Source organism: Stegostoma tigrinum, chromosome 2, assembly GCF_030684315.1.
Source record: "Stegostoma tigrinum isolate sSteTig4 chromosome 2, sSteTig4.hap1, whole genome shotgun sequence".
In the NCBI taxonomy this organism is placed as follows: Eukaryota; Metazoa; Chordata; class Chondrichthyes; order Orectolobiformes; family Stegostomatidae; genus Stegostoma; species Stegostoma tigrinum.
Window position 1 is genome coordinate 122571651 of NC_081355.1, and position 121896 is coordinate 122693546.

General features: G+C 40.2%; 1 protein-coding gene across 1 annotated transcript; it reads left to right on the plus strand.

Moving 5' to 3' along the window:
- Positions 1 to 5814: 5814 nt before the first annotated feature.
- On the plus strand, positions 5815 to 121247 carry myo3a (myosin IIIA). The gene is made up of 14 exons (XM_059638945.1): positions 5815 to 5913; positions 8878 to 8979; positions 13182 to 13259; positions 20349 to 20554; positions 23645 to 23756; positions 27448 to 27610; positions 33328 to 33408; positions 34801 to 34924; positions 36946 to 37567; positions 38763 to 38910; positions 52974 to 53080; positions 61054 to 61094; positions 66695 to 66838; positions 120898 to 121247. The coding sequence occupies exons 2-14, from the start codon at positions 8908 to 8910 to the stop codon at positions 121001 to 121003; spliced, it is 2004 nt and encodes a 667-aa protein (XP_059494928.1). The 5' UTR covers positions 5815 to 5913; positions 8878 to 8907; the 3' UTR covers positions 121004 to 121247.
- The last annotated feature ends 649 nt before the right edge of the window (positions 121248 to 121896 follow it).

Here is a 121896-nt window from a genome sequence, read left to right on the forward strand (position 1 = left end):
CTCTTAATTTAACCCTCTCAACCCTGGTTTCATTCCAATGAATCTGCGTTGTTCTCACACTAAAGTGACTATATCTTTTTTGAGGGTTGGAGCCGAAAGCTGAATGCAGCTAAGCCATAAGAAAGTTTTGTACAACTGAAACATAACTTTCTCCATTTTGTATTCAACTCTGCTTAAAATTGAGGTCAACTTTTACTAGCTTTTAGTGATTTGTTTACGTCGACAATTAAAACTTTTTACTCGTTATCAGTCCCCCATCTAATGCTCTGCAGCAAAATTCTGTTTTGTCTTTTTTGGTTGATCTCACATTTTCTTAGATTAAATTCCATCTGTCATAGTTTTATTGCATTCAATAATTGTTGCAATTTTCCTCATGGCTCTGGGACACATAGTGGGATGCTGTTTCTGTGTTAAAGACACTATATAAAAAAAAGTCATTGATGTTGTGTTGTTGCATCTTTGCGCGGAAAACATCTTTTAAAGCAGTTTCAGTGAAGTCAATATACCTAGGTCTTGGGGCTGTTGCTCTTTCTCTATCTTCACCATTGCCTTGGTCTCTTCAGCAATGCAGTGCCTGCATTGTCCCTGCCTCTTTATCACTACGTGTCCCACCACCCATCTTTGTGTCATCTGCAAACTTAGCAACAATGCCCTCAGTTCCTTCATCCAATTAGCTAATGTGTGAATAGATGATACAGTAGATAAGATGAGCACAGAGAGGATAGTAATTCTAACTTTGTTAGAGATGGGAAGAACTCTGAAGATTTTGCATCGCCAGCTTTCACATACCATGAGAGTAGAAGCACTCTCTCTTGAATCTATTGAGGGACCACTAAGTGTTATGGCCCTCCTCCGATGTAAGTCTGTTTTGGTGTTTATACCTTGTGCTACAAGGAATGAAGCATAGATAGAAGTTTACAGTTTTGCTGTAAGCTTCAACTCAGGGTCACTGTGCAAGCAATAATCACATGGACATATATTAAAGTTGCACCAACTATTATCCAGTTACAGATCAGTGGTTTCATAAGCTAATTCCCTGATCAAATACTAACAGCAGGAGACATGATTACAAGAAGCATTAGTTGGTGAATGAGAGCTAAATGTTTGAGGGTAGCTGGAAGATTTGGAATGAGGAAATCCCACATATTTCCTTCAATCTGTTTGAAAGAATTTGTGAGTGAGTTTAAAATGGAGAATCTCCAAAGTTTTCTGTTTAATAGAGCCCCTGAAGGTAAATTTCTATAGGGTTTTCCTGAACTCCCACCATTTTTAGCAGATTACGTTATTTCAGTTTGGATTTTGCTGAAGTCTTGGTTGAAGATCAGATTGGCAGGAAGGTTTCTCATGCCTGTCTTCATTGTTTCCTGTTTTCTTTTCTTGTAGGTGGATGACTCTGTATTTCACAGCTATTATTGCCTTTGTGAGGTAAACAACTCCTCTTTCAATCTTTCCCTGTCATTTATTATTTCTAATTTCTATTTACAAATGGATGCATCTTAGTATGGTTTGTGCCACTTGGCTTAGGCAGAACAATTTTATAGCTTAACAATGAAGTAAGGCATTTCCATAGTAATGGAGGAGATTGTTTTTGAGGTGAGGGTTGGGTCAGGAACAGAGCCAGGGTGCCTGTGCATTAGCCTTTAAAAATAGTAAAACAATTTGCTGGGACTATAAAATGCATTTGGGATTGTTAGATAACAAACATAGGCATGGAGTACAAAAACAAAGAAGTTATGCTAAATCATTTGGAATGTGAAGTTAAACTGCAGTTGGAGCAAAGTACCTAATTTTGGGAACCACACTTAGGAAGGCACTTAAGTTGCACATGTGACATGTCAGAGAATGGTATCAGTGATGCACAACTTCAGAGAGACTCAAGAAGCTGATATTGCTCTCCTTAAAATGGAAAAGGTAAAGAGGAGATTTAATAGGCGTGTTCAAAACATGAAACCCTCTGATGGAGAGAAGCAGTTTTTGTGGATGAAGAGTAGATAACATGAGGAAACAGTTTGAAATTACTTGGCAGAAGAGAGTTGAAGTGAGGAGATTTTCTTTCTTTGTCCATAAACGCCACAAGAAATGAAAATCAAACTATTTCTGAAAGATTTCCCTAAAAATCTGTTGTTACAAAATCTGAGTTTCCTCAAGAATTGGATTGAAAATACTGATGCTTTGTTAGGATGTAAATATCTATATGAGGGAAGAAATCAAAACTTGAAAGGAAGAGAAAATGTGACATTTAATCCTTGGTTACTCTTTCTAGAAATTCCACAAGAAATAACATAGACCCATCTCAGATAAGATGCAGTCATGGCAATAATGGATTAGCATAAGGTGACATCAGAAAGATAATTCTGACTTTGCTGATAGTATAAAGCTCAGCTGCCTGCTAAACTGCTCTCCAAATATATATTGGAAATTGAAGTAACTAGGTGAAGCCATAATAAAGGCTCATAATATTTAGTCTTATGAACAACACTATAAAGTGAAAGACTAAAGTCCTTACAATGTTCTTGTTGTACATCAGTTAAATCACAGATTGTGCAGGATAATAATAACTTGATCAAGATATATGAAATAGTTAGTTACCATTATAAAGTCATTAATTCTGTCCTTATATTTCTATTCCTATTTCTCTCTCTTACCAACGATAGCACTATCACATCTTCAGAGTGGAAGGATTTAGATACAAGTGTTCTTCAGCACCTACCATTATAAATTTTACAATGAACAGAGGTACTAGGAAACGAAGTAAGCTGTGTTCCACAATTCAGTGAGATCATGATTGATTATGGCCTAACTCCATATACCTGCCTTTGGCTCATATCCCTAAATACTTTTGTGTAACAAAAAATCATCTATCTCAGATTTAAAATTAACACAAGATCCAGCATCCACTGCCATTTATGGAAGAGAGTTCCAAACATCTACCACCCTGTGTGTATAAGTGTTTCCTAACATCTCTCCTGAACAAGGTGACCCAAATTCTCAGACTATGTCCCCCAGTTCTATAATGTCCAACCAGTGGAAATAGTTTATCTACCCGGTCTTTTCCTATTAACACCTTGAAGACTTCATTCAGATCACCCCTTGATCTTCAATATTCTAGAGAACACAGGCCTAATTTTATAATCTCTCCTCATAACACAATTTCTGAAGCCCAGGTAACTTCTTGTAAATTTTTATGAATGGAAAAAGGTAACTGAAAGTATGTAGAGTTTTTCAGCATATAATAATTGTTTGACTACCAATATCAGTTGAGTAATAATTGCATCATTATCCAGATCACTGCTGACGCACCAAATCAATGTATTGCCTTCCATGTTCTGATTTGACTTGACTACAATTATCAACTCTAACTGTCTTGTTTTACTGATTTGATATCAAATCATAGCAACTTAGAAAAAGGAGTAGGCTACTTAGATCTTTAGCCTATACAACTATTCAGTGAGATCTACAACCAAACGTCCTGTAATTGTTTTCTTCCCTAAATTCCTTAATACCCATGGATAATAAAATCTATCTATCTGAAATTTAAAATGAACTATTATTCCAGGATTTTGCCATTTGCAGACGTGAATTCCAAATATTAGCACCTTTTCTGCGGAGAAGAATTTCCTAATGTCAATCCTGAAAGATCAACCTCACATTTTTAAAGAATGGGAGTTAAGTGAACACTGCATATCTAGTGCGAGTAGTTTCTGCCCAACCCTACTAGCTGTTCACTTTGTAACTTGAAAGTTTTGATCTTCAAAGTACAACTCTAGTTTACGTAAACTCTCCTCATAATTTAACTCCTATTCCAGACACATTTCTGGAAAATCTACACTCCCTCCAAGCCCACTATAACATTCTAAAAGCGTGGTATCCAGAACTGTTTTGTTATATGCTATGTCCACTGCAGCATTCTGTTTCTCTGAAATTTTGCTATCTGCCTCAAAACCGGTAGACTGAGAAATGGAACTCTACAGTTAGCGCAAATGCTCCCGCCTTTGTTTTGAGATATGAATGTTTTGCACCTTGCTTCCAGTATGTCTCAATCTTGGTCTCTGTCTCCATGGTAACCAAGACACTGGGTTTGTTGTTGGGGAGAATTGGAAGTAGATTGCATGACTGTCTTCATGTGATATATTGTAAAACATAATCATTGTATAAATACTTGTTATGAAGCAGAGGTCGACCCCCATCCCCTCTGAATAACTGAAACTGAAACACTCAGAGAAGCTCATCTCCCCTCGTAATCTGTAAACAAAGTATATAAAGTGCTGCAATCTGCTTCTCACCTCCCAATCTGTTATAAAGGGGAGGTCAATGAAATAAACCTCTGATAGTCAGTCTATAATCAACTAGTAAAAATTTATTTATCTAACTTTAACGGTGAAATAAAAGAACTACTAACAAACCAAAAAATTCGCCCTTAACGCAAGTATATTTTGAATAAGACAACATTGTAATGGTATGCTGTTCCAATAAATATGAGACCTACCTATATAAATCAAATTTTAAAAAATACTTAAAACAAAGTCTCTTAAAATTACAGCCATGTTCAGTGCCTTCTCCATTATTCTCCAGTAAGAAGCACCTTTCTCCGTCAAATATTTGTGTCAGGAATATTAGCTAAGAGTGTCGTTGTACGTTCAGTCAGATGATGGTTTTCGGAAAGCTTAAAGAATTCTGTGAGAGCCAGTGATTTTCTATTTAGGGCTGTTGGTTGTTAACTCTAACAGATGGCAATGGCTCTCTCACCAATTTTCAAATGTCCTCTTCTTTTATGCCCTTGATGACCTATGAATTTCTTACAATAGGATTGGTCCTAGGTTGTGAAAGCCATCTTTTAGCTTCTAAGTGCCCAGGTTAAAATAATTGGATGATTTTCGATTGGGTTACTGTAATAACAAAACAAACTACTGACTGGTTGCCAACTACACAGCCTTTTGATACAAATGTTTCAATTTTAAGAACTCTTTATGCATCTTTATTTTTATTGCCTGTAGTCATTTTTAAAATCTCCAAGCCTAGAAAATTACATCATCTTTTAAAGCGAACATGCATACTCCCCCCCCATCATTTTACAAACATCAAATAAGCTACCCAACTTTGCAACACCCTGCATTCAAAATTGTTGACAGTAGCAATCTAGCAATAGATAGTAGGCTAACTGATCCATAAGTCCCTGGTTTAATTTGTCATCTTTTTAAAAAAATAGCCACATGATATGCATAATTTTCTTATCGTAAGGTACGTTTTAGAAATTGAGAGAAATTTAGAAGATTATAGTCCAGGTTCCTGCAATATTCTCATCCAATTACTTTAAAACACTGGGATGGAGCTATCTGACATCATCAGTGCAGCCTCCAATGAAGCGGTGTTATTCTACACCACTTGAAATTTATCCTGTTTGGTCCATTATGGTGAGCACTGTCATTTCCAGTTTTGATTTGTATGGGTTTGGAAATAGGGTCCAATTCTGTATGTTTGTTGATTGCATTATGGGCGGAGAACATGCCTCTAGGAATTCCTGTGCGTAGATATGATTGGCTTGGGCTGTTATGGGTACCTTGTCCCAGTTAATATCAGTACACTCAGACAATGAAGGTCATCAGTTTAACTGGAACAAGATAACCATAGCAGAGTAAGCCAATCATCTACACGCACGGGAATTTGTACAGGCATGGTTCTCCACTCATACTTCAATCAACAAACCTATAGAATTGGACCCCATATACAGACCCATACAGATCAAACCTGGAAATGATACTACTCACCACAACAGACCATAAAGTATAAATTCCAAGCGGAGTAGAATAATACCACTTCATTGGAGGCTCCACTGATGATATCACCTAACATGGTGATGAAACATCTGAATGAGAACAAGCCAGCTCAGCGAGCAAGACAACAACCTCAGTAAATGTAATTGCATCACAATTATTTAACGTACTTGTAATTTCCTTATTTTCATTGACAGCACTACTGTTTATAGTTTCCAAGGATAATGCATTATTCCTGACCACATTATTTTTCCTAATTTTTATACTCCTTTGAAAACCTATCATAAGCTTCTTTCCGTGCTTCCTCTCTTTGTATCTGTTTCTTCAATAATTGCTGTTTTCAGCGTCTTTCCCATTGCCAGGATAAGTGCCACTTTTTTATATTTTTGTATGTTTTGTTTTACCATTTTGTTTTATGTTATCTTGTTTCCTTTGCTATCCATGGTTCCTTACTTTGACAAGTACAGATCTTGCTTCTCAGAGGTACGAACTGTTCGCCTCATATTAAATTATTTTTTCTATTTAATTTGGCATAAGGCAACTGCCGTAAGTGAGCAACAAGACTTTTTTCCCCAATAACTGGCATACCCCTTATATAAAGTAAATTTAGTTTGCAAGGAATTCATTACCTGTGACTTCAAATCTTCTTGATTTCATTTTCAAAGGTGTTACTCTGTTAACAGGCTTCACTTGGCAGCCTCCCTCCATCGCTGTTATTGGAGCCATGCAATTCTCCACCACTCTCTTGCGGTCACTTGCTACTTTCCATTGCTCCCACTTCCTTTGGAGTCAGTAGTTTCTCCACCCTCCCATTTTGCAGCCACTCGCTTCTCCTCTTTCTCTATTTCTTAGACATCCACTGCTCACTGCACATAACAAACAGTCTGCTGTTTTGTCCTTCTTCACCCTGCAGGGTCAAGATCCATCATGCCTTACCTGACAGATTCACTCCCAGCCATTACTCACGTTCTCAATGTCCCTTCAGTCCCCGACTCTTTCCCTCCTACTGGCGGGATCTATCTGAGATGAAATCAGAATTTACCACCAAGATGTCATACTCAATCCTCGGCTGAGCTTCCAATCACATATTCATATTATCACTCAGATTGCCTGTATCAATCTCTGTAGCATCACATTGCTTCAGCCTCACCTCAGTCAACTGCTGCTCATATCCCAATTCCTGCCTTTGGTACCTCTGTTCCAACACATTCCTGGCTGCTGCTCTCATTCTACCTTCTGTAAACATGAGATCATTTGCTTCCTGATCCCTAACTAGTGCCAAGGTCCATTCACCTATCATCACTGTACCCAATAACCACCATTGGATCCTGGTCAAACAGAACTTCAATTTAAAATTTTCACCCTAATTTCAAAATCCGTCCTCTGCCTTGTCCCTTCTTGCCTCTTAAAAATCTCTTCCTCTGAGATAACTGCTTATCTAATTCTGATGTCTTGAGGACTCTTAATTTTAATTGCTTTGCCATGGGTGCTTTCAATTCCTATCGTACTTACCCTCAAGACACTACATCTTTTTCTACTTATATTGTACTTTATCTCTTTTCCCTGGGGTCCCCTTACGCTATATTAGTAACACCAACCTAATTCTAAACATCTACCTTTGCACAAACTGTAAATCATTATCCACTTGCAAACTCTTTCCGTCTTTATCAAGTTTTCCTTTCTATCTTGGCATCGTCTCTGAATTTAGCTACCTTGCCTCCATACAGAAATGTGTATTTCTGTAATAGAGATAATTTGTGAAAATCTGAGGTCCTATTACAGAACATTGTTGGACTTGTGTCCTCTGGGTTCCCAAACCTGCCTGACTTACAGTCATACCCTCTTATCCCTGACTATGGAACAAATTAAAAGATCCTATTGTAAGTGCCTCACTGTCGCCTGATACAAAGGATCCAGGAAGCCTTCCCTTCCCTGATGCAATACAGTATCTATAGTTCAGCAGCCAGTTCATAAACTGCAATCTGAAGCTGCTCAACTTCAAACACTTATAGCGGATGTGTTTGCCTTGGATCGCAAAGGTATCCAGGAACTCCCACTCCTGCAGCCTTAACACATTATGTGTCCTGTCATCCATAATGATGTTTAATTGCTTCATTAAATTATTCACTTGCCTGTGTTGTCTTTTCTTCATTTTATTAATTTTGACATCAATTTGTGTATTTTCTTAGAATTTTAGATCGAAAATACCTTAAACACTTATTAAAGTCTCACCAGATAGCTGGCTCCTGTCCCTTTGGTAGAACAAGAACCAATTCTAATCGGCTCCAATGAATCTATCTCTGTCTCTGACTGCCTGTCGTGGCGTCCTTTGTTCACCTCCTTTAGGTAGGATTACAACTGCCTGTCTCGAGATACTCACATCATACAATCCTTTGGCACGTACTCACCGACTGTCTCCAGGTGGTTCTCTTGCCTGCTCCTTCAGCTGATTGTGACCACCTTTTACAGCATCCCCTTTCCTGAACCTCTAGGTGATGCTGATTCTCTGTCAGCGGCCCTTTTGTCACCTGCTCCTCTATACTAAAAGTAAGTCAGCACGACAAATAAACGAGACAACAAAAAATTTTGTGAACTATTTCTTGAAACCTCTTGCATCTGGATGGCTAACCGATGCAAAGCATCAGAAATCAAATAGCTGTTTCAAAGCATGATCACAGAACTGAAAGACACAAACTGAAAGTTGCTATTTATGCTGTTCTCACATTTATGTCTTAAAAGGTTCTTCCACCGCAAAGCTTTGGATATATTGGAAGCAAAATGGCTACTGTGTGGCATGCTTCAAACTTACAATATTCCCTGGCTATGAACCACAAAGCATATATTATTGGAGAGTAAACTCAAAAAAGAGGAGGGCTCATTGGACCTCATTGACTGTGGTTAAATAGAGCGATTGGAGCAACGTGAAGCTGGAAGCCTTTCCCATCTGAAGGCTAGACATTTGCTTCTTTTATTGTCTCCTTCACATCCTGCTCACTTGATCACTGTCAAGCACAATGGCAAACCACACAGAAGAGTGCCACACTTGAAGGGGTGGATTGCATGAAATAAGCTAATATTTCTTCATCTTCCTCTTCTGCTTCTCTAGACATGTCTCCAGGAAAAACGGCAGCTACAAATGCCATTCAAGAAGTCAACAACTCACAACAACCTTCGGAACTCACTCCGCCTGCCACAAGCAACTGCAGAGGTATATCCACTTAAGGGGATTCCCCGGTAGTGGGTTCAAGTAAAATGGATTGTAATGGGAATCGACTGTGACGAGGAGCAAAATATAGGGGCAATGAAGGAGCAGGAACCTGTTGTGTGGAGTTGCAGCTACTATTCTGGCTTAGCAGGATACCAGAGGACCTGCTTAGGAAAGAAATTAGCTGTCTGTTACTAGTATAATGATCATTGCCATTATCATGCAACTTCCAGACTTGACTCGCCCATTTCTCACTAGTGGATGAATGTGCACCAGCATAATTTGTGTTGTCTCCTCCTGCAGATAAATCCTTGTAAGTAAAGAAATGTAGAAGAACATGCAATATTCTTGTGATATTTCTTCTACAATTTAACTTACACATCAACTTACATTTCTTTAGTGCTTATTACAGATTGAATGTCTCAGTGATGTTACCTTACTTCAACAGAACATCAGACAGGAAAATTAAAGGGAAAAGGGCCAGAAAGGACAAAAAAAAGTCAACAGAAAGTCTAAACGATGCAGTTGGAAACAGGGAGGTGAATCGCAAGATGGAATTCTGAGAAAGAGAATTTCAAGTGATGGACAAGTGGCAGCACATTGAATAAACAAACAGCTGTTTACAGTATAGTGTAGAGGACAATGAACAATAAGTGCTGGAGGTACAGGGATCTGTCCAGAAACGTATGGTGGAAGAATTTGCAGAGGTACTGAGGACCAAGGCTGTCGAGAGACTTAAAGGAGGAAGACAAGGATCATCAAATCAATATTCTGGTACAAGAAGAACCAGGAGAGGACCAGTGGGTGATAGATAATCAATGATCAGCTTATTATGAGTAAGGAATCTATTCAGTGCCATATTTGGATGGTTACAGCTTCTGAATCTCGGAAACAAGAATGCTGGTCAGGATATAAGTCTAGCCAAGACATGCAAAAGGGATGGGTTAAGGATTTGGTGACAGACCCTGAGTGGTCATGAGCAGAGTGCTGGGATATTAGTGTTACATTTTATACTTATTCACATAATATAACAGATATATTTTTTAATCTAGATAATCAAAGGCAATTTTAATGCATGAAAATTGAGGAACTTTAAAGAACTAACTTTTATTCTCCTATTAGTTTGTTTTTTTTCAGAAATAATTTCAGCAACAAGATTTGACCAACAGAAAAAAATGTTTTATTAGGCAGTTACCTCTATTAAAGGAAGGTTATCTGCAGACTTAACTTTTAACTGGATTTTATTTGGTGATTAGTAATTGTTTTTCTGTCATGAAGGATATAAATTTGCATCTTCCATGGATAGTTAATTAGCTTTTCAGCACCCACATATAAAGGAATCTCATGCTATTTAGTCGTATTATCAAGTACATAGAATACTTCAAATAACATGCACAACTTCTCGAAGAAATATCAATGAGCACCTGTCGAAATAATTGAACCATAGTTCAGGAGAATTCCTTTGTCTTTGTCTTATCTTGCAAGACTATGTACATTATGTAAGAGAATCCGTGATTTAATTACATATCCATTAACTCTCTACAATAATTTACATGGCCTGCTAACTGTCTCAAGTGCTATCACCAGTGTGGTTTGGGAAACATCAAGAAATTAATATGATGTATATGTATTATTTGAACAGTAAAGCTATCAGCATGTTTGTGGAGTAGATTCATTATCAATATAACCACAAACCTATGTCTCTGCTTAATTACATAACTACTCTTAGAAAGTTTTGCCTATCATGTAACCGTTGACTCAGTCACTGCTGTTCTGTTTCCGGAAAGAATCAACCATCTCCAATATGTTAGTAGAAACTAGATTACTAGATTTCTGTTTAACCACAGAGATCTGAAAAAATACAAAGATAAAAGTCACAACAGTCATCGGCTGCAACGCTACAATATAAAATGATCAAAAAGACTTAGAACTGTTCAGTCTCTGATATTGTCATTTGTCTGGTGAAGCCAAAGAAAAATGCTTTCTTTATACTGCATTTCTAATAAAACAAGTAAAAGGGCAATTTTAGCAGAAAGGTAATGTTGCTGGAAGAATCATCCTAAGGACTGGAAGAATGTAATGTAAATGTGATTTCAAATCCCACCGGAGTAGCTGAATAAATTTACACTTAATTAGTATTGTGCCAGTTTCACTAGTTATGAACATGAAGCTATTACCCCTTGATCCCTGATACTGTGAAAGCAGTGTGGACCATCTACATGATGCACTGAAGTGATTCACCAAGCCTCCTTAGATAGCACCTTTCAAACCATGACATCTACCAATTGGAAGGACTAGGAGAGCATGCAAATAGGAACACAGCCTGAAAGTTCTCCTCCAAGCCACTAACCATTTTTGAGACACTAGGAGGTGCAGATGCTGGAGAAACTGAGATAACAAGGTGTAGAGCAGGATGAACACAGCAGGCCAAGCAGCATCAGAGGAGCATGAAGGCTGACATTTTGGGCCTAGGCCTTTTGTCAGAAAAAGGGTCTTTCTTCTTTATGAAGAAGAAGGGTTTAGGCCTGAAATGTCAGCCTTCCTGCTCCTCTGATGCTGCTTGGCCTGCTGTGTTCATCCAGCTCTACACTTTGTTATCTCACTAACCATTTTAACTTGGCACCATTTTGCAAAACTGTCAGTGTTGCTGGGTCAAAGTCAGCACTGAGGGTTTACCTACACTGGAAGGACTATAATGGTTTAGGAGGCAACTCACCACATTTCCAAGGGCAAATCCTATGATCACAAGACTAGATTCTTGGTTCATTCGTGTCCTTCAGGGGAGGAACTCTATGATTTTCACCTAGTCTGAGCTACCTATGACTCCAGACTCTCACAAACATGTCGGATTCTTCACTACAATCTGTAATGATACAATAAAGTGCTACAGATGTTGGAGATCTAGCATGCAAACAGAAAATGCTGGCAAAACTCAGCAGGTCTGCAGCAACTGTGGAAAGAGAAACATAGTTAATATTTCAAGTCTAAAATGACCCTCGTTCAGAATTGAAGGGGGTTGAAAATGATAGATTTTATCAGTTGGCAAAAGGGAAAGAGGAGCAAGTGGAATAGATTGTGATGGTGCCTAGAGAAATTGCTTCATTTCCAAGATCTCCTCATTTCAAAAGAAGACTCAAAACATAAATTCATTTTCTCTCTGTGCAAATGCTGCCATACCTGCTGGGTTTCTCCAGCATCTTCTGTTTTTATTGCCAACTCTAATGGTCTAGCTAGCCATACCATTCATAGATGGTTCATTGGCCAAAAGCTACAAGCGTAGGCAACAAACACTGATCTTGCTGATAATGTTTGCATTGCAAGGAAGTTAGTTGGTCATTCAAAGCCTGAAAAAAGACACATTTTGTCAAAACTGCTCATCTTGCACATCAGTATCCATCACATAAAGGAGGAGAGTGCTGACTGATGAACAAGTGGATTCTGATTCGTAGAGGTGTTGCCCTGGAGAATCACCACTCTGTCCTTGCAAAGCTTGTTAACCATATCCAACTTTAGATGTGATTCCACATTTGGATAACATTTGCTGGAAAACCTGAATGTTCAAGGAATTATACAGACCATTAATTTAAGATTGTCAGTTGGGCTTGTAGTATGGAGAACATATGTTGAGCTACATATATTGAAATACAGGGCCCTATTCTTTGCAAACAGAAAGAACAGATACATGCACAGCACCTGTTGGAATTCAACAAAATTCATGACCACCATTTATTCATTCATATCTCAGGGTAATAACCTGACAAATGAGAGTCAGCTTACCTCCCTTAAAATTTAAATTCAGCCTGGTTGATATATGTCAACCAGCATTAACCATGGCAATGCCTGTTCCAACCAAAGGCCCTTAAATTTATATTCTTGCATTTTTTTCTGCTGAGCACAAGCTGAAAAGCTTCAACAGAGCTTTTTTAGTGGTGTTTTTTTCAGGCAGTGCACAATGCTATAAATGTTGTACTTTCTGCTAGGTATAAACCAATAGAAGGGTGTGCCTCTCCAGAATTTGCCTCTTTAGGTATTGGTTTGATGCAATTCACTTTGAGTTCAAGCTGCTGCAGCAAAATGCATTATGCCCCATAAGACTGCTTAAGGATAAACTGTTATGCAAATGATTTGCCAAAATTTCCTTACAAAAAAAGGTAAGCACAAATTTACACCTGAGTAACGTACATACCGTATTTTCCTTTTCTTAGGTTGACAATGGAGATTCTGCACTTCAGCCCAGGGAAACCACTAACATGAAGACACAGACTGTTGCCTCTTATTTCAGGGTATGGCACACGGTTTAAATTATCTCATCACAGTTCTTAACCAGTTCTAGAACCTGATTCACTTCACACACTTTTATTTGTTTGAATACTTAAGTGACTCACAACCTAATGCTCACCCTTGAACTGGACATCATCCATATTCTCCACATTGCTGCTGCTTCCCAGTTACAAGGGAGTATTGGTAACATTTCCTAAAGATATAGTCAGAGAGAAAGTGCATAGGGAAATGCGCATATACAAATGTATTGCTTCTCAACCCATGGCAATATGCATGACTGCACTGTTTTGCAGCATCGCCACCACCATATTATGTTAAATGGTGTTCCTTTCTCTTCCTTCATTTTTCTATTTATTATCATCCATTTGGGTTACTCACATGCCTTTTCCGAATATTCTGCTAAGCAGAATTCCATTATCCCTTGAACTGGGATTTTTCTGTTTTGATTTCAGTTGCATTACAACGATTCATCAACTCTGTTTCCTTTCATCACATGGCTTGAGTTGGTTTGCCTGTAGAATTCTGGAGTAGAATCTTGTTGAGGCACTGGATATGCTGTCAGTTGTCTGGACAGTTGACAAGAGGCCTGCATTGCATCTTCCAGGGAAGACCCTCTAAAGCATACAATAACAGGCAGTGATGAGGCCACCAGTGGGACTTCCGCTGGAATCGAGGTCCCCAGGGTTTGAAGTCCCACCTAGCAACAGCTTCTGACTGATCAGACAATGGGCAGCTCTTGTGCTCAATGGCATACAGAAAGCCACAGTTGCTCATAGAAGAGCACCTCTGAAGTTTCAGGATTTTGGAGATGCCGTACTAAGGTAATTAATTAGTGGAGGTTTGTAGGTTTGCAGAGAAGTGAGGGAAAGCAGTGCCAGAAATGAGGGATGGGTGGCTCCCAGCAGACAGCTTCTAGCATGATGCCCAATCCTTTAATCAGGTACTCAGCCCCTTTGATTGGGGGTGGGGTGTGGGGGTCTTCCAAAGTGACAAAATACCCAAACAGATTGACCTGCCTGGCACCCCTCTTGGTGAGAAACCTGCTTCTAGCTAGGTTAATTCTAATGCTGGCAGGCTGAGATCATTATAAGATCCTTAAGTGGCCACTTAGGAATCTTGGTTAATAGTGAGTAAGGAGTTTAACCAAAGGCCAGTTTGCCCAGAACCTAATTCCGGTAGAAGCAGGAAGACAGTGAAGTTTGGGAGCACTACCACCTCATTTAATGAAATGCTCTTCCTGTCTCCAAGCCTGCCAACCTGGGGAACAGAATTTTTCAGTCCCACCCTTTCATCAGTGTTAATGCTAATTTGAAATTTTGATATTTGTGTCTGAGCTTTTTATTCTCTTCCATATATCTATTGTTATTTTTCTTTCTTATGGGTTCTCAATCTGCTGCAATGCAGGCAAGGTCATTCCTGGGCTTTCATCAAACTTCCTCCTAAATCATCACATGATGCAGCAGCACATCAGAGTCTGATTCCCTTTTTTCACCCTGGCTTCCCGCTGAGGAAAAACCTTGGAGTGACCTCTGCTCTGACAGCTGTGAGGAAACTCACTTACTGCTGCTCATATCAGAAAATTATGGGTGTGCTATCTGTCATTTTCTCAGCCATTGAAATCCATGGGCTGAAAATTGCAGTCAAAGCACCCAGATGTGCTGCAAGATGCTGGAGACCAGTGCGATTTTCTGTAGTATTTACTTACATTAGGTTCTCGTCAGTACCTGGAATGTGACCCTATCTGAAGATTGAGACCTCTGTGCAGAATTCTCTATTGTCTGATAATAAATTAAAGTGGGTAAACTCTTGTTGTCTGAATGTGACAACTGTGCCCAGCCACATTTCAAGCCACGGAAAACTATTGTTTTATGAAAATATTCAGAAATGTTAAATCTTTGAAATGCATTTACTCACCTCAACAGCCATTCAGAACATGGGAGCTAATATTATGGCTGAATAATCTTTATCAGGTCTGTTTTCAAGGTCTACATCTAAACTATAAATGAAACAACTCTTCCTTAGTGTAGCTACGATTACACACACAGATGGATCAAAAATGTTGATAGTTCAAATGAATTATCAATGGGACTCAGCTGAGCACACCAGTGTATATTGTTTGTGCATCTATTTGGGGTTAAACACCCTTGATTCTTTCTGTAAAAATCTGCATGGCTCTGAAAGTCTGAGTTTCAGTTCATCTCTAATTACTCCTTTCAGAGTTGCTCACTCTGTGCCTAATTGGTGTTAATTGGTATAATCAGGCAGATGCACTGAGAACTCTCAAACTACCTTTCATATCAAAGCATCTGGTGTTTGAGAGCTCAGGATCCTGCCAGCAGAGTTCATTCTATTCAGAAATTCAGGCTCCTTTTCACGCACTTTCCACAGTTCTTAAAAGGTCAGAATTTATCATTGCAAACCAATATTGTAAAAGTCCAGAGGAATCAATGATGAGAGTTCAATCTCCAGCTTCAGTGAAAATCTGCACAATTTTTAATTTCTCCATGTCAGCAACTATCACAGCCTGTACTAATATTACAGGATTCAAATCGAAAGACAGCAGAAAATGTATGCTGGATCATGGAAAAGGAAGCTTGTAAAGGGACTGAACGCTTATTCAAGATTTTGAGAAAATTAAGGTTTTTTTTCACGATTAAAGGTTTTTCGAGATGGAGAGAGAATTGGGGGAGAAGATGATTTAAAGAGATTTATACTTCCAGTCAGTTTGATCAAAGTGTCTGAAGAGTCGATAGTCAGTGGCAAAGAGGAAACGTGGAATTTTAATATAACAAAGTGTGAGGCTGGATGAACACAGTAGGCCAAGCAGCATCTCAGGAGCACAAAAGCTGACGTTTCGGGCCTAGACCCTTCATCAGAGCTTTTGTGCTCCTGAGATGCTGCTTGGCCTGCTGTGTTCATCCAGCCTCACACTTTGTTATCTTGGATTCTCCAGCATCTGCAGTTCCCATTATCTCTGTTGAATTTTAATGTTGATTTTTAACTTATGGATTAAAGTATCAGCATTTTAGAAGCAAAATCCAACTTAATCCAAATACAAGTGATTGGTGTGACAACAATCAGTATAATTATTGCGGAAATAGGATGAGAACTTCTTGAGACCAAATAGATAGGGCAGGAATGAGTCCGATGTTACCTTCTCCCATTTGTTATGCAACAACTTGAGGCAGAGATTAAATAAGAAGTAGTCTCAGTATAAATACATTTATTCAATGTTTCTTCCAAAAGGAATTATGTCAACAAATAAGCTGCTGAAATGCAGCTTCTAGAGCTTTTTAAATTTATCTTTTTGGAAGTCAATTAGGCAAGCATGCTTTATGTGAAAATTGACCTGTCGAGAAGGAGATTGACATGTTCTCTGCAGCAAACAGCACGAGTCCAGACAACTGTGTTGCCTATCCTGTGCCAGGGCCGGGATTTCTACTTGAGCCTGGAAAGAAACTTTTTTTAGACACTCACAGGACGTGACTGTCACTAGCTAGCCGCAGTTATTGGCCTTCCCTAGTTACGCTTAAGAGCATGGTGGTGAGCTACTTTCCTGAAATGCCACAGTGCACCTGGAGTCTGACTTGAAGTGGGAGGAAAAGGATTCAGTTGCCATGGCCCATGTGGATACCAATGACATAGGCAAGACAAAAAAGAAGGGTCTGCATAGTTAGTATGAGCAGCTAGATAACAAAATAAGAATCAGAAACTTCAAAGATCATAGTCTGTTTTCATCTGAACCATGTGAAAATTGGTATTGGAAAATCAGATTAGAGAAATCAAGTTCTGAGGAAGGGTTACTCAACGTGAACCGTTAACTCTGATTTCTCTCTGTATATGCTGCCAGACCTGCTGAGCTTTGACAGCAATTTCTGTTTTTTTAAACTTGTGTACAAAATGATCAAAGGTATAGATAGAGTATACAGCCAGAGACTTTTTTTCCAAGGGTGGAGGTAGCTATTACGAGGGGGCATAGTTTTAAAGCGAGTGGAGGTAGATATAGGGGAGATGTCAGAGGTAGGTTCTTTACTCAGAGAGTGGTAGGTCCATGGAATGCGTTGCCGGAGATGGTAGTGGAGTTGGCTTCATTAGGGGCATTTAAGTGGCTATTAGATAGGCATATGGATGATAGTATAGGGTAGGGGTGGAGATTAGATAGACCTTAGGTTTAGGTTAAAAGTTCAGCGCAACATCGTGGGCTGAAGGGCCTGCACTGTGCTGTACTGTTCTATGTTCTATTTCTATGTTCTATGTTCTAAACTATAACCCTTCTGAACCAAATGCCTACACAATCACACATCAAACAACAAAGGACAAATAGTTTAACAAAAAACCTATGTGTGGGAAACTAATATGTACAGATTAAACAAGTTCCAAAGATCAAAAGCTTAAGCTACAATGTAGAAAGTCCTCTTTCTTTCACAGTCTTTTGAATCTGTTTACAATGGTGAGATGGTGTTGTACTGTGATCATCATCCCTTGCCTTGATGATTCATCAGGTACTGAAGTCTTTTCTTGAATTAATTATTTCTTTTAAGCATTCTGTGACTTTGGTATTTCCCCACATTGAAAAAGAGGGAGACGGAGAAAACACTCTTTATGTTATTTATGTTTTCATTCTCTGGTGCTCTTGACACTGAGAATTTTTTGGACACGCTGCAGCTCAACCAACCAGAGGGCTATTGACAGGCAGAATTTTGTTTACTCAAAAGTTACTTGATGTCATTCAATCTCAACTTTTCTCTGTATGGGTAGATTTGAGGAACCGCAAAGGAAAAAAGACCCTGAGGGGAATAATATACAGACCTCCTAACAGTAGTTGGGTTGCGGGGCAGAAAATAAATCGGAGATAGAAAACGCATGTAAGAGAAACACTATTACAATAGATATGGGGCACTTTTATATGCACCTGGACTCGGAAGTTCAGGTTGGTCATGGATCCCAGGAATAGGAATTTATGGAATGTCTGTGAGATTAGTTTTTAGGACAGCTTGTGGTGCAGCCCACAAGGATAGAGTCCTTCAAGTGAAGGGGCGACCTTTTAGAACTGAAATAAGGAAGATATTTTTCAGCCAGAGGCTGGTGAATCTGTGGAACTCCATGCTGCAGAGGGCTATGGGAGCTAAGTTAATGAGTGTATTGAAGACCGAGATAAATAAGTTTTGATTAGTAAGGGGATCAAGGATTACAAGGAGGAGGCAGGAGAATGGGGTTAAGAAGCATATTAGCCATGATCGAATGATGGACAAGACTCAAAGAACCAAATTACTCAATTCTGCTGCTATATCTTATATTCTTATGATCCAGTTTGCTTCCAAAAAGCAACAGAGTTTTGCACAGCTCAACAATTTACAGCATGTTTTTCAAGTTTTGAAACCTTAGTTCTTCAGTTGTCTCAGTCCAATTTTAATTTATCAAAATAAACTAAGAAAAAAAATAATTTTTCATGTATCCCCACCTTTAATAAACATGGAGCACCTTTTCTCATGCATTTGATTTCCAAGTAAACATAACATGCAGGGCTGAATCTTAATTTGCACAGAGCTAAACAAAAAGACTGGAGTTTATTATAAGATTTAACACCATGAGGCCTAACAGAATTTTCACTCTATCTTACCAAACTTGCCTTGTTAACTAACTAACAAGCCTCTCTGGCCTCCCTCGCCCAAATTCCACCACCATCTTAGCACATGCCATCGCCAAAAGACTGACATTATTTGCTCCTGTGCAATCTTTTAAAGGCCACTGTGCACACAGACAGGCATTAGCAGTCTGGTATTTTACCTCAAGGGTTAGAGCTGGATGAACACAGCAGGCCAAGCAGCACCAGAGGAACAGGAAAGCCAACGTTTCAGGTCTAGACCCTTCTTCAGAAATGAATTTGTTATCTCAGATTCTCCAGCATCTGCAGTCCCTACTGTCTGTGGTATTTTACCTCATCAGCAACATGAGGATAAAATGTTAATGCTTCATTTTATCCAAGTTAGAACTTATTTTCTAATTCATTTGCTATATGTGGCCTTCAAAGGCTAGGTCAGCATTTATTGCCAGTTAGTAGTTGCCTTTGAGAAGATGATAATGAGCTGCCATCTTGAACTGCTGCAGTCTACATGCTGTAGGTAGAGCCACTGTGCAATTAGGGAGGGAGCTCCAGTGCTTTGACCCAGCAACATTGATGGACCAGTGGTATATTTCCAAGTTAAAGTGGTGAGTGGCTTGGAGGGGAACTTGTTCCTAAGTATCTGCTGATGGATGAAAGTGGTTGTGGGTTTGAAAGGTGCTGTCTAAAAAGCCTCAATAAATTTCTGCAGTGCATCTTGTAAGTAGTACACACTGCTGCTAATGAGCATTGGTGATGGAGAGAGTGGATATTTGTGAATGTGGTGTCAAGTGGTCTGCTTTGTCTTGGATGGTGCCAAGCTTTTCAAGTGTTGTTAGAGCGGTGGAGTGCAATCTGTGCTCACAGGAAGGGGAGTGGAGTGGCATAATTGCACCTGGAGTTCCCCCCACACCCCCCAACTTAAGCGAAAAGTGTTCCCTTATTGGACCATCCCATCCAACATAAAGCAGAGGTGGGAATAAGCTATTCATGACCACTTTTGCAGATGAATTGGGCTTTGGGTGTGAGGGCCATCTGCCACTGTTTTGATGACAGGTGAGGTGGTATTGTAGTAAAGAGGGATTGGATGCAGATGCTGCCTTTCAGAACCAACTTCCCAACATTCTCACATCACAAGCAGTATCTAAGGAGCTATTAAAATCCAACCTTACGATTCTGTAAATGGCCACCTCCCATACAATTTTGAATGACTCTGCGAACCAGATTGACAGTTAAAAGCTCACTCCAGCACCTCTGCATATAACTAAGTGCGCTGTAGTAATGTTAATACATCTGATAAAGCTCCCTCAAAGCTATATTTCAGGTGAAGTGGTAAAATGAGGCCATGTCTGCCCTCCCTTCTGAATAAAATATGCTCCACTATGGAATTAAAAAATCTAGAATCTCAATAAAATTTCTCATGAAACATAAATGTAATCCTACCACTTTTATGAGTTCCTTGTTGTGATTGACGATTATCTGATTGCAGTTTTCTCTCATGGATCTGCTATCCAAGATGGTGGGTGGTCTCCCTCATTTTGTTCGTTGCATTAAACCCAACAATGATCGCCATGCTAAGAAATTTGATCAAGAAAAGGTCCTGGTCCAGCTTCGTTACACGGGAATTTTGGAGACAGCCCGAATCAGAAGACAAGGATATTCACACCGCGTTCTCTTCGCCAATTTCATTGAACGGTGAACAATACTTAATTAATTTGTTTTTACCTTGTGATGAACTTTCACAGTACCAAGGCACTGTGGTAGAGAAAGACTGTTGTGCTAGCACTGGTGTGGTGCTTATCTGTGTTTTGTTCTTTGCAAAGCTTCATTTATTATCTGCACCAGTTTTCCCAAAATTCTGTGGCTCCCTTGTCTTTCAGTTGGTTTAACTGATGCTCTCCCAGAAAATGTTATGACTATACAACATATTGGTAAGGACACATTTGGAGTACTGTGTATGATTCTGGTGACCTTGCTATAAGAAGGATGTTATTAAATTGGAAAGACTGAAAATAATATTTACTAGGATGTCACTAAGACTGGAGGTTTTGAGTTATAGAGACTGGATAGACTGAGGCATTTTTTCCCTGGAGTGTAGGAGACTGGGCGGGTGACCTTGCAGAGGTTTATAAAATCATTAGGGGCATAGATAAGGTGAATAACAGGTCTTTCTCCAAGGAAAGGGGATCCAAAACAAGAGGGCATAGATTTAGGGCAAGAGGGGTAAGATTTAAAAGGGACATAAGAGGTGACTTTTTCATACAGACAGTGGCGCATAGATGGAACAAGATGCTAGAGGAGTGGTAAAGGTGAATACAATTACAGTAGAACATAGAACATAGAAAAGTACAGCACAGTACAGGCCCTTCAACCCACGATGTTGTACCGTGGATTAATTCTCCTGCCTTTTCCCTGTAACCCTTGATCATCTTACTAATCAAGAACCTGTCTAACTCTGTCTTAAATTCACTTATTGGCCCAGCCCCCACAGCCCTATGTGGCAATGAGTTCCACAGATTCACCACTTTCTGGCTGAAGAAATTCTTCCTCATCTTAGTACTAACGGGTTGTCCTTTACTCTGAGGCTGTACCCTCGGGTCCTAGACTTTCCTACTATTGGAAACATCTTCTCCACATCTACTGTATCCTGGCATCTTGGTATTCTGTAAGCTTCAATCAGATTCCCCATCATCTTCCTGAATTCCATACAGACTCAGAGTCCTCAACTGCTCCTCATCCCTGGGATCATTCTTGGAAAACTCTGATGGAACTTCTCCAATGCCAGCACATACTTCCTTAGATACAAGCCCAAGACAACTCACAATATTCTAAATTCAGTCTTTCCAGAGCCTTGGACAGCCTCAGCAGTACATTCCTGCTCTTGTATTCTAGCCCTCTTGAAATGCATGCGAAAACTGCATTTGTCTTCCTAACTGGCAATTAAATCTTCATGTAAACCACAAGAAATGGCTACACTCCTAAGTACCTTTGTGCTTCAGATTTCTGAAGCCAATCACCATTTAGAAAACGGCCTTCACTTGTATTCTTCCCACAAAAGTGCATAATCATATACTTTTCTACATTGTATTCCATCTGCCACTTCCTTGTCCACTCTCCTAGCCTCTCCAAGCCCTTCTGAAACCTCTCCACTTCCATGACACTATCTGTCCCTCCAGCTATATTTGTGTCATCTGAAATCTAGGTCCCCTAGTACAGATTGTTAATGTATAACATGAATAGGTGTGATCCCAACACTGACCCCTGTGGAACTCCACTACTGTCTGTCATTCTGAAAACTACCCCTCTATCCCTACTCTCTGCCTTGTCCCAGTCAGCCAATCCTCATCCATGCCAGTACATTGCCCCTAACACCATGAGCTTGTAAAAACCAAAAGAACGGTGGATGCTGTAAACCTGAAACTAAAACAGAAGTTTCTGGGAAAGCTCAGCAGATTTGGCAGCATAGAACATATAACATAGAACATAGAAAAGCACAGCACAGTACAGGCCCCTTGACCCATGATGTTGTGCCGAACTGTTATCCGACTCTAAGGTGAAACTACCCTGCATACCTTACATTTCACTATCATCCACGTGCCCACCCAAGAGTTGCTTAAATGTCCCTAATGTATCTGACCCCACTACTACTACTGGCAGCACATTCCATGCACACAGCACTCTCCGAGTAAAGAACCTACCACTGACGTCTCCCCTATACCTTCCTCCAGTCACCTTAAAATGATCTCCCCTTGCAATAGTCATTTCCTCCCTGGGGAAAAGTCTCTGGCTATCCACTCTATCTATGCCTCTCACCATGTTGTACACCTCTATCAATTCATCTCTCATCATTCTTCAGTCCAATGAGAAAAGCCCTTAGCTCCCTCAATCTTTCCTCATAAGATCTGCCCTTCAGTCCAGGCAGCATCCTGGTAAATCTCCTTTGCACCCTCTCTAAAGCTTCTACATCCTTCCTGTAATGAGGCTGTATCCTTCGGTCCTAGTCTCTCCTACTACTGGAAACATTTTCCCCACATCCATTCTATTCTGGCCTCTCAATATTCTGTAAACCTCAATCAGATTCTCCATCATTGGACAGTCAAATGAGTGGATAACAATCTGGTTAGGAGGATGAATAGCTGTTAATGGGGACTGTGGTAGTTAACAATAGGTAGTGTGTCATGGCAGACTATGTGATAACGAAGCCTGATGTGTGTGGTAGGGGGCTAGGACTTGGGAGAGTTCAGGCCCAAAAATTATTGAACTCAGCATTGAGTCCAGAGGGGTGCAGGGTCCCCAAGCATTGTTCTTCCAACTTATATGGGCTTGCATCTTATTTAGAACCTCCCATGTGGCATCTTGTCAAGGTCTTCAAGAAATCCAAACAGAAGCCAAACAAACAGTGGAACGATGCAGCTTAGTATCACTTGTTTATGGTAACCTGTTGTGTTTTTGAGTGACATCACCAGAGGGTAGTAAGTTGCTGAGAAATAGGATCGGACAAGGTTTTGTCCCTAACCTAAGAACAGGTAATGATGCTGTGTCTCAACATGATGTCACATAGTGTCTACTCCATTTAAGTGACTAGTTATGAGAGATAGTGTGCAGGACCAACCTTCCAATTGCAAGGAAGCTTACAGATTCTGCCTGCTCTCACTATTCCTTGTTTTAATTTTTGTAGACAAATTACTAAGAGTAACTGTGTGATTTGGTAGAATTAGTGTTTAACTGCAACATGATATTCTACAAATATGTTTCGTAGCACTCTTTATCCTAAGTTTTTTGTAGGTACTATATTCTTGCATTTAAGTCGACTGAAGAACCACCAGTGAATCCTGATACATGTGCTGCCATCTTGGAAAAATCTAAACTCGAAAACTGGGTTCTGGGGAAGACCAAGGTAAGGGTTATTTGTTTTTCTTCAAACCTGCCTGCTCTTTCAGCTGCAAACATAATTTGCCATGAAATTTATTTGAGAAAAATGATGCAGCATCTCACTTGTCAAAGATTTGTTTACCTAATGTTAACCTCAGCTCAATGGTAGCACCATTGCAACTTGAGTCCAAAGGTAGTGATTCTAATCTCCATTCTAGACATTTGTTTTCATTATTAGTAAATAGAGGTTGTGAGCATTTAATGTCTATTTCATGTTGGCTGATGAAGGTGGCAGTGGGACTATTTTTTCTTGAGCCAAGCAGGAGGTGTTCATGAATTAAATGGTTTGTCAGGCTTTTGCAGAGAATAATTAATGAGCAAATATGATGGTGTGTGACAAAATTCTCCTATATGTCTGACTGACTCAAGGTTCATCTTTTTCTTTCTTTTTAAAGGGCATTTGTGAACCAGATGGGTATTTATAACAATCCAACAGGTTCACGGTCACTGTGTCAACTTTCCTATTCCAGTGTTTTAAAATTATTCCACTACCATGCACCCTGATCCTGCTCGGACCTTAGTCTGAGACAGGCTGTGAGGCTGCAGTCTACGGGGCGATATCTAGACATTATGGCATTCAGAGGAATGAGACATAATCTCATTCAAACGTGTAAGGTTCTAAAGAGGGTTTGATAAGATAAATACTGAGAGGTATTTCCCCCTGATACAGAACCTACAACATGATGATACAGAGTCAGGATAAAGGCCCATCAGCTGGGACAGAAAAATGGAGTAAAATTTTTAACTCAAAGACTTGTGAATCCATGGGTTTCTCTCCTCCTCATGGTTGCAGATGCTCCATCATTCACTGCATCTAAGACTAAGTTGAACAGACTTTTGACGTCTGAGTGAATCAAAGGTTTGGGAAAAGCAGGTAAGAAATTGGAGTTGAGGCAGAAGATGAGTCATGGATTTACGCAATGACAAAGCAGTCTTGAGGGACATACAGTCCACTCATATTTCTTATGTTGAATTCATACGTTAGGTTGACATTTCAGGGAAATACTGAGTGAGGGCTATATTACAGAAATCACTGGCTCAGTGATCCACAGGCCCCCTAACAGTAATCACAACGTGGGACAAAGTGTACAAGAAATGTTGGATGCCTGTATGCTTTGAAGAAGACATAAGGAAGCTGCAGGAAGATTCTTATAGACAGGATTTGCTCGCATTTGGAAAAATAAGAACTCATTAGTGATAGGCACTTCTGATTTCCTTGATTACAGAAGGGTGTAAATGTGTTGAAGGCAATGGAGAAAAGGTTTACTAGATTGGTACCTGGATTGAACAGGTTGTCTTATGAGGTTGGATAGATTGGATTTATTTCCAGTGGAATTTAGAAGAGGGAAGGGTGACTTGACTGAAGTGTATGAGATGGTCACGGCAAGGGAAATATGTAAAAGATATTTCTTCTTGTGGGCCAGACCGTAATCATGGAAACTTTTTTTTTAAATGAAGGGTTCCCTTTCAGAATAGAGAAAAGGAGTTTATTTTTAACTCTCATGTCATTGTGTGAGTTTGGAACTCTCTGCACCAGAAGACAATGTAGTAATGGCCAATTAATATTTTCGAGAGAAAGTTGGATGGAATCTTGCTCAGCAGCAGAATCAAGTGTTACCGGAGGTTCTAAACATAAACCAATCAATTATAACTTATTGATTGGCAGAGCAGGATTAGGGGGCTGAATGATCTGTTTCATTTCCTAGTTTGTATGCTTGTGCAGCATTTTAATAACATCTGCAATCTGGTCTTCTGTGCTGCTTACAGCTGAGCCATCCCTTACCCTTGGCCTGCCCACGGTCCACTGATCCTTGATGAGTCACCATGCGCTGATCTTGATTCTACACTAACCTTTTGGTTTGAGCTGGTCAATGTAAATGTCCGACCAACTGAGTCACCTTCTTCATTGCTGCTGCGTGTTGTGTTTCTCTCTCTCCCTCCTTGTAGGAAGTAGCTCAGCAGGTGGAATTCTTGAGTATCTAAAATCAGGAAATCAGACAGGCCAGGTCTGTGAGCTGGAATGGATGTGAAACAAAAGCTACACAATAAGGTGCTTGGTCATCACACCACATGGTGAGTGAGGGTGAGTTGAGAGTTGACCAAGGGAAATAAAGCTGCAACGTTTCATCGTCCTCAATGTTCTCAGTGACTTTAGATGCTGCAGGATCCTTGGCAATCAGTGCCAGGATGTGGGCAGTCATCTTGTCTTTGGGCTCAGGAGAAACAGGCATACTGATTCCCAGATATGGAGGCAACACAAAGTGAATGTGAGGCTGGTACCATTGGTTAGTACATGAGGGTGAGCTGGTACATCCAAAAGCTGGCATGCATCCTAATTGCTAGTGAGTGCACTGGGGTGAGTGGTGTGACTCTAGTGCATTGAGCAATGAGAATCTGTTAGTGCAGTGAGCTGGGGATGTTTGTAAAGATGCTTTTCCTGCTGTTGAATATGAGATTATTGAACTTCTGTGGCAGAGATGCTAGATCCTCAGTTCTAGATTCCCTGGGTCAACTTCCTGGATTATTTGTTCCCACTCCCTTCTGAGAATTGTCTTTTTGGTTCTCCTGCCCCTTCTGAAAAATCATGGCCTCAAAGACTAATGTAATAAGCTTAATACTCTTATACATAATACATTTGGTATATTTCTGATATTAGACACAGAAAAGTGAAAGCTTTCAATTATGCAAGATGGATATTGTCATCATTTGATGACTGAGTGAGTAATCCATCGAGTGGTTCCAAAATAAAAGGAGAGGAAAGTGAATGTACATACTTTTGGAAAACTTCATTTTTGTCTTAGTGCTAAGAGTAGTTACCAGTAATTCTCACTGTATTTGCATAATGTGCCTGAAGTTAAGGCAAAGTTGTACAAAAATGTTCACATCTGACCAGCAAAAGGTAGCAACACGGGCTTGGGAGAATAGACCGACAAATGTAATAAAGTTTTATTACTGATATCTGTGCTGTGTTTTCATGCAATATGTGCTGTGATGAGGTCCAGGACCTGCAAGTTTTTTAACTGACATTTATCAGTCTCTAGTAAGTGTTTGCAAAGTATGTTTCTCCACAATTCATGGGCAAGTTCATGAAAAATTATTTCAGTTGTTTCATGATTATGCAACACATGTTTGAAAAACAAAGTTCGGACAATCCATTTCAACCAGGCTGTTTGACAACACCCCCCTGCTGCCCCATGCATGTTATTCAATCTGCATGATTTTTATTCCATTGATTGATTTCTAATATAACAGACAAACTATCTGCTACACCACTTACCACCCAGGTGACAAAGTTGAAACTTGTCAATGTTAGTGTTTAATTGCTGGGTTCAAGATAATTTTAGGTCACAAAATGTTTCCATAATGAAGTCACTCAATTGCCAATTAAATTCCACATTGTTAAAGACTTGAAGATGATTTTACTGTACGTTTAGTTAAAAGCACTGCGATGCAAGGGGACATAAAAGGGAAAACAATTTAACTGAAAAATTTGAAAGGTTTTGAAGAATACTGTAGGTAATGTCAATTTCAATTTGTAGAAACCATCAGCATTTCAATATGAAGACCAACTTTCAGAAAAATGCACATTTTTTATTAAAACCTCCTTCACTCATGATATTTCACATTTTATTCACTTTCCTGTTCTCCATTGCCAGGTGTTTCTTAAATATTACCATGTGGAACAGCTTAATCTCATGAAGAAAGAAATCATAGATCGTATAGTGCTGGTACAGGCCTATGTGAAAGCCTGGCTTGGAGCTAGAAGGTACAGAAGGATACAAGAGAAGAGGCAACGGAGTGCTGTTGCCATTCAGTCAGGTAAACCTACATCTTTGACCATGCCACCATTGTTCAGAATACTATCAACCTAGCTTCGTTTAGGTGATCAAATATTGCAAAGATTATAAAGACCCTAAGCAATAACTGAAGGCAAATGAAAGCAAAATCCTGCAGATGCTGTAGATTTGAAATAAGAACAAAAACTGCTGGAGAAACTCAGCAGATCTGGCAGTAACCGAGAAGGAGGACACTGTGTTAATGTATCAATTGCAATGATTTCAGAACTCAAGTCTCAAGAAGTGCCCAAGAAGAGACCCATCAGTCTCAAAATGCCGTCTCTATTTCTTTCTTGACAGATTGCTGCCAGACCTGCTGAGTTTCTCAAAACTTTGTGTTTTGTAACAATTTTCAATTCTGTAACATCTAGTTCGAATAGTCGTGGATAGTTAAACATATAACAGGAGAAGGAGACTCATTGATAGATTGTGTATTTTAAAACAAATCTCTCTCCCTATTCTTGCCACTTGCCCAAACAGATTTTTTTTTAGTTTGTCCCTGGTTTTCTAAGCCGTGGAGGTACACCTCCCCCATTCCCTCTTCCAGTGAAGTCTGATTTTGCAAGGACTGCAGCAAAACAGTAGGTAAAAGAAAACACAGGGGAAGAAGGTTTTGACTATTGAGGGAGTGCAAAGTTTTACCTAATTAACTCCTGGCTTGGTGGGATTAATGTACAGGGAGACATTGGATTTGTTAGGTCTGTATTCATGTTAGTTTAGAGGGATATGGGATGATCTCATTGAAACCTATAAAATACTAACGGGACCAGACAGAGCGGATGCAGGAAAGATGTTCTCGATGACTGAGGAGTCCAGAACAATGTGTCACAGTCTAAAGACAGAGAGGAGAAATTTCTTCACCCACTAAGCAATGAGCTTGCGGAATTCTCTGTCACAGAAAACAGTTGAGGCCAAAACATTGAATGTTTACAAGAAGGGGATTGATATATATATTAGGGCTAAAGACATCACAGGATACCGGGAGAAAGCGGGAACAGAGTACTGAGTTGGAAGATCAACCATGATTGCACTGAATGGTGGAACAGGCTGGAAGGGCCAATTGGCCTATTACTGCTCCTGTATTCTATATCTCTGTGTTTGAAAACAGGAGATGTTTCACAGGCGCACATATAAACATACACAGTGAGATCAAACAGTCTCTTTATCCTTTCCAATTCTGTCTAACTTATATGCCATTGAAAAAAACTAATTATGAACAATTTCAAAATGTCTTCGTTTTTGTTAAGATGGAGTCCAAAAGTCCAAAACTAGAGTTAGTATTCGGAATTCCCTCTACAGGGATTGTTGATGGGCTACACAGCAGTTGAGTGATAAACAGATTTTTCTTTCAAATGTCATCTGAGAAGTTTTTGCCAAAATGTAACTTTGACTTCACAGTTTTGATGAAAAAAAAACCACAGAGTGCAAACACAGATCACTGGCAGCCTTTTAACAGGCAAGAGGTGTTATTTTGTAGCCCAGAGTTAGGGGCATTGATTATTAATAATAGATGTTGTATGGAGTGATGCTGACCTCTTATAACTGCTGGTTATTCTAAAGTTGTACAGTTAAAAGGCAGTTGTAACATTACAGTGGGAGTCAGGAGATCAGGCCTTGTGAGATAGAGAAGTAGTTACCAAAAGACACTAGCCAAAAGATAGCCAACTGGCTATGCTATTCCAGGGATCAAACAGAAAGTCATTGACACATCTTCCCGCGGATGGATATACTTCCTAATGCTATGTGCAAGGATTAATGCTGTTTCAGGTTCACTCACCAAAATTGGCTGATGTTCAGTACAGCCAGTGCCAGTCCTGATTGATCCTTGGGTCACCATTGCTAGCTTTGAGTTATGCTGAAAAAAAACATTCCCAAGCACTTCAGTCATGTTCTCATGAATACATTTGTAAGAATACCAAAGTAACATGGAAGAACATTTTATGTTGTATGTGAAAACAGGTCCTTTTTGTCCCCATTAATCACTCAGAAAATTGGTGCAAGGAAGAAGACAAAATTCAACTCAAATTATTGAATTTTCTGAGGAAACTATAAATCTCTCCCCAATCCATAATTGAAAAAAGGTTTTTTTTTAATCTGTATGTTTTTTTCATCAGTTGCTAAAGTTCAGTGTTGGAAAGGAATCATAGAAGGAAAGAACATGTCAGCGTTCATATTTTAAACATGTCAAGCCGCTGAACAATTAATCATTTTTAAATATAGTCACTGTTGCTATTAAAGCAAACATAACAACTATTTTGCACATAGTGAAGTTCCACAAATAGCAGATGCTTTCAGCAATTTTCATTGATAGATAAGTATTGATAGCATGTCTTCATATCTATTTTCATTTCTTCACATCGTGGAAAGGGGTCTTCTTTTAAAGCAACTCAAGCAGGCAGACAGGGTCCAGCATTTGATTAAAGCCAAAAGTTCCCTACATCATTCTGTATTAATGTTCCCCTAATATATCAAAAACTACTTGAAGATAGAGTACTGACAATTAAATAGAGCAGCCCTGAATTTACCCGAGTATTGTCCCCATATCCCACCATGCTTCTGTAAAGGAGTGTTCTGACTAGAATAATGCACATAATCAATCTGTTAATGGTTACTATGCACCATGGAGAAGTACTTCCGCTTGAATTGTTTGAAGTCAGGATCCAGAAAAGTGGAAGAAATCGAGGGAAATAAAGAAGGTATTGATGGCCAAATCATCACATCTATGCACGATGCTAGGATCTAATTCAAATGAAGACTGTAAAATGATGACCAAGGGAAAAATTCAGAAAACTATGAAAGATAAAGATCCAAAACAAGGTCACATTAATAGGGGACAGCAATGAATGAATGATTGTGCTATTGTTCATTCCAATTATCTTCTGTCTGACTAGTTGTGTTACTCTACAGCTTTACAGCCAAGTCTTTATTACATTTAACAAATGTGTCATGACATTACAATATTTAGAACAACACAAATATCAAATTCCAATTAAAATTCTGTCAATGAAAGCTTTGTTTCCTGCCAGCTCTGGTTCACTTTATTAAGTTTATATAAAACACGTTGCTCTTGATATCGCCTTATCTATTACTAGATTTTTATCTTCCCCTGCATTCTGTCACCAGGTTTAGTAATAGGTGCAATTTAATTTTATCTCTGACAAATTGTTTCTGAATTTACTTGAATCTTTCCAAATTCCAGCAGCTCACTGCATATTTTATCTGCTCATTGAGCACTTTATCCTAAACAAAATAGAATTCTCTACTTCAGATCAATAGAAATGAGATAAAAAAGAAACTGGTATATTTATTTTACAACTGCAGTGAGTGCAATCCAAGTTGGTGGAATTGAAGTTTCATCTGTCTTAAAACTGCAAGAATACAATATTAGTTGTGAGCTGTGTCTCAGTTGGTAGCCTTTTCCATTTGGAGAGGGCATGCTGTGAATTTGAGCCCTAACTGCTGAGATAACAGGAAACCCATGCTGACACTCTAGTGCAATACTGAGGTAGCAATGTTTTGTCAGAGGTATCAATGCTCAGTGAACTGCTTGGCCGACCTTTTTATGCACTTGGCTAACTTGATGTATTTGTTCACTTGACTTGGACGTTAGTGCATAGTGTAGTGATTGTAACAAGATCAGCCAGGTGGAAATCATAGAATATGAGCTTCTTGACTGGGCTGTTAACCTGGTCCAATCACGGAGTCCTAGCTGACAGATATAAACAGGAGTGTGCCAGGTTCTGCTCAATCCGAGATCTGGCTCTGAGGAAGCCAGATTAATGTCAAATGCTATGTATGGGTAAATAAAGGGTGATTTAGTGATTGGATACTGGCCAATGGGAAGTTATTTCACCAAGACCAGCATTTATCACCCAACCCGAATTGCCCTTGAGAGGTTAGTAATGATTTGTCTTCTTGAACTGCTGCAGCCAATGTGGTGTATATACCCACAGTGCTGAAGGAAAGAGTGTTTCAGAAATTTGACACAGTGATGCTGAAGCAGTAGCAACATGCTGCAAGTCAAGATATTGTGTAACTTTAAGTGGAATTTGCAGCCAGTAGTTTTCCAACGCATCTCTATCATTGTCCCTCAAGAAGATAGAGATCATGGGTTTGGATGGTGGTGCCAAAGAGGCCCTGAGAAGCTGGACATAGAAGATCCTAGAGTACTCGTTCAACAAAAAGCTTTAGCGTTTTTATTATCGACCGTTAAACGTTCATAGTTATATCTCAAATGCCATAAATAAATAAATTAACTTGGTAATTAATTGGTTAATGCATTTCCTACAATAGAGAGAACACTTTAAAATACTTCATTGGCTGTAAAATTCTTCGGGACATTCTCAGATTATAAAATAGTGAAACATGTATACACAGAAGTATGTCTTTTTAATACAATATTTATTGTCTATGAATCTTGTTCTTATGGAATGTTGGCCAACAAAACTACCCTGAAGTAGTAATGATTCCTGTGTTGATTAGCATGGGAAAGGGGAGAAATTATCTCTTCGAATTGAGTAGGGATAGTCTTTCAAAATAGAAGCTAAAGTTTATGCCTCGGCCCAAGCAAGAAGTGTTTTCAAATAAACATGTTAGACTATAACCTGGTGTTGTGTGATTTCTGACCTTGTCCACCCAGTCCGACATCGGCACCTCCACATCATTTCATTTCTGAGGAAGGATCATCAGACCCCAAAACGTTAACTAAGATTTCTCTTTGCATGCTAAAAGGCCTGCTGAGCTTTTCTGGTAACTTCTGTCTTTGTTAGACATTTCACTTTGTAGTACTAGACTTGATATATTTAAAACATAGACTGAAAATGGCATAAAGACACACTATTCTCCATCTGTGGGGAGAACAGATAAGTAAGGGGCTTGAACTTTGTTGTCATATTGAAATGCTGGCAGCCATCTCTGACCTTGAAAAAAACTTCTCACAATGACCCATGTGGCAAAAATTTCACTTTCTCTGACAGCAGTTTCACTCTGGCTTCATGTATAGATGACCTCCGAAGTCCAGCGGCACTCATTTTATCGAGTGAACTGAGCATTCAGTCATGTTGAAGAATTCTCAGAGATAGCAAACCAGGGACTAGAAAGCAAATTCTCCCATTCACATTTTATAACCTTACCGAAAGCAAACTAAAGATTAAGGCATGTATATTGGGTTGTATAAAAATTGAAATTTTCTATTTGGCTTCAAATTTCATGATAAAATAAACATATTTTATTAATTTTTAAACTCTTGACATTTTACCATGGTACGAAGGAATTTGAAATTCAATAATTATAAAAGCAGTTTTCAGGGAGAGACTGCTCTGAAGTAATTATGATATTGTGCATCGTTACAATCAAATCAAACTTCATTTAATAAGGCATAATGGTTTCAAGAGACCTTACAATGGGCATGAGATGATAAAAGTAGAAATCTTCACCCCACCCCACACAATATGTTTAATTTAATAATTTGTAGATATTTCTAACTGCAAAAGCTTCAACAGTGAACTTTGCGGAGGAACAGGGAGTCATTGAAAGCAACTTGTGGATTTCCATACTTAACAAAACCTGTTGGCATTAGTTTCACAAAGTGATGAAGTTGAATGCCAACATTTCACCAACATTGCAGCCATTCGGTCTATCCACAGCATGACCAAGAATGCGTCAGTAAATGAAAATATTAACATATTACTCCTCTTACAGCTTATAGAGGGCACAAGGTGAGGAAGAACATTGCTTCTGAAAAACAGAAGCTAGAACAGGAGATCACTAAAATCCAAGCGGGTAAGAACTTTTACAAAACATATAGGCATGTGCATTGTATTTATGGTCAGTCATTATCTAGAATAATAGAATCCCAACAGTGCAGAAAGAGGCCATTTGGTGCACTGAGTCTGCAGTGACTCTCTGAAGAGCATCCCTTCTAGACGTACCTCCCATCCTATTCCTATAAACCACATTTCCCACAGCTTATCCACCTAACCTGCACATGCCTGGACAGTAGAGTGCAATTTGCCATGGCCAATCCATCTAACCTGCATGCCTTTGGAATGTGGAAGGAAACTGGAGCAATCAGTGGAAACCCATGCAGGCATGCGGAAAATGTGCAAACTCCACGCAGGCAATTGCCTAAGGCAGGAATTGAATCCGAGTCCCTGGTGCTATGTAGCAGCAGTGTTAACCACTGTACCAAAATGCCACCTTATTGGTATATAAAGCTAAAATAACCCACAACTTGTGAATGGATAAAAAAACCTTCTGCCATGGTTCTTTAATTGGTCTGAGGACTACCTGGTTGCCCTTTACAGAGGAACTCAAGACTGGCTGGCCTATAAAATGTGTGGCAGCTTTCTTCTCTAGCAGCACCACTGGAATAAGTGGCTACTTCTAGCTCTAAACCAAGCCCCTAAAGGCGAGGCAGGCCCTGGTGAGAGGTGTTGAGGGTCTAGATTGGACAGGAGATGTTGGCAGGAGAAAAGTGAGGGTGGTGAACCTTGGGGTTGAGGAGGGGCCTCCAATTAGCACTGGATGCCCAAGCAAGAGACGCCCTCACTGATACCACCTGATCACCAGCCTTTACTAGGTGGACTGGATACCTGGCATTAGGTTTTCATATTGCGGGGGGAGGGGGGGGAATTCACAGCAGTATAAGGATGCTCTTTAGGGACCATTAACTGGTCCCTTAAGAGAATCAACTTGCAACCGATCCCTCCTGCACTTGGGTAAAATAAGGGGAGAGGTGAGGAAGCAATAGGAATTGTTGCCAATTGTCTTTGTTGCCCAAATTATTGCCTCGGCCTGCCTACAATCTCTCCCTTGGGGACCATTGAATTCAGCCAACTGAGACCAAGCAAGTTGCAAGACAATGGGAACAATTGTGCAATAGGACATTGAGCTCTGTAATATACAAGGGACACAGTACAATAGGGGACACAAGTCAATCGGGTATTCTGAGTAATATGTTAGCTTCCTAGTAGCAGTAGCTAAAATTTAGGATGTTCTTGAACGTGAATTGTCCTCACATTCTGTAGAACACCTTGGAATTCTCAGTAAATTCGAGTTCATTGCAAAAGGCAACAGAAGTTTAATATAGTCAAAAATGAAAATGAAGACGGGTGCGCCTTACTTTTGCATTATGTAATGATTAAATGAATAATTACAATTTGTTTTCCTTAGCTGCAAGAGGATACCTGTGCAGAAAAGAATACAAAGAGATGATGGAGGAAAAGAGAAATGCTGCCGTTAAAATCCAGGCTCACTACAGAGGCTATGTGGACAGGAGGAACATCAACAACAAAATGCAAGTCCTATTAGAAAATAGAACCAAACCAGCAAGGGCTAGGGAGTTTGATTTTGAAAAAAAGTGTAAACCTATTTTTGATCCTTCCTGGCTGACATCACTGGAAGTAAAACCTGCCCAGATGGAAGACATACAACCAACTTTCTGTCAGCTGGTTTACAGCATCTCGTGAGGTCAAAATTGGACCTGCTAGAAAGTTAAAAGAACCGTTTGAGACATGGTGACATTGAAAGACAGAGTGAAGATAGAACAATTTACATATCAATTAGTTGTTGACAGCATTTGCATCCTGAGCACATTTCATTTTTAGAATAATTTATGCTTTTTGATACTCTATCAATGCTGGGGTATCTGCTTTAATTATTTATTTTCCACTTTATTTCTGAATCATCCATTGCCATTACCTTCGTGACAGCTCAGTTTCTTCACACTATTAACTGTAGGTTCTGTAAAGAAATAAACCAACATTCTCACACCAGGGGTGTTTGAAATTACATCACCTTACAGGCAGGTAGCTGTGGGTAACTGAATAACATGCCCACTTTACCCAATTATGACAAGCTGATTAATTGTGGCACTTTCAGTCAGGAGTGTTTCCTGCAAAGCCTACTGACTGAAAATTGAGAAATCGTAGGTGTATCACCAACATTTTTTCAATGATTGAATTTCATGAATGGTAAATCTTGAGTAACAGCATGCAATTTCCTATTTTGGGTTGGCTGAGTGTAAAAATTTCCATCAACAATATAAAATTAGAGGATCTTTCATTTAAACCAAGAAAAATGATACAGACTAACAGCAATTTCACCAATAAATATGTTTATTTATAAAATATTAAGTCTTGGTGTATCCAGTGTGTGGTTCCAGTTAAACATGCCTCATGAGTTACCATTTTGACCTGCCTATTTGTTAGGCTATAGATATTCATATTTCCTATTTACTTCAATGGTGTCAATTCAGAAATCCTATTGATTCTTCTGTTTAGCCTTTGTTTCTGTGGCTGTGCTATTGACTGGAGTTGAATTCATGATACTATCAGCCCCCAACTCCCAACCTTGCTGTGCCTTCTAAGGTTTTGCTCGAACAACAATTCTCATCAAGTGTATTTCTCATATATTAATGATTCATTTCTTGAGATGTTCTCCTCTTTCATCTGACTTCATGGTTTATGTTGCTTATCATGGTACTTCTGCTTCTGTTTATTTTCATTCCTGGTCCATTTTTAGAAAACTCACTGTCTTATTTTCATTCAAGCTGCTAACAAAAATGGCCACATACCTGTTTTTCTAAATGGCTAAATTATGAACACTTGGCTGAGCTTCAAGATTTACTAAAGGATTAACTCAGCTAGAGTCTTTTTCTACAACTGAACTGCAGAGTTTGCTTTGATTGACATCTTTGAGGTTATAAAACATTTTAATCTCAGTATAAGAAGTTGCATATTTAGTACAGAGATAGGGAAGACCACTAAATCCCCCCTCAAATGGTTGTGAATATGTGCAATTCTTTAGGATAAGTGTTGAGAGAATTTTTCTCCCCATGGGGGAAATTTAGAACAAGGGCCTAAAAACAAAGTAAAGGGGCTGACATTTAAGGAAAAGGCAGGGAGGAATTTCTTCCCTTAGAGTGCCATTAGCGTTTGGAATCCTGTTGACCTGTGAGCAGTGAATGCTGCATCATTTAATATGTCCCAGGTTACTTTAGACAGATTTTGACAAGGAAGTCAAGGGAAGGTGGTGGTTAGGAGTGGATGGGGTAGTGGGTGCGGGCAAGAAAGTAGAGTTACGGCCACAATCAGATCAGCCATGATCTTATTGAGTGGCAAACCTAGGAAAAAGGGGTAGAATATCCTACACCTGTTCTTGTTTCTTATTTCCTAATGGAGCTCATGCACTGGTGTCAATAAGGCAAATCCATTGCTTCAAATGTAAACTTCTTTTTACTGTGACAAGACAAACATGCTTGACAATTGCTTAAGTAATTGCCGTTGAATTATAAGACCTGCTCTTCCTTTAATATAGAGGGTATGACACCAATATCTCTGACCAAGAAAGGAACATAATAGAGAGTGACAGAATCAAGAACAATCAAGCATCCAATAAAAGCATTAAAGACAAACTTGGGGAAAATATGGGAAGAACACCATTGGGCAATGCCACAACCATGTCGGATGTGAAAGGTGAAGAAGGCGGAAGCCCAAAAGTTATTCATGGCAACCAAGAAAAACAAAGGGAGGAAGATGACACTAAAGCTGCGATTGTTATTAAAAGCAATTATCGAGGTCACCAGGAAAGAAAAAGACAACAAGAGAACAAGGTACCTGTTAAAACAAAAGAAATCAAAGTGTCAAACAAAGGAATTCAGAAACCACACTTTGTAGCTAATGGGGATCCAAATGAAGAACCAGGTGCCTCAGGTATTCAGAGCAAGACCAGGGAACATAAAAGCCTAAAGGAGAAGGGGAAATTAGGTGGCCATGGAGATTTGACAATCAAAGACAAATCCACAACAATCAGTTCAAAGGAGGATGAAGAACACACAGCAGTCAAAATTCAAAGCAATTACAGAGGCTTTAAGGAAAAAAAACAAATTGAAGAGAATACTAAGAGAGAAGGGGAAATGTTTGCTACCTTTTCAAAGCAGGTGGGTGACATAAGGGATCTGCACATTTTCATTTGTGGGACATTAAATTTCAAAGCCTAGCTTTCAAAATTGACAGTGAAATACAGAGTTACTATTGGCACAGCAGAAAATCATGGCTGTGTCTTGTAAAAAGCACGACTGAAATCAACACATTTAAATGGACAAATCTCTAACCTCTTCTTATTAACTCCTTATCAAAGAATTGTCTCTGGTTTATTGTCTAGTCTGTGCCTAGAATTGAATATGCCTAATTTTCGTGCTCAACCATCTTCTCTTTATCACTCAATCAATCTAGATTGAAGTAGTATTTGCTGAGTAAATGCATTAACCCTATCTTGCTAAGTGGTCAATGAAGAAACAAGGCAATGACTCATGAATAATTACTTATTAACCTTAAAATCAAAAATAGCAAAAGCTGAACTCAAAAGCTGGATATGAAAATAACTTGAGACAACTGATAACACAACTAATGAAGTAAACAATAAAACTTACTAAAACAATTTGGATGCTTCACTATCATTTAATTCTAACTGCTCATTATAAGTTAATGGTTAAGATCACATTAACATTGATCCAGGTTAGAGGTTGTTAGTATTAAACTCTTTAGATAAATGAAAAGTTCACATTATAAGGTAGACAATCTATGCATTTGCATGTTGGTTTAAAAAAATTTCCAGACCTTTTACAGGTTAATCCTCATGAGCTGGAATTGGTTACATCAATGTTGACTTTTCTTCATCTGCAGGGGAGAAATTTTCGGATCAGTGAGAATTGTGGAGGTAAACAGGTTAATGGCCTATTGCCAGAACAGAATTCTTCAGATTTCTTCTTGTCCTCAAAAGTGAAGTAAAACCAGTGAAACACTCAACACTCATTTTAAGCCCACATTCTGTATTATTTTGGCAGATTACTTCTAAATACTCAATACTTTGGGAACTATGATGTTTCAAAAGGTTAATTTAGTGTAAATCCCTATAATTATTCCTTCCCATATTTCTTCCATGCACTAGTATTATTTACAATCGAATATTTATACCAGCCTTCCTTTCATAATATCAGGAGGCAGTTTAAATAGTGGTATATAATTGAATCATTCACTTCAAAGTGATTAGTTTTCCTTTCTAACTAATGTTTATGTGAAATGACTCACCAGCTATTTTTTAATCTGATAAATGTTTCTGTTCATTAATGACAGATAACAAAACGTTCTGAGGAATTCTTGATGGCTCAGAAGAAGCTGAATGAGGTTCTTGGCTCACAATATCTAACGTTTAAAAACCAGAATCCACCACTTGAGAAAAAACTACCAGAGAAAAACCCACCAAATCAGAATTCATCACCAGGTTGGTCTACAGTTGTTATTTACTTTAACATTCCAAAATAATAGACATTTCATGGGAAATCAGCCTGAGAAGAAATATTAGGAGCCAAACTTTCACTACTGAAGTTGACAGCTCAAGTTAGACCTGACAGAAAGCAGGTGATATGTAGCACAGGAGTAGGTGAGTGCAGAGGCAGGCTTGTTAGAAAGTTCACTCAGTTCCTCAGGACTTAGTCTCCACTGTGATAGGTGCTTTAAGCCTATGTCTCTAATGGCCAATCATACTGCTATCACTACTATTTCCATGCTAACTCATGATCCCATTCTAACTACCCATTCCAGCTTCATAACCAAATACCCATCTACTTTAGACAGATGTCAGGAGACACGTGGAGATGAAACAAAATAAAATTGTGACAGGTACTATGGACCAGATCAGAGCCCAACCTCCCCCCCCACCAAAATAAATATCTTAAAAAGGTAGCCTAGACCCTAACTTTTTCTTATTTTTAAAGATAAATGTGAGGTGCTGCATTTCAGGTGCAATTTAGTTGGTAAAACTACTAAACTTTAAGCAAAACACAATTTATTCAAACACTATAGTTAAAATACAATGAAAGAAAAAGAAACTTGGAATAACTTAACTCGACTGAAAAAATTAACAGTAACTTATCTTTACTACTGAACAGTAACTGTTCTAATGTACTAACATTCCATAAATTCACTCTAGGCAAAAGGCAAAATCAGAAAACAGATTGCCTCATATGTAGTTCTCCAACTGAGGAGGAAAGAATATCAAAAGGCAATTCTGAGAGAGAGGGAACTCCAGCTTCCAGCATTGGCAAAGAGAGATGTGACAGCTTTTCACAATCCCAACAGCTTCTACAATTGAGAAGACTAAAAGTCCTGGTTCGTGGTTGGGAGCTTGACCACACCCATTTAGGCTGCTTCTATTGTTCCAACTTAAAAAAAACCAAGGATTCACAAATTGTTGATCTTTTGCTAGAATGCTTTGTACCTGTTACTCAATCCCTCTCTAAAACAAACCAAAAGGATCTAGGCCCGAAATGTCAGCTTTTGTGCTCCTAAGATGCTGCTTGGCCTGCTGTGTTCATCCAGCCCCACACTTTGTTATCTAAGACAGAACACAACTCTGAAAGGCACAGCAGCATCACATAATCTAATAAAGCTCTTACTTAACTCACATTTGACAGCAGAAAATATGGAACCTATTCAAAATATTTAAGTCTCCTCAGTGATTGATATCTTTTAAAGCAAGCTTCTATTTAATACTTTAGCACATGAACATGTATGGTTACAGTATCATAGCCCCTGAGAAATGTCAACAAAGACCAAGTTGCAACTCTGCATCAGAAGGTAATATTTATACTCAATCTGTCAATGAAAGAAGTCAAAATATTTTTTTTAGCTCCCCCTGATAGTTTCAGTCTTTTTTTCACATTTAAAAAGCATGAGATTTAAAAAAAACTTCAGATCATGACATTTAATCAGATCTTATTCATTCTTCAAGAACATTTATGTCTACTCAGTTAATTAATGACTATCACATTATGGGTTAAGGCCTTTGGAACAGCCAAAATACCTCCTTGAACACAGCACTGAGTTATAATGGTCCTGCTGAGTTTGAGTTTATGTGGCATGTGAATTGTACTTCAATCTAGTTCTCTTGTTGGCAAAACATGGGATTTTTCAGAAATCAGGGCATGACGACCATATTTGAGATGTGCCCTCCACTTTCAAATTCTGCAAAGTTTTTCTGACTGCACAAAAATCTTAACTTTCACTTTTTTGAGGATTTTCCTAAATTAGAATATGCAAAGGTGCTTTATAAGAGTTGAGGTGAATGGCCAAAGTCAATAATCTAAGCAAGAAAAGGGAGAGGATTTAGTGGAACTAGCTGACGGTGAGAAACAATAGATTTGGAAAAAGATTTGGGAGGATGGTGAGAGTGGGGGTGAAACAGAGAGTTATCCAGGCCTGAAGGTGCCAGCCTGCATGCTCACTTGTAGAATAAAGGAACTGGGGTATATAAAAAAGAGCAGCTGAAAGTGTATCAAGTACATACAGGGCCATGTGATTCCAGTCCATTGCAAAGCAGGGAACCAACAAGATAACGGAGAGATATGAATTCTGGCAAAGGGATTTTGTAATTGAATATAATGATTAGACATTGTGGAAAAGATAACTGCCAAAAATAGAATTTGGAAATAGGAAGTACTGTTAATGTTTTTGAAACAAGAAGTATTCCTTTCAGGATTTTTTAATGTCTCAAAATAAAAAGTGGCAAAATAGTCAAAAAGAAGTTGTTTTCTTCTTTTAAAAAAAACATAATAAGCACTTGAATTTGAGAGGGTTACTGAGGAACACTTCACATCCTGTCACACTCATTTATCCCTGAAACAGAAAAAAAATACTCTAAATACTGAACAGGTCAAACTACAGCTACGGAATGAGAAACAGAGTTAACAGGCATAAATTCAATGGAATAGACTTGAAGGTGCCACTCCAGAAAGCTGTCTGTAATTGCAATGGGGTGTTGAAGTGTTCTTCAATTCAGCTATGCAATTAACATCTCACTTCTGTGTTTATTGGTCTGTGAGAGCGATGCAGATATAACATGTAAAGTCTGCCAAAGGCAGGATTTTTAGTTAAAGGGTTATAATGGCTGAATTGTACATTGATTCCTATGGCTTCATAAATGTAAAGGAGACCTGAGAAAGCTTCCCATCCTCCCAGTCTCCAACTCTTACCCAGATGTCCAGCTGTGGGATCTGAGGGACAAAAATGAAGTGATGTTTGCAAGCATATGTGGAAGACGACAGCTTTGCAAACAGACGTGGACAGAAGCGTCCAAAGAAGTGTGGAACCTCATTGTGCACCCTTCTCAAGGGCAATGAAGGATGAGCAACAAATGCTGGCTGAATCAGCCTGTGTATGAATAGAACAACAGAGCCAGGAGACAGTGCCCAGAGATTTAAAGAGGATAGAAAACCTGAGCAGGGTAACAACCAAGTTTCAAACTCCACACCTTCCCAGCATTCTCCTGCACAGCCGTCCTCAGATCAACACACATTACAGCTTCAGTTAGTCTTCAGCTCTCTCCGTGTACCCCCAGCTGACTAGAGTCAGGATATTGTGAAGCTAGTGCTGAGGGCTAGATCCCGTAACTAACAGACTACTTTCCCAGCTGTTGTCTACCCCGACCTCCATTTGGCAAAAGGTGTTGCTCAAGGATGCTGCTGATGTGAGTGATGACCTTTCTTGAGAGCCTGGCGCTCATGAGGTACCGGTGAGAGGGGGTCATTAACTGGGAGGAGGCAAAAATTCATAACCCTCAATTCCCTTACTCGTCAAAAATCTGTATACCTCGGCCTTGAATATACTTAATGACCCGCCCCTCCACAGCCATCTGCAGTGGAGTTCCATCCATTTAGTAACCCCGTCCTTATCTCTGTCTTACATGTGCAACCCCTTATTCTGTGATCAAAGGCTCATATCCTAGACTCTCTCACAAGGGGAGGCAAAGTTTCTGCATCCACACTGTCAAATCCCCTCAGAATCTTGTTCTTCTGAGGAACTGCTTTCTCTCCACAGAAGCTGCCAGACCTGCTGAACTTTTCCAGCAATTTCTGTTTTCACTTTTTATTTCCAATATCTGCAGTTCTTTCATTTTTTTCTTCCCCTATGAATCTTCTTTGTTTCAATAAATAACTCCCTGGAGAGTGGCAGCATACCCACAAGAACATCCGCCTGTGGTCACAAATCAACTGGGCATTGAGGAAGTGAAATCCCTTCCTGTTCAGGAACCTGGCTGGATGTGATCAGGGTATTCAGAGCAACACATGTGCACAGTTCATGGCCCTTTGTATTTGAGATCCTCAGTTTACCTGATAGACGTTTTTTGGATTGCTAGCAGAGGAAAGGTGGTACAGGATGGCACCTCTGAAATGTCCTAAGATGGCATTTTTCTCTTGGGGCACTGTGATAAGGTCCCTATCACTGAACTGTGAGGTCTGTGTCTAAGTCCCACCTGCTCTAGGGTGTGCAATAATATCTCTGAACAACTTGATCAGAAAAATAGGTTTTTTTTTAAAATGACAATCCCTGTCTGTCATCCCTCCTCCCTGACAGAGCAAACTGGCACCTCCCTTGTCGTTTGAGGGATGGTGCTTCCTAAGGAAGGGTCACTGGACCCCAAACATTAACTATGTTTTCTCCTCCACTGATGCTGCCAGACCTGCTGAGCTTTTCCAGCAACTTTGTTTTTGTACCTTTTTTAAATATGGTGGCGGAAGGTTCCAGCAAGCGGGGTGGGCAGATTTTCCTACCCGCCAGGTCAGTAAACTTGGTGTTTTATCTATGCATACGTAATGAGCAGAACATCCAACCTGCTGTCAAACAGAAGTTCCTCCCACTTTTAAGGCTGCCTCTAGGCACAGACTTCTAAAAAATGAAGATGTCAGCCAAGGTGAGAGAGTTGATACTCTGCCTATTGGCCCATGTTGAGGGTGTCACACTCCTTCGAGCTCAATCTGTGGTTCCATCCCGTCTCCCCTCTGAACCAGCTTATGGCTGGGGTGTTTGCCACTTGTGTTACTGCTGTTGCTGCTCAAAGTACACCCCCTTCAAATGGTAAATCAAATAAGATGGCAAATGATGTGGTGACGTGTGATATGTCTTTTGGATTAGAATGATTAGATTAAACACTGTGAGTCCAATCGCAGCTGTTGTTCTCTACATTCATTCAATATGAAATTGTCATTTAATGATTTGTATTCATTTTTGGGGCAGGAAACATAGGAAGTGGCAGTGGGGTGGAAAATTAACCAGAGGGAAAAGAGTTACTAAAGTTACATTTTCACAAAGGATCCCCTTTAATTTCTATGGCAATAAGTTCTCTACCCAATTACATACTCTCAAGGTTGACCTAGCAGAGATCACTCAGCTTCAGAGGAACAGCAGGTTTGGTGTAGAAGCCCTCTCTCGCTAACTTCTTTAAGAATTTATCAAGACCAGGAAAAGCTGCCAGATCACGACTTTGGGGTGGGTTTGCATTGGGGGTGGCAGTAGAAGGGAGGTGGGGGCAGTGGGTGTTGGATTCCCATTGCAGGGTGGCCTTTAACTGAACCCCTACCCTGGGACAATCAATAGATATGTCTGGAATACGGCTACTAGCCCCCTGGCAATCTGCTGTATGCCCTGGTGCATGTACAGAGAGAATGAAGCAACATACAAGTGATGAAAATCCTCACCATGTAACCAGGGAGCATGACTTACACCCCCAGATTACGCTGCCCTGCAGTAGATACAAGGCATCTAACTAATGCTTGTTTTTGCTTCCTCCTAACCTTTCTATAAACCTAATGATGTTGCAAAACAGGTACTGACGTCGTTTAAGCAATGCCCTAAAGATTTATATAATTAAAGCGTTCTAGTGTAACCTGCATTAACATGAGACATTCTGAAACAAATAGTTATAGAGATGCTATTTTCAGCAGCAAGGAACTGAGAAAATTGACACTCCATATGGAGCTAATACACATGTAAGGGCTGAGTTAGACTTCCAGACAATGCTGCCCCATCAACTGAAATAAAGTATTATCGTACATATATAAAGTAAAAATATATAGCCAAGTATACAATAAGCTATTTCTGGAATAAACCAGACCATTAATTGACTACAATGAGCAAAAGGATAAATAAGTCTGCATTGAAAAACTCAGGAAGGAAAACAGAATTGTGAATTACAAGTGCCATCTGGACTTTCCCAGAGGCAGAACTAGTTGTTTACAAAAGTGGCTTTATTGATAAGTTGCCAGAACTCAATCTATCTTTCATCAATAACATAGGTCATATCATCATCTTTACAAATAATTACCATGTTAGTCTTAACAATCATTGTCAAAACAGCATCTTGACTCCCCTGCCCTTTATTCATTGAATGAAGTCTGGTGTCTCATTGCTACCCAGTGGATTAAGGAGTTCTCCAGTCAGATCTCACAGCTAGCTCTTAAACTGACTTCTATATGCCCCAGAGCTTGGCGTTTCTGCAAATGTTATTCTTTAGGATAATTGGTCAACTGAACAGTTTTCCAACTTCCATTCGAAAATGGACCATTAACTTAATAGATGTCGTAAAACAATAGTTAAAAATCTGAGTCTTTTATGTAAACCTAAAACCTAATGGTGTTTTTATGGCTCTGAACGGCTGGGAGTAGAAATAGAGAACAAAAAAGAAGTGCCTCTGCTCAGTTACATGTTCCCATTAAGAGACAGAAGACAATTTCTCAGCTATTTTATGATCTTTTAGTTACAACCAAAACTGCATGTCTGAACATCTCAGTCTTTTTTACTTCGGCTTAGTTCCAGGATAGAACTTTAAGGACAGAATGGGTTGTGCTCATGGCCCTGAATCCTTTTATATTGTTTTGTCACATTTTGCTACGCTCCTGGCAGAGGACCTCCGGTTACCAAAATTTGAATTAAATCCTATTACGGGAGCGTAGCATTGCATAGATAAAATGACTTCTACAATTTTTGTTTAAATTTATTTGAAACTGGCAAAACTGACTTGAATTACTTCATAAAGTACAGACAAATGAAAAGTGACAATGCTCTATGGCTGCTGTCTTATCATTTATTTTTCATGAGCAGGCCTAATGGTGGGTGGGCCATGTTGTTGCCTCGATTGTGATGCATCACAAATCAGAGTTGACTTGCCCTCCGATCAGCACCTTCCTTCTGACAGCATAAGTTGGTGTGATTGAAATTTGAAATTCTTGCATTTTTCCTGATGAGTACAAGATGTCTCCGATCGGGTGTATAAAGTTCTGAAAGGGGAGGGCGAACAGCCAGAAATCGTGTTACATATTGGCACAAATGATATAGCCAGAAATAGGTTTGAGGATATAAAAAGTGATTTCAGGGGATTAGGATGGAAGCTGCAGAGCAGGACGAACAGAGTAGTGTTCTCTGGTTTACTACCGGTGCCACGAGATAGCGAGGTGAGGAACAGGGAGCGGGCGCAGCTGAACACGTGGCTACGCAGCTGGTGTAGGAGGGAGGGCTTCAGATATGTTGATAATTGGGATGCCTTCTGGGGAAGGTGGGACCTGTACAAGAAGGACGGGTTGCATCTGAACTGGAAGGGGACCAATGTCCTGGGTGGAAGGTTTGCTCGAGTAGTTCGAGAGGGTTTAAACTAGTATGGCAGGGGGGTGGGAACCTGAGCTGTATACCAGAGGTGAGCGTTGATGCAGGTGAGGCAGTAGCAAGAGGTAGACCAGCTAGTGGGAAGGATTTTCCTGGGAAGGAACCAAGGGATCGGTTAAAGTGTGTTTGCTTTAATGCAAGGAGTATCAGGAATAAAAGTGATGAACTTAGAGCATGGATCAGTACCTGGTGCTATGATGTTGTGGCCATAACAGAGACATGGGTTTCTCATGGGCAGGAATGGTTGCTGGATGTTCCAGGGTTTAGAACATTTAAAAAGAATAGGGAGGGGGGAAAAAGAGGTGGGGGTGTAGCACTACTAATCAGAGAGGGTATCACAGCTACAGAAGCTTCCATTGTCGAGGAAGATCTGCCTACTGAGTCAGTATGGGTGGAAATTAGGAACAGCAAGGGAGTAGTCACCTCGTTAGGGGTTTACTACAGGCCCCCCAATAGCAGCAGGGAGATTGTAGAAAGCATAGGTCGACAGATTTTGGAAAAGTGTGCACGCAGTAGGGTTGTTGTAATGGGTGACTTTAACTTTCCTAATATTGATTGGAACCTCCTTCGAGCAGAAGATTTGAATGGAGCTGTTTTTGTAAGGTGTGTTCAGGAGGGTTTCCTAACGCAGTACGTTGACAGGCCGACGAGGGGAGAGGCCATTCTAGACTTGGTGCTCGGAAACGAGCCGGGGCAGGTATCAGATCTTGTGGTGGGAGAGCATTTTGGTGATAGTGACCATAACACTCTCTCATTCTACATAGCTATGGAGAAGGAGAGGATTAGGCAGAATGGGAGGATATTTAATTGGGGAAGAGGAAACTATGATGCGATTAGACACGAGTTAGGAAGCATGGACTGGGAGCAGTTGTTCCATGGTAAGGGAACTATAGACATGTGGAGATGGTTTAAGGAACAGTTGTTGGGAGTGATGAGTAAATATGTCCCTCTGAGACAGGCAAGAAGGGGTAAGATAAAGGAACCTTGGATGACGAGAGCGGTGGAGCTTCTAGTGAAAAGGAAGAAGGTAGCTTACATAAGGTGGAGGAAGCTAGGGTCAAGTTCAGCTAGAGAGGATTACATGCAGGCAAGGAAGGAGCTCAAAAATGGTCTGAGGAGAGCCAGGAGGGGGCACGAGAAAGGCTTGGCAGAAGGAATCCGGGAAAACACAAAGGCATTTTACACTTACGTGAGGAATAAGAGAATGGTCAAAGAAAGAGTAGGGCCAATCAGGGATAGCATAGGGAACTTGTGTGTGGAGCCTGAGGAGGTAGGGGAAGCCCTAAATGAGTTTTTTGCTTCTGTCTTTACGAAAGAAACGAACTGTGTAGTGAATGAAACCTTTGAAGAGCAGGTGTGCATGCTGGAATGGATAGAGATAGAGGAAGCTGATGTACTGGAAATTTTGTCAAACATTAAGATTGACAAGTCGCCAGGCCCGGATCAGATTTGTCCTCGGCTGCTTTGGGAAGCGAGAAATGCAATTGCTTCGCCACTTGCGAAGATCTTTGCATCCTCGCTCTCCACTGGAGTCGTACCTGAGGACTGGAGAGAGGCAAATGTAATTCCTCTCTTCAAGAAAGGAAATAGGGAAATCCCCGGCAATTATAGACCGGTAAGTCTCACGTCTGTCATCTGCAAGGTGTTAGAAAGGATTCTGAGGGATAAGATTTATGACCATCTGGAAGAGCATGGCTTGATCAAATACAGTCAACACGGCTTTGTGAGGGGTAGGTCATGCCTTACAAAACTTATCGAGTTTTTTGAGGATGTGACTAGAAACGTTGATGAGGGTCGAGCTGTGGATGTGGTGTATATGGACTTCAGTAAGGCATTTGATAAGGTTCCCCATGGAAGGCTCATTCAGAAGGTCAGGAGGAATGGGATACAGGGGAACTTAGCTGCTTGGATACAGAATTGGCTGGCCAACAGAAGACAGCGAGTGGTAGTAGAAGGAAAATATTCTGCCTGGAAGTCAGTGGTGAGTGGGGTTCCACAGGGCTCTGTCCTTGGGCCTCTACTGTTTGTAATTTTTATTAATGACTTGGACGAGGGAATTGAAGGATGGGTCAGCAAGTTTGCAGACGACACAAAGGTCGGAGGTGTCGTTGACAGTGTAGAGGGCTGTTGTAGGCTGCAGCGGGACATTGACAGGATGCAGAGATGGGCTGAGAGGTGGCAGATGGAGTTCAACCTGGATAAATGCGAGGTGATGCATTTTGGAAGGTCGAATTTGAAAGCTGAGTACAGGATTAAGGATAGGATTCTTGGCAGCGTGGAGGAACAGAGGGATCTTGGTGTGCAGATACATAGATCCCTTAAAATGGCCACCCAAGTGGACAGGGTTGTTAAGAAAGCATATGGTGTTTTGGCTTTCATTAACAGGGGGATTGAGTTTAAGAGTCGTGAGATCTTGTTGCAGCTCTATAAAACTTTGGTTAGACCGCACTTGGAATACTGCGTCCAGTTCTGGGCGCCCTATTATAGGAAAGATGTGGATGCTTTGGAGAGGGTTCAGAGGAGGTTTACCAGGATGTTGCCTGGACTGGAGGGCTTATCTTATGAAGAGAGGTTGACTGAGCTCGGTCTCTTTTCATTGGAGAAAAGGAGGAGGAGAGGGGACCTAATTGAGGTATACAAGATAATGAGAGGCATAGATAGAGTTGATAGCCAGAGACTATTTCCCAGGGCTGAAATGGCTAGCACGAGGGGTCATAGTTTTAAGCTGGTTGGTGGAAAGTATAGAGGGGATGTCAGAGGCAGGTTCTTTACGCAGAGAGTTGTGAGAGCATGGAATGCGTTGCCAGCAGCAGTTGTGGAAGCAAGGTCATTGGGGTCATTTAAGAGACTGCTGGACATGCATATGGTCACAGAAATTTGAGGGTGCATCCATGAGGATCAATGGTCGGCACAACATTGTGGGCTGAAGGGCCTGTTCTGTGCTGTACTGTTCTAAGTTCTATATGTTCTATGAAGAACTTTGGCAATATGTCTCTCTCTTCTGTAATATTATTGGTTAGTTATGTCCCATGATGTATCAAAAACAGTTATGCGTTGTTATGATCTCCTTTGAAACCGAAAGCATGAAAGAACTGACTTTTTAATGGAAAACTCAAAAGCCAGGAATTCACTTTTTAAAACTTTTACTGTACCAATCAAACCCAAATCAACATAATTTAAACGTTAATGAACAGCAAAGTTGTGGCAAGTATAAATTGGATGTTAAATGACACAGACAATATTTGCGAATTTACTCAGCAATCCACAGTCATTAATGGCTGTTCCAAAGGTCCTTTAACATGCACGTCTTTCTCACAAACAATTTAAATACCTCTTTCTTTCCAGAAAGTAACAGGAAACTAGCATTGCAAAGCTCCATGGGTATGGTCTTCACCAAAACAGCATGCATTTGCAGAACCTTGCCAACTCTACTCAGAGTGGTTTTGATGGCATTCATCCATTAATAGGATCTTCAAGGAACTGAAAAAGAAGCAGCAACTGTGGATTTGTCTGCTTACCAAGCCTGAATCCAATCTCTGTTGTGATAAGCGTGCTTGTATTATATGACTATCTGAGCTCAGATGGTTGTGCCCTTCTATCTAGTTTCAATTAGCTCCAGTTCCCAATTTTAGTTAGCAATTTTGGTTAGCAATTTTAGTTTCAGTCTTAATTTCTCTAGAAACCCAGAGTTTCCATTTCTTTTTTGGTTTTGTCAATTGAGGTATGTCTCAAAAATTACAAGCTTTGAAACCACGAATTCCGGTAGACTGTCCTGTCATAGAATTGTTTTGAAGGTGGAAATAAAAAAAAGTTATGAAAGAAAAGCACATTCAAAGTTTTATTTTCATTTCTGGATCATTCAAACTTTTTGTATTGTGTCTTTCTCTTGAATGATAGCCCAACCTGGAAGTTCCCCTCGAAGTCATTCACCAAATCAAAATTCAGGAACTCCCTCCACAGTGGCATTGTGGCTGTACCTATACTAAATGGACTGCAACAATTCAAGCAGGCAGTTCACAATCACTTCAACAGCACTTGGGGATGCGCAATAAATGCTGGCCCAGCCACTGAACCCCACACTCCCTAAACAAATTAAAATAAAACGATTTTCCTTGCGCCAGTCCATGAAAATCTCTTTATCATTACTTATATTCCAAAACAAGATCTTCACAAAGAAAATGAAGTAAAGATTTCCAACAGTTCTTCAGCCTCATTTATTTTAAAAACGTGTAATGTTTCTAAATGCCAACTTTTTATTAATATTAAACCATTTTATTAAATGTAATTGTATCTTAACTGTTCTACTCAATTAGAAATAATGTAGAAAAGCAATATGTTTTTCCCAATAGGAAATTTAATCTTAATTGGATTTGTGTATTATTGCAGTCTTCTACAATCCCTATGAAAGGCTACTAGTTGATGACACAAAACCTGATGAATACATGTAATAATTTTACACCAGTGTGGTTTTAAATTACCCTCATCCATCATAGCATTCTTATATCTGTTATACTGGCAACTAATACGGTCAGCAATGATATTTGTAAACAATTAATACTGTTAGAACAAACGATGAGTTACCCCACAGGGAAGAGGAGAGCGGGTGACTCTAATGAGGAAGCTAGGGCTTGCAAATGTAGCTAGATAAAACTTGTACTGGCCAAAGTTATGGCAGCCTATATATATATTTTTTAGCTACATATTTAATGACTAAATGGGCGATGTGTATACTATATGAAAGAGGGAAACCAGATGAAGACAAATTTAAAAGGGCTATTGGGATATTAGTTGCATGACACGGAAAGGACCTGAAACTCTGTAGACCTATTTTCATTGAAACAACGTAATATGGACCTTAGAAAATAATAATATGGATTTTATAGGATTCCCCAACACATGCTTTCCTAATGGAAAAATGAATTATGAGCCCACCAACTCAGAAGCTGCCTAACTGCCATGATATTACACCAGGAAGTGCCTAAATTAATTCAGTGTGGTTCAGACTACGGAGTCTATGAGGAAGTCTTGACCTAGAAATCTGGTTGACAGTTAGCCTTGTTGTCAGCCAACATTGGGCAGTGGATGCTGCTGAGACTACAGCAACAAAATGAAAATGCATTCAATCATCCAAGATCAGTGCTCAGCTACACTCCACAGACTCAGCAATTTTTATTCCCGGTGTTATTGCTTGCTGTAAAACATGAAAAAATTAGAAATAGAGGCAGGAAATATGTAGGCCATATGGCCCTTGAGCCTACTTCAGATATATCATTGCTGATGATTTATTGTATCCTTTTACGCGATGTGCATATCATTGACTTGGCCAGCACTAATAAGTACATTGCTAATTGCCCTTGTGAATACAGTGCTGAACCACTATCTTAGACCAGTGCAGTCCATGTGACATTCAGTTTGGCTTTACCTCCATTTTCCTCCCTGTTTCTCATAAAACTTGACTCGCTCGTAGATCAGAAATCAGTCTGCCTTAGCCTCAAATATATTAGATTAGATTAGATTCCCTACAGTGTAGAAACAGGCCCTTTGGCCAAACAAGTCCACACCACCTCTTGGAGCATCCCACCCAGACCCATCCCCTGAGAACTCTATACAACTCTGAACACTACGGGTAATTTAGCATGGCCGATCCACCTAACTTGCACATTTTTGGACTGTGGGAGGAAACCAGAGCACCCGGAGGAAACCCGCGCAGACAGGGGGAGAATGTGCAAACTCCACACAGACAGTCGCCCGAGGCTAGAATTGAACCAGGGCCCCTGGTGCTGTGAGGCTGCAGTGCTAACCACTGAGCCACCGTGCCGCCCTGAATGACTCAGATTCAATGACCCAGATTCCTCTGCTGCCTTGGGTGGAGAGTTCCGATGATTCATGACCCAGTGAGTGAAGAAACTCCTCCTCACCTCCATCTTAAATGGGCAACCTCCTGTTCTGAAACTATGTTCTCTAGTTCCAGTAAACCTGTACCCAAGAGGGATAACGTTCATTCAATATCTACCCAATCAAGCGCCCTCCAAATTATACACCTTTCAGCAAGTCAAAGTCCCATTTTTCTAAACTCCAAGATGTGATAAGTTCAACAGAAGACAGTCACTTACCCCATGGATGAAGACCATATAGAATAGCCTAACACTGCAGGATGTTTCTGTCACCTGCAACCAGATGATCACAGAGTGGCATTAGCAAATGCTGGGTGGTTTGTGTGACTGCACTCACATTAGGACTAGATGGATTGCACAGAGAAGCCACAATGTGAAAATTAGTATTGAATTATGAAAGTATTTATTAATTCTTCTATGCTGCATTCTTTTATTTGCTGGTAATCTATTACAAAACCAAAGATGTTGGTACCATACAACACAACAAGTGTGAATACTTTCTCATTGTACATCTGACTACATCTGATCATTAACATGAAACAACAATTTGGAAACTCAATATGGAGTCAACTTGACTATTTGAAAATGTCTTTGTTTGTCAAGACAACTTGAAAAAGTGCATTGTAATCCCATTTCAAGTACTTACAGTACACTAAACTCGTAGTCGGGCACTGAGATAGCAAAATCAAGAAATGATTGAGACAGTGAACAGAGTTCTTGTGTGATCCAGATGGAGGACAAGGAAAGTGGAGCAGCAAAGGTGACAAAGAGGTCAGGAGAAGAGTGAATGCATTGAGAACAAGCTCAGAGACAAAATTCAAAATTTGGCATTGGTATGAATTTTTTCTGCATTGAACTTTAAACAAGTCTTTTTGAAAGGAGATCTTCACTTGTGAAATTTATTTGGCTTTCAGGAGGAATGTGGTGAGGGAAAATTAACTGCTTCCCCCTTCTTTAGGTCCAAATAAAGGATCTGATCAGAAACAGCAAAGAACCCCCAGGCGAACACAACCACCAAAGACATTAAATACACCTGAAGACAGCACCTACTACAACCTCGTTCACGTAAGTCACAACAGTGCATCGTGTCAAGTTTATTGTAACTATTTTACGGAAATGCAATTCAGCATACCTCCTGGTGCTAACTGTTCACCTTAAACTTTTTAACTTGACTCCTTATTTCCTGCACTTGCCTTTTATCCATTTCATATTTTTCAAGCCTTCTTTTTCATATGTTTATACATTCCTTTTAAATCATGTTTTGGTTCTCCCAACTGTAGTGAGCAAACATTAATGAAAGCTCCCTTTCATCCTCTTCCATTTATCACAAAATAATCTGATTCTTTGGAGATGAAATTCGACATGATAGCAACCAGTTTTTGGATGCAATTATGTCCTTAGTTTCCATATGATACATGCGTACACTTCTGATGAGGAGCATTGAATGCCATGAAAGAGTTTGCTGAAGGAATACTTAATGTCTAATGGAAGTATGCAAACTGATCTTGGCATCAGTCATTGTGCCATTTTGAATCTCCTCATTTCAGCTAATTTCTTCTCACACAACTGGACATAAGTAGCATGTATACGATATAAAAAGATTACCAACTAATTACAAGATACTCCATTCAGTTCTTCTGGCAGTTGATGCAATTGTGTAGATTTCTGCAGCTTTGCATAGTTCTTCCAAGTTTCAAAAATCTAAGGAAGTGAAGTGCATTTTACTGACTTTTATCAATAGACAAATTTATTCCTGCAGACATTAGTGAATCAGTGGACCTTCTTCTTGAAGTTAAGCATTACTGGGAGAAGGAGCAGGGGTCACACTGAGTAGGATGATCTGCTCTAAGAAGGAAGCAGGGAGAAATGATATTTCAACATCTACAGTTCTGTAAGGGGGTTTTATTGAAATTTCCCAACTGCAGCAGTTGTAACTTGACCCAGACAGCATGCCTAGAATCCCATTGCCAATGGCTATGTAAGTAAATGTGCCAATAAATATTTGTATTTAGCTCCTTCAATGCAATGGCTCAACATATTATAGCAACATCTTGCTGTTTTCAGGTCCTTCATTGCTAAAGGAAGGTCAATGAGATGGCCAGAGAGAAGCAGGAGGAGTAAGTGTGAGGGCTTGAAAGGACTTCAGGCTTTGAAATGAACCAAGAATTTTCTAATGTAAATCGATTAACCTTCTTCTGAAGTCTGGTCTGAAGACGAAATAATAGAAGAATTTTTTTTACGAAAGAGAAGCGAGAATAGACCATTACCAGCCTTTTCTATCGCCTCTGGGGGCAAGAAAAAGAGCAGGGAATGCATTGAAAAACATATGTTGATTTGGTGTATCAATGTTCTGATGCCTGTGGAAAACATTGGAATGCTCAAAGTGAGGGAGGAGAAATGAACTAGGAGCCCATTCACCTCTAATTAATTAAGTGTTGGAATTTCATCAGGAGCTTGAGGCATTAAAGAACTGAACACAAGCCAAACTGGAAAAAATGTGTTGCCTATAAATCACATAGAGAGGCATAATTTTACTGGTGATTTTTTCCACCAGGTCTCAGTTCCATCTGATATGCTATCATCATAACATGGATCCTTACACACATGCTCAATAGCTATTAGGATGTTGATAGAGTTACCCCTTTACTGTAAACTTCAAGAGGTGTGTGTTATTGGGCAAGGGAGAGCCAAAAGAATCACCAAACCTGACTATTCTGGTCCAAACTCATGCAAAACTGCCCATTTCAGCGTGGAGAGAAAGTAACTACTATTTTTGAACATGGAATATTTTATTGACTGGGGAAGTGATGGGAGGAGCCATTCTGTGAGATTGGATAGTATATCTTAAGTCAACATTCAGTTAGCCATTTGAACATGCAAAAGCATCCAGTCGTTTAGTGGTCTGTCCCCTTGCTTCTGCAATGCAGCAGGAGACCCCATCATGACTGCTGCCTGGTTTTAATGATCATATTTTTCATCAGCGCCTGTATCCTGGTAATGCTTCGGATCACCAATTGTAAGCTATGTTTGTCACTGGCTGGCTCAGCTAGGCAATTTACATTTGAAGATAATATTTCATGGGTGACCTAGATGTAGCATAAGGTTGGTTCCCAAAAATTATCTATACCTGAGTTGAAAGTCAAGCTCTGTACACTACACTGTTCAATATTATAAAAGCCAATATACTGCCTCAACCCCACTTTCCCACCAATTGCATATTTTCTGAAAAATCAAATCAAAAATTTGTCTATCTCAACCTTAAACATACTCAATGTTTGAGCATCCACAATTTTTTGTCATGAAGAATTCTGAAAATTCACAACCTTTCCAGTGAATATATTTCATTTCATTTCAGCCATTAATGATTCTAACCTTATCCTGAGGTTGTGCCTCCATTTTCTAGATTCCCAGTGCTTACCCTGCTCAGCACCTACAGGCTGTGTTATGGTTCAATGATATCACCTCTCATACTTCTAACTTCCAGGGAGTATAGGCCAAATTGATAGAGTTGTCCGGCATGTAAACAGACACTTCAGTCCAACTTGTGAGTGGTCAAGAAGGCATACGGCATGCTTTCCTTCATTGGATGGGGTATTGAGTACAACAGTTGGCAGGTCGTGTTACAGTTGTAGAAGACTTTGGTTTGGCCACATTTAGTGTATTGTGTACAGTTCTGGTCGCCACATTACCAAAAGGATGTGGATGCTTTGGAGAGGGTGCAGAGGAGGTTCACCAGGATGTTGCCTGGTCTGGAGGGCGCTGGCTATGAAGAAAGGTTGAGTAGATTAGGATTATTTTCATTAGAAAGATGGAGATTGAGGGGTGACCTGATTGAGGTCTCCAAAATCATGAGGGGTATAGACCAGGTGGATAGCAAGAAGCTTTTTCCCAGAGTGGGGGACTCAATTACTAGGGTTCTTGAGTTCAAAGTGAGAGGAGGAAAGTTTATGGGAGATATGCGTGGAAAGTTCTTTACACAGAGGGTGGTGGGTGTCTGGAATGTGTTGTCAGCAGAGGTGGTAGACGCAGACACGATAGTGTCTTTTAAGATGTATCTGGGCAGGTACAGGAGGCAAAGGGATACAGACCCTTAGGAAATAGATGATAGGTTTAGACAGAGGATCTCAATCGGTGCAGGCTTGGAGGTCCGAAGGGCTTGTTCCTTTGCTGTAATTTTCTTTGTTCTTTGTTCGTCCATGCCTACTAGATATTCTGAACTGATCTAGTCCCATTTGCCAGCATTTGGCCCATATCCCTCTAAACCATTCCTATTCATGTACCCATCCTGATGCCTTTCAATGATGTAATTGTACCCGCTTCCACCCATGTCCTGTGGCTGCTCATTCCATACATGCACCACCCTCTGCATGAAAATGTTGCCCTTTAAGTCCCTTTTAAATCTTTCTCCTCTCACCTTAAATGTATGCCCTCTAGTTTTAGAATCCCTAACCCCAGGTAAAAGACCTTGGCTATTCCTTCAACTTCTTAATGTAGAACATGCTTCTCATCCTGGAAGCCCGTCAAGTTAACGTTTGCTGAACCACCTTCAATGCAAATATATCCTTCTTCAAATCGGGAGACCAGAACTATACACTTCAAATTAGATCTCACCAAATACACCGATACAATTGTGACAAGACTTCTTTTGTACACCAATCACTTATGATAAAGAGCATTTCCATTTTGATTATTTGCTGTGCCTGAACACTAACTTTCTAGCATGGGTTCTGATGACTCAAGCTCACTGAGGACCCCTTTAAAAATGGCAGAATTAACATGATTCTGGGACTCTACTGGTTTCTGGTGGATTTTACCGATGTGGGATAAAGTGATAGTTAGACAAACTGCACCACATTCTTGCCCCTACTAGCTCAATTTTTTTGTCTGGGCAGTTTACCTCAACCACAACCTCCCTATGACCCCCAAATAAAACTGGAGCAGTCAAGCCCTTCAATTTGACTTATGGCACTTCAGACGTGCCAGGAAGACCAGATGAATTCTAGTCATAAGCGAGGGACTAAACAGCCTCCTGCTTCTGGAATTATTTGACAAAGCAATTGTTTTGAAATGGGAAAAAAAAGTATTTCAGTTACAGTGGGCTCCATTGTTTTAAGTCGCATTGGTATTGTTTAACAACTAAGTGCATTATGAATGTTTTGCTGAGTTTCAATTAATAGAAACCATTTATCTCAGCCACTTGATTTAATGTTTTGCAAGATTATTGAAAGATTATTCCTCTATGATGTGGTTTGTTAATAGGTACTTGCTTTTACAACTCACTGGCTATTTGAGGGAATTTAGTTCATTTTTATTGGGTCCACTTTTCTTTCCCCCAGCAAGAAGTGCACCTGTGCCCCCCCCCCCCAAAGAGCTAAGAGGGTGCTGCATTTTAGTCACTGAATGACCACAATGCTCTTATGCCCTGTGCATCACCAAGTGCATATTTTACCTTCATCCAATTCTCAATATATAGGCAATGTCAGCACCTGAAATAATTGCTATCCAAGTGAAATCTAATGACTGTGTATCTTCACCATTACTGCCCTCTTGGACTTTGACCCTTACCTGGGCAGATTACACTCTGTTATTTTAGCTTGAGAATGCAGGTGTATCTTTGACAATCCAATGTGTTTCTACTACCTAATTTCGCCCTACATTGTCCTAAGAGACAAAAGTGTATCATTGAGTGTAGTGCAATATTTTTAGATGTTGTAGCTGTCACAGAACATGTCATGCGTGCATGTTGCGGGTGTGCATTGGATAGGTCTTTCAAAGAGCTGAAAATGATCAAATGAGCTGAATGAGCTCCCTTGGTGCTGTATCATTTTACAATTCTTTGCAACCGTGGCCCCACAGTAACATTACAGGACGTTTGCATTTAGGCGTTCTTAAGTAAATCTCAAGACTAGTGGTAACAGAAATATGACTTTCAATCTGGCCTCAGGTTGAATGTTAACCTTCTGTAAATATGAAACTGGAAAGGTTAAGTAAGTCCGTTACATCAATATTTATTATTTGCAGCCTCTCCAGTGCCCAGGGGATATTTTACAAAAGTATAAACTGTCACAGTGACAAAAGGACGCCTTTACATTTTATCTGTTCATGTTTTCATTAAATGTACTGAAAGACAATACCAGCTATCTCACTCATGATAATATGCAGTCAAATTTTGATTATCTAAAAGCCTAAGGATTTTGCACAGTTTAGTTTTCATTGTTTAGAGGATATTTGCTCAAAGTATATAAAATCAATAACTTATCTATAATACATACTTAGACAATTTTAATTAAAGTGGTCATGGGAATGCATAACAAAGCTTGTAGACACTTAAACACATTATGATGGTATCAATGCAATATTAGGGTCAGAGGTGCAAGAATGTGGATCCATTTTGGTTCTTTGGATCTTCCCCTTCTTCTTCCTGGCCTGATGTTTCCAAATTGTCCCAGGTTAAAGTCAAGTTGGACTTCTAACTCATGACAATTACCTTACTTCCCTATGTCCCAATTTCAGAACAAGAACTTCACTCTATATGACTGGTACAAAACATGAAATTAAAACATAAAAAAACTCTGTACATTTACGTGCCTGTGCTTCTGTATACTATTTCAAGACAAGCTTCCTTCTCCTAGCCATTTTGCAGAACTGTAATAAGTAAATTACTTCCATGGTAAGTATTTTAGTAGGTATTATTTTGTACATCAATTTAAAATTGTGTCCCCCACTGTGTTGTAAATGCATTATCTACTATCCAACACTAACATGGATACGTAAACTGTGAAAGGATAATTTTCCAATAGGTAAGCATTCCCACCAAGATTATCAATCAAAAAGTCCCTTGCAAAAATAATTTGATTGAGTCACTTCTGGATGTTAAGCTTTGGCTGAAGACTCTGATTCTGAAATGAGGAATGGCCCTTCAGAGCATAAAATTCCCTCATCCTTTGTCTAGGGTACAACAATGCAGAGTGACCATGGTTTCTGGTCACGAGATAACATCTAGGAGCTTAGGAGTGTACGTTGAACTTCTTAAAAGCATATCGCTCCTCAAGTGAAAGTGAATCAGTTTGAGCTAGAAGGCAACAATTTTCCAGGCCTCAGTAGTTCGCTTGGTTGGCACCATATCTACAAACATCCTTCACCACCAATACTCTGTAGCAGCAATGTGTACCATATACAAGACTCACTGCAGAAATTCACCAAAGATCCTCAGAGAGCACCTTTTAAACCCATGACCATTACCATCTAGAAGGACAAGGGTATCAGAAACATGGGAACATCTCCAGCTGCAAGTTCCCCTCACAACATCATCCTGTTTGGAAATATATTGCCATTTCTTTACTATTGCTGGATCAGCATCTGGAAATTTGCTCCTGAACATCATTATGCATCTACCTTCAGCCCACAGACTGCAACAGCTCAAGAAGGCACCTCAAACCCACCTTGTCAAGGGCAATTAGGGACAGGCAAAAAATGCTGGCCCAGCTAGTGACATCAACATCCCATGACTGAATAAAAACAATATTTTACATTTAATAAGTTGATATTTTTGAGATGTGCTAGAAATGCAGTATTAGTATGTTTAACAAGAAGCATTTCTTCCAGACTTTGCTTACTCTTTACTCGAGAAAATAGATACTAAGAAACCAAGATTACTTGCAATAAGAAGTGTTTATTTTCCTAAGTTTGAGCTTAGCTGCACATAATTACTGCTGCATGTAGCACAAAATTAGTTATGTTAGAATAGACTTCGCTGAAGCAAACCACAAGCCCCCTGCCAATCCCCCCGCCCCATCCCACCCATCACCACCAAATAATTTATATAGTTTTGCTTTCAGATGTACATTGTGACATATTGACTGCTGCCAGGCAATCTAGCAGTGAGTGCAAGAAAATCACCTCTTGGTTCAAATGCAGTGAAATTCATTAGACTGCATAAGCTAAAATAGATTGAAAGCTGGAATTGTAAATTATTTTTTCTGTACACCATTGCAATTTCAGGACTAAGATTACCCAGAGAAAATTTTCCTATGATCATGACTGCCCACCAAGATCAAAATAAATAGACTTTGATCTTGATAGCTTTGATCTTTCTCTTAATGATTTTGCAGAAATTATATAGATTTAGTGGGCCTGCAAATGAAATATGGAAAATAGAGACTTGCTTTATTTTGTTCTGACTACCAATGCTTGTATATTTCCTAGAATAAAAGATGATAAGTCCGCATGGAGCAGATTTTTGGCATTGTGGCATAAATATTCTAATGGATGCCTGACTAATTGGTCTGCGAAAAGAAAATGCGAATCTGAAGCAGTTATTGGATGAATGCCCCCCTCCTGAACTGTGCCTGATAACCTTTGATAGGGAAAGCTCAACCGTTCTTTAACTAAAGCCAAAGCAGAAAATTTTGGAATTGCTCAGCAGATGCAGCCACATCTATGAGGAGAAACAGAATTCATGTGCTTGGCTTCTACACCACACTATCAAAGATTGAGTTGGAGTTGGAAAACCACACTGACTGGGAAACAGCCAGTTGGAATTGTTTTTACTTAAGTGGCCCATTAATGTCTGAATATCATTAATAGTCATATCACTATCCAATTTGGTAGGTGGGGCTTCCAAAGCTGGACAGATAGTCCGAAAGCTTCCACTCAGAAGCAGCAGAACACCACGGTATTTAAAGTGCAGGAATAGGTGTATCAATATAGATAGACCTGTTGCACCCCAGCCAACTCTTCAGAAAATAGCCCAGGGTGTGAAGCAGCCAGCACACAGGCTGGCAGCAATTTTCTTAAGGTCGTCGTTTCAGAAACTAGCATGTGCTCCAGAGGCACCCCAATGTTTCAGATGAATGATCCTGCATCAAAACTGGAATAAATACTATAACAGTCCCATGAGCTTTTTCTCCAGATTTCTGCTGTTTCACTCCACTGAGGCTATACAGCATTTAACATTCAGGCAGTTAAGACAAAACGTTACCTCCATATTAGTATAGGCCATCCATCAATGACTCTTACAGTTATTTTGTTTTCAACAGAGGTCTGTGCAAGATGGGAAGAGAAGACCTCGGAAAGACAGGTATGCTCATTCAGTTTTCTTCGGTCTGAATACTGGTTTTAATAAGGAGGTTTTCCTGTTTCCTTTCTTTAGTGAAACTGTGAACCTGTAAATTATCCTTGACTTCTGAAATGTGTTGTGAGTAGCAAATGGAAAGCAGCTTTCCTCCAGGTCATCATTTGTTTTCTTTGTTAAATGGAACTGCCATCTCTTACCAAAATGATACAAATAACAAGAATACATTTTCTTAAAAGCACAGTGTCAGGGTCAGTATTACATTCTTATGATACTCCAGAAACAATAGGACTTCCAACTTGGCAATGTTGTCCAAGGCAAGGTCCAAAGATGAGCCATACTTCCTTTTCATGAGGGAGAAGACGCTGGGATGCGAGTCCCTCCAAGATTCTTTCACACATTATCTTTTAGTCAGCTAAGTGCAATGCCTGGAAAGGTCAGATGGCTGTACAGAGGTAACATTAAGATTAATTGATGGTAGAAGATGGTTTTTTTTGGAAGGAAATTCAGTGAGTCTGTTGAGTTTAGTAAACTTACAGAATTTATCCATGATGAGAGTGTCTAACAATGTTCGATGAAAACTCATCGAAAATCTTAATGTGCATGTTGAAATTGATCATATTGAAAACAATAAGGTTCAGGGAGATTTTCACCACATCTTTCAAATTACCATTTAAGAATGAATTAATGATGACCTTTCTATCTTGTGGACTTGCATAATTTCAAGAAGTGGAAAAACAAATCTGTAAAATTCTGCAGCCCTTCCCCAAAGCATGATTGATTGATTCTGATCATTTTGATTTTCAATACATGGAGCGAAGCAATGTATTTCTGGTTTAAAGCAGTCCACGGCGGTTAAGCAAACATCAGTCTCCTGCCGAAAAACTAACTCTGCTTTGAATACATTGAATGATACAGCCTGCATTACTTTCTGCAGAAGACTGTTTCACAGAACAGTAACTCAATGGCAGAAAAAAAATTTCCTCATCCCCATCTTAAAAGGGAGGCCTCTTATTTTTAAATTGTATCCTATAGTTCTAATGTCTCCATACAAGAGTATCTTAGTATCTGCCATGTTTCAATAAAATCGCCTGTCATATGTCTAAACTCCAATCAGTGTAGTCCCATTGTGTCCAGTCTATCCTTAAAATATAACCATTTCATCCCAGGAATGAGTTGAATGAACCTTCTATGAACTGCTTCTAACAAAATTATATCCCTAATCAGGAGGCCAGAACTGTGTAGACTACTCCAGATATGATCTCACCAAGGTCCAGTACATCTGCGGTAGAACATCCCTATCATTATATTCCATTCTCCTTGCAACAAACACTAGAATGCCATTTTCATCGACCTTCTCAGTAAGAAAAACTAATATCATTCAAAAGATACAAACAATCAAGGAGGAAAAGGGAAGCAGAAATAAACACAATAGTAATTACTAGAGAAAAGTTCCGGGTAAAACGAATGAAAAAGATGCAAACAGGTCCCATAGATCTAATGGATTTCATTCTTAGATATTTAGATTTGCAGTTTTATTGTTACATAAGTGCAGGATTACAGTGAAATGTGCACAATGTTGCCACACAAGGCACCATATTAGGTACAAGCACCCAGGTACAGAATCAAATAAGCAAGGTACAAAGAAAGAAAGAACAAAGTTAAAAGTTAACATTACAGTTAATCTTAGTATTAAGTAGAAAAATAAAGAAACAAAGGTAAAATTCAAACATTACAGTCTTCCAAAAGTACTAGCATATTAAAGGAATCAGTTACAGAGATAGTGGTTGTGCTGGTAGTAATCTGACAATCCTTCGATTTTGAAAAGTTCTAGAGGAATGGAAACCTATCATAGTAACAAACATCTTTATTTAAAAAAAGGAAGAAGACAAAAATTGTTAACTATAGACAGCTTAATGCTGTCATTGGGAAAGTGTTATGATTCTGTTAAATAGGATATAATAGCATTGCACTTAGAATTACATTGTATAACAAAACAGTCAGTATGGCTACATAAAGAAACCAAGCCTATAAAAATTGTTACAGAGATAGTAGGAACTGTTGATGCCAGAGAATCTGAGATAACACTGAGATAACATCAGAGGAGCAGGAAAGTTGATGTTTCGGGTTGAGACCCTTCTTGGCCTCGAACCGAAACATCAACTTTCCTGCTCCTCTGATGATGCTTGGCCTGCTGTGTTCATCCATCTCCACACCGTGTTACCTATAAAAATTGCTAGACTTCTTTGAGCAGAGAACAAGTGGGATAGATAAGGGATGTGACATTTTTATTTTCAGAAGGCATTTGATAAGTACCACACGTTAGGTGAATTAATAAGAGTCCATGGTGTTGGGGCAGTATATTAATATGAATAGAACAGTGGCTAACTAATAGAAGCAGAAGGTGGAATCTTATCAGGGCCTGACTGATGTGAGCTCTGGTGGGATGTGGCGACAAGTGTGATAAGGCCTTTGTTGATGTTGAGATCGCCCTACCTCATATGGCAGCATCTAAAAGCCCTCACAGCACATCTTTGACTCACTTACAGAATGCTTCTGCACTTCATTGCTGCACCTTGGGCTATACTGGCAACTCTTATTGTCATGCTGCAGCAAAGACACTGTGAGTTCGAAGACACGTACCCAGCTTATGGGATGGACCAGGGTGTGCATTGGGGCTCTTTGTTCACTGTCATAGTACTCATTCACACCTACCTGGGTGCTCACAGCATTCAGGCCTTGCAGTGCCTTGCTTTGTCTTTTTCCACTTGTCACCCTCAACCAGAAATATGAGACACATGTTACTGCTGTCTTGCCTCACCATTTAGCACAGATACAAAAGCAGGAAGCTATGTATCATTAAAACACAAAGGGCCCGCTTGCAAGTTCAGCAAGTAATTGGGAGGGCAAACTAGATGCTGACCATTATTCTAAAATGAATGACTTATAAAAATAACAAAGTTTTTCTCAAACTATATAAGGCACTATCAGACCATGCTTTGAATACAGTGAATACATTTTGTCTCCTGATCTAAGGAAAGGGATATAGAATTTGAGATAGTTCAGAGAAGATTCACTAGATTGATCCTGGGTATGGAGGGATTTTCTAATAAGGTGAAGTTGAATAGGTTGAAGTTTAGAAGAATGAGAGACGACCTTACTGAAACATTCTGAATAACAAAGTGTGGAGCTGGATGAACACAGCAGGCCAAGCAGCATCTCGGGAGCACAAAAGCTGACGTTTTGGGCCTAGACCCTTCATCATCTCTCTCTGATGAAGGGTCTAGGCCCGAAACGTCAGCTTTTGTGCTCCTGAGATGCTGCTTGGCCTGCTGTGTTCATCCAGCTCCACACTTCGTTATCTTGGATTCTCCAGTATCTGCAGTTCCCATTATCACTGAAACATTCTGAAAGCCATTTTTAATGATTATCTGATGTGATTCAGCCTATTGCAGGAAGGGGTAATGCAATCCTGTTTGTTAAGACTTGCACATGCAGACTGGCAGATTCAGAGTAGTGCCTGAGATCAGTCTGTGGTTTGAGAATGAGCGTTTCTGTTAAAGTTGAGGGAAATAGGAAAAAGAAATCAATAAATACTTGTGTTAAGGAGAACAGTTATCCATCTAAAGAACACATTTGTTGATAGCCAATTAATTATCAACAATCTACTGAATTTTCAAAAGCCAAAGTCACCAAACAGGCCAAAAACCTAATGGTGATAGATGAAAACATCCAGTTAAATTGAGAACAATCCTCTGAACAAAGTTCTGTGCTTCTCAGCCGCTCAGACTATTTTCTCTTGACAAAAAGTACCATTTTTTAAATTGTGTCCATTAAATTGCCTGCCACTATTTCAAGTACCCAGAGTGCAACGGAGCCTTGTTTACAGAAGTGGGTTTGTGAGCCTGCTCCTGATAACAAGCAAACAAGACTTCAATTTCAGTAGAGGCAGAGTTAATTGATGAAGGTAAGGGAATGGTGACCAATTATTCATGTGGTAGAGACGGAGAGAATAGAACTGGGGCACCAGGGAAAAGAACCTGATTCTGTGCATAGAAAATGAAACCCTCTGAATCCTCAAATAGGCCAGTGTAGTTGGCGAGCTGAAAACCAGGATAGGCTAGGGAATTATTACAGTTACTGAAAATGAACTACAATGAGAGAGGTCTTCTTCAAAATGTTCACTTTTTTCAATTAAGAAAGCGTATCCAATATGCTGAACTTATCCAAGACAGTCTGGAGGTGTTCAAATTTATGCAGCTCCCAAAGATCACCTGCCCCGTGAAAATTTCATAATCTTGGAAGACAAACCTATAAGGAGCTGCTTAATTACCATTTTGCATGCAATTAACTGTGTACTTCACTAACCAAATATTTTCTTTCCAGTCCTCCCTTGCTTCCTTACCACCTTGCTAAAATTTGACAAGGTCAGAAACTGAAGTGGGACACTTTGATGCACAGAATTGGTGCCCTTTTTTTTGGCCACCAACCTCCATGACAGCTCAGTTTTGCACATGAAGATCCAGTCTCCAGTGTTAGCATCAAGCATTTCTAAACCATATATCAAAGTTAGGTACAGAGTAAAACTTTCCCTTGCTTTAACCGATGATATGTCACAGCTCTAACTCAGAAGAGCATCTTGCACAGCACAAGCACATGGACTCATCTAGGTCATATGAAGTGTCCACCATTCCCTGTGCCACACTCTGCATGACCAAGCTTCCTTACCATACCTTAAGCTTACTTTTGGTTTACTTTAACTTGTTTTAGTCTAATTTTTAACAATTTACTCTAAACTGGAGATTAGTTTAAAGTAAAAATTCCCTAACCTTATCACAAATTAACTCCTTTCCTTTACCTATAAATTCTTCTTTTCCTGAAGTTAGTTTAGAAAGTTCCATTTTTCAAAATTGCTGGAGTTGAAATGTAGTGTCTAACAGCAGGTCCTCAACAACTGATCACAATTCATGACTTTCCTGTGATGCTATTGTTGATATGTTTCTCTGCTGCTGCATGTTCTGGAGCTTCCAGCCTATCTGCCTCTATTCCAGATGGTAAGTGCCATTGATCCTGCTCCTCAAACGATATTTATGCTTTTGCCCACTTAACTTTTCTCTCACAGGGCCACATTTCTGCTTCTGTTCCCAAAGGTAAGTTCTGTGGGCCTCTCTCCCCTAGCTATATTTATGCTGCTCCCCAGTTGGTGTTTCTCTTGCAGGTCCAGCCATCTGGCCCTGTTCCGGAATGTAATCCATGATGTATTACTGAATAATAATGTGATTCAAATTGGCCAATTATTATGGTCCCCAACCAACCTTCTTGTTTTTAATCTATTGGGGTGTATAACAAGTAGCTAGCTCATGGGCAGTCATTTTCCAACCCTCCAAAATTGATTCAATTGTCATTCCACATTTATGATTCAAATGAGAAGGCGTGGGTAAAATCTTAAAATGTTAGTTCATTCTTATAGGCCCAGATTTAATTGTTCACTGCACTAACTCAAATGTGTACATTACTGTTTCCTTAAGAAATTTCCAGATGCAGTGAATGAGTGACATTGATTTGGGCACTATAATTGAGTTAATATACTCATTGTTTTCTCTTAGCCAAGTCAAGTTGCTGGATGCAGATGATCGTTACTACAAGCAAATTACACCCAGTGATTCACTCTCCAAGGAGAATCATGTTGAAGCAACAGGGAGAATGCCACCTGCACAAGCCAGATCCACAACACCCAACCATTCCAACAGGTAGATCTCCAGGGTAGTGAAATTCCTCGAGCTGTAAAGATCTAAAATCCATTTAAAATGTCCATTAATGAGAAAACAAGACTCAAGTCAGCATCTCCTACATTAACACAACTTTCTCTGGGCTTCAGAACCTTTGGATGTTTTGTTTCCTTCAGTTTTACCTTACCCTTCCAAACAAATGGATTCTAACATCCAAATGCAAGTGTTTATTTTAATTCAGTTCACTCAATGGAAAGGGGGCAGTAGTGGTGGTAAAATCATTCTGCACCACTTACTGCTGAGTTGCCACTTTTCCCCAATCCCACACAAGACTTTCTTGAGGCATTCGAAGCACCTTCCCTAATTTCAGGAAGAAGGCGATTTAATGTATGCAAATTGAAATGATGTTGAAAAACACAGGACCACAATACGGTTGAATAAGATAACTGGATGGTGGAAGAAGGAAACCTCAAGTACTTCAGTGAGTTAAATGTTTTGGTGAGACCAGGAAAAAAAAATAGAAGTAATCCCCTGAACGTGGCAAGAATAATTGCATCTATTGGCGCTGCCGCCCTTCTGCTACCACAACCAGCCCTCAAAGACCTCCCCTCATCTGATCTTTTCCCCTATCATCCCAGGGTCTTCCTTTGTCCTTCCCGAATAAACCACGGGAACAGAAGATATTTAACTAGCTCGAAGTCAATAAGCTGTAACATGATTCCTGGTAGGCAGTTTATTATTGGCATGGTAATGAGGCATAGCCCTTAAGATGGTGTGAGACCCGCTGATACTAATAGGCAGTGATTCTGCCCTTCGCTAACCTTTTTAATGCCTGAGGTTAAAACCCACCCCTATTAGTGGCAATTCATTAGTGCTGCTTGATTCATTTTAAGTAAGAAAAATTTTGCCTGAATAGAACAGTGTTCTGTTTTGATAAATTATGACAATGAGCTTCATAATCTTAATCATTAGAAAAAAACTGTTATCATACTGTTAGTGAGTAGAAAACTTGCTTGAATAGGTGCAGTGTGAAATTTTGCTTTTATGTGAATTTACTTCAGCCAGAAAAGTAAATTTCAGAACAAATGACAACTTCAATCATAATGCATATTCTTGAGTGGCAAAATTTCTTGACATGATACAGCTTTAAAGTTTACCTGATATATTTTATGTGACTGTAATGGATTTCTTTGAATTCATAGACTCTCCAAAACTACTTTTGCTGTAACAGCAACAGTAATGTAATTGGCACCTGACAGTTTAAAATATTGGAAGGCTATTCTGGTCAGTTTTATGATGATCTTATAGCCCCAGACCATGTTCAAATTACTTTTGGTTAAATTAGTTAAATGCAAAATTCCTTACCTTTTCAAAAGGACCGTTGTAGTGACAGCTATTGCATTGCATCTGTCAAAAAGCATCCTGAGACAGTGACACCCCATGCTCTATTCTTCACTGAATAAGCAATTTGAAGCAAACATGAATAGCCTAAATTATGGAAAGTTGTGGTAGGGCCCCAGAATATTATTTCTTTTATTTTTTGAAACTTGTCCTGCTATTAGTTTCTTAAAGATGGATTTGTCAACCAAAACAAATTCACTGGAATAAAGTTAACTTTTATCACATGGATAATTGACTGCTGACATGCCATGCCTTTTTTTAAAATCTGAGCATGCAGGTCAAAATCGTGGGTGTTTCAGTTACCAATATTAGGAGGTAAAACGTAACGCATTTCAATGGCAGCCCTTGGCCTCCAGTTTTAACACAGTCATTAATCCATTTATTTATCTTAAAAGAGTTGAGGGCTGTATTAAAGCAGCAGGCTAAGAAACTCCTAACACTACACTCATTGTTTGCCCACTAATATTATTTCTAAGTTCTGATAACTCCAATTTATCTTTGTAACAGCTAGGTAGAAAAAGAATGAGCGTAAATTTCCAATTATATTCAGATGGTATGTTCTGTACATTTAAATTTAAGGAAATAATAAAGTGTTTTACTTCTTCCCAAAGAAAGTAATATGCTCTCAAAAATCTCTTTCGTTATCAGTAAATTGTACTTGACAATCTGTAGATTTCTGTACTGTATGGTATCTTGGCAATATGTATATTTTCTATACTGTGTTAAACTTGTATGTTCATGCAAGAGCTGATAATCGTAGAAAATTGAGTCTATTTTATAATAGGGCATGGGAAAACGTGTTATTCTACCCAGCAGAAAATAGAGGCTTTCCGTTGAGATTATCTTGATATCGATCACGAAAATGTTGAGCACGCATCGCACGGCTGCACACAGTTGGCCCACTAAAACATGATAGCTTGTTCCAAATATTTATTGCAAGTGTAATTGAGTGTATTCCTAGAAAAACGATAAACCCAATCTCATATCTGTCTTGGGGTTTTCATTAGCCTTGCAGATGTAGAAGTGCTGATATCAATAATTAAGAAACTTGTAAAAATATAAACAGTAAATGTATGTGTTAAAGCACACACAAATGAGAATCAACTGGATTGTTATCTGAGCAGATGCTTGTCACGTTATCAATTGTAGATAGCCAACTAATCCCGTAATCTGAAGCAGAAACAGGTTCTACATGCTTTGTGCTTGACAGCAAAAGTGCCACAGCTGCAGAAGTGGAGGGATAGGCAAAATGCCCACTTCTTACTAAACTGCAGTTCTGCAATCTTCTGCATTTATGTCCTAATTTGCTTACCCTGCTTAATGCCTAACCTCATTTATGCCTTGGATTTGATGCAAACATATTAAACACCTGCCGCAACATTTTGGCTGATTAACCTCAGTTTGCTCACTCTTCCTTTAACACACAATCAGAATGGGGTGAGAGGGGGAGTTCTGTGGTTAATGGAGCTCTAAAAATGGAACAGACTTTGTGACATCATTCTCAATCAACTAACATTTTCACATTTATGATATTTTTTTGTTATTTTTAAAGAAAACATCTGGTACCTTTTCTTGCTACTTTATCTCTTGCTTAACAATGTTTCTTATTGAAGTTTGCATTTCATAGTCAAGATAGTACAAGGTGAAAGAAAACAAACTGACCATATTTACTGATCTTGGCACAACCACCAGCCAAAGGTAGAGACTATTGATGTCTCAGTCAGCTCCGGGTCAATAGGGAGTCATGTGCAGTTTTTGTTATCTGTAGTAAGGAATGTGCAACATGGGGAAGGCACAGTTATTTCTGAAGCTCCTTCACAGCGAGCATTTCAATGTCAATTCATGTGCTGCTCAATTATAAAAGGAAATTGTAGCGCAACGGGAATGTCATTGAAGGGGACATTGAGTCATGTGTGGGTCTGCAACATATCAAACTATACGTCACTAACAATGAAGAGAAACTGTTATTTATATAGACCACAATCCTTTGATTTGTTTCGGAGTAATGAAATAATCCAGAAGCCCAGAGTAATGCTCCATGAGCAGGGATTCAAGTCCCACTGGGCAGTTATGAAGTTCAAATTTAATTTATTCATAAATCTTTGAATTGAAATCTAGTCTTAGTAATGGAAACCGTGATAATCATTGATTGGTATATTATGGTCCAAGTTGAATCCCAGATTGAAATTTGGCTTGATGGATCAGATTGCATTTAGACATGAGCACACTTTGCTACAGATTTAATTTTAACAATAAAATAGAAGTTTAAGACACATGAAATGAAAACAAAATAAAGCAACCTATCTGACTCTAACACAGTCCAAAAGATTTTATAACAAACTACAAAAGAAAGTCCTATCCACACCCAACATCATCTAGGTTACTCAGGAAATCAAGAAATTTTCCTTGCTTCTCTGATATGTAGATTTGGCTTAGCGATTTTGTCCTCAGTCCTGGCCTGAAAGCTGTGAAGCTTTTCTTTTCTTGAATCTTTGCACAACCGAGATCTTAAACTTTCTCAGCATTGAATTGCTGATGGAAATTCCTCAGTAAATAATCTTGGTCTGGAACTTCACAAATGAAACTCCTTCACTGAGGTCATTTATTTTCTGAACTGCTCTGAGCTGAGACAATGCTAATGTCTCACACCAGTAAGGTCTCCTTCGAACTGCCCAGGAAGCGTTCAAATCTCAGGATTTTTCAAAACTAAATCAATCCTTGATTCTTCCAAATCAAAAGCAAGCTGATATCTTTCAATGTTTTCTCTCTGCTGTCATATATCTCAACAGTATAAATTAACTTTCATTCACATTTCAACAGACATGTAATGGTTTAAATTCCTGGCCTGGAAAGACTGACTTTATTATTTATTAAAGAGAGAGAACTGGTGATGGTTTTGCCTTAGGGTCACCATGCCATGGAAGAGGGGAGATGTTGAGAAGAGTCCTTCAAGATAACCTCAGGCAGTGCAGCAATTGAACCCATGCTGTTGCTGTTACTCTGCGTTGCAAACCAGAAGAAATTTTTTGACATTAAACATACAAAACATTTCAAGGCAATTTTATTTTACGTGTGCATTTCATCATAGCACATGGGAACTGATGGCATCGCGGTGATGCTGCTAAACAGATGACCCAGAAACCCAAACTAATGATCTGGGAAAACAAGGTGTGGAGTTGGATGAACACAGCAGGCAAGGCAGCATCAGAGGAGCAGGAAAGCTGACTTTTCAGGTCTGGACCTTTTTTCTAAAGAAGGGTCCAGACCAGAAACGTCAGCTTTCCTGCTCCTCTGATGCTGCCTTGCCTGCTGTGTTCATCCCGCTCTACACCGTGTTATCTCAGACTCCAGCATCAGCAGTTCCTACAATCTCTAATGTTCTGGCAATGTGTGTTCAAATCCTACCTTAGTGACTGATGAAATTTGAATTCATTAATGATGATCACGTAGTCATTGCTGACTGTTCAGAGAACCCTTACCTGATCTGGTCTACTTGTTGCTCCAGGTCCATTATGGTTGATTCTTAACTGCCCTTTGAAACAACCCAGCATGCCACTCAGCTGAAGGACAATTAAGGATGTGCAATAAATGTTGGCCTTACTGGCTTTACCTATATCCCATGAGCAAATAAAAAGAAACTTTCACATTTGTTGTTGATTAATCAATGAATGCTATGTCATTGTCTTTTGCAGGCACATGGAAAATTTTTAAATGATACGGAACATAAGCACCTCTAAAAATTAAAGAACTTATTGTCCAATTTTTTTTCCAAAAGAAACTCAAAGGATCTGTAGTTTCTGTCATATTGTTGGCAAAGTATATTTCAAAATGTTGTGGAGCCAGCACACGCCTTAATGTCTCCTCTTCCATCATTGAATCTCCAGTTAAGGGTGAGTTTCTTCAAAAAATAACTGACAGGCTATTTGATTCCCTGCTCATCATCTTACAGTAAAACAGCACCCATACCAAGGTTGTTGGCATCTCCAGCCAGTTAAATGAACATAAGAACTAGGAGCAGGAGTAGGCCATCTGGCCCCTCAAGCCTGCCCCACCATTTAATATGATCATGGCTGATCATTTTGAGACTCAGCTCCACTTACCCGCCACTCACCATAATGGCTTCTCATAATCTGGCATTGCTAAAACTGGTGCTGTTGTCAGTGCAGCTCTAAGTTATCAAAGGCACTCTGACACTCTTGCTTCCATTCAAATTTCCTGCCTGTCCTTCATAAATTCAATGTACAATCTACAACGCTGATGAAGTTCAGAACATATAATTAGATCCACTCATGCCAACACACTGTAAAATTTCATTAATTATATTAGCTCAAAATTTCCAAAATAGTCATTAATTTCACTTTTCCAGGTGCTATTTGGCCTCATCCCATGGAATTGCCCAAACAAATCAGTTTTGCTTTGGCAAATTCACTTGTAGCCAGATTTATAGTCAGATTTGCTTTTGTTAGATGATCAAACAGTTGAAACAAGTGATATAATTGTTTTCCAAGGTCTGTTTGAATACAACAAAGCCATCAATGCTCTCTGATGAAGGGTCTAGGCCCGAAACGTCAGCTTTTGTGCTCCTGAGATGCTGCTTGGCCTGCTGTGTTCATCCAGCTTCACACTTTATTATCTCAGTTACATTGTCTGTCTGATTTTATTAGCAAATCACTGGGACATTACTGATGCATTTTTCATTCTCAGCTGTCTAACTTTGTATTGATAAAGTCTGTCTGGTGTTCCATTAGTCGATATTTTCTTAGCTCTATCTGTCAATGGAACTTATTTATATCCTTTTAGAATGTTGATTTTGTGACAATACATCTGAGTCCAGTTCATCCAATGGAGTCCTTGAATGTAGAATAGAATATGAATCTACTATTGCCACTGCATTGGCTTTGTAATAATACAGAATCTTTGCAACTTAACAGTTTCAGCACAAACGTACAAGGTGACTTTGAGCTGCTGAGTCTTAATTTAGCAATGTCTTTGTCTATCACGAACTTAATTGCTTTCCTCATTTTTGAGTTAATTTCTCTGAATTGAATCTAAAAGAAGGTTGAGTTATAGGTCATGCACCCCCTACATTAAAAATGTGAACAGTGGGCATGATTTTCCTGGCTTATTTGCACAAATCGACTCATGATATTGTTTTAGCCCTTGTAAGTTATTTTGATATTTTTCTGTAAGATGACATATTATGCTACCTAACCAATGCAGATCCTTGATCTTTTCTAATTTGATCACTACAGGATCACCTTTTGAATTGCCTGTTTTGGATTCATTCTCCAATTGTTTTGATACTATTATTTCTTTCACTACCATAAATACACCTTTCACCTGGTTAATGTGTATTTCATTATATCTTTTTACCATATTTACCTGACACAGACATTGATTCTTGCTTATGCCTGGAGTACTCAATACATAATTTATATGATTCAGTTTCTTTTTTATGTAATCAGGTCCAATGAACCTTACTGTTAATATATCTATTCCAGGTATAGATAACAGTATTAAAATCTATCCCAGTAATACAATTTTGGACTTTGGCCTTTCCATCTGCTCTAGTTTTCATTATTGTTGAGCATTCTTCAAATTCTTTTTGGCCAACTCACATAGAACATAGAACATAGAAAAGTACAGCACAGTACAGGCCCTTCAGCCCAAGATGTTGTGCCGTGAAATAATCCTAATCCAAAAATAAAATAACCTAACCTACATTCCCCTCAATTCACTGCTGTCCATGTGCATGTCCAGCAGTCGAAATGTCACTAATGACTCTGCTTCCATGACTATGCTTGGGTTATTTTCTCTTTGAAGCTTAAAACACACGAGAAATGTTCTCTCTCAACTTTGGTTTATCAATATTTCTGTTATCATTTTAAGCAGTCCTCTTGCCTCTCATTCAAATCTCATTTAATAAAAAAATGAATCCTATGGGCTAATTGGTTGAATCAAAAGGGAATTCATTTCTCCCAATTATTAGAACATTCTTGAAAATAAGCTCTAATCATGGTCTTCAAAATTGCATGCCATCTTTCCTATGCACCATGAGATTGAGGATGGTAATTGCAAGATGTAACTCATTTTATTCCCAAGCTCATCATCTTTTCTTTGAATATTTGTGACATAAAATTTGAGCGTTCATCATATTGCATTTCTTGGGTGAAAATGTTTAAAAATTGAGCCAACTTTTTTACTACCATTTTTGCAATTACTTTTTCTGAAAGGCACTGCTTCAGGAAATCTTATTGTGATATCTATAATCATTAAAAAATACTACTACCAATTCCCAGCCTTAGGTGAGGGTCCTACATGATCTGTTAAGACTCAGAATTTTTGTTTCAAAAGGGGGAGGTGATGGCATAGTAGTATTATCGCTGGACAGCTAATGCAGAGACACAGATAGCATTCTGGGGACCTTGGTTTGACATGCCCCATGGTATTTGGTGAAATTTGGATTCAATAAAATATCTGGAATTAAGAATCTAATGATGACCATGATGATCAGTTAAAAACCCATCTGGTTCACTAATGTCCTTTAGAGATGGAAACTGCCATCCTTACCTGACCTACATGTGACTCCAGACCCACAGCAATGTGGTTGACCCTGAACAATTAGAGATGAGCAATAAATGCTGCCTGATTAGCAATACCCTCGTCCCATGAATGAATTGAAGAAAAAGCTGGTATGGTCATGAATAAAGGTGCAGGTTTAATTAGAGGCTAGGACTTACTCACTATTTGACATGTGTGGCATGTCTTGAAAAAAATTGACAACACCTTTACATAATCCAAGCCAATGAAAGTGTTTAATAACTTATTCTGTGTTTTCCTAATATCTAAGTGACCTGCCATTGAAATTTTGAGCATCACTCATAAAATGTCGTATGATGCTCAGATGGTACTGCTGCCTAATTTCCTACTCCTCATTAGCTAACATTTGAGGTAGTCCCAACAGTTCTTTGTCTTTAAGTAATAATCTTCCTGTACTAACTCTGACTCAATTTCTGAGCACTCTTTGGGTGTAACTTTTTCAAATTCAGGATCCATTTGTTGCATATCCATTAAAGAAAATGGATTAAGCTTTTCAGCCTCATCCTCTTTGCCTTCATCCCTTTTTTTAAAATTTAATCTAATATCTGGATTTCTAAATCTTCTCCTTGTTTCACACAGTGCTCTTCTTCCCGACTAATTCTATAGACTTGAGATCTAGTCATAGCACAGACAGAAAACAATGCAGGATATTCCTCCAGTAACACCTCACTTTCCTTTATCTCCAATGATTATTTCACAACACCCCGGAGAGGCCAATGTATTGTTTCATCCCTAAACCAAGTCTGCACAATGAGGCTGATTTGTAACCTCTACACATACCTCAAATTAACACAGAAACAGGGAAGGTAAGAGCAAGAGGAGGCCATTTGGCCCTTTGAGCCTGTTCTGCCATTCTTCATAATCATGGCTAATCATCATATTTTCTTCTTCATTAATCCTCTGGAATATAATAGTATCATGAGCATCAGTGACTGATTTGCTCCAAAATCATTACTGTCTCAAAGCACTTGGTGGTCTGATTCACCTTGTCCCTATTTGAAGAAGAATTTTCATGGCTGACCTGAGTCATTTGCCTTTCTTAATATATTTTAAGGAAACATCTTCTCTTTGTACTATCACTGCAGTTTAATAGTTATTTCTTTCCTTGATGCCCATTTTTCTGAAGATTTTTTAGACAGTTGTGCTCCTGCAATCAGCCTTCTATTAAACTTGCAGCAATTACCTTTAGTATGTGCAAAGTTATAAAGAAAATTACATGCTTTCAACGTATCACTTTTTGTTCCAGCATTTGTCGTTCATTACTTTGGTATCCTGTTTGTTCTCTAAAACAAGTACCTCTTCCAGCAACAGATTTTCTGTTCTTCCAATTTCCATGTGGATTCCCATATGATCATCTCCCCGCCTGTAATTGTCTATGTGAGATATTATAGGTACCTGCCAGGACTGCTGCTCCACTTACGTCAGATATTGATGCTCCGCTAAATACTTTTTTAGGTTTCCAGGAATGATATTCTGGAACATAAATACTGGCTTGGACTGGTTGGATCAAATGACTTGTTTCTGTACTGTACATCCTGTACAATCCAATTAAATAGACAATGCTTACTTACAAACATGAGGTTTGACAACGTAACCAGTTTAAAGTTATTCTGATATCAGATGATAGTTGATGTCCCTGCCTTTCTCTTATAATAATTTTGGTACTTCAAGCTTTTATTTTCCCTCCAAGATGATGGTAGAGTAGGAATCTCCAGCTGGAGATCCCCCGCTCAATCTGCTTATTTTTCCTTTCCTTTTCCCACCCTCCCTTTTCTCTTTATCTCTTGGCATTTCTTCACCTACCCCATGGCGGTGTCTCAGCCTGTTCTCTCGCAGCTCATGGCATGTCTCTGCCTGGTCACACAGTGGTTCTCAGTGACTAGTGATGGGTCTCAGCCTGGTCCCTCGGCAGCTCATATTGGTATGTCTGCCCAGTGTCTTGGTGGTTTTCAGCCTGATCTCCCCATAGCTCTTGGAGGGTGTCAACCTGGTCTGTTGGTGGGTTTTGGCCTGGTGTCTCAGTAGCTCGTGCCAGTTTTCCATTTGGTCTCTTGGTATATGTCAGCCTGATCTCTGGGCAGTATGTCGGCCTGGTCTCTCAGCGGAATGTCAGCCTGGCCTCTGGACAGTATGCTGGCCTGGTTTCTTGGCAGCTCGTGACAATGTTTCAGCTCAGTGTGCAAGTGGGTCCTGTCCAGCAGCATGTTCTCAAGGCACCCGGGAGAGATAGGGAAGGTGAAAGCATCACAGCCCAGCGTGTGACAAGTGAGCAGTGAGGGAGATACCCGCTATATCTGCAGCGGCAGTGTCAAGAGCAGACAGCTGGAATTTCCCAGGGAGCAACATAAACAGGGGACTCATAAGAGACTGTTGAACTTTTAACTTTTTCCTTTATTTTCCTTGTTTAAATTAAGGAAAACTTTAATGTTAACTATTACCTTACTTCTTTACTTTTCTACTTATTCTATGAAGTAATGGTTAACTTTTTAACTCTGTTTCTCTTCCTACTTTATACCTAAGTTTTTTTGTATCTAGGTACCTTTGTACCTATGATTGCGCCTTGTGTGGCAACATAACACACTTTTCGCTGGATTCCTGTACTTGAGTACACGTGACAATAAAATTTAAATCAAACGTCTAAATTGAATCTTTGAGCAACCTCAAAATGCTTAACATTAACTCACCCACAATCATCATTTCCTTTATGTTCTCTAACTTTAATAATGGTTCGTAAATATTTTCCACGCCTGTTCAAGTTCAGTTACCAGTCTGTGCAATCAATTGATCTCATCCAGATTGAACAATCAACTTCAGTCTTCCTGGGCTAGAAAAGGGAAAATTCAACCTATTTGGCAACATGTAAAAGGATGTGAGCAGACTTGGTAATGATCCCATCCATTTTGAAAGGTGCTGTTGGCATTACTTGCCTTAGACATCTAATAAAATTCTGTGAATCATGTTTGCCAACATGAATCAAACATGGCAGAGACATAGCAAATTGAAAGGTTTGGTAGATAAGAAAGAAAGTCAAGGACAACTTCAAACATGTGAATGTTAATTGCCTTGCTGAGTCTCGGTGGACTGGGTGGAATGAAGGTGCCAGTGTAGAGATTGACAAGATCAGCCTTAGCAGATTGATTGGGTGTGGCATTCAACAAGGGAGCTAAGTTGATGCTTGAGTTTGTGGCTCATCAGAAGATGGTCTGTTAGTGGCCTTTCTGAGAAAGTTGAGTGGTACAGATGCTATTTGTGGGCATAACAAGGCATATTCTACCCTGAAGCTGTCCAACATTTCCTCATAAGGCAACAAATCATTTCAGCTATTAGGTGGCAAACCTCTGAACTGCTTCCAATGCATTTATATCCTTCCTTAAATAAGGAGGCTAATTCTGAATATAATACTCCAAATGTAGTATCTCCAATATTCTGTATTCGAGTCCCCTTACAATCAAAAATAACATTCTATGAGTTTTCCTAAGTACTTGCTGCACTTGCACACTAGCCTTTGTGATTCAGTTACTGGGACGCAAATTCCTGTGCAATCTCTCACTGTTTAGATCATATGCTTCCTTTTAACCTTCATTCCAAAATGATGGTTTCACATCTTCCTAAGGTATACTCCATTTGCCACTCTTTGCCTACTCATGTAACTTACCTATAACTTTTCTAGCTCCTTACATCCTCTTCACAACTTACTTACCTATCCACCTTTGTGTCATTAATACACTTTGCAACTATACTTTCATCACTCACAACCACTTGTCAACATTGAACATACCTATTTATACTTATCCTTTGTTTCCTATTAGCCAGTCAATTTTCTATCCATGCCAATATCCTAGCACCTTCACAGTGAGCTTTCATTTACAGCAATAACCCTCGATGTGGCCCTTTTACAAATGCCTTCGAGAAACCTAATTAAGTACAGCCACCAGTACCCCTTTATCTATACCACATGTTATGTCTTCAAAGCACTTGAACAGATTGGATAGGCATTATTTGACACTCACCAAACCACATTGACTCTTCCTGATTAACCTGAGTTTATCTAAGTGTCCTGCTATAACTTAGTTAATAATAGCTTCTAACATTTTGACTGATGTTAAGCTAACTGGACTGCAGTTTCCTACTTTCTGTCTCCCTCCCTTTTTAAGCAAAATAATTCCATTTGCAATCTTCCAATTGAATGGGACCTTCCCCAAGTCAAGAGAGTTAGGGAGGATTAAATGCAATTTATCAAATATCTCACCCTTTCTTTTTAAATGCTCAGATGAACCCATCAGGATGTGAGCAATTTTTTAGTTTTACATTATCATTATTGATTCATTCACTAGATGTGGGTGTGACTGTTTGGGACAGTCCTTATTTCCCATCACTAGTCACCCTGGAGAAGGTGGTCATGAGCTGCCTTTTCGAACAACAGGAATCCATCGGAAAATTGTCACCCTGCGTAGAACATAGAACAGTACAGCACAGTACAGGCCCTTTGGCCCATGATGTTGTGCTGAACTGTGACCCCAAACCTAAGGTCTATCTAACTTTCACTCCAGTTCCAATCATTCCAACAAGAGGCTGAAGTGAACCTAGGTCCCTTAGAAAATGAGGCTGGGAAAATAATAATGAGAAACAGGAAATGGCAGTGGGATTGAATAAATGATTTGCATCAGTATTCACGGTAGAGGACACTAATAGCATTCCAAAATTATTAAACAGTCGAGGGGCTAAAGGGGATGAGAAAATAAACACAATAACTATTGCTAGAGAAAAAGTACGAGGGAAACTAATGGAGGAAATTGTCATTAAGTCCCCTGGACCTGATGAGTTGCGTCATAGGATTTTAAAGGAAGTAGCTCCAGAGGTAGCGAATGTACTGGCAGTAATATTGCAAAAAAAGTCGGTTCAGGGAAGTCCCAGAGGATTGGGACCCAAGGAAGGGTCACCAGACTCAAAATCTTAACTCTGATCTTTTTTTCACAGATGCTGCCAGACTTGCTGAGCTTTTCCAGCAACTGCTGTTTTTGTTCAAGGGGTCAAAAGGTTCTTCCCGTTCCTGTTTCTTATGGTCTCATGGTCCTGTGCCCTGTGGTTGCAAAGTTTCATTTTTATTGACTGGGAAAAATAGCTGAAAATCCCTCAGTTGTTTAAAAGAAAATAACACTCTTCAAGTAAAAGCTTGGAATGGAAGATAAATACTGATTTCCAAGAAAACAGTGCTTAAAACAGACCATACAATCAAATAGAATGTCATATTAAATATAGATAAGATAAACCTGGAAGTTAGAAAATAAAAAGTAATTTAAACAGATACCAGGAAGAAATTCTTAACTCAAGATGATAAATGTTTAAAATTATCTGCCAGACAAGCTAATAAAAGCAAAAATATCAAGGGAATTGGTGGTTCAACTGTATGTTGTGATGTGAGATTTAACACATTTTCCCAACACTGAGCTTAGTATGTTCTCTGCTTATAGTGACCCGAGTAAATATGTATGAATGGCTTCTCTACATCTGTCAAGCAGGCCAAATCTTTCCCTTATCAGTCCAGCTAAAAACTCAAAAATATTTCATTTGGGTTGAAGATGTGATGGCTTATAATAATGTAGCAGAAGCATACATTTATTTTGAAAGAACCAGCATGCAAGCACGATACAACAATGACAGACAGTAACTTATTTTGGAAGATTTGATTCAAGCGTGGTAAAACAGTCAGGTAGCGGCCACACCAGGTAGACTCAGTGAATCGAGTTTGAAAATACAGGTCTTTGTGAAAACCCTCACTGGGAAATTTCAGGACAGAGAAAGCATCCCTCCTAGTCAGCAGCAACTGATATTAGCTGGTTAAAAGTATGAGGATGGCTGCACACTGTCTGATTAAAGCATCCAAAAGGAATCAACTTTACACCTTGTGTTGAGACTGTGTGGCGATGCTAAGAAGAGAAAGAGGAAGTCTGACTCCACATCAAGACAGCATAAGAGGAAGAAGGTCAAGCTTGCTGACTTTAAATATTACATGATTGATGATCATGGAAAAATCCTCACCTGCGGCATGAATTGTCCTGGTGAATCTGCTGTTAGCATCTTCATGGCCTGTCACTTCAATTGGCAATACTGCTGCAACAAATGAAGATGCATAATTACACAGATATAAACTATGATGGAAAATGAAAAAAAAAGTTAGTAAAGTTGTTGAGAGTGGAAATTTGGCACAGACAGTGAAGGAGGTATGACTATTTTCAAAACTGCTGGATCAAGCTAAAGGCATGTGTATTTTAATTTTTTTTTGACCAGTGTCTAGTGCTCAGTCAAGGTCAGGATTGAAAAACAAAGTAAAATCTGCAGCAAAGTAAAATACAGATATAAATGATCTGAACCGAAATATGGCAGGTTATGTCATGTAACTGATTACACATGTGGCTATTTATTGACAGACTGTCCCAGTGGCAGTTGAGATCTCCCGCATTACAGAAGCAGGAGGAGACCATCTAAGTCATTCTTCCTCTGCCATTTAATATAGTCATGAATGATGCTATACCTTATCTCCATTTTCCAACCAATTCCTCATCCCCACTGATTCCCTGGGAAATTTAACAATCTATTTTTCTCACCCTTAAATGTACATAACAATGGACCATGCACAGCATCTGCGCTGGACATTCCAAAGATTTATAATTCTGTCAGAAAAGGAATTTCTCCTCAATTCAGTCTGAAATGATAGTGCCCTTATCCTGAGACTTTCCCCCTTGGTTCTAAATTCCTTTAGACTAGGGAAGCCCTTCTTAGTGACTAAACTGTCAAACTCGTTCAGACTATAAAATGTTTCAACGAGAACCCCTGTCATCATAGGACCATCCTGCCATTAAGGGTGCAGTCTAGTGAAGCTTTTCTGTCCCACCACCAATATAATTATTTCCTTCCTTAGTGTCTCCATGCTCAGAGTCATTGAGCTGCAGTGTAGATTGGAAAGACAGTGCACAAGATAGGGGAACCAAGATCAGGATTCTTTGCTCCAGACTTTGTTCTTAACTCATTGTGAAGTACAAGTTCAGAATGAGTTGGTGGTAGTTGACAGAGTATGGGAATCTAGGTAATATGGAGAAGAAGAACTGCAGAAACTGATTCTATCCAACAGGTCTAGTTTACCTGTTTCCTGTGAAGAAAAGGACAGATGACCAAGATATGCACAAAGGCATTTTAGAGCACGAGCTGTCCAAAGCAGCAGAGGGGAGGACAGGGCAACTGCAATGTGATATTTGTAGGAGGCTCAATAATTCTGGGAGATGGGTGGATAGAATCTGTTGCAATCAGGATCCACGTGGCAAGTTGCGCCCCTGTAAGTGCCAGAACATCTCACATCAGCTTGAAAGAAACAAAATCAGAGATTGCTGGAAAATTACTGCAGTGCTGGCAGCATCTGTGAAGAGATATCAGAGTTAACATGTCGTGTCCTGTGATCCTTCTTCAGAACCCTCAGCTTGAAAGAATATTGGAGAGGGAGGAGAGGATCCAGTAGACAAGGGATCCTTTTTTTATGGATACCAGAAACTGGATGCTAAATTAAAGAACAAGGCTTCCAGAGTGACAACCTCTGAGTTATTAATAGAACCACATGCAAATTTACATAGGAGCATTGCTACTATGGCAGTGAACACACAGCTGAGCAAAAGAATGGGAAAGAAATGATTGCATTTCACTTGGGCTGGAAGGCATTTTGTCGCTGGGACAGATCCACGTGACCCACACTGGAACCAGGGTGCTGGTGGAAAGGGTAAACAGAGATCGCGTGGATTTCAGACGGTCAATGAGGAGAGTGAGATGGGCACCAGGGTTTTCTTCAAGTGAAAAGATGGCATAAGTAATCGAATCATCGAGTTGTACAATATGGAAACAGGCCGAGCCTTCAGCCCAACTCGTCCACGCCGACCTGATATCCTAAATTGATCTTGTCCCATTTGGCATTTCACACGTATCCATCTAAACTCCTCCTATTCACGTAGCCATCCAGGTGCCTTTCAAATAATATAATCGTACCCAGCTCCACTACCTCCTCCGGCAGCACCTTCTATGTGGAAATAGTTTAAGCATAAATAAAGTAGAGTAGCAGACAGAAATTATGCTACAGATAATAAATAAACTTACTGGGCTCTGCCTGTTGGCAATTAAACCAGCGGCTAGAACTAAGAAATGTGTACACATGACATTAAAACAGAAGCAGAAATGAGCCTGTGCAATCCAAGTTAGTGTCTTTTTTAATGAAAATGCATGGAATAGGAAGAATAAGTCAGAAATGTGGACAGTAAGATAATGTAGCCATTACTGAGACATGACTGCAAGATGGTGGACTGGAGCTGTACACCAGTTTATTTGGTCTGCAGGAAGGATGGAGAAAGAAAGCAGAAGGGTGGTATTCTCTGAGTGATTAATTACGAAGTTGCTTTAATGGTAAAACAGGTTATAACAATAAGTAAGCAAGCAGCAAAGAAATTGTGGATTCAATGAGAGATAGAAAAGGATTTAGAACTGCAGTGAAAGTTACATGTGAAGTTGTGAAGTGGTTGATTGTATAAGTATTGAAATTAAGCAAGGGTGTGGCAAAGGTGTGGTGGTTTTAAATGGGATGTTTAAATTTCATAATGATTGGCAAAAGCTGACTCACACGTCAGAGAGATAGCGAATTTCTTGAGTGTACCCAGGATGGATTTTAACAATGTGACATAGAGTCACAGAGTCATACAGAACGGAAACAGACCCTTCGGTCCAACCAGTTCATGCTGACCATAATCCCAAACTAAACTAGTCCCACCTGCCTGCACTTGGCCCAGATCCCTTCAAACATTTCTTTTTCATGTACTTATTCAATTGTCTTTTAAATGTTCTAACTGAACCAATATCCACCACTTTCTCTGATAGTTCATTCTACACACAAACCACTCTGTGTAAAAACTTTTCCCCTCATGACTTCTTTAAATCTTTCTCCTCTCACCTTAAAATATGCCCCCCAGTCTTGAAATCCCCCACTCTAGGGAAAAGGCACCTACCATTCACCTTCTCTATACCCCCCATGATTTTACAAACCTCTATAAAATCTCTCCTCAACCTCCTACACTCCACTGAAAAAAGTCCCCAGTCTATAGGCGACACGGCATTTTATTTTAGATTCAGTAATGAGCCAGATTTACTAAACAGCCTAACGGTGTCCAATTTGATGTTTGCAAAGGAGAAATCAGCTACTGAGATTCTAGCTTTAGGAAAGATTATCTTTAATTGACTGCAGCAGAGACTGGCCACAGTAAATACAGAGAAATAACCCGGGACTGGGTCCACCCTGCCTTGTTCAGGAGAGAGACCCTAGGTTTGAAGGCAGGTGGCCAAGGTGATTTGCACTGACAGGCAGTGGAATGATCCATAGATATAGCCGCAGAAGTACAAAACGTGTTGTAATCCAGTGTTGAAAGTCATCCACTGCCAGATAAGCCAGAAGCGTTTTCAACTCCATCTCCTGTCACTAGTGTCGAGATTGTTGACTCCACCTGCAGTTGTGAGTCTGACATTTCTGAAGACACCAGTAACCAACCATCACAAGGTGATTTTGGACGCCCTTGGTCTGCTGCCAACTGTTAGACAGGAACCTGGATCTCCACTGCCTGCAGCTCTATCATCTCTTGCAGCAACAATGAGAAAGTGATCTCCCAACAGGTTCAAGAAATGTTCTACGAGATGGATGGACATCTGTTTGAAGAAAAGAAATGTTCTCATGTGCAGAAACTGGAGAAAGAATGTCAAGGAGCATCCCACATCCTTGAATTTTGGGGAAACAAATAGTTCCTCCTGTTGATGAAGCTTATTGTTGGTATTCTGGTCCAGAGCATGTTACTACTTCATTGCCAACTTTCAATTCAGACTCTGATACAGATGTGACTAAACTTTGTATTCTTGGTTAAAAAATTGACCATCTTGGACCTTTTTCAGTGCAAGGATTATGACTTTATGCAGATCACTGCCATACTTCCTGGGGAAGAAGATGAAGAGGCAGAGAATGGTGTGATTGATGACGAGGGCATTGTTGAGGATACCTAACATTTGATTACAGAGAGGTTGAAGAAGTCAGCTGTGAGAAGAAGCTGTATCCTGCTTTGCAATATGCAAGCAGATTGGGCTCCATCTAGTCTCTCCGAAAAACTGCAGTAGGAATATAATCTTGGCAGAGCTCTTTGATGTGGTGTGGCTGGAAGTCCTGGGTTGTATGGAAGAGGTGATCCAGAAGCACTGGGAAGGGCATTTTTCAGATGAAAAGAAAAGCACTGCCTCAGATGAAAGTGTAGGAATCAAGCTAAAAACAAATTCTTCTTGTCTCCTGAACCTCAGTTATCCCAAGTTTGAATGCCAGTTTTGAGCTACTATTTAACAAAATCTCAGCATGTTTCCAATGTCAAGCAGCAAACGGAGGAATAGCAGACGGTAACGCGAAGAAGAGGGAAAGGTGAACTCTATTTCTGTAAAATCTTGTACTGCATTTAGTGTTTCAAGATGGCGCTGGGGTATGGCATCACTTTGCGTATTAGTTTTACATACATATAACTCAAAAAATCTAAATTTAAATGGAAAAAATCTGTAAAAGAGTAAAATGGCTGAAGATCAGTGGAAGGTACTCAAAAGAAATGAATGTGATGCAGAATTAGCTCTCTTTGTCAAAAAATGCCATGGGTGACTAAAGTGGTAGGAGATAATATAAAAGTAAAGGGGAAAGCATCTAAAAATTGAAAAAGATACAATTGCGAGAGTATAAAAAGAAATTTTCAAGGGATATCTAAATCAAAAACATAAAACACAGATACTGTCAAATTAGAAATACAGTTGTCCAGAGAATATGAGGCCCTTAAAAATTTGATAAGGGTGATGTTGGTAACAAAAATGATCAATGAACAAGTGTGCTGAATGCCAGTACAATGAAGAACGTGTCCGTATCTTAGACATTACAAAGAAATTAATATTGAATCAGTCACTCACCAAAATTTACATGAGATAAATATCAGTACTGAAAGAATAATGTCATAAATAGTGACAAATCCCCAGAACAAGGCGATTTCCTTTCTGGGGATTTAAAGGATGTGGGTGAGAATATTATAGACTGACAATTCACATCTTGCAGGGATTGGAGGGATATCAACTATTTGCCATACTTACTAACAACTTAGATAACAGGATAGAATGACATATTTCCAAATTTGCTAATGACGCAGAGACAAGTGGAAATATAAACATAATTTGAAGCAGAACATTGCAAAACGAAATTGATACATTAAAGGAATTGACAAAAATGTGGCATGTTGACTTCAATATAGGCTGAAATGGGATCATCCACTTTGGACCTAAAATAGATAGTACTTTCTAAACAATGGAGTCAAAAGAAGCTTGTAGCTTCAGATAAGTAGAACATTAAAATATCATGACAGACACATAATTTTTTTTAGAAACCTAATGATATGCTCCCCTTTATAACTCGAAGACTACAGCGCAGATTCATGGCTGTCATATTTTAGCTATGTACAGCTCTGGTTGGACCACACCTGGAGTACTAGATGCAATTCCGGATTTCGCAGCTTAGGAGATACATTGCTCTTAGAAAAAGAATGATACCATAAATCAAGGCATAAATTATGAGGACACATTCTATGAATCAGAATTTTATCCCTGGAATTTGAAGGCATTAGGCAGTAATTTGATCAAAGTTTCAAGACAGTCTCAGAAACAAAAAAAAGTAGGATGGGGAAAGCTTTCTCTGCCGGTTAGGAAGGCTCATAGGGTTAAAAGGTCAACACCTCTTCCTGTGTTTCTGTCAAAGATACAAAAATTTGTATTGGCTGATAACTGGATTGACCATACTAACTGGAGCTAAGGGTGAAATTCAGGAAGAGTGGGGCTCATAAAATTTCATATGTGGAAGAACACGTTAATAGCAGCAGGAGTAGACCATCAAGTCTGCTCTGCCATTCAACACAATCAAGACTGATCTTTGGATTTCGACTCTGCTGCTTGCTCTACATATGGCTTGGTTCTCTGAGATCTCTCTAAAAATCTGTCTAATCACAACCTTACTTATAGCCAGTGATTGAGCATCCACAACCCGCTGTTTTATTATTGAATAGATCCCCAACCAGATGGGTCACAAACCCCTAACAGTTACATGATGTCATTAAACGTGACACACCTTGCCTCCAGTCATTCTCTTCATGTAATGAGGTCAGTGTGGTTGTTCAGGCAATCAGTTATGTGTTTGATAATATAAAGTAAAAATCAGTAAGCACAGAATCCAGACTATATATAGATCTATAATATTCTAGCAACGTAAGTAGATGGTGGTATTAAAAACTTTGAGTCATCTGTCTCAAAATGTTCACAACCGATACAGCTTTAAAACGGTGGGACATAGGGTGACTTTGAAGACTGTTCTTTGCTGATCAGAAGCATTCTCTACCGTCCCTCCCCAACCCCACAGAAGATAATATTTTCTTTCCTACCTGCTTATACTTTAAAGCCCCAGTTCCCTTGGCTCCATCCCTAATGGCAAATGGTCCCACTCAAGGCCTGACTTAGCTCACTCCAGAATCCATCAAGCTTGCGCTCAACAGCACCGTTGATGAATTTTGACACATCTAGAACTGTAAGACTTATCAGGCAATTAGAATATCCAGCAAACCTAGAGTGGGATTCCATTCCACTTGAAGGGTGGAAGTCCCAGTTTCCAGCACTTCAGCCCCCTACAGAGTGATATGGTTGTGGGGTGATAATGAGAACTGCAGATGCTGGAGAATCCAAGATAATAAAATGTGAGGCTGGATGAACACAGCAGGCCCAGCAGCATCTCAGGAGCACAAAAGCTGACGTTTCGGGCCCAGACCCTTCATCAGAGAGCTGATGAAGGGTCTGGGCCCGAATCGTCAGCTTTTGTGCTCCTGAGATGCTGCTGGGCCTGCTGTGTTCATCCAGCCTCACATTTTATTATCTTGGTTGTGGAGTGAACTTCTTTCGGGTCAATTGCTTCATGCAGACTTTTCTTCCGGGGCTGTTAGCAATCCACCCTCCTGTGCTATCTGCCCAATCAGAATTTTGTGGATTACAATTATTTCAATTTGTTATTTTCAGTTTTCAATTTCAGATACATAGTGTCTGCAGTAAAATATTTTTAAGACCAGTTATCATAGAGATCCCTGCAGTAAGGCAAGAACTGATTATTCCTTATGTCATGACTTTAATTTGAACGTAAATCCTTTTCTTCTTAGATTGTATCAGTTTTGTTTTCTCAGTATACTATAATTTTTCCATTTATTACATCTACATGGAGTACCAGCACATTAGTTTTAGGATCATGGCTTATATAGTAGACCATTGGAGAGTGGGAAAACCAGACACTGTATTAATTCAGGCATTATACACACAAACATAAAATAAATTTTTTTATTATCTTTCTTCCACCAAATGTGTACATTGAAAAGCTCTGTAGTTGATTATTGCAGAAGTTCAGTTATAGTTCTTTGTTTTATAATTTCAAGGAGAATATCCAAGACCTTAGTACAGAACATAACCTTGATAAAGTGAGGACAAAAGAAAATACAAGTCAGGATGCAATAATTAGATGGCACACTTTAGGTTTTAAAACCTGAAGACTGCAGGAAGTTGGGGAAAATAAAACTAAGAGAAGTAATGAAGGTTAGAGATAAATGGAGCTTGAGCAGGAGTTGACCCAACACCCCCTGATTTCAGCATGATACAGATCAAGGAAGAGCATAAAGATTGTATTGAAGCGTAGGAAGAACAAGCGAACAATGTTTTCACTTGCATCCTATCTACTTATGTGAGAGAAATTAAAGATCTGTCTTAAATACGGGATCACTTTTAATTCTCCCAGGCCTGTGAAATTTGGGCCACCCTCCAATGCCTTGGCCAATTCAGCATTATTTATGTGTTAAACACAAGGAAGGAAGAACATCATAATTAACCCATTCATGTCCGCATTTAATTTCTGCTTATTAGTTTTGATGGTTACCAAATATCCAGAAAATTGACTGATTTTCCCTCTCAAACCCAAAGACAGTATGGCCAGTTGGTGAATCAATCTCATTTGCCAGCTGAAATGACTTACATCAATAGTGAAGTTTGGGTCTTTCAGCTTTGTACACCTGAACAGTGTTTGAGAGCAGTTTTTGAACAATAGCTCATTTGAAACTTAACCAAGGCTTAAAAGTTGCTGAAGAAATTAAGTATGTTTGTTTCAAAAGAAGATTGATTATTCCTTGGAGACACTGAGTTAAAAACGTGACCACAGTAGTGGTGCAAATTTGGTAGTATTGAAATAGCCACTCATTCCACACTATTTTTTAGATTTATTTGATCTTGAAATGTAGACAGTATTCATTACCCATTTCTAAGTACCATTTGCAAAGGTGGTGGTGAGTCAACCACTTGAACCATTACAATCCTTCAGGTATGGGAATGCCCTTTGTGATTGTCGGACTTTGACCTGTAATGTTGAAGGAAGAATTATATAGTTCTAAGTCAAGGTGATGTATGACTTGGAGATGAAGTTACAGATGGTGGTTTTTTCATGTATAATTCTTCCTTGTTCTTCTACATGGTAGAACATAGGGATGTGGAAGATGCTTTCAAAGTAGCCATGGTGAGTGCAACTGTGTTTCTTATGGATGGTACATGCTGTGTCACTCTGTGCCAGTGGTGGAAAGAGTGAATGTTTAAGAATGTTAATGGGGTGCCAATCAGATGGGCTGTTCTATCTTGGGTAGTGTCAAGCTTCTTGAGTGTTTTTGGAGGTACAGAGTTCCCAGTCTCTAATATGTACGTGTTAACCTGTGATAAATGATTGAACCAATATTGAGATGGAGCAGGTATTAGCATTTTCAGTGAGCTTAAAATTGGATAAATTCACAAGACCAGATGAAATGCAGTCCAGGCTGTTATGGGAAGTAAGGAAGGAGATTGTAGGGGCCCTGACATTAATTTTAAAATACACTTTGGCCACAGGAGAGGTGCCAGAATTCTGGGAGGTACCTTGAAGATAAGGTACCACTATTGAAGAAGATCAGTCGGAGTAAACTGTGAAACCATAGGAAAGGGAGTCAAGCGTCAATGATTGGAAGACGTTCTGAGGGACAGAATTAATCTTCAATTGGAGCAACGAGGATTAGTTAAAGACAACAGATGCTGGAGTCAGAGTCAATACAGTGTGGAACTGGAGGACCACTGCAGGTTAGGCAGCATCAGAGGAGCGGGACAGTTGACGTTTCGGGTCTGTACCCTTCATCAGGACTTGGATGGGAGAAGGAAGCTAGGAAATAAACAGAGGGAGGAAGGGTGGAGCTGGGGAAAGTAGGTAGGATGGCAATACGTGGATGCGGGTGGGGGTAGAGGGATTGGTCAGTGGGAAGGATAGGGCAGATAGTTGAGCAAGAAGATGGACAGGTTGTGTCACGTCAAGGAGGTGGGATAAGAAGGAGGATTAGACATGGGATGAGGCCAGGGGTGGGGAGATTTTGAAATTGGTGGATTCTATTTAGGCCATTTGTGCTGTAGACTCCAGAATTGAAATATGAGGTGTTGATCCTTTAGTTTGCATGTGGCATCATGGTGACACTGGCGGAGGCCCAGGATGGACATGTTACCCAGGGAGTGGGAGGCGGAATTAAAATAGTTGGCAACTGGAATGTGTTGTTGTTTATAGTATAGAGTGCATTGCTCTGCAAATCGGTCACCGAGTCCACGCTTGGTCTCATTGATGTAGAGGATGCCCCATAACGGGACCAATGGATACAGTAGACCAGGCAGGAGGATGTACAGGTGAATCTCTGTCAGATATGGAAAGTTTGCCTTGGGGCTTGGATGCAGGTGAGGGGGGTGGTGTGAGGGCAGGTGTAGCACCTCCTGCCGTTGCAGGGAAAGGTGCCAGCTGTTGTGGGGCTAGTGGGGAGTGTTGAGCAAACAAGGCAGTTCTGGAGTGTGCAGACCCTATGAAGGGCAGATATGAGTGGGGAGAGAAACATCTTTTGGGGGTGGGATTACAGGTGGTGGAAGTAGCGGAGGATGATGGACTGGATGCGGAGATTAGTGGGGCGGTATGTGAATACCAGGGGTACACGATCCTTATTTTCGTTGGGGGAAGGGGATTTGAGGCCAGAAATGCAGGAAATGCATGAGATTAGTTGAGGGCATTTTCGATCAATGGAGGAGGGACATTGCAGTCCTTGAAGTAGGAGGAAGTCTGGGATGTGCAGGAGTGGAACGCCCCATCTTGGGAGCAGAATGCAGCGGAGACGGAGGAATTGAAAATAAGGGATCACATTCTTACAGGAAAGTGGGTGAGAAGAGGTGTAGTCTAGGTAGCCGTGGGAGTCGGTTGGTTTGAAATAAGTGTCTGTGCTGAGATGGTTACTGGAGATAGAGGCAGATAGGTCCAAGAAGGAGAGGGAGGTATTGCAGATGGTCCAGGTGAATTTAAGGTTGGGATGGAAGGCATTAGTAAAGTTGATGAACTGTTCAAGCTCCTTGTGGGAGCACAAGGCGATGCCGATATAGTCATTGATGTAGCGGCAGAAGAAGTGGGGGATACTGCCTGTGTAACAGCAGAAGAAGGACTGTTCCACATATCCTACGAAGGTGCAGGCATAGCTTGGACCCATACGGGTGCCCATAGCCACTCGTTTCATTGTAGGAAGTGGGAGGATTTGAAGGAAAATTGCTTGGGGTGAGGACAAGCTCCATTCAGTGGATGTGGTAGTCAGTGGAGGGGGTCTGCTTGGGCCTGCAGGAGAAGAAGAAGTGGAGGGCTTTTAAGCCATCTGCATTTCAAATACAAGTGTACAGGGACTGGACGTCCATGGTGAAGATAAGGTTTTGGGGGCCAGTGAATCAAAAGTCTTGGAAGGAGTGGAAGGTATGGGTAGTGTTCTGAATGGAGGTGGGAAGTTCCTGGAGCGGGGAGAGAAAACAGAGCCATGGTAAGCAAAGATATTTTCAGTGGGGCAGGAGCAGGCAAGACAATGGGTCGGCCGCGGCAGTCAGGTTTGTGGATTTTGGGAAGGAGACAGAACTGGGCAGCATGGTGTTGGGGAACAATGAGGTTGAAGGCTGTGGGCGGAAGGCCTCTGGAGTGATGAGGTTATGAATGCTCTGAGAGATGATGATTTGGTGATCAGGGGTAGGTTCATAACTGAGGGTGCAGTAGGCGGTGGTGTCAGGGAGTTGGCACCTGGTCAATCAAAGATGGTCAGTGTGGCTTTGTCAGAGGGATATCGTGTCTAAAAAATTTGATTGAATTTTTTGAGATGGTGATTAGTTGTGCAGTTGAGGGTAGTGCAGTGGATGTAGTCTACATGGCCTTTAGTATGGTTTTAGAAAAGGTACCAGATGGGGCAATAGTCAAGAAAGTAAAAGCTAATGGGATCCTTGGCAAATTGTTCCAAAATTAGCTGTGTGGCAAAAGTAAACGTTGGTGGAAGAATGTTCTTGTGACTAGAGCCCTGCTTACAGTAGCATACTGCAGGGTTTGTTGTTTGCTGTTATAGTATATATTAATGATCTGTGCTTAAATTTACCAGATATGATCAGTAAGGTCAGAGTTAGCGCAAAAATCAGTGATGTGATAAACAGGGAGAAAGAAAGCCTTACATTACAGGATGATAAAGAAGGGCTGGTCAGATGGTCACGACAGTAACAGATAGAGTTTAATACTAAAATGTGAGAACTTATTTTGGGAGGATTAATGATGCAAATGAGTACATGATGAATGGTGGGCTTGGGATGTACTGATCAGAGGTACCTTGGTGAGCATGTCCATAGCACCTTAAATGCAACAGTGTGGGAGGATAGGTTTGTTAAGAAGGTAATGGGATACTTACCATCATTAGCTGAGATATTGAACATAAGAGCAGGGAGATTATGACAGAGGTGTATGAGATATCGGCTTGGCCACACCTGCTGGGTGCAGTTGTAGTCACCACACAATGGGAAAAATGTAACTGCATTAGAGACAGCACAGAAGAGATTCTCCAGAATGTTACCTTAGCTCAAGCAATTCAGTTATGAACAGAAAGTTTTCTCCTTGGAGAAGAGAAGGCTGACGGGAGACCACATTGAGGTCTCCAAGGTTGTAGGGGACATGGATAGGGTAGGTAGGAGTCTCATTTTCTACTTGGTAGAGAAGTCAATAAACAAGGGTATAGTTTTACGGTGAGGGGCAGGAGGTTTAGAGAGGATTTAAAGGGAAAAACACAAGGGTGCTGAAAAGGGGTAGATGCAGGAACCATTTAACCTTTTAAGAAGTATTTTGATGAATGTTTGAAGTGCCATACCATCCAATGCTATGGGCCAAATGTTTGGAAATGGGATTAGAGTACTTAAAGGCAAAAAGACCGATATGGGCATGATAGATTCAAGGGCTTCTTTCCATATAGAGTGATAGAATCATCATTATCATAGATAATGCTTCATTAGATTGCTTCATCATTATAGTTATGATTGACATTAAAAGTTGTGCAATCATCAAATCATGAAATATTTATAGCACAGAAGGTGATCTTTCAGCCCACTGAGTCTGCACTGCTTCTCTGCAACAGCAGTTCAGCAAGAGCATTCAGCTTTTCTTTCTTGTCAATGTTCTCTGAATCTGCCTCCACCATTTTCTCAAACAGTGCCTCCTCAATTCTAATTACTGGCTATTAATGTTTTCTCATTTCACGAGGGAAGCAGTTTAAATCTGTGAACAAAATTGGCAGCCCCTGAATCAATGGGAACTGTTTCTATCAATGCTATCAAGACTCCTCGTACTTTTGAGTCCTCAATCAAATCTCCTCTCAACTCTGTTCTCTAAGGAAAACAACCCCAATTGCCCATTCTAGGCACACTGCTGCTGGAACTATTGCTATGGACCTTTTCAGCATCTGCTCTAATGCTGTCATAACCTTCGTAAGTTGTGGAACCCATGATAAGATGTAAATTACTGACGAAGCCAAGCCAATGTTTTAGAAAGCTTCATAAAGACTTGCTGTACTAATCTGTGTCTTGATTTATTGCATTCAGGATTGTGTATATCTTTTTAACTATTCTTTCAACCTGCCTTCTATCATCAATATGTACACGTATGTCCCCAAGCCTCTCTGTTCCTGAAATCCCTTTAGGTTTGTGCCTTTTAATCTTATTGTCCCACCATAAATATATCACTTCACATTTTTTTTCCATTAAAATCCAAACGCCATATTTTCAGCCTTTCTACTGGACTGACCATTCCAGTTTTTCTTTATCTTTTTTAATTTGATTCCTATTCTTTCACAGTTCACTTCTCATTTCGCATTACCTAAAAATTGAAATTATGCCCCCATGCTTAAGTCCAAGTCATTAATATATTTCAAGGAAGCAGTGATCCCAGTATTGACTCCTGAAGAACATCACTGTATTCCCTTCTCCAGCCTGAGAAACAATTGTCCTCTGTTTCATGTCATGCAGATAACTTTCTATTAATTACACTGCTGCCCTTTTTATTTCATCAGCTCCATTTTTTCTTTTCATCAAGCGTGTTTTGTAAGTCCACATACATCACATTAATCACATTATCTTAGTATATCTGAGACAAAAGTTAAAAACCCAATTCGATTAAAATTCATAGAATCCCTACAGTGTGGAACAGGCCCTTTGGCCCAAAAAGTCCACACCAGACCCATCCCCAAATAACCCACCTAAACTACACATCCCTGAACTCTACAGGAAATTTAGCATGGCCAATCCACCTAACCTGCACATCTTTGGACAGTCGGAGGAAACCGGAGCACCCAGAGGAAGCCCTCGCAGACACGGGGAGAATGTGCAAACTCCACTCAGACATTTGCCCTTGGGTGGAATTAGAACACAGGTCCCTAGTGCTGTGTGGCAGCAATACTAACCACTGAGCCAACGTGCCACACCACGGTTAGTAAAACACATTTCACCTTTAACAAGCCCATTCTGACTTTCCTTAATTAATTCAGCGTTGCCCATAAGACCGTTAATTCTGTCAGGAAGCATCACCATTTCGAACTTTACAATAGATAAGAAATCACGGGTGAAGCAGCTGATGGTTGAGTGTGGGTATTGCCCTGCTGAAATTCTGCCATAACGCCCTGAAGCTGAAATAACTGGACTCCAGCAAATGCAACATCACTCCTTGTACAAGATATGATTCTCACCCAGAAAGGATTAGGTGTGGGGCGGCATGGTGGCTCAGTGGTTAGCACTGCAGCCTCACAGTGCCAGGGACCTGGGTTCGATTCCAGCCTCGGATAACTGCCTGTGTGGAGTTTGCACATTCTCCCCGTGTCTGCGTGGTTTTCCTCCGGGTGCTCCGGTTTCCTCCCACAGTCTAAAGATGTGCAAGTTGGTGGATCGGCCATGCTAAATTGCCATAGTGTTCAGGGGTGTGTGGGTTATAGGGTGCTGGGTCTGGGTGGGATGCTCCAAGGGTCGGTGTGGACTTGTTGGGCCGAAGGGCTTGTTTCCACACTGTAGGGAATCTAATCTAATCTGTGTGTAATATACACTGATGAGTGCAAGATGGAAGTCTTCAATAGTGTGTTACATTATTCACCAATATTCAAGAACTGGTTCTCAATTTGACGTTCCCTGTAAAACTAAAGGTTCAGAAAGGATGTTGTCTGATAAGTTGCAGGCACACAGGTTAATTTCTATCTCATTTAATTTAAATGGAGAGAAAATCACAGACGATGTGCTGGTGAGTTCCTGATCAGCATTTTCTGCAAACGCCATACCTCAGCAGGAATATCTAATCAGAGAATCATCTCTTGTACTATTTGAAACTTGAGCCCAAAACAAAATTTCTATTGCCTGTTGAAGTAAATAAGATCGAAAAATGGGCCTCCATTTTTTGATAATAGGAAGAGTAGCCCATGAAAATTGTGGCCCAAGGCACACCCGGAGAGGATTCATTGAAGCTGCAGCTGTTAACGTTCTACAGTTCAAGGGAAATTGTCTTGGTTGAGAACAGACCAATTTGTCATAGTGATGCAACAGAGAAATACAGTCAAAACTTCTGGTGTTGATACTAGAACATTGGATCTCTTGTAACAGGAAATAGATCAAATGAGAATACTTCTTTCTGAAGCTGTAAGTCACTTGCCAGTAAAAATATCAATGCAAGTTTCATGGAGTGAAGCTGTGATCCTCAGTTTAGGTTTCATTCCTCATTATGTTGAACAGTCAAGGCACAACATTAGCTTAACCTATATTGAGTACTGCCTGAAGCCTTGTACGTAATCACTGCCCTTTCTCACACCCATTTTAATTAAGGCAAAACTGCATATCTTTGTTGCCAGTGGGATACTACAAAATAGATGCTAATTCACCATATCAGTGTCCTTCCATGCCATCCAATGCAGTGTGTCGTTTCCTTTACAAAACAGATAGAGAAGGATAATCCAAAGTAAGGGGAAATAGATGAGAAGGCACATTGTTGAGGATGTGACAAAGAGACTGCAGAAGGCTAAGTGAGTGAACAAAAATTCTGCAGATTAGGGAAAGTGTGAGGTTATGCACTTTGCCAGGAAGAATAGAGGAGTGGAACATTATTTAAATGGAGAAGAGCTGCAGAAAGCTACAGTACAGAGTGATTTGGGGGTCCTCACTCATGAATCACATGAGCTAGCATCCAAGTTCAGTGGCTAATAGGGAAGCCAAATGGAATGTTGACCTTTATTTCAAAGTGAACAGTGTATAAAATGGAGAAGTTTTGCTAAAATGACACAAGGCCACTGCTGGAATAATGTGAACAGTTTTTGGCCACTTTTGTAAGCACCCATATACAGACATTGATGATAGTCCAGGGAAGGCTCACTGGACTGATGCCAGACATGGAGGGGCTGCTTTTGAGGAGAGGTTGAGGAAGTAGAATCTAGAGTTAGTGGAGTTTAGAAGAAAGAGAGGCAACCTTGTTGAAACACATGAGATTCCCGGGGGATTTGAGGGGGTGGATGCAGAGAGGTGTTCCCACTTGTGAGACAGAGTAAGGGGTTATGCATTTAAGACAGAGATAAGAGGAATTTCTTCTGTCAAAGTGTTGTGAATCTATGGAATTCGTTACCATAGCAGCCTGTCAGCATAAAGTATATTCAAGACTGAGATAAACAGCTTTTTAATCAGCAATAGTCACAGGATAAAAGCAGGAAAGTGAGATTGAGGATTATCAGATCAACCATGACCTCATTGAATGGCAAAGCAGACTTGATGGGCTGAGCGGCCTACTTCTGCTCCTATGTCTTATGGTCTTACTCTGGTCTTGCATTTTCCTTGGAAATATCCAATAACATGCATTATGATAGTTGATTGGTCTCATAACCGTTGATCACAATTGAATGTGCAGGCTTCCTATTTTTGCAAGCCATCGGGTTGGTATAAAGAGTTTTAATACTGTAGACATTTATTTCTACTTTCCCTTGTCCAACAGGTTTACTCTGAATAACAATAATGTCTAACAGCGTTAACAACGGAATATACCCAGACTTCTTCATTAAAACAGCATGCACTACTAAAATACTGCAAAAGTCTTGCCCATACAACATTTACAAATCGCAAATGAACAAATTCATGTGAATTTGCTTGAGAATGAGCCTGCTCCATCCCAAATTTCCACTGCTGATCAGATGATCTCCTGACCTTCATAGCTACCTGTGCTCTGAGGCAGGATTTTCTCTTCTACTCTTTATCCATACACACTATCTGTGTTCAACTCTTGACGCTGCCCAGTTGCCAGCAAATGATCAGCTTGATCACTTGCAAACATCACGAGCATGTTATGTTTTCCATGGCTAGTTTGATTAATTGCTCATTAAGACTTGCTCGTGTCTTGCTAGAAAGAGGTTTGGTCTTAATGAACTTTTGACCTCAGGCTTAACTTGTTTGGGCTGTTCATATAAGATATTTCCTTGCTTCTTTTGTGAGACCTAATCAACCATCTGGCATTTACACAACGTAATTCTTTTATGATTATAAGTTGAACTGATAAATCTTCCACAATTCCTGATTTACTATAGAGATAGTAGGAGCTGCCGATGCTGGGGAATCTGAGCTAACATGGTGTGAAGCTGGATGAACACAGCAGGCCAAGCAGCATCGGACGAGCAGGAAAGCTTGACGTTTTGGGTCGGGACCCTTCTTCAGAAAGGGTCCCAACCTGAAACGTCAAGCTTTCCTGCTCTTCTGATGCTGCTTGGCCTGCTGTGTTCATCCAGCTTCACACTGTGTTATTTCTGATTTACTACGACTGTTTTTCAAAGAAAACTCCATCCTTTCAGAGCTACTATGATAGCTCAGTCCATTAGTGCTGAGTTGGAACACTTAATCTAAACACACAGGCACACATTCCTTTAACAAAACACAGAAGCTTATCAAAACAGTGATCTTTCTAATCAAAGCAAAATACTATGAATGCTGAAAATCTGAAACAAACGCAGAATTCTGGGGAAACTTAGCAGGTCTGGTAGCATCAGTGGAGAGACAAACAGAGTTAACATTTCAAGTCTGATATGATTCTACTCTAGAACTGGTCCTTTCTAATCATTTGGTCACCATTGAGAGTCAAATGATTTTTTTTTCACATTTCATTTCAGTTCATGCAGCAGTAATTAGATTAGTATTTGTCACATATAATTTTGGGGGAAATTACCTCGTGGTAACACTCACTACTGAAGAAAGAGGTATCCAACTGAATCATAAAATTGTTATGGTGCAGAGAGAGGCCATTCTGCTCACAGTTCCTGCAAGGATTCTATTATATAGTGCTTACCATATCCCTTCACGCCATTTCTATACAAATAATCTTCCCAACGCCCTTGTGAATGCTAAGTTAAACCTGTCTCCACCACGTTTCCAGGCACCGGATGTTTTTCTTTTACAAACGGAAGCACCGATCTGGCCTGTCCAGTCCACTCGTGACTTTGAAAAACTCTACCAAATCTCGTCTCACCTTTCTGCTTTCCAAAGTAGAACTGTGTCAAAGCTTCAATATATCCTCATAATTGAAGTTTCTCACCCCTGGAACCATTCTTGTAAATCACTTCTGTACTCCTTCCAATTCATTCATCATCTTTCCTATTGTGTGGGACCACATCCATGCACTACTCCAGCTGAGGTCTAACAAGTATCTCATGCAAGTTCAACATCACCTCCTTGCTCTTCTGCTCTAAAATTGAGGGAATACTATGCACTAATAAATTCTCTCTCCACCACGATTAATCTCCTGCCACATTTAATGGTACATGCACATATGCACCCAGGTCCCTTTGCTGCAGTATCCCTTTATAATTATATGCCCTATTTTATACAGTCTTTCAATGTTCTCCCAAACAAAGTGCATTAGCTCACATTTCTCTGCATTGCACTTCATCTGCCACATATCTGCCCATTCCACCAACTTATCAATGTCCTTTTGGCATTTAACACTGCTTTCCTCACAGTTTACAATTTCTTTCATGTCATCTGAAAACTTTGAAATTGTTCTCTGCACACCAAAATCCAGATCGTTGGTACATATCAGAAAAAGCGAGAGTCCCACAGAGACTGTGGCAGTCCACAACAAACCTTCCTCCAGCCCAAAAATTAATCATTAACCATGACTCTGTTACCCATTACTCAGTCAATTTTCTACTCCTGTTTCATACGTTGGCTGCAGCTTATCTGAAAGCAGGTGGTGCAGATCTGCGGCAACTGTTATATTGAAGTGAAGACAGCAAAGAGACATCAGTTTTGACATGTTCAACTCAATGTGAAGGAGTCCATCATGCAGGATCCAAAGCAGCACCCAACAGGTGCGAACCAAATGTCTCAAATTTTCTACACTTGTATTTGTTTACTTCTCATTATTTTGGATAAAGAAAAGGAAATAGATATAAGGTTCCAAACCAAATATCTGTTCTCACCACTTTGTACAACACAACTTTAACCAGTAATAGTGCAGCATTATTTAACCAAAAAACTGCCATAGTAACCAGAAAAACTAGATAATATGTTGACATGATATAAGAAAATTCAATTGAAAATGCAGAAGTAATAATATACCGGCATCTGAATGGAGCAGAATAACATATCACCAAACTGAATGAAGCAGCCGCATTGTAGGGTTTTCATATGCTGAAATCATGAAGCTTGCAAATTACGAGCAGAGACCACTCAAAGCCATGATATTCAAACAGCAACTTCTGTAAATCTTTCAGCTGCTGAAACAGTTCATGTGCATATGCAAGAACTGGGCAATATCCAGGCTTGGACTGACAAATGGCAAATAAGATTTGAGCTTGACAAGTGCTAGGCAATGACAGTCCTCAGCCAATGAGAATCTCACCATCATCCCTTAACATTCAATGACATTTAGAATCACTGAATACCCCACTATCAATATTTTGTGGGTTACAGTTCAGAAGATACTGACCCGGTCCAGCCAGGACTGGAAATACGGCCATGATAACTCGCTTTGCAACTCCCAAAAGTCTGTCCATCATCTGGAAGGCACAAACGAAGAGTATGTTGGAATACTCCCATTTGCCTGTATGAGCCCCGACCTCACTCAAAAAGCCGGACACCATCCAGGACAAAGCAGCCCACTTGCCTGGCACCACATCCACAACTAGACAATCTTCTCTGCCCCACCGATGCTCAGTAACAATATTGCGCACCATCTACAGGATGTACAGCAGCACCTTCAAAACCTGCAAACTGTACCTAAAGCAAGACAAGGCCAATAGGTGCATGGATGAGATTACCACTACCTGCGAGTTCCCCTCCATGCCTTATATCATTCTGATTTGGACATATCTCATCATTCCTTCACTGTCATTCCTTCACTATGGCTTAGAAGGGGTGGATGCTGGGAGGTTGTTTCCGTTATGCGGGGAGTCTAGGACCCGTGGGCACAGCCTTAGAATTAGAGGGGGTAAATTTAAAACGGAAATGAGACGACATTTCTTCAGCCAGACAGTGGTGGGCTTGTGGAATTCATTGCCACGGAGTGCAGTGGCGGCCAGGACATTAGATGCCTTCAAGGCAGAGATCGACAAATTCTTGATAATGGGAACTGCAGATGCTGGAGAATCCAAGGGAACAAAGTGTGGAGCTGGATGAACACAACAAGCCAAGCAGCATCTCAGGAGCACAAAAAGAGCCTCTGATGAATGGTCTAGGCCCGAAACGTCAGCTTTTGTGCTCCTGAGATGCTGCTAGGCCTGCTGTGTTCATCCAGCTCCACACTTTGTCATGGTCGACAAATTCTTGATCTCACAAGGAATCAAGGGCTACGGGGAGAGTGCAGGGAAGTGGAGTTGAAATGCCCATCAGCCGAATGGCCTTACTTCCACTCCTATGTCTTATGGTCTTATGACCAATGGATTATAATCTAACATCCAAGATTAATTAATTATGGATTCACCAACATAAATCCATGATGTTCTACTGATATAATGGTCCATTGTATGTCAGAAATATAAAACTTACAGTTACTTTTTGAATTCCTTAGCTAAGTTTTCAGTAAGAACAGAGAAGATGGTAAAAGGGGCGGAGGTGTGGCATTGTTGGTCAAGGACAATATTACAGTTGCAGAAAGGATGTTTGGGGACTCATCAACTGAGGTCGTATGGGCTGAGGTTAGAAACAGAAAAGGAGAGGTCACCCTGTTGGGAGTTTTCTATAGGCCTCCGAATAGTTCCAGAGATGTAGAGGAAAGGATAGCAAAGATGATTCTCGATAGGAGTGAGAGAGACAGGGTAGTTGTCATGGGGGACTTCAACTTTCCAGATATTGACTGGGAACACTATAGTTCGAGTACTATAGATGGGTCAGTTTTTGTCCAGAGTGTGCAGGAGGGCTTCCTGGCACAGTATGTAGATAGGCCAACAAGGGGCGAAGCCACATTAGATTTGGTACTGGATAATGAGCCTGGCCAGGTGTTAGATTTGGAAGTAGGTGAGCACTTTGGTGATAGTGATCACAATTCTGTTATGTTTACTTTAGTGATGGAAAGGGATAGGTGTATACCACTGGGCAAGAGTTATAGCTGGGGGAAAGGCAATTACGATGAGATTAGGCAAGATTTAGGGAACATAGAATGGGGAAGGAAACTGCAGGGGATGGGCACATGAGAAATGTGGAGTTTATTCAAGGAAAAGCTCCTGTGTGTCCTAGATAAATATGTACCTGTCAGGCAGGGAGGAAGCTGTAGAGTGCGGGAGCTGTGGTTTACGAAGGAGGTGGAATCTCTGGTCAAGAGGAAGAAGGAGGCTTATGTTAGGATGAGATGTGAAGGCTCAGTTAGGGCACTTGAGGGCTACGAGGTAGCCAGGAAAGACCTAAAGAGAGAGCTCAGAATAGCCAGGAGGAGACATCAGAAGTTGTTGGTGGATAAGATCAGGGTAAACCCTAAGGCTTTCTATAGGTATTTAAGGAATAAAAGAATGACGAAAGTAACATTAGTGCCAATCAAGGATAGTAGTGGTAAGTTGTGTGTAGAGTCAGATGAGATAGGGGAAGCGCTAAATGAATATTTTTCAACACTATTCACTCTAGAAAATGACAATGTTGTTGAGAAGAATACTGAGATAGGCTACTAGACTAGGCGGGATTGAGGTTCACATGGAAGAGGTATTAGGAATCCTTCAGAAGGTGAAGATTGATAAGTCCCCTGGGCCGGATGGGATTTATCCTAGGATCCTCTGGGAAGCCAGGGAGGAGATTGCTGAGCCTTTGGCATTGATTTTAACTCGTCATTGTCTACAGGAATAGTGCCAGATGACTGGAGGATAGCAAATGTGGTTCCCCTGTTCAAGAAGGGGAGTAGAGACAACCCTGGTAATTATAGGCCAGTGAGCCTTACCTCGGTTTTTGATAAAGTGTTAGAAAAGGTTATAAGGGATAAGAATTATAATCATCTAGAAAAGAATAAATTGATTAGGTATAGTCAGTACAGTTTTGTGAAGGGAAAGTCGTGCCTCACAATCCTTATTGAGTTCTTTGAGAAGGTGACCAAACAGGTAGATAAGAGTAAGCCGGTTGTTGTGGTGTATATGGTTTTCAGCAAGGTGTTCAATAAGGTTCCCCACAATAGGCTATCGTACAAAATGCAGAGAAATGGAATTGTGGGAGATATAGCAGTTTGGAACGGAAATTGGCTTGCTGAAAGAAGACAGAGGGTGGTAGTTGATGGGAAATATTCATCCTGGAGACCAGTTACTAGTGGTGTACTGCAAGGGTCGGTGTTGGGTCCACTGCTGTTTGTCATTTTTATAAATGACCTGGATGAGGGTGTAGAAGGATGGGTTAGTAAATTTGCAGATGACACTAAGGTCGGTGGAGTTGTGGATAGTGACGAAGGATGCTGTAGGTTGCAGAGAGACATAGATAAGCTGCAGAGCTGGGCTGAGAGGTGGCAAATGGAGTTTAATGCAGACAAGTGAGAGGAGATGCACTTTGGTAGGAGTAACCAGAAGGCAAAGTACTGGGCTAATGGTAAGATTCTTAGTAATGTAGATGAGCAGAGAGATCTCGGTGTCCATGTGCACAGATCCTTGAAAGTTGCCACCCAGGTTGACAGGGCCGTTAAGAAGGCGTACAGTGTTTTAGCTTTTATTAATAGAGGGATCGAGTTCCGGAACCAAGAGGTTATGGTGAAGCTGTACAAAACTACAATACTCCAAGGCCGCACTTGGAGTATTGTGTACAGCTCTCGTCACTGCATTATAAGCAGGATGTGGAAGCTTTGGAATGGGTGCAGAGGAGATTTACTAGGATGTTGCCTGGTATGGAGGGAAGGTCTTACGAGGATAGGCTGAGGGACTTGAGGCTGTTTTCATTAGAGAGAAGAAGGTTGAGAGGTGACTTAATTGAAACATATAAAATAATCAGAGGGTTAAATAGGGTGGATAGGGAGAGCCTTTTTCCTAAGATGGTGATGGCGAGCACGAGGGGGCATAGCTTTAAATTGAGGGGTGAAAGATATAGGACAGATGTCAGAGGTAGTTTCTTTACTCAGAAAGTAGTAAGGGAATGGAACGCTTTGCCTGCAACGGTAGTAGATTCACCAACTTGAGGTACATTTAAGTCGTCGTTGGACAAGCATATGGACGTACATGAAATAGTGTAGGTTAGATGGGCTTGAGATCGGTATGACAGGTCGGCACAATATCGAGGGCCGAAGAGCTTGTACTGTGCTGTAATGTTCTATGTTCTAAGTTGACCACTAAAATGACCAGCAACCAACTCAAAACCGGCCTAGTGTAGAATGCAGATTGCATGTTTTTGTGGTCACTTCAGGAGAAGGTATAACTCAATGCAGGGAGTTGGTCTATATAGTGTTAACTTGGCCTGAAATTTAAAGATTATAAATGTTTATGTTTGTGATATCAAGGTTGAGAAACAACAATCCAACAAAAAAAATTGAAATTATGTCCAAATTGGTAACAAAATGGAGTCAACAGACATCCAGCATTGGTCCAGTAATGTGGTTGAGGGAAGATGATCTTCTTTTCCACTCTAGAGGCTGGATTTTATGGGCCGCCCAAGACTGGGGAGGTAGACTCATAAAATAGGGTGCTGTTCTACTGCCAGTGTTTATGCCATTTATCTACAACCATCCGCTACAATTTTGCAAATTTAGTGGAGTTGTTCCAGATGCTCTGTATTGTTGAACAGTTTTCTCACACACTAGACTCCATACACACACATACACATTGATTAGTTTAATAAATTCAAATGATTATTATTTTCCAGGGGAGATGGTAGCCTAGTGGTGATGTGTGATATAGATGTGTGATTCGTATGTATTTTAGTATTGTTGATTTCTGAGTCTGGGTTTTTGAATTGAATTAGTGGCATATGGGTTTTCATTGTGTCCAAAGGGTTTATTGATTAAGTTTGAAATGTCTCCATGGTGCTATCCTTTTGAAAATAGTTTAGAGAGATAGTTTTGGAAGCTGATAGGAATTTATTTATGCAGATAATTTATGAGCAAAATAAACAGTGTAGTGCTTTGAACTTTCAGATAGATTGTTTCTTGGGCTTTGAAAATAAAAATGTTTTTTTGTTTCAGTTTGGTCAATTCAGCAGAAATCATGGCAATAGCTCAGTGGTCACCCCAGAGAAATGGAAAAGTTAGTTTTGAATTGTTAAAGGTAGGTTATCTTCATGTAATTAGTTTAATTTCTGGTTCTCTACCAGAAGTATTTGGTTAAATTATGTGAATCTGAAAAGTCTAGGCTCAGCTATATAATGAATGAATGAAGAGGCTATCAGATTCATATGACCAGACATTGAGGTCACAGTTGAGTCCATGCAGGATCAACAAGAGCATTTTTTAAACTGATTTGAGCTGATTTATTATTGTGACATCTACCTAGGTGCATTTAAAAGTTTTTTTCTGCATGCAGTACAGGCAAATCATACCAGGCAATGTGCATTACGGTAATAGAACATAGAATAAAATGTTGTGGCTACAGAGAAGGTATACAAAGTACAACATCAATATTAAATTCAAAATTTGAAAGGTCCATTCAGGAGTCTAATAATAGCAGAGACAGTAGGAACTGCAGATGCTGGAGAATCTGCGATAACAAGGTGTGGAGCCGGATGAACACAGCAGGCTGAGCAGCATCAGAGGAACATGAAAGCTGACATTTCAGGCCTAGACCCTTCTTCAGCTTTCCTGCTCCTCTGATGCTGCTTGGCATGCTGTGTTCATCCATCTCTATACCTTGTTATCTCTAATAGTAGTAGGACTGTCTACATTCTGTAAAGAGATGATGTTGGTTTGTATTTTTAAGTGTGTTTTGAAATCCTTCAGTAAAGTGATAGAAGGTGACATCAACAGTGCTACCTCGCAGCACCTGCTCAATGATTGTTCCACCAAGGTTACTTGGCTCCTGCCCTCATTACGGTGTTGGATCATGCAAGAATAAAAAGAGTTCAATTCCAGAAGTGACAGTGACTGCCATTGACATCAAAACCATATCTGACCGGGTGTGGCATCTAAGAGAAAGTGAAATTGATGGGAATCCGGGAAAAATCCTTCCATCAGTTGGAGTCATACCTAGAACATAGGAATATGATTGTAATTGTTGTTGGATGTCAGTCATCTCAGTTCCAAGACATCTTTGCATAGATTCTTCAGGGTATATCTTAGCCCAAAAATCTTTTCTTTTGTGTAATAAATTTTTATTGTATTACCAAAATAAAACCTGCAACATTTTGTAATGGCCCACCTCAAAGAAACAAAGAAAACAAAACGTATTACCCATCAAACCAGATTTCAATCTTGCATCTAACTTGGCCAGTAAGAACATCAGCTGTGATTGCAAACTTTGGGAGCTCTTGGCTAGATTTATGAACTCACTAAATTTCAAAGGGATCTGTTTTTTTTTAAATAATGGCTACATTATGTTTTGCGACATATAGCATCAGTATTGTGCTGAAATATATTGCACAGAAAGTTGAAAATGACTTTGAATGTTGCTATGAGTTTCATGGAAATGGTAGATATAGCAGTTTATCATTTGAATTCTCCAGTAATGTTCAACCCAGAGAACAGATAGTTTGATGAAGAAATAAAGGCAGGATCTCCTAAGGATAAGATGCTTCAAGTGATTACCCAACAATCAGAATTGGAAGAAAGGAAACCTGAAGTTGACATGTCACAACTGGAATTTGCGAAGATGCGGTTAGAAATTTAAAGACCTTATTTACAGAGAGAAAATTGGATGAAGGAAAGAAACAGCGGAAGGTTGAAAGCGACGAAGAAGACTAAGAAGAAATGTTATAGACTTTAAGCTGCAAAGAGAAAGGGAAATTAGAGAACATGGATTGGATATGGACCAATTTAGAGCAAAGAATACTGGAGAGGTATTGGTCAAAGGGGACAGAGAGAAGAACACTAAAGTTATAAAGTGGAAATGTTGGAACCAAAAAGTAATTTAAAGAAGCAAGTATGTTCCCATTATGATGATACTGAACATAACAAACCCAATTGCTGGAAGTTAAAAGATTAGTGGTCCAGTGGTTAGCACTGCAGTCTCACAGTGCCCGGGACCTGGGCTCAATTCCACCCTCAGGCAATTGTCTGTGTGGACTTTGCACATTCTCCCTGTTTCTGCTCAGCACTCTGGTTTCCCCCCACAGTCCAAAGATGTGCAAGTTAGGTGGATTGGCTATGCCTAATTACCCATAGTATACAGGGATGTGTGCGTTAGCCATCGGAAATGCAGGGTAACGGGGATGAGCCTTGGTGGGATGCTCCTCAGAGGGTCAGTGTGGACTAGTTGGGCTGAATGGTCTGTCTCCACACTGTAGAAATTCTATGGAATCTTCTGAAAAGGGGTCTTCAAGAAAAGATAATAAAACTGTAGGAAGCATGTATAGTGAGGATGTTGCTTTGTACTAGAAGGGAGAGGTGGCTCAGGGTAGCCATGAAAGCTATTTTGGAATTGTGGCAACAAGCATCAGAATTGTATGGATACTGATTATTTTACCTAAAAAATGTTTTGAATCAAGGATATCAAGAAACTGGAGCAAATCAATCACTGATACTGGCTAATGATTCTATTTATCTTCCAGAAGGGTTAATGAAGGAGAAAATCTTAATTAGATGTACATGGAGGTTATAAGGCAAACTCATTATATAGAGTTGGATTAAAGAGTGACTTGTTAAATGGAAAATTAGTATTGGGAGCAGGGGAACAAATTATGATGGAAGAAATCGATTTTGTTTTGGGAAATGACCTCGCAGTTTCAAGAATATTGGCTTCACTAAGCATGCTCGAACAACCAGTGGAGATAAACTGAAGAGTTACAGGAGGAAAATCCTGGCCTGTATCCTAACTATGTTGTGACAAGATATTGGGTACATAGAATTTGACAGAAAGAAGAGGAATCTATAATACAAGAAGATAATTTGAAAATTCAGATAGCAGATATAATTTTTCAAAAATAAATTAATCAAAAAGTTTAAAGTTATCAGCATGGAGTTGGCAGGTTTAGCCCACCTTCTTTAATAGAAATGCAGTGCATTAATTTGGAATTGGCTTACAGCAAACAACCTCTGCAGAGTTTGAAACAGAAACAATGTCTGTGTATTCTTAGTAAAAACAAAGTATTGATGAGGAAATGCAAAACTTTCAAATCCCAGCCAATGAGTAATCAGCAGTCATTCATCAGATGGTAGTCCTATCTGAGCATTAAATTTTAATGATCTTTATTCTTTTGTGGAATTCAAGTTAAATTCTACACGTGCTTCTGAAATCCCCGGGGTAAGACATTTAGGTAACACAGGTCAAAACAGTAAAACATTTTTATTGATGAGGATTACATACAAATGTAGTCAAATTTTACTGGTTGTGTCAGGTAGTAGAGTAAAATCAACTCTCACTTAAGCCTGTGCCTTTAATTCTGACACTAGCTTTTGAAGAACAGTTTTGTGTGGCCTCAATAGATTGTGTAATAGAATTTCCTGCAAAGCAAGAGGAATGACAACTTATATGAATCTTTCCACATGATCTCCTGAAGCAATGTGCTGAGGGAAAATTATGGGAAAAGTGGTAATGGAAAAGTTAGTTCAATTTTTCTATAAGCTATAGATTTTCTAAAGAAATAGAAAAACATCAAAGTTCAAATTTTACGTATCAAAGGTGAATTGAAAAGATGTCATCAACTTTAAAGACCAGTTAGAGCTCATTGACAATAATTTCCTAATGATTGGGATAAAAGAATCACTTTTTTTATTATTTGGCTTTAGGGAAACGGATTAGGATAGGATTAGGATTCATAATGAGTTCACAAGATTTTGTTCTTTTGAACTAATGTTTGGACATGAGTTGAGAGGATCCCTTAAATTGATAAAAGGGAAATTAATAAATTAAACTCAGAAACTACATTTCCAACCTATGTTTCTAGTTTCAGAGAAAAACTGACCAGAGATGTGCTTTCACTGCAAAGTGTTTGAATTGTGCTCAACAAACAATGACATTTACAGCAAACAAAATGGCCGAAGTTAGAAATTTTGTTGCAGGAGACAAAGTGTTAGCACTCCTGTCTCTTGAATCCCATTAAAAACAAAATTCTCTGGACATAATCAAATCAAAAATAAACTGAGTGTCGTGATTAATATAGTGAATACTTCAGTGAATACTTCAGACTGAAGAAAGAATCAGTAAGTGTGTCATATAAGCATGTTGAATGGATGTTATGCCTCAAACAATAATCAGGGGAAGAGAATACTTGAGACAGGAAAAAGTAGGAAATCAAATGGAAGTATCATGACAATTATAGAATGAGTCAGAAATTGAAAATTCAAAAGTTTACCTTCTATCAGCCATAATGAAGGTACTTCAATTGTTAGCATAACGTTAAAAGTTGACCTGAGCATAATGTTTCATCTTCCAAATACTGTCAAGTTGATTTACAAAGCCTATAACAGAATTCAAAACAAATTTGTGGGAATACATCAGGAGAAACTGTTTTGGCTATGCATGATATTAATGTAGGGGTGTGTAAAAAATAGCATCTATTTATACTCCATCCAGAGAGATTAGCTCAAGTGAGTTGGGAAACTAAGCTTGTGATTAACAAAAGTAGACTCATATCATACATCAAAACTAGATGATTGTGTTGAACAAATTTAATATGCACAATTTGTCACAAAAGCCAAATTGATAAAAGAATTTTGCAATTTCAATTGACTGAAAGAGCTAGAGCCTTTATAACACTGAATCAACTTAGTGCAAATAAAAAAGGCAACAGCCATGCCACGGTGATTAACCAATAGTCATTGAGTGACTATAACTGTGTTGTAAAAGTCAATGATTTGTTGTTTCTTAGCCAAACCTGACAACAATATTTGCACCACTTGACTGGGCTGTTTGGTCAGCACAAAAAAACCTACTTGATTAAAAACGTAGTTAATCATGAATTTGCCAAGGCAGAAGTAACTTATTCAGACCACACAGTGAAACAAGTAACACCTGGAGCGGTGAGATAACAAGGTGTCAGGCTGGATGAACACGGCAGGCCAAGCAGCATCAGAGGAGCAGGAAAGCTGAAGTTTTGGGCCTAGACCAAAAGGTCTAGGCCGGAAACATCTGCCTTCCTGCTCCGCTGATGCTGCTTGGCCTGTTGTGTTCATCCAGCTCTGCACCTTGTTATCTCAGATTCTCCAGCATCTGTAGTTCCTGCTATCTCTGCTACACCTGGAACAGTATTGGATTGTCTCATAGAGAGGGAGGTTTACTCGTGGATGTGGCATGTGCCAATCAAGCAGACTGCTTTGACCGAGATGGTGTCAAGCTTCTTGAGTGTTGTTAGAGATGCACCCATCCAAGCAAGTGGGGAGTGTTCCAGTACACTCCTGGCCTGTGCTTTAGGGAGTCAAGAGGTGGGTTACTCTGCTCGTTTAGCCACTGCGTTTATATGGTGAGTCTAGTTCAGTTTCTGGTCAATGGTAACCCCAGGATGTTCACAGTAGGGTATTCAGTGATGGTAGCACAGTTAAATGTCAAAGGTTAGTGACTAGATTGCCTCTTATTGGCAATGGTCATTGCCTTGCACTTGTTTGGCACAAATGTCACTTGCCACTTGTCAGCCCCAGCCTGGATATTGTCCAGATCTTGTTGTATTTGAACATGGGCTGCTTCAGTATCTCAGGAGTTGAGAATGGTGCTAAACATTGTGCAATCATCGACAAACATCCCCACTTCTGAACATGTAATGAAGAGAAGGGCATTGCAGAAAATCATTGTGCCAAGGACACTACCCTAACAAACTCTTGCAGAGATGTTCTGGAACTGTGATGACTGACCTCCAACAACCATGACCATCTTCCTATGTGCCAGGTATGGGTCTAGTTTGTCCCCGATACCCATTGATTTCTGGTTTTCTAGGAATCCTTGATGCCACACTCAGTCAAATGCTGCCTTGATGTCAAGGGCTATCAGTCTCACCTCAGCTCTGGAACCCTGCTCTTTTGTACATATTTGAACCAAGGCTGTAATGTGCTCAGGAGCTGAGTGGTCCTGGCGGATCCCAGACTGGATGTCACTGAGCTAGTTATTACCGAGCAGGTGCTGCTTGATAGCACTGTGGGTGACACCTTCCATCACTTTACTGATGATCGAGAGTAGACTGATAGGGCGATAATTGACTGGGTTTGATTTGTCCTGATTCTTATGCACACAAAGTACCTGGGCAAAGATTTTCCATGTTGTCAGATATATGCAAGTACTGTAGCTGTACTGGATAAGCTTGCCTTGGAGAGCAGTAAGATCTGGAGTACATTTCTTCAGTATTATTGTCAGTACCCAATCCAGGGAATTATCCAGTGCCTCCCACCATTTCTTGATGTCACATGGAATGAATATAATCGCCTGAAGACAGGTATCTGTAATGCTAGGGACCACTGGAGGAGGTCAAAATGGATCATCCATTCGGCACTTCTGGCTAAAGGTTGCTGCAAATACTTCAGCCTTATCTTTTGCATGGATGTGTTAGGCTCGTCGATCATTGAGGATGGGGATATTTGTGGAACCTTCTCCTCCAGTGAGTTGTTTAATTATCCACCACCATTCATAACAGGATATGGCAGGAGTGCAGAGCTTAGATCTGATCTGTTGGCTGTGAGATCACTTAGCTCTGTCTATCACTTGCTGCTTTTGCTGTTTAGCATGTGAGTTGTCCTGTTCAGTAGCTTAACCAAGTTGACACCTCATTTTTAGGTAAGCCTGGTGCTGCTCCTGGCATACCCTCCTGCACTCTCCATTCAACTAGGGTTGATCCCCTGGCTTGTTGATAATGGTTGATTGGGGGACTTGCCAGGCCATGAGGCTACAAATTGTGCTGGAGTAGAATTCTGCTGCTGCTGATGTCCCACAGCGCCGCTCGGAAGACCAGTCTTGAGTTACTACACCTGTTCAAAGTCTGTCCCTTTTAGCATACTGATCACGCCACATCACAATGATAGAAGTTATCCTCATGTGAAAGTGAGGCTTCATCTCACAAGCACTTTGTGATGGTCAATCTTACCTAGACTGTCACGGACAGACACATCTGCAGCTGGCAGATTGGTAAGCTTGAGGTCAAATATGTTTTTCCCACTTGGTCCCCTCGCCACCTGCCACAGACCCAGTCCAGCAGTTTTGTCCTTTAGGGCCCGACCATCTTGATCAGTAGTGCTGCTGCTGAGCCAGTCTTAATGGTGGGCATTTAAATCCCCCACACAGACTACACTTTGTGCCTTTGCCATTCTCAGTGCTTCTGCCAAATGTTGTTCAGTATGGAAAAGTACTCATTCTTCAGCTGAGGCAGGATGGTACGTGCTAATCAGCGGGACATTTCTTTGCCGGTATTTAACCTGAAGCCATGAAACATCGCAGGATCCAAAATCAATGTTGAGGGCCCAGGGGACATTCTTCCCAAATATATACCACTGTGCCGCCACCTCTGCTGGATCTATCCTGCCGGTGGGACAGTTGGGAAGGTGATGGTGGGGTCTGGAACATTTCCTATATAGTATGATTCCAGGAATATGACAATGTCAAGCTCTTGCTTGACTGGTCTATGAGGCAGCTCTCCCACTAACCCCCAAATTGGAAACAAGGCTTTGCACGTCAACAAGGCTGTTTCTGTTGTTGTCTTTTCAAGGCCTAGATCGATGCCAGGTGATCTATCTGGTTTCATTTCTTTGTTGAGGTTTTGTAGCAATCCATATAATTGAATGGCTATTTCAACCCTTTCAGAGAGTCAATCACATTGCTATGGGTATGGAGTCACATGTAGATCCGAGTAGGTGAGGATGGCAGATTTCCTTCCCTGAAAGACATTAATAAACCAGATAGGGTTTTCTTACAATCAACAATGGTTTTACAGACATCATCATTCATCTTAATTCCAAATATTTTTTATTGAATTCAAAGTCCACCATCTGCCATTGTGGGATTGAACTCAGGACCCCAGAACACTAACTGAGATTCTGGGTTAAAAGTCTATCAATAATACCACTCAGCTATCACCTACCCTCAACTGGACCATCATCCTTTGATTTTCTTAGAAATGTTTCAGGGCAAGAATGTACAGTTGTTTCGTTACGGTTGCGTTACCCGAAACACTACCCGGGTAGTGTCTCCCACCCATTCTCCTCCTCTAACCAAAAAAAAAGGTTCTGTGTGCCTGATTGGTAAGGTAACAAGTTTATTTTTTATTCTTTATTTTTTAAGCCTTGGGAATTTAGAATAATGGGAACAGAGGTCAGGGCAGTTGAATGTTCCTCCTGCAGAATGTGGGAGGCAAGGGTCACCACTAGTGTCCCTGCTGACTACATCTGCGGGAAGTGCACCCAACTCCAGCTCCTTGAAAACCACATCAGGGAACTGGAGCTGGAGCTGGATGAACTTCGGATCATTCGGGAGGCAGAGGGGGTTATTGAGAGGAGTTACAGGGAGGTAGTCACTCCTAAAGTACTGGAAAAAGGCAGATGGGTTACGGTCAGGGGACGGAAAGGGAACCGGCAGGCAGTGCAAGGATCCCCTGTGGCCATTCCCCTCAACAATAAGTATACCGTTTTGGATACTGTTGGGGGGGGGGACTTACCAGGGGAAAGCAGTGGGGCACAGGTCTCTGGCCCAGAGTCTGTCCCTGCTGCTCAGCAGGGAAGGGGGAAGAGGAGCAGAGCATTAGTCATTGGGGGCTCCATAGTTAGGGGGACAGATAGGAGGTTCTGTGGGGATGAGAGAGACTCACGGTTGGTGTGGTGCCTCCCAGGTGCCAGGGTGCGTGTTGTCTCTGATCGTGTTTTTGGGATCCTTAAGGGGGAGGGGGAGCAGCCCCAAGTCGTGGTCCACATTGGCACCAACGACACAGGTAGGAAGAGAGTCGGGGATTTAAGGCAGAAATTCAGGGAGCTAGGATGGAAGCTGAGAGCTAGGACGAACAGAGTTGTTGTCTCTGGGTTGTTGCCCGTGCCACGTGCTAGTGAGGCGAGGAATAGGGAGAGAGAGGAGTTGAACACATGGCTACAGGGATGGTGCAGGAGGGAGTGTTTAGGATTCTTGGATAATTGGTGCTCTTTCTGGGGTAGGTGGGACCTCTACAAGCAAGATGGTCTTCACCTGAACCAGAGGGGTACCGATATCCTGGGGGGGGGGTAAATTTGCTAAGGCTGTTTGGGTGGGTTTAAACTAATTCAGCAGGGGGATGGACACCAAAATTGTAGTTCGACTATAGAAAATGTTGAGAGTAGGGTGGTCCGAAATAAAGTTTCAGGGAAGCAAGATGGCACCAGCAAGCGAGAAGTTGGTTTGAAGTGTGTCTACTTCAATGCCAGGTGCGTCCGGAATAAGGTGGGTGAACTTGCAGCATGGGTTTGTACCTGGGACTTCGATGTTGTGGCCATTTCAGAGACATGGATAGAGCAGGGACAGGAATGGTTGTTGCAGGTTCCGGGATTTAGATGTTTCAGTAAGAACAGAGAAGATGGTAAAAGGGGCGGAGGTGTGGCACTGTTGGTCAAGGACAGTATTACAGTTGCAGAAAGGATGTTTGGTGACTTGTCAACTGAGGTCGTATGGGCTGAGGTTCGAAACAGGAAAGGAGAGGTCACCCTGTTGGGAGTTTTCTATAGGCCTCTGAATAGTTGCAGAGATGTAGAGGAAAGGATAGCAAAGATGGTTCTCGATAGGAGTGAGAGAGACAGGGTAGTTGTCATGGGGGACTTCAACTTTCCAGACATTGACTGGGAACACTATAGTTCGAGCACTACAGATGGGTCAGTTTTTGTCCAGAGTGTGCAGGAGGGCTTCCTGACACAGTATGTAGATAGGCCAACAAGGGGCGAAGTCACATTAGATTTGGTACTGGGTAATGAGCCCGGCCAGGTGTTAGATTTGGAAGTAGGTGAGCACTTTGGTGATAGCAATTACAATTCTGTTATGTTTACTTTAGTGATGGAAAGGGATAGGTGTATACCAGTGGGCAAGAGTTATAGCTGGGGGCAAGACAATTACGATGAGATTAGGCAAGATTTAGGGAGCATAGAATGGGGAAGGAAACTGCAGGGGATGGGCACATTAGAAATGTGGACCTTATTCAAGGAAAAGCTCCTGTGTGTCCTCAATAAGTATGTACCTGTCAGGCAGGGAGAAAGCTGTAGAGTGCGGGAGCCGTGGTTTACGAAGGAGGGGGAATCTCTGGTCAAGAGAAGAAGAAGGCTTATGTTAGGATGAGATGTGAAGGCTCAGTTAGGGCACTTGAGGGCTACGAGGTAGCCAGAAAAGACTTAAAGAGAGAGCTCAGAAGAGACAGGAGGAGACATGAGAAGTTGTTGGTGGATAGGATCAGGGTAAACCCTAAGGCTTTCTACAGGTATTTAAGGAATAAAAGAATGACGAAAGTAAGATTAGGCCCAGTCAAGCATAGTAGTGGTAAGTTGTGTGTGGAGTCAGATGAGATAGGGGAAGCACTAAATGAATATTTTTCAACACTATTCACTCTAGAAAACGACAATGTTGATGAAGAAAATACTGAAATACAGGCTACTAGACTAGGTAGGATTGAGGTTCACACAGAAGAGGTATTAGAAATCCTTCAGAAGGTGAAGATAGATAAGTCCCCTGGGCCGGATGGGATTTATCTTAGGATCCTCTGGGAAGCCAGGGAGGAGATTGCCGAGCCTTTGGCATTGATCTTTAACTCATCATTGTCTACAGGAATAGTACTAGATGACTGGAGGATAGCAAATGTGGTTCCCCTGTTCAAGAAGGGGAGTAGAGACAACCCTGGTAATTATAGACCAGTGAGCCTTACCTCGGTTGTTGGTAAAGTGTTGGAAAAGGTTATAAGGGATAGGATTTATAATCATCGAGAAAAGAATAAATTGATTAGAGATAGTCAGCACGGTTTTGTGAAGGGAAGGTCATGCCTCACAAACCTTATTGAGTTCTTTGAGAAAGTGACAAAAAAGGTAGATAAGAGTAAACCAGTTGATGTGGTGTATATGGATTTCAGCAAGGTGTTCGATAAGGTTCCCCACAATAGGCTATTGTACAAAATGCGGAGAAATGGAATTGTGGGAGATATAGCAGTTTGGATCAGAAATTGGCTTGCTGAAAGAAGACAGAGGATCGTAGTTGATGGGAAATGTTCATCCTGGAGACCAGTTACTAGTGGTGTCTGCAAGGGTCGGTGTTGGGTTCACTGCTGTTTGTCATTTTTATAAATGACCTGGATGAGGGTGTAGAAGGATGGGTTAGTAAATTTGCAGATGACACTAAGGTCGGTAGAGTTGTGGATAGTGACAAAGGATGCTGTCGTTTGCAGAGAGACATAGATAAGCTGCAGAGCTGGGCTGAGAGGTGGCAAATGGAGTTTAATGCAGACAAGTGTGAGGAGATGCACTTTGGTAGGAGTAACCAGAAGGCAAAGTACAGGGCTAATGATAAGATTCTTAGTAATGTAGATGAGCAGAGAGATCTCGGTGTCCATGTACACTGATCCTTGAAAGTTGCCAGCCAGGTTGACAGGGCTGTTAAGAAGGCATACAGTGTTTTAGCTTTTATTAATAGAGGGATCGAGTTCTGGAACCAAGAGGTTATGGTGAAGCTGTACAAAACTCTGGTGCGGCCGCACTTGGAGTATTGTGTACAGTTCTGGTCACTGCATTATAAGCAGGATGTGGAAACTTTGGAAAGGGTGCAGAGGAGATTTACTAGGATGTTGCCTGGTATGGAGGGAAGGTCTTACGAGGAAAAGCTGAGGGACTTGAGGCTGTTTTCATTAGAGAGAAGAAGGTTGAGAGGTGACTTAATTGAAACATATAAAATAATCAGAGGGTTAGATAGGGTGGATAGGGAGAGCCTTTTTCCTAGGATGGTGACGGTGAGCACGAGGGGGCATAGCTTTAAATTGAGGGGTGAAAGATATAGGACAGATGTCAGAGGTAGTTTCTTTACTCAGAAAGTAGTAAGGGAATGGAACGCTTTGCCTGCAACGGTAGTAGATTCGCCAACTTTAAGTACATTTACATCGTCATTTGGACAAGCATATGGACGTACGTGGAATAGTGTAGGTTAGATGGGCTTGAGATCGGTATGACAGGTCGGCACAACATCGAGGGCCGAAGAGCCTGTACTGTGCTGTAATGCTCTATGTTCTAGTTCTATATTTCAATGGAGTTATATTGTGGATGCTTTATTGAGAATGAATTTTAAGGACACTGAGGAATGAGGTGGAGTTAGGTATGGATGCAATGTAACTCATTATTTGTTCACTGGCAACATCTTACTACTGTTCTTGTTTACTTTCTTTCAAGATGTGTGTCATTAACTGGCCAACATTGATTACCCATTTCTATTTGCGCATGATGAAGCACTGTTCCCTTCTCATGTTGTGAAGTTCACTGGAAAACTAGAGGAGGCCAAAAGCAATGATGTCATAATGAGATATCTACATTTCAACAACATTTATGTGCAATATAAACAAAAATGACCCCAAAACTGAGTTTTCAGCTATCCTGCTAGGGTCCTAGTCTGCCCTTCACTTCTTCTACAGTAAATTAAGATAGATACTATTAACAATATTCAATAGATCAGACATCATTTATGGAGAGAAACATAGAATTTAATCAAATACATTATGCAGGAATGGTGATGATCATCACATTGGAGCCCACACAGCAGTCTGCTTATGGCAGAAAAGCCTCCTTCCATTAAGTCAAATGTGCTATGGTGCCAGTGTACACAACTCAACAGCTTTCAGTGGCAAGGTATTAGGCTTATTAATAACAAAAATAGAAGTTGTTGGAGAAACTCAGCAGATCTGGCATCTGCGGAGAGAAAGCAGAGTTTTCTGCATAGTTCTGCATCAAGAAGGTCACCACCATTCTTTTCCATAAATCCTGGGCAATGACCATCTCCAATAAGAGACAGTCCAAACACAGTCCCTTGACGTTCAATGGTATTACTATCATTGAATTCCCCATTGTCAACATCCTGGGGGTTACCGTTGACCAGAAACTCAACTGGACTCATCGCATAAGCACAATGACTACAAGAGCAGATCAGAGACTAGGAATACTGCGGCGAGTAACTCACCTCTGGACACCCCAAAGCATGTGCATCACCTACAAAGCACAACCTGAGAGTGTGATGGAATATTCCCCACTTGCCTGGATGAGTGCAGCTCCAACAACACTCAAGAAGCTTGACACCATCCAGAACAAAGCAGCCCGCTTGATTGGCATTACATCCACACCCTCCACCACTGACATTCAGTAGCAGCAGTGTGTACTATCTACAAGATACACTGCAGAAATTCACCAAAGATCCTCAGACAGTAGCTTCCAAACTCACAACCACTTTCATCTAGACTGGCAAGGGTGACAGATCCATGGGAACACCACCACCTGCAACTTCCCCTCCAAGTACTGCACAATCCTGACTTGGAAATATATCGCCATTCCTTCAGTATCACTGGATCAAATCCTGGAATTCCCTCCCTAACAGGATTTTGACTCCAACCACAGCACATGAACTGCAATGGTTCAAGAAGGCAACTCACCTTTACCTTCTCAAGGCCAACTGGAGACAGACAATAAATGTTGGCCCAGCCAGTGATGCCCTCATCCAAAAAGTGAATAGAAATAATGTGGATGGCTGGGCTGAGTCCTCCTTGTCCATAGCTGCTTTGACGGGTTTTTGTCAGTTCAGATTGCGCACACAAGCCACCATCTGGCAGTAATAGCTAAACAACCAGTTGCTTTCATGAACTGAAGTGATTCAAGTGTTTAGATGCACAGATGGTGTGTGATCATCAGAAAATAATTCTTCATGTGTGTGCCAGATCTTTAGGGAGCAATCGTGGTGTGCAAATTCAACATGTCAGGTGCCATGCCTCCTCACTCCACAAAATCAGCTTAATGCCTGGCGACTATGGATACCCTCTCTTTACCAGGCTGCTGATCCCCATGAGAAAGCCTCACAATGAAAGATGCAGAGGAAAGATATGATGGTATTCAAGGCGCAAGCAATTTTTGTGCAGAAAAATACAACTCACCCTTTCCAAAGCTTCCACATCCTGCTTATAATGCGGTGACCAGAACTGTACGCAATACTCCAGGTGCGGCCGCACCAGAGTTTTGTACAGCTGCAGCATAACCTCTTGGTTCCTGAACTCGATCCCTCTATTAATAAAAGCTAAAACACTGTATGCCTTCTTAACAGCCCTGTCAACCTGGCTGGCAACTTTCAAGGATCTGTGTACATGGACACCGAGATCTCTTTGCTCATCTACACTACTAAGAATCTTACCATTAGCCCTGTACTTTGCCTTCCGGTTACTCCTACCAAAGTGCATCACCTCACACTTGTCTGCATTAAACTCCATTTGCCACGTCTCAACCCAGCTCTGCAGCTTATCTATGTCTCTCTGCAAACGACAGCATCCTTTGTCACTATCCACAACTCCACCGACCTTAGTGACGTCTGCAAATTTACTAACCCATCCTTCTACGCCCTCATCCAGGTCATTTATAAAAATGACAAACAGCAGTGGACCCAACACCGACCCTTGTGGTACACCACTAGTAACTGGTCTCCAGGATGAACATTTCCCATCAATTACCACCCTCTGTCTTCTTCCAGCAAGCCAATTTCCGATCCAAACTGCTATATCTCCCACAATCTCATTTCTCCGCCTTTTGTACAATAGCCTACTGTGGGGAACCTTATCGAGCGCCTTGCTGAAATCCATATACACCACATCAACTGGTTTACTCTCATCTACCTGTCTGGTCACCTTCTCAAAGAACTTAATAAGGTTTGTGAGGCACAACCTTCCCTTCACAAAACCGTGCTGACTATCCCTAATCAATTTATTCTTTTCTAGATGATTATGAATCCTATCCCTTATAACCTTTTCCAACACTTTACCAACAACTGAGGTAAGGCTCACTGGTCTATAATTACCAGGGTTGTCTCTACCCTGCTTCTTGAACAGGGGAACCACATCTGGCATTATTCCTGTAGACAATGATGAGTTAAAGATCAATGCCAAAGGCTCGGCAATCTCCTCCCTGGCTTCCCAGAAGATCCTAAGATAAATCCCATCCGGCCCATTCAAGTGCTGATCAATCTGCAATACTATCTAGGTTGTTTCTGATATCTGACATTTCAGATAGCTTTTTGTTTGTAGTAGCTCTGTATCTATTGCACCTGAAAGCAAATTCCTAGTGCAATCTTTATTTTCTGTCATTTATTGCTCCAAAATCAGCCTTACTCCTATCTTGTGAACAGATGTTGATGATTTTCCTTCTGTCATTTCTATATGCTGCTACTACTATGTGAGAGTCATGAAACACAGTTAGGAAAACATAGACAAAATGCCAGACCATAAAGTAGCTGACCAAAATTGCTTCTGTTTCCCAATAGGAGGTAGAGAGCAAACATTATCTATCCATGTTTCTAAAAATTGATCAGATTATCTGTTTTCGCTTTTATCTGGATTGTGCTATCAGTATTTCCTTTCATCCTATTTTGTTTGTATCAATAGCTCTGATTCATACATGTGAAAATGTGCTTGCCAACGAGAATTCCCTGTCATAGTCCAGCATCACCAATGTTTGTTTAAATATTTTCTAATCAGCCTATACACCTCTGTAGAAGGTGGGACTTGAGCCTGGGCCTTCAGGCTCACAGGTGGGGACACTGCTGCTGCACCAAAAGAGACCCCTTCTACTCCCTGCCTCCCTCTCCCAATTTCAATTCATATCAACTTTAACTCTGATAGATGTTTCTCAATTTATTTTCAAACAATAACAGACATGATATCTAATCCTGGTCTAGCTTCATTCCATTTTCTTTCCAGAATTTTTCATTGATTGATGTTTCTTAATGTCTACCATCCAGTTAAAAAATGGTATTATTATGACTGAGTTATACATAAGCATATAGTTGATTAAACATTTCCAATCATGTGCATTCTTGCTTGTGGTAAATATACTGCTAATTATTGCATTTTATTTCAATCAGCTCATCAGCTCCAAAAGAAGGCTGTCAAGATGAAGATAACCCATATGACTATAGGAAATTGCTACGAAAAACGTCCCAAAGGAATCGTCTTATTGAGCAGTGTTAACTTTTAACCTTGCGGTTTTTTAAATTATGTACTGTTTACATACATTTCTGGAACTCTCCTATAAGCTCACTATTGTACATATGTTCATACTGTGCAGTAACAGCAATAACACTTGTGTTAGTAGGTTACTTGAGTGTAATCTAGGAGTAAAATGTTTTGTGTTGAATCATTATCTGAAACTTTCCTTTGAGCATATTTAATGTTCTTTGTGAAAACATAAAGCCAAATATTAATTTTTCCATATGGAGAAGTGAGTGAAATCAGTTGACTCATGTTATAGTAATTTAAATAGAAAAATGTTTCAAATGCTCAGGAAATAAACTAAATTGTAAAATTTTAACCCAAAATGCATCAATCTCATATTGTGCCTTACTAAATTAGAGCCTCTAATATAAAGTAAAATATTATGGAACCTGGAAATTAGAATTAAATCAGAAGAACACCCAGCATGTCAGGCGAAGAGAGAGACAGGATCTCTGTGCAGAACCCACCATCAAAGACAAATGCACTATCCAATCAACATTATCAGTTCATCCTGCTAATCTAGTAAATTTCCCTATGAAGCCAGTTAAGAAATTGCCTTTGAAAGCCCCATTATATTAAGAAAAGAGCTATTCAAAGAGCTAAAGTCTTTAGGTGGCCAGCAACCTGACTGGGCAAGATGAGAACTGTCACTCTCGGCTGTGAGCTGTGATGGTATCTCAAGATGGAGGTGCCTTCTGAGGAAACCAGTTCATATATAGCCAGGCTGTTGGACCATCTGTGGGAAGGTTAGAGGAAGTGGACAATTAGAAGTGGCTTCACCGGACTGTCTACTCCAATCTCCTTTAATCTCAGTGGGGGCTCATCGGCCATTAGTAAATTCTGGCAGTGCTACAAAATTGCCTGTAAGT

What these genes read in the sequence shown, in the direction of transcription:
- myo3a (XM_059638945.1), top strand. Translation starts at nt 8,908, where the DNA reads ATGCCATTCAAGAAGTCAACAACTCACAACAACCTTCGGAACTCACTC. An exon ending in TTCGCCAATTTCATTGAACG is followed by an intron (nt 20,555 to 23,644) that starts GTGAACAATACT and finishes AGTTTTTTGTAG; the next exon opens with GTACTATATTCTTGCATTTA. An exon ending in CCTACTACAACCTCGTTCAC is followed by an intron (nt 53,081 to 61,053) that starts GTAAGTCACAAC and finishes TGTTTTCAACAG; the next exon opens with AGGTCTGTGCAAGATGGGAA.